The 144179-nt window shown below is 37.5% G+C and overlaps 2 protein-coding genes across 3 annotated transcripts; both read left to right on the top strand.

The window, feature by feature from the left end:
• The first annotated feature begins 25610 nt into the window (after positions 1 to 25610).
• LOC149119666 (uncharacterized) lies at positions 25611 to 32345 on the top strand. Of its 2 annotated transcripts, none has more exons than XM_089324295.1 (5): positions 25611 to 25738; positions 27455 to 27517; positions 28680 to 28861; positions 30633 to 30754; positions 32132 to 32345. In XM_089324295.1, exons 2-5 carry the CDS (start codon positions 27501 to 27503, stop codon positions 32141 to 32143), a joined length of 333 nt encoding a protein of 110 aa, XP_089180421.1. In that variant the 5' UTR covers positions 25611 to 25738; positions 27455 to 27500; the 3' UTR covers positions 32144 to 32345. The 2 variants fall into 2 exon arrangements, with proteins under 2 accessions (XP_089180421.1, XP_089180422.1); XM_089324296.1 differs by having other exon boundaries at positions 25611 to 25804.
• Positions 32346 to 79547: 47202 nt separating this feature from the next.
• Positions 79548 to 141710, top strand: CYLC1 (cylicin 1). Its single transcript, XM_089323943.1, has 5 exons — positions 79548 to 79616; positions 112404 to 112656; positions 126093 to 126211; positions 137440 to 139185; positions 141678 to 141710. Exons 1-5 carry the CDS (start codon positions 79548 to 79550, stop codon positions 141708 to 141710), a joined length of 2220 nt encoding a protein of 739 aa, XP_089180069.1.
• The last annotated feature ends 2469 nt before the right edge of the window (positions 141711 to 144179 follow it).

Genomic DNA, 144179 nt, shown 5'->3' with positions numbered 1-144179 from the left:
TTCCTTTACTGAGCTCAGAATTATGCAAAACAGAGAGCAGTCTTCCTGGCAGATCAGACATATTAGAACTTTGGCAATGAATTCTTCTGTTACTAGGATGCAGCAATGATAACTCAAGTAATTGAATTCCTGCCACCTATGCTAGAGATCTGGATTGAGTTTTTTTCCCACCCCTTCTTTCAGCCCAGTCCAGCCCTGGCTAGTGCAGGAATTAGGCGAAAGAAGCAGTGGATGAGTGTTCTCTTTCTTTCTCTCTCACTCTCTCTCTCATATATATATATATGGACACAAACATATATACATATATATGCATATACACACATATATGAATACACACACATACAACAATGAGATCTGATGCATTCTCTCAGGTTCAAGACAGAGAATTTGCAACTGGGCTGGTAATTTCTCTACATCAGATCCATGATGTGCTGGTGAGGGATGGAGCAAGGGAAAATTAAAATTCTTTGAAATTTTCCACTGTTTTGAATGTGGCTGTATATTCACTGAGCATACACTTAATTGCTATAGAGTTTTGACTGCTTTCCAGACCTCCTACAAAATTATTCCAGCTAGTCTCCAGTTGTGTTCTGATATTTTTGATGTTTCCTGGGGCCTGAATCTTCCTAGTCTGCCATTTGACTGATGTTCTACTTAATTTGAAAGGATAATTTTTCTTTTATTTCAGTCACAGAGTCTTTAGGGAATTCTCAAAATCATCATGCCAGTTTTCATCAAAATGTGAGACTAAACTTTTATTAAACTACTGACTTCTACAATGAATTGGTAAGTTTCTCTTGTAGACTCGTCATGAAAAATAAAGTAATTTTGGAGTCAAACTGTGGTTTATGTCCTGCTACTATCTCTTATTGGGAAGCAATTTGACTACTCTTTAATCTATTTTTTGGTAATCAAATTTACCTATCTGAAAAATGATACAATAATACTCAGTTCTGACATCATATAATTGATGGAAGAATTAAATTATATAATATGCTTTAAATCGCCTATACATAGTCTGGTAAAAAAAAAATAGTACATAAATCATTGTGGTGCAATAGGTTAAGCCATTGCCTGTGATACCAGCATCTCATATCAGAGTGTCTCTCTGCTTCTGATTCAGAGCCCTGCTGGTGTGCCTAGGAAAGCAGTTGAAGATGGTCCAAGTATGTGGGTCCTACCATCCTTGTGGGAGACCCATATGGAGTTCTGGGCTCCTGGCTTCAGCCCAAAACACTCCCAGTTGTAGCAGATATTTGGGGAGTGAACCAGCAGCTGGAAGATTCTCATTCTCTCTCTCTCCCTCTCTCCCTCTCTCTCTCATTCTTTAAAATAAATAAAAAGTTTTTAAAATGAATGCATAAATATGTTTAATATTTTAACACCAGGTTGTATTTATCACTGTCCAGTCTATTATCATCTTTTCAGAGAAAAAATAAATAGGTCAAACTGTATAACCTCAGAATAGATTGTAGGCTACTGATTCATCTTCAGACTCGTTTCCACAATACCAGACCTTAATATAATCAGAAAGAGAAACCCAAACCTCAGTTGTGTTAACTAAGGTTTCATCTTGGCATATTTTCTTCTCAATCTTTTACTTTAAAAGCTTTACACACACAACATATAAAATCTTGCATTTTCTGTACTTGTAATAGCCATGTGTATTTGGAACTATTGATGAATTAATGCCAGGAAACAAACAACTTATCTAAAATGACTTTTTGTACTTGACAAGTGTTTACTAACATTTATATGATCAACATTAAGTAAGTCTATTCAATATGCCAAACATTTAACTGTTTGGAGGTATACTTTGAAATTATCTTGTTGCAGTTTCTTCAAAGAAATCCTTTAATTTTTTATAAAATGCTGTCACAAGAATCATCTATTTGGAACACATTTTCTTGTTTATTCATCATCTAAGGTATTATCCACTATGCTATCTAATGTCCCATATACGAGTTCTTTAGCTAATATGTTTTCTTTAAATAATATGTGTTCATATTAGTTAAAACAATATAATCCAGTATGTTTCTTTTGGCCTGGCGTTTTTGGAGGTTAATGTAACTGCCAAAGTCAGTTTACATGTGAAGAAATTAGGTCATCTTATGCAGGAAAGGAAGTGAAAGCTTGCTAGAAATATAGGCTTAGTATAGTTATAGTTAATGAAAGGTTAAGTCACATTATTATATCAAGCATTTTCTTAATTTATATTTATCCTTATATTATTAGTCACTCATCAATCCTTTATCCCCACGCACTCCAAAGTGTTTTAATTTTAAAGATTGTTTTCCTTTATCTCAAAATTTTACTTATGAAAATAAGGTTATGTCCACAGAAACTTTCAGAAACAGCGAATGATTGTGGAACCTTGGGATCATGAGAATCTGGCTAAAGCCAGCATTTCAAAATCTAGTTTAACTCCCTAAGGGAAAAAAAAAAAACAGTCACTCAATCAATCCTAGGAGAAACAAGACACTTCTTGACTAGTTATATCCTTTCTGAGTCAATGAGATATTATCACTCATGAATTGGGGAAGATTTCTGACTGGTGTACTTTCCTTAGTAAGACAACCCCATGGATATGGTGACTTAAGAAATATTAGTGGAGCACTTATGCAATAGAAGAGGATTCAAATTTCTCTATGTTTTATTCTAAATAATAATTTTAAAAAGCGTCTCCACTGCTAACTACACATTCATGTTCCAAATGAGCTTTTTCAAAAAATGAATCCCAGCCCCCTTCCCAAAAAATCTATTAACTACAGACTTTTCAAATTATGAATGGAACATAATAATTTCAATTATTTCACTTAAAATAGAATGGAAGAGAAAAATGATTTTGTTTTCTCCTTTTCCCAAGATATTCAAATATTGTTTGGCTAATAAAAATGACAAGTCTAAATTTATGAATGAGAATCTTTATGAAAAGGCCATTTTGAATGGTTATTATTTGGAGGTTGGGGTAAGCATGGCCCGTTCTTTGTGAACACGGGCCAATGTTTTTTAAATTACACGTTGGGAATAATCTCCAAGACACAGTTTCACAATATTTTGCATTCATTTAAAAGTGAAGTGTATTTTATTTGTCTCTTTGCCAATATTTTGAAGTCTCCCTCCCAGCCTCCTGTCCTTTTTTAAAGAGCCCCTTAGGACTGCTTTGATGCTCCTCAAATGAAAGATTCTACACCTCAGAACACATGAGATTGTCGGAATTGGACTGTTTCCCAGACTGAAAGAGGTTGTTGGAGGGAGAACAATTTAAATAGAAATATATCCACCCCATCCTGAGCTGGCATTTCCTATCGTCAATATTTTCGGAAAAGTACTGGCAAGGACAATATTTGCAGTACCAACCCTGAATTACTAAAGCAAGCATCATAACTTTCAACAATAAAAATATCATCCGTTCTTTTTAACAAGTTTTCCTTCCTAGGAATACACTTTGGTGTAAGAATTTGTGGGTGAATTGCAGTGTTCCATATAATAAGTACAGAATCAAATGACTCAAAACTATGGATAAATCACCACTTCTTTATTTGTCCCATTGGTCCTATTAACAATAACAACAAAAATACTTATGGTCTTTTCGGTGTGTACAATTTTCTACCTAATTTCAGAGAATACTCAGGCCAAACATAACGAAATAAATTGATGGTTGTATTTTTCACTGACTGTAACAGGCTATCATCCTCAATGAGGGTGACAGATACTTGTAAGTTGTTTTTAGAACTCCCCAAACTGATGGAAAGTGTTAAATTTTATTAAACTAGGGAGATGGTGAGTATAGTACTAATGTTCACAGACTAGTTATGACATTCCTAGATTTCAGTTTAGTCCCAACTTTGTTATTCACTGGTTTTATTACTTTGGGCAAGTAGCTTATCCTTCCTGAGTTTCAGCTTATCAGTCTGTAAAATAATGGTACTAATATATTCATCATCTATCATACGGGTTTGCTGTGAGGATTAAATGAGGTAGTGCATGAGAAAGCACTTGAATGTATATAATAACTATTACTATTCAAAGAAGAAACATGATTTGATTTACAAGAGAATTTTAGTTGTATATAAATATTATAACAGACAATTTAAGTGAGGAAACGCCTTTAATCTCCTTGAAATCAATTGGTAAATTTCACCAAAATTGCTTGTTTTGGTGTCCTGCATTTGACTTGCTGTACAAATTTCATCAACCCATCATCACTCTGTATCTACTTCCTCACTCGAAAAATAGGAATAGCACTTATCACCCTAGTCCTATAAAACAGTTTTTGAAATGAGACCTCAGAGTGGGTTGCATTGTACTAAAGGGTCAATCAAATAGTAAACATTTTAAGTCAACCAACCAGAGTTTTTATCAATATGACACCAATAACAACAGGTTTTGTTAATGATGTGACAAAATGTATTAGTTGTTTTGGTGATCTATCTAGGAGTCTCAGTTTGATATGTGTGTGTGCATGTGTGTGTTAATATTTAGAATGAATACATTTGTAGCAATTTCTGATCCTCAGTAGCAAGTGTCACACTGCCCCCTGCAGTCCTCAGAGCATGATCACATTTGTTTAGGATGAAGCAAACAGAAATGCTACGAGATTAAAAATTCAGTTTTGAATTGAGGTGCTAGGTAACTGCCTTTTTATTCATATTTTCAGCCTTACTTCTCAATAGCATTTACCTCACAATCTCGAAAATCTTTAGTAACCTGAATGTTCCAGACATTTTTTGTTGTCTGTTCATTTCTATTTCTTTTTCCATACTCATTTTTTCTTTAATTTTTAAAATAGTTTTGAAATTACATATTTTAAATTTACATTATAGTAAAAAACGGAATGATCCACTAAATAAACAGTTTAACAAATAAAAAGTAAAAAGACCACAGTTCAGCAAGAATATAGGCAAAGGTTTATAAACAATAATCAAATAAAGTGATGTCCATTTCACTCACATAGTAAATTTCAAAGTCACAGATCATTAAAACTATAATAGTATTTCATTCTTAACAATTCACTTGGCAAAGTATTCAAACAAAATTTGACAAAACACTACATTTGCTAAAAAAAGAAAAACCTGATAAACACAGTCATTTCTTTTTCTGTTTTGATTTTTTAAAATTGTAACCCCCACATATAAGGAAGAACATTCAGCATTTGTCTTTCTGTGTCTAGTTTCTTTCAGTCAGCACTATATTCTCTCGTTGATCCATTCATTTGATGATGGACACCATGGTTTATTCCATATTTTGACTTTTCTGAACCGTGCTGCTATAAATATGGTGGTGCAGGCATCTCCGATCTTGACCTTATCTTCACACATTACCTGTCAAATTTCTTTCCATTCTTCAAGTGTAGCTTGAATTTCATATTCTCCATTAGAGATTTCCAAATACTTCCACTCATTAAACTTTTTATTTCTTATAATCCTATAGAATTTATTTTTAATACTGTCTCATATTTGTTCTAATCTAACTTGTATTATGTAAATGCATGACTGCCTACCTCCTCCCACTTAGCCATATGCCCCTGTATGGAATGGATAATGAAATACTAATTTCTGTAACGTTCACAATACTTAACATAATAGAGCTTCAGTAACTTATATTGAATTAAATTGATGCTTGAATAGGGCAACTGGAGGTGTTTACACATAAGTGTTACTTTAAAAAGAGTCTAAATATCTTTTATATAACTTAGCTTGTCACATAAATATTTTGGCATTATTGTTTTGTTTCCAAAATGATCCTTTTCACTCCTAGGCCAACAAAATGACCATAATATGTAAAGAGATTCCTCTTGCTAGTGGTTAAATGCCAAAGGTTTTTTCCTTATACTTTTTCTTAATTGAGATTACTTGAAATTGATATTCTGATCGTATCTTCATAGTCTGATCTTAAAGCATTATTGTGTTCCTTTTTGGGATATCATATTGCCTTGCTTTCTTATATTTCTTGTGTTCCTCATTTGATTTTTGCATATCTAGGGGAATTAGTTGTTTCCATCACTTTTAGAAGATTGTTTTCATTGACTGAAGGTTTTTCCCTGAAGAATGGTTTGGTAGAGTACTTTGGCTTTATTTTATTTTTTTAGTTATTTTTTATTTTGTTTAATGAATACAGCTTCATACATTTAAAATATACAGATTTGGGAACATGATGCTACTCCCCCCCCCCACTTCCCTCCCATACATACTCCTGCCTTTCTTTTTCCTCCCTCTTCCTTTCCCATTCTTATTTTTTAAATATTTTTATTTATTTATTTGAGAGGTAGAGTTACAGACAGTGAGAGGGAGAGACCCAGAGGGAGGTCTTCCACCCGCCAGTTCACTCCCCAAATGGCCGAAATGACCGCAGTTGCACATATCCGAAGCCAGGAGCCAGGAGCTTCTTCTGGGTCTCCCATGCGGTTGCAGGGGCCCAACGACTTGGGCCATCCTCTGCTGCTTTCCCAGGCTACGGTATAGAGCTGGATCAGAAGTGGAACAGCCGGGATTAGAACCTGCGTTCATATGAGATGCAGGTGGCACAGGCGGAAGATTAACCTATTGTGCCACAGCGCCATCCCCCATTCTTATTTTATACAATCAATTTTCAGTTAATTTTTATACTCATAGGATTAACTCTACACCAAGTTTAGAGTTCTTTGGCTTTAGTTCTGGTTGGATTCCATAGTGTAGTCTCTACCTTTTAATGTTACAGTTTATTGCAGCAATAGTGGACATCCAGGATGTTTCTGGGGCCCAGTGCAGTTGCTGGGATCCCAGTCACTCAGACCCAAACCATATTATGTCATAGGAACTAGAATGAGGAGTTTCTCAGGTATCAGGAGTAGGCCCTACTAGTGCTGCAAGTGGGCCTGCCACTCAAATTCCCAGAAACTATCCAAATCAGGAGCCGGAATTACACGGTCAACACTGGCTCCAGTAGGAGGTTGGACTCATGGACTCCCAGCCACTACCTAACTCCAGAGTAGCAAGAGCAGCACCAATGCTTATGTGGAGGTAGGAGGTAGGCGGCTCCTCAGATATTGTCTGAAAGAGTGGCTGGTTCCCAATTGGTTTTGGCTCTGGGACAGCAGAACAAGCAATCCCAGGTCATTCGCTATTGGCCACATGCTGAACTGGATCAGGTGTAGGAACCCCAGACCAGAGCCATGATGAGTAGCAACATACTAGCCTTAGAGGATCATAGAAAGTTGGCAGCTTCCATGGAAGGAGTTGGAGCCCATAGCCATGCAATGGGCTTGGCAAGGCACTGAAACCCCAGGCCAGAGCTCACAGGCAGTAAGCAGTTAGCTAGGCTGAGTGGGGCATGAAAAGCCCAGGACAGAGCCTTCAGCAAGTACACTGCATGTTGGAATGGGCAGAGAACAGAAATCCTGGATCAGAGCCTGAGGAAGTCAGTAGCATGGTCGGCTTGGTGTGGGACTAAAAGCCTAGAGCAGCGCTCTGAGCAAGTGTATTGAGTGCTGGGCTTGATAGAGCCCAGAAAGTCCAGATAACTATTCATGAGAGGTTCAAGAGCCCAGAGTGACAGCTGCTTTCCAGAGATCCCTCCTTACTGAACTCCTGGACCATGGTGGCTAGATTCCTCTCTAGTGAGAATTGCCCATGTGAGGTACTCATGCACATGGGCCCTGCTGATGCTCCCCTGCCCTCCCTTTCTCCTGCAATAGAGAATCCCCCTGGTTGTGGGGCCAGGGATTCAGTTTCTGGTTGGCTTAGTGTTTCTCTCTCTCTCTCTCTCTCTTACTGCTGCTATGCCTCTTCTCAGTAGCCTACCATGTTCCCATTGTTCCCTTACTAAGTTCAGATGTTCTGCCTCAGGAATGCTTTGAAATGTAGTTGCTTTGAGTCTTCCCTGTGGAGGAGTCAGTGAACACTGGGCTTCTCTATTCAGCCATCCTGACAACTCCCACAACTACATTTTTTTTTTGACAGGCAGAGTCACCATGCTATTCATTAGATTTCCAGAACTTATCCTGCAAAACTGAAACTTTTTTATGCTTTGACCAATACCTCCCTCAATGCCAGCAACCCTCTTCCTACTCTTTATATCCATGTGTTTGAATTTCTTAATTTCATATATAAGTGAGATCATGCAGCATTTGTCTTGTCTGCCTGCCTTATCTCAGAATAATGTTCTCCATGTTAAATCATTCCATTACAAATGACAGGATTTACTTTTTGAAAGGCTGAATAATACTATATTGTGTATCTGCACCATATTTTCTTTACTCATTCATCTGTCAATGGAAAATTATGTTGATTTTATATCTTGGCCATTGTGAATAACACCATATGTAATGGGAGTGCAGATATCTCTTGAGACACCAATTTTATCTCTTTGGATATATGTGCTGAGGTAGGATTGTACATCATGTGATAGTTCAATTTTTAGTTTTTGGAGGAACTGCTATAATGTTTCCCAATATGGCTGTACCGGTTTTTGTTCCCATCAAGTAGAGAAGTGTTCTTTATTCTTCAAATCCTCACCAACATTTTTCTTTTGGCTTTTTGATAGCAGTCATCCCAACAGATATGGGGGGATATTCCATTGTGGTTTTGATTTGCATTTACCTGGTAAGTAATGATGTTGTGAACTTTTTCATACATGTGCTGGCTATTTGTATGCTGTCTTTAAAGAAATGGGACTATTCACATTCTATGCCTATTTTTATATTGTGTTATTTGTTTTTGTTTCTGTCTTTGTTTTCTGCTATTAAATTCTTCTTGGAGTTCCTTATGTACTTTGGATATAAAGCCCTTATCAGATGCATAGTGCTATGGTTTGAATATTTCTCTTCCAAAATTTATGTGTTGGAAAATGAATTCCCAGTGCAACTTTATTGGAAGGTATGGCCTAATGGGTAGTACTGTCTTAATTTCTTCATTGATCCATTGAATGTTTATGAATGTGCTGTTTAGTTTCTACACGTTTGTGAATTTTCCAATCATTACCATATTATTCACTTCTAGTTTCACTCTATTGTGGTTGGAAATGATACTTGACATATTTTCAATCTTCTTGAGTTTTTTTTTTAAATTTATTCATTTATTTTAATTGACTCAGAATACAGAGCAAAAGACAGAGAGTGAGAGAAGTATATTTCATCTACTTATTTACCCCTCAGTTGCCAGCCATAGCTGGGGCTGGGCTAAGCTGAAATGAGGAGCCCCAAACTCAATTCAGTTATCTTATGTGGGTTTCAGGCACTTAAACCACCTCCCAGGTTGCACATTCACAGGAAGTTGGTATTGGAAGTGGAATCAGGAATCAAACTCAAGCATTCTTATATGAATTGTGGTTGTCCCAAGCTGCATCTTAACCATTGCACAAAACATCTGCTCCCGTCTAGAATTTTTTCAGACTTATGCTCTAAAAAATGTTGTGTTATTGGAAATATTTTTGTGTGTACTTGAGAAGTATGGGCATGCTGCTTTCTCTGGGTGGAGTGTTCTATGTATATTTGTTAGTTCCATTCAATCTGAAGTGGAGTTCAAGTCTGCTTTTTTCTTATTAATTTTCCATGGGTATGATACAGCCATTGAAGAATGTGAGTGTATTAAATGCTCTTACTATTATTCTATTACTATTTCTCCTTTCAATTCTGTTAATATTTATTTTATAGTTTAGGTGTTCCAGTGTTGTGGTTCATGCATATTTATGATTGTTATATCCTCTTGATGAATAGATTCCTTTATGATTACATATTAACCTCTTTTTCCTCTTTTTTTTTTTTGACAGGCAGAGTGGATAGTGAGAGAGAGAGACAGAGAGAAAGGTCATCCTTTAGCCGTTGGTTCACCCTCCAGAGGCCGCCACGGCTGGCGCGCTGCGGCCGGCACACTGCGCTGATCTGAAGGCAGGAGCCAGCTACTTCTCCTGGTCTCCCATGGGGTGCAGGGCCCTAGCACTTGGGCCATCCTCCACTGCCTTCCCAGGCCACAGCAGAGAGCTGGCCTGGAAGAGAGGCAACCGGGAAAGAATTCGGCGCCCGACCAGGACTAGAATCCGGTGTGTCAGCGCCGCTTGGTGGAGGATTAGCCTATTGAGCTGCAGCGCCGGCCTCTTTTTCCTCTTAAGACAGTTTTCAACTTAGCATAGTTTTCTGATACAAGAATAGCTGTTTCTGATCCTTTGGATTGCCATTTTTAAGGAATGTCGTTTTCACCCTTTCAATTTCAATCTATATGTGTCCTCTAACTTGAAAAGAGTCTCTTGTAGACAGAATATATATATAGATCTTTATTGTTATCCATTCAGCCAGTCTACGTATTTTGATTAGAGAATTCAATACGTTCTCATTCAAAGTAATTATTGATAGGAAATGACTTATAATTGTCATTTTTAATGATTTGATTGCTTTTTCTAACTTTTATTTAATAAATATAAATTTCCAAAGTACAGCTTATGGATTACAGTGGATTTCCCCCCACCATAACTTCCCTCCCACCAGCAACCCTCCCATCTCCCGCTCACTCTCCCATTCCATTCTCATCAAGATTCATTTTCAATTATCTTTATATACAGAAGATCAATTTAGTATATATTAAGTAAAGATTTCAACAGTTTGCACCGACACAGAAACACAAAGTGCAAAGCACTTTCTGAGTACCAGTTAGAGCATTAATTCACACACATTAATTGCAAACACATTAAGGATAGAGATCCTACATGAGGAGTAAGTGCACAGTGACTCCTGTTGTTGACTTAACAAATTGACACTCTTGTTTATGGCATCAGTAATCACCCCAGGCTCTTGTCATGAGTTACCAAGGCTATGGAAGCCTTTTGAGTTCGCCGACTTCAATCTTATTTAGACAAGGTCACATTCAAACTGGAAGTTCTCTCGTCCCTTCAGAGAAAGGTACCTCCTTCTTTGATGGCCCATTCTTTCCACTGGGATCTCACTCACAGAGATCTTTCATTAAGGCCTTTTTTTCCCAGAGTGTCTTGGCTTTCCATGCCTGAAATAGTCTCATGGGCTTTTCAGCCAGATCTGCATGCCTTAAGGGCTGATTCTGAGGCCAAAGTGCTGTTTAGGACATCTGCCATTCCATGAGTCTGCTGTTTATCCTGCGTCCCATGTTGAACTGTTTTCTCCTTTTTAATTCTATCAGTTAGTATTTGCAGACACTAGTCTTGTTTGTGTGATCCCTTTGACTCTTAGTCCTATCATTATGATCAATTGTGAACAGAAATTGATCATTTGGACTAGTGAGATGGCATTGGTACATGCCACCTTAATGGGATTGAATTAGAATCCCTTGCCACGTTTCTAACTCTACCATTTGGGGCAAGTCCGACTGAGCATGTCCCAAATTGTACATCCCCTCCCTCTCTTATTCCCACTCATATTTAACAGAGATCACTTTTCAGTTAAATTTAAACACCTAATAATAATTGTGCGTTAATTACAGAGTTCAACTGATAGTATTAAGTAGGACAAAAAATACTAAAAGGGATAATGTATTAAGTTGTTCCTCAACAGTCAGGACAAGGGCTAATCAAGTCACTGTTTCTCATAGAGTCCATTTCACTTCAACAGGTTTCCTTTTTGGTGCTCGGTTAGTTGTCACCAATCAGGGAGAATATATGATATTTGTCCCTTTGGGACTGGCTTATTTCATTCAGCATGTTTTCCAGATTCCTCCATTTTGTTGCAAATGAACGGATTTCATTTTCTCTGCATCTATTGAGATAATCATATGATTTTTCTTCTGCTGTATGTTAATGCGGTGTATCACATTGATTGACTTGTGAACATTGAACCATCCTTGCTTACAAGGTATAAATCCCACTTGGTCTGGGTGGATGATCTTTCTGATGTGTTGTTGCATTCTACTGGCGAGAATTTTATTGAGGATTTTTGTGTCTATGTTCATCAGGGATATTGGTCTGTAATTCTCTTTCAATGCTGCATCTTATTTCTGCTTAAGGATTAAGGTGATGCTGGCTTCATAGAAAGAATTTGGGAGGATTCCCTCTTTTTTGATTGTTCTGAATAGTTTGAGAAGAATTGGAGTTAGTTCTTCTTTAAATGTCTGGTAGAATTCAGCAGTGAATCCATCTGGTCCTGGGCTTTTCTTTGTTGGGGGGGGGGGCTTTATTACTGTTCAATTTATGTCTCAGTTATGGGTCTGTTTAGGTTTTCTGTGTCTTCCTGGTTCAATTTAGGTAGATTGCATGTGTCCAGGAATCTATCCATTTCTGATAGATTTCCCTGTTTGCTGGCATACAACTCCTTGTGGTAATTTCTGATGATTCTTTTTATTTCTGTGGTGTCTGTTGTTACATTTCCTTTTTCATCTCTGATTTTATTGATTTGGTTCTTTTCTCTAACTTTTTTAGTTAGTTGGGCCAATGGGGTGGCAATTTTGTTTATTTTTACAACAACCAGCTCTTCGTTTAGCTGATCTTTTGTAATTTTTTTTTGGATTCAATCCTGTTGATTTCTTCTCTGATTTTAATTATTTCTCTTCTCCCACTAGATTTGGGTCTGGTTTGCTGCAGTTTTTCTAGATCCTTCAGATGCATTGAAAGTTCATCTATTTGGTGCCTTTCCAATTTCTTGATGTAGGCACCTATTGCTATAAACTTTCCTCTTAACACTGCTTTTGCTGTATCCAATAAGTTTTGATATGTTATGTTGTTAACCACATTTACTTTCAGAAAGTTTTTGATTTCTCTTTTGATTTCTTCTACGACCCAATGTTCGTTCAGGAGTATGTTGTTCAGTCTCCATGTGTTTGTATCTGCTCTAGAGACTCCTGAGTTGCTAATTCCCAACTTCATTCCAATGTAATCTGAGAAGCTGCATGGTATGATTCTAATTCTTTGAATTTGCTGAGACTTGCTTTATGGCCCAGTATGTAGTCAGCCCTAGAGTAGGTTCCATGCACTGCTGAGAAGAATGTAAATTCTTTAAATGTAGGATTGAAAGTTCTGTAGATCCCTTTGGGCTACAGCGTCGATTAAATCTGCTGTTTCCTTGTTGATCTTCTGTCTGGTTGATCTGTCTATTTCTGAGAATGGAGTACTGAAGTCCCCCAGTACTATTGTATTGGAGTCTAAGTCTCCCTTTAAGTCCCTTAACATATCTTTTAAATAATCCTGTGCTCTGTAATTAGGTGCATATACATTGATAATCATTATATCTTCGTGTTGAATTGATCCCTTAATCATTATATAGTGCCCCTCTTTGTCTCTCTTAACAGTTTTTGTGTTAAAATTTATTTTGTCTGATATTAAGATGGCTGTGCTAGCTCTTTTTTCATTTCTGTTGGCATGGAATATCTTTTTTCCAACCTTTCAGTGTGCATGCATCTTTGTTGGAAAGATGTGTTTCTTGTAAGCAGCAAATAGATGGGTTGTGTTCCTTAATCCATTCAGCCAATCTGTGTCTTTTGACTGGAGAGTTGAGGCCATTAACGTTCAATGTGGCTATTGATAAGTAGTAACTTTGCCCTGCCATTTTCCCAAAGATATTTTCTAATATATGTTTTGAATTTCCTGTGAGCTTTTACTGTGAGGTTTTCTTCCTTTACATTCTTTCTTTCTTTCTTTCTTTTTGACAGAGTGGACAGTGTGAGAGAGAGAGAGACAGAGAGAAAGGTTTTCTTTTTTCCATTGGTTCAGCCTCCAATGGCCGCTGTGGCCAGCGTGCTGCGGCCGGAGCACTGCAGTGATCCAAAGCCAGGAGCCAGGTGCTTCTCCTGGTCTCCAATGTGGGTGCAGGGCCCAAGGACTTGGGCCATCCTCCTTTGCACTCCCGGGCCACAGCAGAGAGCTGGACTGGAAGAGGAGCAACGAGGACAGAATCTGGCGTCCCAACTGGGACTAGAACCCAGTGTGCCGGCACCACAGTCAGAGGATTAGCCTATTGAGCCGTGGTGCCAGCTCCTTTACCTTTTTCATATTGATGACTGTGTTTCTGTTTTTCTGTGTTTCTGTGTGTAACACATCTTTAAGCATCTTTTGCAGAGCTGGACGAGTGGCGACAAATTCTTTCAATTTCTGTTTGCTATGAAAGGTCTTTATTTCACCTTCATTCACAAATGAGAGCTTTGCAGGATATAATATTCTGGGCTGGCAGTTTTTCTCTCTTAGTACCTGGGCTATATCTCGCCATTCCCTCCTAGTCTGTAGGGTTTCTGATGAGAAGTCAGCTGTGAGTCTGATTGGAGATCCTCTGAGAGTAATCTGACGTTTCTCTCTTGCATATTTTAGAATCTTTTCTTTATGGTTCATTGTGGTGAGTTTGATTACAATGTGTCGTGGTGAGGATCTCTTTTGGTCATGCTTATTAAGGGTTCTATGAGCTTCCTGTACTAGGATGTCTCTGTCCTTCTCCAAACCCGGGAAGTTTTCTGCCAGTATCTCACTAAAAATGCCTTCTAATCCTTTCTCTGTCTCCATGCCTTCAGGAACTCCTAGAACCCGAATGCTGGGTTTTTTTTATAGTATACTGTAGATTCCCAACAATATTTTTTAGATTTCTAATTTCCTCTTCTTTTCTTTGGTTTGACTGTATACTTTCCTGTGCTCTGTCTATTAAGTCTGATATTCTCTCTTCTGCTTCACGCATTCTGTTTTTAAGTCTCTTTAATGCATTTGTTATTTGATCTATTGAATTATTCATTTCATTTTGATTTCTCTTCACTATCACAATTTCATGTTCTACTAGTTTCTGCATTTCATTTTGAGTCCTCCTTAAGATTTCATTTTCACGAGAGAGATTTTCTATCCTGTCCAGTAAGGATTTCTGTAGTTCAAGAATTTATTTTTGAGAACTTCTAAATGTTCTTATCATAAATTTTTTGAAATCTTCTATATCATCATATTAGTAATCTTGAATTGGGGTTTCTTGTTCATTTGGGGGTGTCATAATGTCTTCCTTGTTCTTGTTTCCTCAGTTTCTGCTTTTGTTGCTTGGCATTGTGGAGATATTTTTTGGATTCTTCTTCCCTCGCGATGGTGTTTTTTCTTGTTATACTATGGCTGTATTAAGTGGACTGTCTGCTTTTGATGGATCGTTAGAGGCTTGTGATGGGTGTGGCCAGAGAGCTCTGTTCAGTTCTTCAGGGTTAAGAGTGTGCCAAAGGTGACACACCCAGGTTAGGCGTGGTAAATCTTCTCTCTCTCTCTCTCTCTCTTTTTTTTTATTCAGAAGGTCAGAAGGGAAGTAATTCCACACATCTGAGCAGAATTGAAGGCAGTCAGTGTCTGTGCTCTGGCCCCTATGGGTATAATATTCATTTGCTCTGTCCCAAGGACCACACAATGGATCTATGCAGTCCTCAGTGTAAGCTCTAATTTCTCTGCTGTCTCCCACCGGGTTGCCAAGGTTACTGAGTTCGTGGTGTACTCATGTCTCAGGTACTCACATCTCAGGCACTCCTTGACTTTTCTTACACACCCTCAGTTTTTTTTTTTTTCCACAGTCTCAGTTCATTAGCTCCACACAATCACTAGGTCATAACTTCCTGTTATTTCTCCCTGCCAGAATCAGGTTTTTCTGCTTGGCTGAGGGTGGTCGCAGTTCTGAGGTGGTGCAGCTTTTTCGAATGTCCAAAATGGCACCTGCTCTTTGTCTTGCTCGCTTTTGTAAGGTGAGTGGAAAGAGAGAATCATGTCTGTACTGGTCCCTTTTAAGTATTTATTTATTTATCTCTCCTCTAGTTAGTCTGGTGAGCTTTCCCCCATGGGGTTTCAAGCCTCATTCCCTATAGGCTCTTCTGGCCACTTCCCTGCCAGTGTCTTGGGCTTCTGAGATTTTGCCTCACCTCCCTTTCCAGTGCTGGTGTGTAGACTCACGGCTGGGGTCCCGAGCAGTGGGCACCCATACCCTCCACGTAGGTCCACTGTGTCCCACTAATTCCGGAAGAGTTTCCTCTGCTGTTTTTTTCCTGAAACTACAGTATCTCCACTTTTATTAAACTATCTTTTTCCGGACTATCAATGTGCTCCCTCCCTATTCCTCCATCTTGGAGGAAGCTCTATTATTGTCATTTTAAAATTCTTTTTTGACTGCTTTCTACTTCCTTTGTCTCTTGCTTTTGCTTGATGCCATCTTTTATGATTTGTTGATTTTCGATAGTTAAATGCTTAGATTCCTCTTTTGCTTTTGTGTATCTCCTAAAGGATTTTTTCCTATGTGGTTGCCATCAGGCTTATGCAGAACATCTTTAAATTGAATCTGTCAATTTTAAACTGATAACAACTTAAATTAACATGTCTGTGTTTACTATCAGCACTATTGTGATATATATATTGAAAATACATATGCTCCTCAACTTATGATAAAATTGCATCCAATAAATCTATCATAACTTAAAAATACCGTAAGTGGAGAATGCATTTAATATGTCTTACTTACCAAGCATTAGAGATTAGCAATACATTACCCTGTAGATAATCAATTGTTTGCTATTGTGAAAGTGTTGTTGATTAGGAACTGAAGCTCATTATTTCTCCCCAGTTTCATGAGAGAGTATTCTTTCACATATGTCTAGCTAAGAACAATATCAAAATTTAATACATAAATTATGATTTCTACTCAATGTGTATCACTTTCAAACCACCATGCAATAAAATTATTTAGTCAAGCCATCATAAATCTGAGAACATCTACATTCATTTACTTTCTGTGTTCTCTTCTAAATTGTAAACTATAAATGTCACAATCATGTTAAATTTTTCTTTTTAGGCATAACACAAAATATTGTGTAACTGTTTAATAAATGTTTACTGGCTTAACACAAGAATTAATCAAAGTGTTGTGTGAATGTGACAAGAATCACATAATATGGGTATGTAGCATTATAAATACTAACTCTTTTAATCTAACACTATTTCTATTTATTTAAGGTGATCTGGGTGTTCTCAAGTCAGGGATGGATTTTAACTTGCATGTGAAGTTTTGAAATTTCCACGTAAGGAATTTCTTCTAAGTTGAAGCAGATACATCATTCAAAAATGTTTTAACAATTTATGCCAGGTACTATACTAGCTATTAATATCACAGTAGTGAGTAAAACGTACAAAGTCCCTGGCATCACCAATCTTACATCATATTGATGGAGACAGATCAAAAACAAATATATAATGGGTCGTATTTATACATGTTAAATAGAGGAAGGAAACAACAAAAGTGATTAGAGGAGTTGCATCAGAGTTGGGTTACAATTTGTTGCAAGATTACTAGAGAAAATCTTTATAATGGCATAATATTTCAGAAGAATCATGAAAGAAATGAAGGAAAAAGCCAGGTAGCATCTGGGCGAACAGCAAGGGCAAAAAGTTTGAGTCTGATATGATTAAGAAATTCCAAGGAGGCCAATGTGCTCATTGAACTGTGAGGAAAAAGAAATGTGATGGAAAACGAAGACGGAGACTCTAGTAGGGGCTGGATCATGTAGGGCCTTGTAGACCATTGTAAAGGTTTAAGCGACTAAGTTATATGATCTTTACTGTATTTTAAAAGATTGCTCTATTTGCTGTGTGATTATGGAGGGAGCACAGATGAAAGCAGTGAAACCAATTATGAGACTATAGCAATAATTCAAGGGGAAAGCAATAGCGCCTTTGACTAAAGAAAAATGGGATTGAGGAAAATCATGAGATAATTGGATGATAAGAAAGGTCATATTATGGATATATGTAGATGCTGAAAATGAGAAAAGCAGTTGAAGGATTTAATGTGAACTAGAGAAAAAATGAGTCAACAAGTAGTCCCCCAAAGACTGACCAAATCTACTGAGATTAGTAAAACAAAAAGTGGAACACATTTGGGATAGGTAATTCATGTATTAACCATCTCTTTTGCATACTGTATTCTGATATTGATATCTGGGGCCTTGCTAGCTACGGATTGCCCTTCTAGAGCCATCCATTTTCTAGAGGTAATAAACAACTCACCTGAAGGCAAGCCCTTCAAATACAAATCAAACAATCCAGAGCCCACATCCTCAAGCACTTTGTTTATTAGCACACTAAAGGGCGCTATTCATTTTCCCTAATCACTACAACTAACATAGTACCAAACAGCTAAGATCCTATGTCCCTGAATCTCTTTAAGTGATCCTAATTAACCAATAACAAGCCTGGTTATGCAGTTTCATCCATTCCTTAACATGGGAATCCTAATAAAAAGGTCTTACCCATGGTTCCCTCCTCTCCCTCTGCCTCCTGAACAAACCAGGTGCTTGCTTGTGCCTCACCAAAGCATGACACACCTCCGAATATAATGAACTATTTTTTTCCAGTAGTAGTGATCTCATGGTCTTTTGTCCTCATCATTCCTTACTAATACTAAAACCTATATTCTAAAGCCATCAAGAATGCCATTTTGGACAACATGAATATGTGGAGAAATTAGAACCCTTGTACATATTTAGTATGAATGCATAATGATGCAGCCACTATGAAATATAGCTACTCAAATATTTTAAGTGAATTATCATATACTCTAGCAATCTCACCTTTGAGTACTTATACATAAGAGTTTAAATCGGGATCTCTAAATGATATTAGCATCACCATATTCATTGTAGTACTATTTAAATAGCCATGATGTAGAAACATTGTAAATGTTCACCATTTGATGAATGAATAAGGAAAATGTGTTGTATATGTATACAATAGAATATTGTTTTGGTGTTCAAATTGTACTTTCTTATTAAGAAAGGCATTCAGTTATACTTTCTTATAAAGAAAGGTAAATGTTGGGGCCAGTATTGTGGCATAGTGGGTAAAGCCACCACCTGCAGTGCCGGCATCCCATACGGGTGTAGGTTCAAGTCCCAACTGCTACACTTCTGATCCAGCACTTTGCTATGGCTTGGGAAAGCAACAGAGGATAGTCCAAGTTTTGGGCCCCTGCACCATGTGGGAGACTCAAAAGAAGCTCCTGGTTCCTAGCTTTGGATAGGCCCAGCTCTGGCCATTGCAGCCATTTGAGGAGTGAACCAATGGATGGAAAACCTTTCTCTTTGTCTCTTCCTCTCTGTCTGTAACTCTACCTCTCAAATAAATAAATAAAATCTTGAAAAAAAGAGAAAATTTTGTTAACAAAAATAAGTTTGAGGGGCCGGTGTTGTGGTGTAGTGGGTAAAGCTGCTGCCTGAATTGCCAGCATCCCATATGGACGGCAGTTCGAGTCCCAGCTGCTCCACTCCCCATCCAGCTCTCTGCTATGGCCTGCTATAGTAGTAGAAGATAGCCCAAGTCCTTTATCCCCTGAACCCGCATGGGAGACCCAGAAGAAGTTTCTGGATCCTGGCTTTGGATTGACACAGCTCCAGCTGTTGCTGCCAACTGGGCAGTGAACCAGCAGATGGAAGACATCTCTTTCTCTCTGCTTCTCCTTCTCTCTCTGTGTAACTCTCACTTTCAAATAAATAAATAAATCTTAAAAAAAGAAAGAAACAATACATTCCTTTATAAAGAAATGTACAACAGTAACAACATGCTCAATCGGACTTGCCCCAAATGGTGGAGTTAGAATCATGCCAGGGGATCCCAATACAATCCCATCAAGGTGGCATGTACCAATGCCATCTCACTAGTCCCAGTGATCAATTTCAGTTCACAATTGATCACACTGATAGGTCTAAGAGTCAAAGGGATCACACAAACAAGTCTAGTGTCTGCTAATACTAGCTGATAGAATCAAAAAGGGAGAGAACAATCCCTCATGGGAAGCAGGATACACAGCAGACTCATAGAGTGGCAGATGTCCTAAATAGCACTCTGGCCTCAGAATTGGCCCTTAAGGCATTCGGATATGGCTGAAGAGCCCATGAGAGTATTTTAGGCATGGAAAGCCAAGACACCCTGGAAAAAAAAATAGAAGACCTAAATGGAAGATCTCTGCGAGTGAGATCCCAGTGGAAAGAACAGGGCCATCAAAGAAGGAGGTACCTTTCTCTGAAGGGAGGAGAGAACTTCCACTTTGACTATGACCCTGTCAGAATAAGATCGAAGTCGGCAAACTCAAAAGGCTTCCATAGCCTTGGCAACTCATGACTAGAGCCTAGGGAGATTTCTGATGCCATAAACAAGAGTGTCAAATTGTTAAGTCAACAACAGGAGTCACTGTGTACTTACTCCTCATGTGGGATCTGTCCTTAGTGTGTTGTCCAACGTGAAATAATGCTATAACTAGTACTGAAACAGTATTTTACACTTTGTGTTTCTGTGTGGGTGCAAACTAATGAAATCTTTACTTAATATATACCCTATCAATCTTCTGTATATAAAGATAATAGAAAATGAATCTTGATGTGAATGGAATGGGAGAGGGAGTGGGAGATGGGAGGGCTGTGAGTGGGAGGGAAATTATGGGGGGGAAGCCATTGTAATCCATTAACTGTACTTTGAAAATTTATATTTACTAAATAAAAAATAAATTAAAAAATAAAATAAAAAAGAAATGCGATTGATAAAAAGTAATGTATTGTTCTTTTTTGTCTTAAACTATCATAATTTTGTTACTCGTTTTCTTCAAAAAACATGTCAATATAATACAAAATGAAAACCAAGGGTGTATGGCATATCATTCTTTTTAAAAGGTGTATTCTTGAATTCAAATATGGAAGTAGATTTTAAGTGTTCTCAATACAAATAACTGGTAAGTATGTAAGGTTATACATGTAAAATAGCTTGACTTAGCCTTTCCAAAATGTTTGTGTATTTCAAAAGGTTATGTTGTATATGATAATTTTATATAATTTTTATTTGAAGAAAGAGTACCATTTATACCTCACTAATTGAAGAAGTTGTATTAATAGCCAAAAATAAATTATCAATAAATGCTTTTATCAAAACCTAGTACTAAGTCTATTTTCTGATCACCTTATGAAAAATGACCTGAAAAAATTAAAACTAAAAGTATATGATCCAGTTAACATTTGGTATTAAGCCTGTATATTTTGTAAAACCATTAAAATGACACAATCAATCCATTGGCATTTGTTCCATACGCAGACTTAATTTAACTGTTTCATTTCAATCAAGCTCTAGACTGTAATTAAGTTCAAATTTCCATCATTGGTTTATATGTATATAGATAAATCCCTATGTATACTGAGGGAGGTAGTGAATAGATCCAATTTTAAATATTGAATGTTTACAACATTTGGAAGGATTTCTGAGTACTCCAAATAAATAAAATCCTTCTTTGCTGAACTGTTTTAGGGTACAGCCTTTTTAAAATGGAGTTGAGAGATCTGAATTTTATGCATATGTGAAGAAACAGTATTTGAACAGAATGTGTGCAATACTATGGGGTTAAATGAATGAGAAGATAAAAGAGAATCATATACATCCAATGTAAGAGTTATGGCCCATAAAGTCATATAAAAATGAAACAGTAAAAATCAACTTGGCCCTCAGGGTGTTTGTGTCATTAGACTTGTTGGTGAACAGTCTTCCACAGCATAAATCCCTTTTTATGTTATTTGACCTTGAGCAAGTCACTTAACCCCTTCCATGCCTTGGTCCCCCCACCATACATTATAGATCTTCTAATATCTCACCTACTTACCATCAAGAAACCCTTCAAACATGAATGAATCCAAACTATGTAAAACTAAGGAAATATTTTTAAGGTATACGTGTGTGCTCAAATAAGAAAATCTGGATTAACTGTCAAAACTCTTTAGAATTTAATTTTATTGGTTAATCCTAATTCACAAAATCTCCATACCTCTACCAGAAACTAATTTATTGATTCATATTTTTAGCAGACGTCATATTAATGTAACTAAAATATATAGATAAAAGATAAATCTAATAAGCACTTGTCAACAATTGTAGAAAGTCTTTTCTTTAAGAGCTCCAATATTACTTTTCAATCACCATTGTAATAACAATACATATATTTTTTAAAGATTTATTCATTTGAAAGTCAGAGTTACACAGAGAGACAGAGAGGAAGAGAGAGAGAGAAGTCTTCCATCTGCTGGTTCACTCCCCAAATAAAACAATGGCCGGAGCTGCACCAATCCGAAGCCAGGAGCCAAGAGTTTCCTCTGGGTTTTCCCATGCAGGTGTAGGTGCCCAAGGACTTGGACCATCTTCTACTGCTTTCCCAGGCCATAGCAGAGAATTGGATAGAAAGTGGAGCAGCCAGGTCTTGAACCGGCACCCATATGGGATGCAGGCAGTGACCTTACCCACTACGCCACAGTGCCAGCCCCAGGAAGACATATTTTATATACTATGGTAATGTGTCATTATAGAGAAACCATAGGTTATTTGACCTATAAATTTTTAGATATAGATTTTTTTTGGCGAGATGGATCTCCAAATCAAAGTATTAAAATCTAAACAAGTCATTTAATCACTCAACTAAATTTTTCCATTCTGAACCCAATATCTTAATCAAGATGCTGGATTTTGAGTTAAGACAGTGATTTTGGCTGAACACCGTATCCCTTCATACTTGCATTTATTCCATCATCAAAACTTCATCATAGCACCTTCACTACTTACCTTACACAACATTTGGATTAGTCAATATGAAGTATTCTGAGAAATAAAAAAATATTATGCACAGGCAGTTTTTTTTAAGGTCAACCTATGTATATCCTACCAAGTTCTCAATAGCCGACTCAAGCTTATACCCTACAAAAAGTCTCTTTGGAGTGTATCAACTCACAGTATTCTGTCATCTTGTTTGTCAAGTTTATTACTGAATCAAGTATCTACATTTTGCGTTTTAAATCAGATAGCAACTTGATAATAGGAATGAGCATATCTTGTAATTCTCTGATGATCTCTAATTCATCTAGCACAAGATTAATGAGATAACAGACTTTCAGTAATTGTCTTTTATTGTGGTAAAAGTGCATAACACAAAACCTACTCTATTATATTTTTAAGTGTACAGTACAATATATGTATGTTTTTGTACACCAGATCTTTACAACCTATCCATCTTACATGACTGAAACTCTGTACCCATTGATCTGCAATATCACTTTCTCCCTCATTGAAGCCTCTGGAAACCGCTATTCACTTTAATGCTTGTTTTTGATATACAAAATAATAAAACTTATTACCAAATATATTCAAGGTACTTAACAAATCTAAAAATCTCTGGTTCTATTATTACATCATACTCTCAAAGACTCTGTCAGAATAGATGATGTAACCAAAGTGTTAAAAAAAAAAAAAAAGCTCCATCTAGTGTTTCTCTTAGACCTTCTGGGAGAACATTATTTTTCACCTTCTTTTCAGCTTTCTAGCCAGTCATGTACCTTATAAACTTTCATCTGTGTTTCACTGATGTAAATACATAATGTGACATTTTCTGGTTTTCAGGACCAATGCTGGAGACAATGCACTTGAATGTAAAATTTACTGGCCAGGGTCTTGTGCTGTGGTGTAGTGGGTTAAGCTGCTACCTATAATGCTGGAATCACATATGGGTGCCAGCCCAAATCCTGGCTGCTCTACTTCCAATTCAGATCCCTGCTAATGAGCCTGGACAAATAATGGAAGACAACCCAAGTACTTGGGCGCCTACATTCATGTGGAAGACCCAGATGAAGCTCCCGGCTCCGGACTTTGGCCTGGCCCAGCTGTGGCCATTCATTGCAGCCATTTGGAGGGTAAACCAGCAGATAGAAGATCTCTCTCTCTCTCTCTCTCTCTCCCCCTCTCTCTCGGCCTCTGCCTCTCCCTTTCTGTAACTCTGAATTTCAAAATAATAGTTGTCTTCTTTAAAAAAATTAAACTTTATTGAAAAATTAAGGCATATGTGAAACATATCTATCATCTCTAAATCCCATCTTCTAGTCCCTCTGCTTCCCCACTCATTCTATTCAACCTTTATTTCCACAGATTGGACTTACTGTAAGCTTCCTGACAGATCTGTGATTATGATATAACCTATATATGCCACCAGAGGGATATCCCTAAAACTTTTTGTTTGATCATGTCACCAACCTATTTGAAACCATGCAATATCTCCCTATGGCATGCAAAATCAAGTCCAAACTCCATCACATAAAAGTCAATATTTCCGTGATTAGCCCTCAATATATTATCTTCACAGCATTATTACCTATTGTATATTGTACTACCAGGTTGCATTTTGGTCAAATCAAAAAATTTGCCATCTTGAGACACTGCACTAGATTTGCTGAGTTTACATTGTTTGTGGCTTCTTTTCTTCTGAAATGTTCCTTCCCTCTAAGCTTGTTCAAATCCTATTTAGTCTTCTGAGTTTAATTTAAATCACTCCCAATTATTCCAAAGCATTTTAGACAATTCTTACATTATCACATTCTGCTTGGTGCTGTACTTATTTGTATATATTTTGTATATACATTTACCCTCTATTTCAGAACAAACATCTTGTTCATCTGCGTATTCCTCTAAAATGCCTAGTAGGGGGTGTGCACTGTGACTACCGAGCATTTAATATCAACACTGGACACCTGCATCCCATTAGAGTGCCAATTTGAGCCCTGGCTACTCAGCTTCTTGTTAACGGGCCTGGGAGGAAGAGGAAGATGGCCCAAAAAATTGGGTTCCTACCATCATGTGGGAGACCTGAATGTAATTCCTTGCTCCTGACTTCAGTCTTCCCTAGCTCTGACTATTGCAGGCGCTTGGGGAGTGACCATAAGTGGAAAATCTCTGTTTCTCTCTGTCACTCTGCCTTCCAAATACAAGTACATCTTTAAAAATTAATAAACATAATGCTTAGTATAATTTGTAATTGGACACTCAGCAAATGCCTATTAAATAGAATTTAGTTTCTTTCATTTCATGAAAGTTAGAAATAAATAAATTTGATAGGAAATTAAGACAAATTTGTTGAAAGATGCCATTAGAAGCAATGATTGTGTCTCTATATATAAAAAATAGGGGATGAAGCGTACTTAAATTCACATGTCCACAAATTATGCATTCTAATAATCATGAAAAAGTGCAGTGCAGTAAGGTAAAATATAAAAAGTGCATGAAGAGAACAAGTTCTAATATGATATAATGAAGAATGAAAGCTCAGGTGAATGGCATGAAAGAAGATAAATTATCCAAAGCATATGATATTTTTTAAAATAAAAAGTCTGCATTCCCAAACTATGAATTGAAATTGTCAGAAATAAAAAGGATGTTGGACTGAGCAATAGGAAAATATGTCTGAGAAAATAGGACCTGAAAAATGATTATGTAAGCATTAAAGAAGTTAAAACAATAGAAATATAAATGAGGAAAGAAATTACAACCCTTACAGCAGAAATAAAATAATACTGTCATCATATATAATGGCATGTGATGGTTATTTAACGTTGATAATCCCTGGAATTGTAAAGCGAAATCTTTTTATGCTGCCATTTATTGTTTTCTATATGGTAGCTATAATTAACTTCTAAGTATGGAGGCCCCTCCTACCCAGCCCCAGCTCAGAATTCCAATTGTCAAACTTCCATTCCAAGGGAACAGCAGCTCAGGAGTCTCCTACACATGACTGAAACTGTCCCTGACCACTCCTTACTCAGCCCACCTTGTAGCCTTTTCTGTGGCTTCTGAACATCACAAAGACCAAAGACGTGTCTTTACGTCACTATGGATACCTTGGCCCCACCCACCTTTTCTGGCATATCAGTTTGCGTTGCTCCCAGGTTGGAAGAGTTAGCGCAGGCAGCCTGAGCCGCGCGCTTGTTAATTTCTTGATGCTCCTTCCAGTGATCAACAATTTGCTTAATTTGTGGAGCAGGTAAGCTGAATTCTTCCTCCTGTGACGGTATCGAACTTCACTATTACTATCTCAATAAAAACTGAGGTAGGAAGGGTGGGGAATTGGGAAAAACACTAGACTGCCAGTTAGAAATACCTGTTTTACCAGGTTTGGTTTACCTGTTTTAGTTTCTATAGCACTTAAGTGAAGCTTAGGGTACAAGTGGGCTGAAACAACGTGGAAAGTTTTGATGTAGTGGAAACAGAATGAACATTGGAAACAGATGTGGATTTATGTTAATAAACTACTTTTACAGTGGTTTCAGAGCCTCTCAAATCTGTTTCCTCATTTCTAAAGGCCAATAGCACTAATCGCCAAAGGTTCTTATTAGAAGCATAGGAGATAAGGAATGTGAAAGTGTTTTCTAAGCTTAAATAATCATGAATATTATTAATTTTTTGTGTAGCCCTGATAAGGCACTTTGTTGATCTTTAATTTGCCCCTTTTACTTGTAAAATGGAGGAAATTCAATGAAAATGTTAGGTGATTAATATATACAATTTATAAACATTATGTTTATATAATTTTTAAAATAATAATTTGGAAAGAAAACAGAACTCTAATTTTCTTTTTAAATTATTTTTAAAAAATTTTAGGTGAACAAATTTTATGTATTTCATATATACAGATTTAGAAACAGTGATACTACCTGCCTATGCTCCCACCCTTCCTCCTCCTTCCTCTCTTATTCCCCCTCTTAATTTTTAGAATGATCTACTTTCAGTTAACTTTATACCCATAAGATTTACCCTACACGAAGTAAAGAGTTCAACAAATAAGAAGAAAAATGACTGTACATCAACAGTAGAGCTATAATTTTCTAATTCCTCCTGAAACCCTGCCTTCTTCAGGGCTTAAACTCCTCCATTGCAGGGGCCAGCATTGTTGCATAGCTGGTAAAGCCACAGTCTGCAGCACTGGTCATTGCAGCCCACCTGGGAGACCTAGATGAAACTCCTGATACCTGGCTTTGGCCAGGCCCAGTCCTGGCCATTGCAGCAATCTGAGGAGTGAACCAGCAGATAGAAGATTCTCTCTCTCTCTCTCTCTCTCTTTCTCTCTCTCTCTGTAACTCTAAATTTCAAACAAACAAATAAATATTTTTTAAAAAGCCAAACCCCCCCTCCATTTCCTTTCCATTTACTATGGATCAATATTCTTCAAGCAGGGCACATGAAATGAAGTACATTGAATATGAAAAGAAAATACTAATTGTTCATTTTTAAAATTGATGTGGATATGCAGTCATCTTAGGTAATTATTTAGTTTGTCATATTTGTGTGTCCTGCCTATACTCTACCTGAGTACAAGGACTAGGATTTAGATATCTGTGTTTCCAGTATTTGCAATATTTATGATGATGCTTTTCTAAATTCAACACTCACTCAGAGCCCTCAGTGGATTGGAGGGGGGGGAGTTCACATCTACTTATATTAGACTATGTCAGAAGTTAACACTTGGGACCTCCTTAATGAAACATTCTTCCTTTTCATACAGAGAAATCTGTTTTATATCTTTTATTAGCTATAGCCAAGATCAGAGGAAATGAGAGAGGCAGGAGGGAAGTGGATAAATATGGCAGATAAGCCTAGGGACAAACCAATTAACCAAATTGGAAAGAGGAGAGAAGAGAGAGGGATAGAGAGTATTAACAGTGCTTTTGATCTCCAGTAATCACATTTCTTTTCAAAACAGGTACTTTAACTAACTACACTCAAGAAAACTGTTGAAGAACGAAAACATGGAGGATGCAAACAAGTAAGTAAAATCTCAAGGAAAAGAAAATAAAATGTATATAATTCCATCTAGAGTCCCAATAATTAAATCTTCAAAGGAACTCTGAAAATATCTACATAGGAATACCCTTTCTTTTTTTGTTAAAGAATTGTATGTTTTAATTTGGTGAATTGCATGTTATATGAGTTATATATTGACAGAGGTGGTTTTTAAAAAATAAAAGTGAATTTCCAGAAGTGTCAGCCACAAAACTGTCAAGTCCCAAACTTGAAAGAAAAATAGAATATTCCTATATTTTTGACTTTGCATTTGATAATTATCTGATATTGCCTGTATGTTGTTTATGATCACCAGTGATTGAGTATTAATCCTTTTGTGAAAAACCTATAGTCAAGCAGATAAGAAAGGCTTGCTCCCTAGTTCATCAATTTACAGTAGTCAGAGTGCTTTGGGAACTTATGGCCTGAAGATACTTAGAAACCACTTGAGAACCCTGCTTCTGACTGAGACTGAGGAATGGAAAACTGATTACCACCCAAACATAAAATACACATGCTAAAGAGCACTGGCCACTAAAATTCTTTTGCATAAGCACAAAATAAATGGATAAATTAATCTTAAGTTTTAAATAATTAAGTCTTTAAGTTTAAAATTGTAACTGAGGCATAGCTTAAAATCCTATCAAATTGGAAAGCTACCCACTTATTATAACAGAAGACGCTTATTACTTGTGGCATATAATTGATGTTATATTAATTCAATGCATAGTTTGTGGTTATGGTATTATCATATCTTTAGGCTTCCACATTCATTTCTCCATTCTACTGTGTGTTAATTAATCTTTTTTAGTCGTCATCCTCCAATGCACCAGTAAGTTTTTAGGCTCTATTACCAACATATATCTTCATACACCCACTATTTATATAAAGAGAGCAGATTTCATGTATTTCATACATACAGTTTTAAAACCTAGTGATACTTCCCACATTTACTCTCTCCTTCCCTCACTTCTATCCTCTTCCTCCATTTTTCTTTTAATTTTTGCGATGACATCCCTTCAATTTACTTTATAAGCATAAGCTTAAGAAAACAATCCTTACTAAGTCTACTACCCAAATGAACTGGAGGCTTTAATAGGATTATGAAAAGCTAAATAATTCCTTAATGTTCTATTATTTTCTAGATCAGAAGATGAATATTTCGATACAAAATCAAACATAAGTATCGAATCTGAGGAAACGGGGAAAAACAAGGAAGAAAGTGATGAGGAGGAATTTTTTGATGCATTGGGAACCCAGGAAGAGGAGCTACCTGTCAAAAAAACTGAAAACGAAACTGCTCCAAGCGAGATGAATGACACAGCATGTATGACCTATTTCAAATTATTATTTGGTCCCAACACAAAGATAGATTAAAGACCAAATTCTGAGCATTTTCCAAGTACAAACCGTTGGAAAATTTCAGGACACTAAAAATGTCTGTTTAATGGTCTGAATTACAAACTTAAAGAAATTTAAATTTATTATTTCCATATTAAAAATAAATATTTTTCTCTAAATTTAAATTTTTCGTTAGCAAATTTTGAAAGAAGATGACAAAGCCAAGTATTCTTAGGTCCTTCCAGCAATGGAATTCTAAAGATAGAAGAAACATAGATCTCGGGTTGAACTAGATGACCTTAATATCAATTTTCTATCAAATGTAAAACTCTATGGTTCTATGAATTGCTAAAGATTCAAAAAGTATTGTTTTATTATCTTTTATAATTTCTGATTTAATTTTGTGAAAAAAAGATGCTTCAAACACACTAAATGTCTTATTTCCACCACCCAACCCCATTAACAAATTGTTTACGTGGTTAGAGTCCCATCTGCTCCACTTTGGGAGTTTAACTGAAAGGACAGTACATTTAAAAGGAGGTTTGATCTAGTATACTCTCCGTTAGTACATGAGAAATTTTCTGTCTGAAGTATTTCAATGGAGCACCTTTGTGAGTAGATCTTGTTTCCCTATTGAACATAAATCAATAGTATTTCCAAATCTGTTTTGCTGTTCTTTATATAAAGTTTCAATGGAGATTTTACAGCATCGGAATGGCTGAACTACAGAGGAAAATTTATGGCCAGTTCATTTAGCTGACTGAATCTCTGAGGTTTTTCTTTAAAAGTGTTAACCAAATATGTTGTTTTAAAAATATATATTCAAAAATAATTGTGAAACGAATTTAGTGTGTTTTAGGTCCCTGACTGAGAGGGGGCTTAATAATATTAAAAGGTGTTTTAAGTAGAAAATATGAAGCATATGATATCAAGGAAAAAAATATGAGGCTGTATGTCAGAAAGCCTGCCCTCTAACTCAGCATTTATGGTAGTTTGTTGTGCCTTCTTAGTAAATCATTTCTCCTCTCTGGGGAATAAGGTGTTTTTGTCTTTTGCTTTTTTCTTTTTTTACATTAAATGAGAAAGTAATATTGAATGAAAACTAAAATCTTCCAATACTGGAATCCTATTAAATCCATTGGAAGTTTAAGTTATTTCAGGGAGAGCCAGAAAGATTTATCGATTATAGACTATAAGAAATTTTCTTTTTATAAAAAAAATAAAGATGTTTGGGGGACATTTTTTGAAGTATGAAACCACAGAAAGTACCCAACTACTCCACTTTCACATCAAAGATACCTGGTGCTTCTAACATAAAGAAAATGATAGGTGGAATGTGCTGTGACCCAGCACAACTATGCTTAGGACCTTACATTATAAATTTTTAAATATGAAGAGAAGTTAATTGATGTGGACCAAAATTTGGAAACTTACGACATTTCTTATTTGTGCAAAAATAAACTAGCATCAACTGGTGAAAAGAAAAATGACTTACACTGTGAAGATTTTATCTTTAGAACTAATATGCCTCTAGATGTTAAAATGTTAGTATCTTGATCAGAACCATCAGAAGAAAAAGTTAAGTGTACTGAGTTAATCATACTAATGAATGTAATCCCAAATATAATTTACCAGCATTTAGGCAATGATATCATTTACAGTTGTCAGTTTTATGTGTTTTTTAGGAAAAAAAACTTCAATTTCTGGTGTCTACCCCTATAAAGTTTGAAATATTAAATCTATTATCACTTTCCTAGATCTGGATTCAGATTTTGGCCAATTACCTCCAAAGTCGATCATTAAAATCAGTCTCCTCTTTGCGAAGCCTGTTTGCCCTCAGAAAAGAATTCAATCCAAGTATTTTGTCAACAATACAAAAGTAAGTATTTAGCAACTATAAATTATATCAGCAAAATAGAATCTCCTAGTTTTCGTGCCTAGTACTGTTTATGACAGCAGCAATTGAAAAAGTCAATATGGTATAGCCTCACTTTATCCATTAGTCATTCCTTAAAAGCTCTACATTAAGCAAAACTGTTAATGTTGAATCTTGTTTCCTTTTTACTTTTTCAAAACCTATTTCCATGTTGGGAAGAATAAGAACCTAAGTGTAATGAAAAACACAGTGAATAATTATAATTTTTACTATACATATTTTACCTTTTTAAATTCATAAAGTATTTAAATCTTCTACATGAAAACTGTTGGCGCTAGTCAAATAAGCAGTTAATCCATAAGAAGAAATGTACACATTTAAATATGCCATGTTAAAAATATACTGTAATATTAATATTCATTCATTGACAATTTCCTCTGCTTCTAACAACTGTTTAGCAAAAGTCTGTGGAGTTTAGTTTCATTGCCTGGTGCTGTGTAAGCTATAAACAATTGTACTGAACCATCTATGAAGTACTAAATATAGTGTATTTGTGTAGCTAAAAATGTCATTTAAAAGGGACATTCACAGATTTTGCAAATCACCAGTCATGGTAGGTTAGGCTGTGAGGAACAAAATGTCGTTAAAATAGCTTGGCTACCCTAATATTGAATTCTTTACTCACCATAGAAGAAAATAATAGTCATTGGATTTGTGGAAGAGTAAAACTATACATTTTAGGTGAGTTAATAATCACCATTTTTTAATTTACTTAGTGGTTATGGTTATACCATTAATCAGCATGTTATTTTAGTCAACAGTCAAGTATAAACTGGTGAAAACTAACTGAACCAAAAATGAGTATTTGAAGGCCCCTTTGCAACATTTCTTCAGATTATCTGGAATTTTACGTTATTCTATATGGCCCAGGACAGAATTCAGAAAAAACGTCTAACTGGGATACAAATGTGTATGCCAGTTATTCTGATGTTTTGATTCTTGGATTGTTTAAAAGGAAAACGTAGTGAACAAACATAAAAACTCAATTTAAAAATAGCATATATTCAATTGTTGCATCAATTTTTCTTTTATGTTTTGCCCTTGAAGTATTGTTCTGCACCTTTAAATGATATATTATACAGTAATTTTTTAAAAATGTAAATTTCCCTATATCAATGAACACATTCTATTGAAATATAATTTCAAGCAAACTATTAAGTCTGTTTCTGCAGATGCCAAAAATAATTTGAAAAGGGCAAAATTCAGTAAATATATCAATTTGTCTAAATAATATTAAAGAACTCCTATGATCTGTCATTTCATTAATATTGGTTCTTAAAACATGAAATCAACTGTTTTTTTTTTCTTTGTGTTCTATAGACTGAGTCATAGTGAGACATGCCATCCTGCCTCTTCAGTTAAAATGAAGACATTTCTGGACGGAAGTAAACATCCTCTCAACCATCATTTTGTTATCATACTAAGTAATTCCGTTAAATGCTTTGACAATCCTGATCTCACCAGCTTTTTAACACCTGTGTGCCACTACTTCTAACAATATTTGTAATTCTACGGTTAGTCCTGAAACTGTCCTCAAGAATTGTCATTAAAATATAAGAGGCTCATTGAACCTTTGTACTTTGTGCTTATTCTATTACTTATTCTATATACCTTATAGAGTTTTAAAACTCTTAAGTAGAAGCAAGCATTTAGTGTAGTGATTAGGGTGATGCTTGGATTCCTGCATCTCTTATTATAGTGAATGAGTTCAAGTCCTGGTTCTACTTCCAATTCTAGCTTCCAACTAGTGCCTACGCTGAGATGCAGCAGGTGACGATTCAAGTACTTGGGTTTCTCCCATCCATGTGGATTGAGTTCTGGGTTCCTGAGACCCAACTGTTTCTAGCATTTGTGGAGAGAACCAGCAAATAGAAAAACCTTTCTCTCTCTGTCAATCTCACTTTACCTCACTTTACTTCTGCCTTCCAAATGGATAAATAAATAAAAAATAAAACTATACCAAGTAAAACACAAAGGGCACATGCAATATTTTAATTTTTCTTCTATGTATCATTTATGGAATATCTCTGTTTCTATTAGTCTTTGAAACTACAAAATCAGATAGCTGATATTTTAGTGAGAGCTGGACAATAGAAAAGTTAAAACCAAAATGTCTTATTTACTTATATAATTATGGAAGAGACAGTGAAATATAGAGGCAAGATTATTAGAGAAGCATCAGAATATGAGGTCCTGGTTCCATCTCTGAATTTTGGAAAAAGTCATCAATGCCCTTTAAATTTCTATTTTCTTATTTATTTGGAGATGAGGTAATGGGGAGTTTCCCATTTTCTTAGTTCATCATACCTTGGTGTCTCCATAACATTTTTTACTACACCCTTAGTACAGAAAGACATCAAGCATTCTTTTTTCTCAAGTAATTACTCCAAATAACTCATAAGTATCTGCTCTAACAACTCAGTAGCTGCTTGAAAAAACAGTATGCGTGAATGGGAAGAAAAATAATTTTCTTTTATTCTTATACAATCACAGCTACTTATTAAGGAATGTGTGTGCCTTTCAGACACTGTGCAACTTCTCAAACTATGCAGTAAGATTGAATACCAGCATCCTTATTACCTATTCCACACTAATTTTCCTAGGGTACTTTCTCAGGATAACCACAATAAGCCCTGCTTATAATGACATATCATCAAAAGGAATACAGTAATATTGAAATGTTGACACTATTAACTACCTCAATGTCAAATGCCACTGCTTACCATGAAAATTAAAACCAGACCATCCTACATAGCACCCCACTGTGAGTTTGCTGTGGTGCCCCAGGACCTTTAATGCACCATTTGGTAAACTGCGGGAATAGTAATATACACTATTTTTCATAGCATCATTGTGAGGATCAAGTGAAAGACTGAATGTGAATTGCTTTGACAACTGTAAAATAGTATGCAAGTTAAAACTATTTTTAATACTCGATTGCTAGCCACAGTCTATTCCTGAAGCACAGGAAATAATCACGTGGATTAGAATATAATGAGAAGGGAAAATTTCACTGCCATCTCTAGTTAATTTATTCAGCTAGGCATCTTTGTACATGAATACTACTGAAAACATACTGTTGTGTCCGAATTTCCCAATCAATGCACAAGGCACAGTCAAGGATGCAAAAGCAGAGGTTTATTTGTTACCAGCTGGCTGGGACCCCCTACCCGCACACACCCATTTAGCAGTGCACAGGCAAAAGGCCCCCTCGTTTGCATAAGAGAGGTTTTTATAGCCTCACACTTACAAGGCTGCAGGTCATCTCCTATGTAGGTTACCTTCTTATTCTCTCTATGGCAAGGTATGGGGACCTAACATGTTCATTGGTTCATTTACACGTAAAGACTATGTACGTTATGTGGTGGGAAGGCCACACAAAAGAGATGGCATGGGGAAGAACTGGCGGGAAGCATCGGGCCATAAATTCCAGGGGAGCCTGTGGGAGGCAGGAGGCCATAAATTCCAGGGGAGCATAGCAGGCAAGCAAGCAGCCAGAGTTCAGAAGAGAGACCAGCATTTAACAAGCTGGGGACTCCAACTCCTACAATACTTGTGAATTAGATAATCTCCTACTTCTACTGTGGATCACATCACCAGGAATGTCTTTTCTGGTTCTGTGTAAGAGACAAATAAATGGGTAGATGAACCATTTTCAACTTTCCCTATACTTATTTGGAAGGAAGTTGTTAAAAGGAGGAGCAATGATGTCAAACTGTTTTCCCTTCATCGTAGTGTCACACAATGCTAGATACATGATAGAAACTCATTCTTGGTGATTTTATGACGGAATGATGTCTGTATCTCCCAGCCACTGCTGGAAATCATTGACTAGGCAGACAGATAATTCAGAAGCATGTACTCAATACCCATCTAGTAAAATCTACTACAGTAGATTTTTTTTCTTTTTTTAACTTTTATGTAGTAAATATAAATTTACAAAGTACACTTTATGGATTACAATGGCTTTCCCACACCACATAACTTCCCTCCCACCCACACCCCTCCCATCTCCCACTCCCTCTCCCATTCCATTCACATCAAGATTCATTTTCTACTATCTTTATATACAGAAGATCAGTTTAGCATATGTTAAGTAAATATTTCATCAGTTTGCACCCACACAGAAACACAAAGTGTAAAATACTGTTTCAGTACTAGTTATAGCATTACTTCACATTGGACAACACATTAAGGACAGAGATCCCACATGAGGAGTAAGTACACAGTGACTCCTGTTGTTGACTTAACAATTTGACACTCTTGTTTATGGCGTCAGAAATCTCCCTAGGCTCTAGTCATGAGTTGCCAAGGCTATGGAAGCCTTTTGAGTTCACGGACTTTGATCTTATTTAGACAAGGTCATAGTCAAAGTGGAAGTTCTCTCCTCCCTTCAGAGAAAGGTACCTCCTTCTTTGATGACCTGTTCTTTACACTGGGATCTCACTCGCGGAGATCTTTCATGTAGGTTTTTTGTTGTTGTTGTTGTTGTTGTTGCCAGAGTGTCTTGGCTTTCCATGCCTAAAATACTCTCATGGGCTCTTCAGCCATATCCGAATGCCTTAAGGGCTGATTCTGAGGCCAGAGTGCTGTTTAGGACATCTGCCATTCTATGAGTCTGCTGTGTATCCTGCTTCCCATGTTGGATCGTTCTCTCCCTTTTTGATTCTATCAGTTAGTATTAGCAGACACTAGTCTTGTTTGTGTGATCCCTTTGACTCTTACAGTAGATTTTTAAAATAAAGACTTGTATACTTGATCCTTGAATACACAGTTATCAGATAGCAATAACAATCACTAAAAGGAAATAGAATGTCAATGAAAAATCTTTGTTGTCATATTTTCCACTAGAAAGTACATAAAAATAATTCCTACCAAATCCACACAAACAACTAACTTTCCTTCTGGGCAAAAAATTTCAACTACTGATTTATTTCATGCTTGGTTTCTAGACCAAGTTCTGTGATCTTGAACAACTTGCCATCCTATCTTTCTTTCTTTCTTTTTTTTTGACAGGCAGAGTTAGACAGTGAGAGAGAGAGACAGAGAGAAAGGTCTTCCTTCCATTGGTTCCCTCCCCAAATGGCCGCCACGGCCGGTGCGCTGTGCTGATCTGAAGCAAGGAGCCAGGTGCTTCCTCCTGGTCTTCCATGTGGGTGCAGGACCCAAGCATTTGGGTCATCCTCCACTGCCTTCCCAGGCCACAGCAGAGAGCTGGACTGGAAGAGTAGCAACCGGGACAGAATCTGGCACCCCAATCGGGACTAGAACCAGGTGTGCCAGCGCTGCAGGCAGAGGATTAGCCTAATGAGCCATGCACTGGCCAGCCATCCTATCTTTCATATTCTATAACCACAAAATGTGAATAATTTTATTCACTATTTGCACACTTCCATTCTTTTGCATTCTTCATATGATATTAAATATGTAATGGCTCCTAGAAGCATCAAGTTCCTTGAGAAAAATATAAATAAGCAGAAAATTCTATAGTCAGGTTCCATGCTGAATTAAAAATGGTGACAGGAGCATAATATCACTGTCATTATCACCATCAGTAAATACAATTTTTTTTCCTAAGAATTACTGCACTAAGAAGCAATAGTGAATTGAGTTGATATCAATTTATAGAAAGTTACACACTGATTTTTCCTCATATTCCATTCCACCCTGCACTAATCATCATTTCTGTGAGCCTCTTTCTTTGTTGAGTTTTCCTCTGCAGTGCAGAAGCTCTTAGCTCGATGTAATCCCATTTTTCTACTTTTACTTTGATTGCCTGTGCTTCTGGGGTCTGTTCCAAGAAATCTTTGCCTATTCCAATTTCTTGCAGTTTCCCTCATCTTTTCCTCTAGTAATTTGATGGTTTCAAGTCTTAGGTTTAGATCTATGATCCAGTGCAAGTTGATTTTTATGTAAAGTGTAAAGAGGGGGTCTTGTTTCATACTTTTGCATGCAAGGATCCAATTTCTCCAGTGCAATTTGCTGAAGAGACAGTCCTTTCTCCAGGGATTGAGTTTAGCTCCTTTGTCAAAGATTAGTTGGTTGTGGATGAGTGAATTGAATCGTTTCTATTCTGTTCCATTGATCTACATGTCTATTTTTGTGCCAGTACCAGGATGTTTTTTAGGTATATTTTATTTATTTGATAGATAGAGTTACAGAGAGTGATAGAGACAGAGAGACAGAGGTCTTCCACCTGCTGGTTCACTCCCCAAATTGCCACAACATCTGGAGTTTAGCTGATCAAAGCCAGGAGCCAGGAGCTTCCTCTGGGTCTCCCAAGTGGGACTTGGGCTATCCTACACTGCTTTCCCAGGCACATCAGCAATAAGCTGGATGGAAAGTGGAGCAGCTGGGAGTGGATCTGGTGCCCACATTGGGTGCCAATCCCTCAGTCCAAGCCTTTAACCCCCACAGAATCAGCCCCTGACGATTTTGATTGTTACTGCTCTGTAGTATGTCTTCAAATATGGTATTGTGATGCCTCCGGCTTTGGCTTTCTTGTTTAAGATTCAGGCTATCTTTCATCTCCATATGAATATTAGCATCATTTTTTCTAGATCTGAGTAGAATGTCTGGCATTTTGATTGGAATCATATCGAATCTGTAAATTCCTTTCAGTAGTATAGATAGTAATATGATATTAGTTATTGCAATCCATGAACGCAGAACTTTTCTTTCAATTTTGTTGTGTCATCTTCTATTTATGTCTTTAATGTTTTGCCATTTTCATTGTAGAGATCTTTCACCTCCTTGATTAAGTTTATTCCAAGATATTTAAATTTTTTTGTAGTTATTGCGACTGGGACTGATTTACAAGTTATTTCTCAGCCATGGAATTGTCTGTGTGCTAAAAGTCTATTGATTTTTGTTTGTTAATTTTATATCCTGCCACTTCGAAAAACTTTCTTATGGGTTCCAATAGTCTTTTAGTGGAGTTCTTTGGTTCCCCTATCTATATCATCATGTCATCTGCAAACAGGGGTAATTTGGCTTCTTTTTTTAATTTTATCCATTTAATTTCTTTTTCTTGCCTAATGGCTCTGGCTAAAACTTCCATGCCTATATTGAATAGCAATGGTGAAAGTGGGCATCCATTTCTGGGTCCAGATCTCAGTGGGAATGCTTCCTAGTTTTCCCAGTCAATATGAAGCTGGCTGTGTGTTTGTCATGTATTGCCTTGGTTGTGATGTGGAATGTTCCCTCTATACACAATTTTTAGTATTCTGTTGAGAATTTTTGCATGTATGTTCATCAGCGATATTGGTCTATAGCTCCCTTTGCTTTATCTTTTCCTTCTTTTGGAATTAAGGTGATGCTGACCTCATAGAAGGAATTTGGGGTGATTCCCTCCCTTTCCATTGTTTTGAATAGTTTTAGAAGAATTGGAATCAGTTCTTTAAAGGTTTGATAGACTTCAGCAGTGAAGTTTTTCTTTGTTGGGAAGGTCTTTATTACTGATTCCATCTCCACCTTTATTAATGATTGTCGCTCCCCCTCTTCGTGGAGGAACGACACAGGACCCTGCGCTGTTCTTTCGTCTGCTCGGCCCTCCCCGGGTTTGCTGCTGGTTCTTCCCGGGTTGGCTACTATCCCTTCCACCTCCGTGGAAGGGCAGTTCCCCCTGGCCACATTCCCCACTTCCGCAGGGGAGCGGCACACCGCCGGCCGGCTTTCTCTCGGGGGCTGCACAGGTGTTCCCTCAGATGTTCCCCTTAGATGTTCCTGGTGCATGCCGTCTCTCTCCTCCTTTATAGTCCTTCTCTGCCAATCCCAACTCGGCTGCCCACACGCCGAGTACGCTGCTCTCCAATCAGGAGCAAGTCCTACAGTTTATTGGTTGAACTGGAGGCAGCTGTGCGGAAGCTGTTTACTTCTCTCCCAGCGCCATATTGTGGGAGAGCAGATGCATAGAATAAGTCTTAATTCCAGTAACTCAGTCCAGTCCGGATTGCTCCCCACAATGATCTGTTTAGATTTTCTGTCTTCATGACTCAAGTTTGGTAGTGTGCATGTATGGAGAAATTTATCAATTACTTCTAGATTTCCCAATTTCTTGACATAAAACTGTTTGTAGTAATTACAGATGGTACTTTTCATTTATTAGATATCCAGTGTAACATTTCCATTTTCATCTGTGATTTTTAAAATTTGGGTCTTTACCCTCTTTTGGAGACAGTAGTTGGAACAATGATGTGCAAGTGTGCTTATTTTTTCATAAAACCAGATTTTCATTTCACTGATCTTTTGCATTTTTTGTTTCAATTTTCTTTATTTATTTCCTACCTAATTTTAATTATTTCTTTCCTCCTACTAAATTTCAGTTTGGTTTGTTCTTGTTTGTCTATGTCCTTGAGATGCATTGTTACATCATTTATTTAACCAATTTCTTGATTAGGCACTAATTGCTCTAAACACCCCTCTTAACACTGCTCTTCTGTGTCCTATAAGTTTTGATTTCTTATGTTGTCATCTTCAACTTTTTCCAGGATTTTTTTTATTTCCCTTTTGATTTCTTCTATGACCCACTGTTCATTCATGAGTATATTGTTCAGTCTCCATGTGTTTGCATATTTTCTAATGCTTCTTAAGTTGCTAATTTCTAGCTTCATTCCATTGTGATCAGAAAAGACTCATGGTATGATCTCATTCTTTTTGAATTTGTTCAAACTTGCTTTATGATACAGCATATGGGCTATCCTAGAGAAAGTTCCATGTACATTTACTACTGCAAAGAATGTTTGTTGTGCAGCTGTGATATGAAATGGTTTGCAGAAATCGATTAGGTTCATTTGGTCCATAGCGTATTATAATTTTGTTGTTTCTTTGTTGATTTTTGGTATATTTGATTTGTCTATTGATGACAGTGGGGTGTTGACATACCTCCCAAATTTTGTATTGGTGTCTACATCTCCCTTTAAACTTATTAACGCTTTTTTTAAATAGCCAAGTTCCCAGGCATTGAATGCATGTATGTTGACTGTAGTCATATCTTCCTGTTCAATTGATCCCTTAATTATTATATTTTTTTAATTTTTTATTTTGTAAATATAAATTTTCAAAGAACAGTTAATGGATTACAATGGCTTCCCCCCGATAATTTCCCTCCCACTCACCCCCCTCCCATCTCTCGCTCCCTCTCCCATTCCATTCACATCAAGATTCATTTTCAATTATCTTTATATACAGAAGATCAATTTAGCATATGTTAAGTAAAGATTTCATCAGTTTGCACCCACACGGAAACACAAAGTGGAAAATACTGTTTCAGTACTACTTATACCATTATTTCACACTGGACAACACACTAAGGACAGATCCCACATGAGAAGTAGGTACACAGTGACTCCTGTTGTTGACTTAACAATTTGACACTCTTGTTTATGGCGTCATAAATCTCCCTAGGCTCTAGTCATGAGTTGCCAAGGCTATGGAAGCCTTTTGAGTTCACCGACTTCAATTTTATTCCAACAGGGTCATAGTCAAAGTGGAAGTTCTCTCCTCCCTTCAGAGAAAGGTACCTCCTTCTTTGATGGCCCCGTTCTTTCCAAGGGGATCTCACTCGCAGAGATCTTCCATTTATGTCTTCCATTTTTTTTTCCAGGGATTCCTGGTTTTCCATGCCTAAAATACTCTCATGGGCTCTTCAGCAATATCCGAATGCCTTAAGGGCTGATTCTGAGGCCAGAGTGCTATTTAGGACATCTGCCATTCTATGAGTCTACTGTGTATACCGCTTCCCATGATGGATCGTTCTTTCCCTTTTTGATTCTATCAGCTAGTATTAGCAGACACTAGATTTGTTTGTGTGATCCCTTAGACTCTTTGACCTATCAGTGTGATCAATTGTGAACTGAAATTGATCACTTGGACTAGTGAGATGTCACTGGTACATGCCACCTTGATGGGATTGTATTGGGATCCCCTGGCATGATTCTAACTCCACCATTTGGGGCAAGTCCGATTGAACACATCCCAAATTGTTCATCTCCTCCCAATCTTATTCCAACTCTTATATTTAACAGGGATCACTTTTCAGTTAAAATTTAAACACCTAAGAATAATTGTGTGTTAATCACAGAGTTCAACCAATAGTAGTAGAACAAAACAAAGAGGAAATACTAAAATGCATAAAGTATTACATTGCATATCAACAGTCAGGACACAAGCTGATCAAGTCACTGTTTATCATACTGTCCATTTCACTTCAACAGGTTTCCACTTTGCTACTCAGTTAGTTGTCACTGATCAGGGAGAACATATTATATTTGTCCCTTTGGGACTGGCTTAGTGCACTCAGCATAATGTTTTCCAAATTCCTCCATCTTGTTGCAAATGACCGGATTTTGTTGTTTTTGACTGCTGTATAGTATTCTATAGAGTACATGTCCAATAATTTCTTTATCCAGTGTACTGTTGATGGGCATTTGGGTTGTTTCCAGGTCTTAGCTATTGCGAATTGAGCTGCAATAAACATTAATGTGCAGATAGCTTGTTTATTTGCCAATTTAATTTCCTTTGGGTAAATTCTAAGGAGTGGGATGGCTGGGTTGAATGGTAGGGTTATATTCTGGTTTCTGAGGAATCTCCAGACTGAATTCCATAGTGCCTTAACCAGTTTGCATTCCCACCAACAGTGGGTTAGTGTCCCTTTTTCCCCACATCCTTGCCAGAATCTGTTGTTGGTAGATTTTTGAATGTGAGCCATTCTAACCAGGTTAAGGTGAAACCTCATTGTGGTTTTGATTTGCATTTCCCTGATTGCTAGTGATCATGAACATTTTTTCAAGTGTCTATTGGCCCTTTGGATTTCCTCTTTTGAAACATGTCTATTGAGGTCCTTGGCCCATCGCTTAAGCGGGTTGTTTGTTTTGATGTTGTGGAGTTTCTTGATTTTTTTGTAGATTCTGGTTATCAAGCCTTTATCTGCTGCATAGTTTGCAAATATTTTTTCCCATTCTGTTGGTTGCCTCTCCACTTTCCTGTTTCTTTTGAAGTACAGAAACTTCTCAATTTGATGCAATCCCAATAGTTGATTGTGGCTTTGACTACCTGTGCTTCTGGGGTATTTTACAAGAAGTCTTTGCCAGTACCTATATCTTGCAGGATTTTTCCAATGCTCTCTAATACTTTGATGGTGTCAGGTCTAGATTTAAGTCTTTAATCCATGTTGAGTGGATTTTTGTGTAAGGTGAAAGGTAGGGGTCTTGTTTCAGGATTCTGCACGTGGAAATCCAGTTTTCCCAGCACCATTTATTGAATAGACTGTCCTTACTCCAGGGATTGGGTTTGGATCCTTGATCAAATATAAGTTGGCTGTAGATGTTTACATTGATTTCTGGTGTTTCAATTCTGTTCCATTGGTCTATCCATCTGTTTCTGTACCAGTACCATGCTGTTTTGATAACAACTGCCCTGTAGTATGTCCTGAAATCTGGTATTGTGATGCCTCCAGCTTTGTTTTTGTTGTACAAGATTGCTTTAGCTATTCGAGGTCTCCTGTGCCTCCATAAGAATTTCAGCATCATTTTTTCTAGATCTGAGAAGAAGGTCTTCGGTATCTAGATTGGGATTGCATTGAATGTATAAATGGCTTTTGGGAGAATGGACATTTTGATGATATTGATCCTTCCAATCCATGAGCATGGAAGATTTTTCCATTTTTTGGTATCCTCTTCTATTTCTTTCTTTAAGGTTTTGTAATTTTCATCGTAGAGATCTTTAACGTCCTTGGTTAAGTTTATTCTAAGGTATTTGATTGTTTTTGTAGCTATTGTGAATGGGATTGATCTTAGAAGTTCTTCCTCAGCCATGGCATTGCCTGTGCATGCTAAGGCTGTTGATTTTTGTGCATTGATTTTATATCCTGCTACTTTGCCAAACTCTTCTATGAGTTCCAATAGTCTCTTAGTAGAGTTCTTTGGGTCCCCTAAGTAAAGAATCATGTCATCTGCAAAGAGGGATAGTTTGAGTTCTTCCTTCCCAATTTGTATCTCTTTAATTTCTTTTTCTTGCCTAATAGCTCTGGCTAGAACTTCCAGAACTATATTGAATAGCAGTGGTGAGAGTGGGCATCCCTTCCTGGTACCAGATCTCAGTGGAAATGCTTCCAACTATTCCCCATTCAATAGGATGTTGGCCGTGGGTTTTTCATAAATTGCTTTGATTCTGTTGAGGAATGTTCCTTCCATACCCAGTTTGCTTAGAGTTTTCATCATGAAAGGGTGTTGTATTTTATCAAATGCTTTCTCTGCGTCTATTGAGATAATCATATGGTATTTATTCTGCAGTCTGTTAATGTGGTGTATCACATTGATTGTCTTGCGCACATTAAACCATCCCTGCATACCAGGGATAAATCCCACTTGGTCTGGATGGATGATCTTTCTGATCTTTCTGTTGTTGCATTCTATTGCCAGAATTTTATTGAGGATTTTTGCATCTATGTTCATCAGGGATATTGGTCTGTAATTCTCTTTCAATGCTGCATCTTTTTCCAGCTTAGGAATTAAGGTGATGCTGGCTTCATAGAAAGAATTTGGGAGGATTCCCTCTTCTTCGATTGTTCTGAATAGTTTGAGAAGAATTGGAGTTAGTTCTTCTTTAAATGTCTGGTAGAATTCAGCAGTGAATCCATCTGGTCCTGGGCTTTTCTTTGTTGGGAGGGCCTTTATTACTGTTTCAATTTCTGTCTCAGTTATGGGTCTGTTTAGGTTTTCGATGTCTTCCTGGTTCAATTTAGGTAGGTTGCATGTGTCCAGGAATCTATCCATTTCTGATAGGTTTCCCTGTTTGCTGGCATACAAGTCCTTGTAGTAATTTCTGATGATTCTTTTTATTTCTGTGGTGTCTGTTGTTACGTTTCCTTTTTCATCTCTGATTTTATTGATTTGGGTATTTTCTCTTCCTTTTCAGTTAGTTGAGCCAATGGGGTGTCAATTTTGTTTATTTTTTCAAAAAACCAGTTCCTCGTTTGGCTGATTTTTTGTAATGTTTTTTTGGATTCAATCCTGTTGATTTCTTCTCTGATTTTAATTATTTCTCTTCACCTACTAGATTTGGGTCTGGTTTGCTGCAGATTTTCTAGATCTTTGAGATGCATTGAAATCTCATCTGTTTGGTGCTTTTTGAATTTCTTGATATAGGTACCTATTGATATACACTTTATGTTAACACTGCTTTTGCTGTGTCCCATAAGTTTCGGTATGTTTTGCTGTTACCCTCATTTACTTCCAGAAAATTTTTGATTTCTCTTTTGATTTCTTCTATGACCCATTGTTCTTTCAGGAGCATGTTGTTCAATCTCCATGTGTTTGTGTATGCTCTAGGGATTCCTGAGTTGCTAATTTCCAACTTCCTTCCAATGTAATCTGAGAAGCTGCATGGTATGATTCTAATTCTTTGAATTTGTTGAGACTTGCTTTATGGCCCAGTATGTGGTCAGCCCTAGAGTAGGTTCCATGCACTGCTGAGAAGATTGTAAATTCTTTAAATGTAGGATTGAAAGTTCTGTAGATATCTGTTAGATCCATTTGGGCTACAGTGTCATTTAAATCTATTGTATCCTTGTTGATCTTCTGTCCTGTTGATCTGTCTATTTCTGAGAGTGGAGTATTGAAGTCCCCAAGTACTATTGTATTGGAGTCTAAGTCTCCCTTTAAGTCCCTTAACATATCTTTTAAATAAACCGGTGCCCTGTAGTTAGGTGCATATACATTGATAATTGTTATATCTTCCTGTTGAATTGATCCCTTAATCATTATATAGTGCCCCTCTTTGTCTCTCTTAACAGTTTTTGTGTTAAAGTTTATGTTGTCTGGTATTAAGATGGCTACGCCTGCTCTTTTTTCATTTCTTTTGGCATGGAATATCTTTTTCCAGCCTTTCATTTTCAGTCTGTATGCATATTTGTTGGAAAAATGTGTTTCTTGTAAGCAGCAAATAGATGGGTTTTGTTCCTTAAGCCAGTCAGTCAATCGGTGTCTTTTAACTGGACAGTTCAGGCCATTTACGTTCAATGTGACTATTGATAAGTGGTAACTTTGCCCTGCCATTTGCCAAAGTTATTTTCTAATATATGCTTTGAATTCCCTGTGATCTTTTGCTGTGAGGTTTCCTTCCTTTACCTTCTTTCATATTGATGACCATGTTTCTGTGTTTCTGTGTGTAACACATCTTTAAGCATCTTTTGCAGGGCTGGACGAGTGGCAACAAATTCTTTCAATTTCTTTTGCTATGAAAGGTCTTTATTTCACCTTCATTCACAAATGAGCGCATTGCAGGATATAATATTCTGGGCTAGCAGTTTTTCTCTCTTAGTACCTGGGCTATGTCTCGCCATTCCCTTCTAGCTTGTAGGGTTTCTTATGAGAAGTCTGCTCTGAGTCTAATTGGATATCCTCTGAGAGTAATCTGACGCTTCTCTCTTGCATATTTTAGAATCTTTTCTTTCTGTTTCACTGTGGTGAGTTTAATTACAACGTGTCGTGGTGAGGATCTCTTTTGGTCATGTTTACTAGGGATTATATGAGCTTCCTGTACTAGGATGTCTCTGTCCTTCTCCAAACCTGGGAAATTTTCTGCTATTATCTCACTAAAAAGGCATTCTAATCCTTTCTCCCTCTCCATGCCTTCAGGAACTCCTAGAACCCGAATGTTGGTTTTTTTTAATAGTATCCTATAGATTCCCAACAATATTTTTTAGATTTCTAATTTCCTCTTCTTTTCTTTGGTTTGACTGTATCCTTTCCTGTTCTCTGTCTTCTAAGTCCGATATTCTCTCTTCTGCTTCACCCATTCTGTTTTTAAGGCTCTCTAATGTGTTTGTCATTTGATCTATTGAATTCTTCATTTCATTATGATTTCTCATCACTATCACAGTTTCATGTTCTACTAGTTGTTTCATTTCATTTTGATTCCTCCTTAATATTTCATTTTCGCGAGAAAGATTTTCTATCTTGTCCATTAAGGATTTCTGTAGTTCAAGAATTTGTATTTGAGAACTTCTTAATGTTCTTAGCAATTTTTTGAGATCTGCTTCTTGCATTTCTTCTATCTCATCATCTTCATAATCTTGAATTGGGGTGTCTTTTTCATTTGCGGGCATCATAGTGTCCTCCTTGTTCTTATTACCTCAGTTTTTGCGTTTGTTGTTTGGCATATTGGAGATATTCTTTGGTTTCTTCACTGTGGTGATTTTTCTTGTTATACTATGACTCTAGATTAAGTGGACTATCTGTTTTTGATGGAGCCTTAGAGGCATGAGATGGGTGTGGCCTGAGAGCTCTGTTTGGTTCCTCAGGGTTAAGGGTGTGCCAAAGGTGACACTCCCAGGTTAGGCGTGGTAAATCTCTCTCTCTCTCTTTCTTTCTTTCTTTCTTTCTTTCTTTCTTTCTTTCTTTCTTTCTTTTTTTTTTTTTTGATTCAAAAGGGAAGTAATTCCACACAGCTGAACAGAATTGGAGGTAGTTAGCAGGCAAATGATATACCCACAGGAGCCAGGGATCGAAAGCTCTTTCCGAAGGACCACAGAGGGAATCTGTCCTGCCCTCAGTGTGGGCTCCAATTCTCCTGCAGTCTCCCACTGGGTTGCCAAGGTTACTGAATTGTAGCGTCTCTGGAGAGTACTCACGTGAATTCTGTGAGTTCTCTCCCCCTCTGTCTCTTTTTTTACAGTCTCAGTTCAGTAGCACCACACATTCACTAGGTCCTAATCTCCTGTTAATTCCCCCCTCCCCAGAGTTAGGTTTTTCTGCTAGGCTCAGGGCCGGTGCAGACCTGAGGTCACTCTGCTTATGACGTATGTCCAAGATGGTGCCTGCTCTTTGTCTTGCTCGCCTATGAGAGGTGAGCGGAGAGAGAGAAACTCATGTCCGTATCAGTCACTTTTCTCTCTCTCTCTCTCTCTCTCTCTCTCTCTTCTAGTTAGCCTGGTGAACTTTTACCCACGGGGTCGTTCCCTCTAGTCTCCTCTTTCCGCTTGCCTGCCAGTGTCTTGGGCTATTGAGGTTCGGCTCACCTTGCGTTCCAGCGCTGGTGTGTTGAGTCCGAACTGTGGGCTCCCATGCACTCCACGCAGGTCCACCAAAGTCTTAACTCCAGAGATTGATGTTTGCTCAAGTTTTACTGAGGCAGTTTGAGCTTCTTCAATTTTCCTCCTCCCCTTCCAGCACTGGTGCGCAGACTCTGTGGCTCCTGCGGCTCCAGCGGCTCCCGCGGCTCGGCTTGCACGTGGTGGGCAACCTTGTTCTCCCTGTAGGTCCTCCGAGTCACAGCCACTAGATCCCGAAGAGTTTCCTCTGCAATTTTTTCCTGATCCTTTTCCTGAGGCTACCATAACTTCACTTTTATTAAACTATCTTTTTCCGGACTATCGGTGCGCACCCTCACTATTCTGCCATCTTGGCTCCGCCCCCTAATTATTATATTATTACATAATATCTTTTTGGTCTCTTTTAACAGTTTTTGTGTTAAAGTCTATTTTGTCTGATAGTAGGCTGTCTACTCTTGCTGATTTTTGCTTTTCATTAGTATGGAATATCTTTTTCCATTCTTTTACTTTCATTCTGTATGTATCTTTGTTGGTGAGGTGTGCTTCTTCTAGGCAACAAATATGAGTCTTCGTTTTCAATCCATCCAGCCAATCTATATCTTTTAATTGGAGAACTTAGGTCATGTACATTAAAGATTATTATTGATAACTAACAACTTCGTCCTGCCATTTGTCCATAAATATTGCAATTGTTTCACTTGAATTTCCTTTGTACTTTTACTAGGAGTTTTTTCCCTCTAATTCTTTTATGATGATTACTACTTTTCTTTATTTCTCTGTGTAGTACATCCTTAAGTTTCATTTGTAAGGCTGGTTGTATATTGGCAAATTCTTTCAATTTCTGTTTATTTTGAGAGGTCTTTATTTATAAATGAGAGCTTTGTTGGGTACAATATTCTGGATTGAAAATTTCTTTCAATTCCTGCTTAGAATATGTCTCCCCATTCTCTCCTAGCCTGTAGTGTTTCTAATGAGACATTGACTGTTAATCTAATTTTGGATACTTTGACTATTATCTGACATTTCTCTCCTGCATATTTTAGAATCTTTTCTCTATGTTTCACTGTTAAAGTTTTGACTATAATGTGTAATGGTAAGTTCTTCTCTAGTCATGCCTATTAGTAGTCCTATGTGTTTCCCATACTTGGATGTACCAACATTTCTCCAAATTAGGGTAGTTTTCAACTATTAATTCACTAATAGGCTTTCTAATACATTCTCTGTTTCCACACCCTCAGAAACTCCTAAGATGCGTATGCTACATGGTTTGATAGTATCCCACAAACCTCAAACACTATTTTCAGTTTTTCTAATTTTTTCTTTTTTTGTCTGACTGTTATATTTTTAAATATTTGTGGTATTCTTTGTTCTACCCCACCAAGTCTGCTAATAAGGCTTCCCACTGTATTTTTTATTTGGCATATTAAATTCTTCATTTCTACTAATTCAATTTGGTTTCTCTTCAATATCTTTATCTCCCAGCAACGTTTTTTAACTTTCTTTAACCTGTATATTGGCTTCTCATTTCTTTTGAGTGATCTTATGATAATTCTTTTGAATTCCTTTTCAGGGATTTCATTGATCTCTTCATCTTCACAATCTGATATTGAAGTGTTGTGTTCCTTTGGAGGAGTCATATTGTATTCATTTTTCATGTTTCTTGTATTTCTACACTTTCTTTTAGGCATTTGTGGAAACACTTCATTTTCTTCCCTTATGGTTTTTATCTTTGAAATATACTTCTATAGCTCAGTGGAGTGTCTGCTCCTTCAATGCATACCCAGAGGTGTGTGCTGGGTACAGCCAGAGAGCTCTAGTCAGCGCTTGAGGGTGGAGCCAAGAGTCAGGGTGGCACCCAAATTGGGTGTGATAAATTTCCTCTATTGTCAGAATTTGGAGGGTATGATCACATAGGCTGGTGTGATCACAGCCTCACCTCCTCCCTGCCAAGGTGATAAATGCCTGTACCAAGCCCAAAATGGCTACACACCCCACCCACACAGGTGCATGTACCAAACAAAGGATCTGTGCAGTCCTTAGTGTGAACACAGAACCTTCTGTAACAACCCACCCCAAGCACTCAGGGAACTCTGACCTCTGAAGCCAGACACAGTGATTGCCCAGAGACCCAGCTACACTGCATACCTTATGCTGTCACAGTATTCCCACAACCATAGCGCTCAGGGCTCTCAGAGTCACAGGGAGCAGGGGTTCCACTCAGTTCTGCAAGCCTGCTCTGTCCACAAAGAAGATGAGGAGTTCCCAGAGCCAGCTGCTTGTTGATACTCCAACTTGGAAGTTTGAATTTAGGGCTCCTGTAACAGAGTTGAGGGAGCACCTCATAGTTATAAACGTCCCCACACCCTGGCCAGCCCTCCAGGCCAGACTCAAAATCAGTGGGGACTGGGGATTTATACTTCTGATGAAATCTGATTGCACACTCTGGAGCTGCAATAGCCTCTAGTCACCTTAAGATGACACTTTCTCCCTGCTAGTCACTGGGTACCCTTGTGGAAGGATAAGATGAAAGGATGTACTCTCTCCTCCTAATATTCACCCTACCCTCCACTAGCACTCCAGGCTGAACTCAAAGTCAATGTGTTCTACAAGTTTCTCCCTCAGGCAATATAACTGGTGGCACAAGCTGTCTCTTTCCTTGCTCCAAGAAGATGGCATCTCCTCCAGCCTCCAGCTACAAGAGTTGCCAGTGGTTTCCTCACTTGCTGCTGCATGTTTGTACTGTCCACATTGCTCCATGGCATCTCCCTTCTTTCTGTAGAATTTCCACCGCAACCTTCTTTCCAACTCTCCCCTGAGAATGCAGTTACTTTGCTTTCTGTTTGTTATCTTTCTGTGGTCAAAATCAGCCCATCTTTTTCCCCTTCAGCCATATCTGATTCCTTTCTCTGTGCTTTTAAGGAATCTTATGATCATTCTTTTGAATTACTTTTCAGACATTTTATCAATCTTTTAGTTCTCATATCTTAATATTAAAGTGTTTTTGTGTTCCTTTTGGGAAGTCATATTGTCTTCCTTGTTCATGTTTCGTTTATTTATACCTTTATTTTAAGGCATTTGTGGAAACATTTCTTGGTTTTCTACTCTGTTGGCTTTTATCTTTGAAATATACCTCTGTGGCTTAGTGCCGTATCTGCTCCTTCAGTGGATATCCAGAGACATATTCTGGGTGGGACCAAGAGCTCTGACCAGTGTTCAAGGGTGGGGCAGGAGTCCAGGGTGATACCCACGTTAGACGTGGTAGATCTCTTCTGTCATAAGCAGCGGGTAGAGTATGATCGTATGAGCTGGTGTGATCCCAGGTTCAGCCCCTCCCTGCCAAGATGAACCAACCACCCAGGGTGAGCCCACAATGCTCCGGCACCTCACCCATGCAAGTCCCTGAGCCACAAAGGATCTGTGTGTTCCTCAGTGTGAGCTCAAAACTCTTAGCCTCTGAAGCCTTAAACAGCAACTGCCCAAAGGCCCAGCCACACACTGTTGCAACCCTATCACAGACACAGAACTCCCACAGTCAAAGGGCGCAGGTCTCCCACAGTCGCAGGGAGCAAGCTGTCCAAGCTCAGCCACACAAGCCTCCCCGACCCATGAAAAGAGCCGTGGCATTCTCAGAGTTAGCTGTCTAATCTATAGGTGTTGATCAATGCTCACCTTGGCAAGTCAAGTTCTGTCACCACACTGTGAAAGAGCAGAGGGAGGGGTGCACTTCACAGGCCTACGTGGGCACCCTGCCTCCCACCAATCCTCTAAGACAGACTCAAAGTCAGTGGGGACTGTGGATTTTTCCCTCTAATAAAATCTCCCAGTCTCATGCAGGCCAGAGCAGCTTCTACTTGCCTTATCAAAAATGCATTTTCTCCCTGCTGGTTGACAGTTGGTTTTTGTTGCTGTTGTTGTTGTTCCGTTTTGAGAAATGAAAATTGAGATCAATTGGCCATTTTAAAATTGGATTATTCCGGGGGGTTAATTAAATTTTTGTATCATTTGTGCTTTGTGAATATAATTCCTTTGTAAGATAAACAGTTTGCAAATTTTTTTCTGCTATATAGTTTGTCTCTCTTTTTTTAAAGATTTATTTATTTATTTCAAAGTCAGAGTTACACAGAGAGAGGAGAGAGAGAGAGAGAGAGAGAGAGAGGTGTCTTTCATCCGCTGGTTCACTCCCCAGATGGCCGCAAGGGCTGAAGCCGTGCCAATCTGAAGCCAGGAGCCAGGAGCCTCCTCTAGGTCTCCCATACAGGTGCAGGGGCCCAAGGACTTGGGCCATCTTCTACTGCTTTCTCAGGCCATAGGAGGGAGCTGGATCAGAAGGGAAGCAGCCAGAACTCAAACCGGCACCCATATGGGATGCCGGCACTTCAGGCCAGGGCGTTAACCCACTGCGCCACAGCGTCGGCCCCATAGATTGTCACTTAACAATGTTGTTTCCTTTGCTGTCTACAAACTTCTTTATATAATCCCATTCATCCAGTTTTGGTTTATTGCCTGTGTTTTGAGAACTCTATGCACAAAATTGTTGCCTATGCTTTATTTCAGTAGTTTCATAGTCCCCTGTCTTAACATTTAATTTTTCATCCATTTTAGCTGATTTTTTCTATATGGTGAGACATAGGGTTCACATTTCAATTTTCTGGATATGAATATCGAATGTCAGCACCATTTATTGAGCAAGCTATTTATACATAGTATATTTTTGGTCCCTGTGTGCAGAATCAGTTAGCTATAGATGTATGAGTTTATTTTTGGATCTCTATTCTGTTCCATTGCTCTATGTTTCTGTTTCATGCCAATACTATGCTATTATAATGTGTTAGTTGCTCTAACTATTTATCAGGTCAGATCTTTTGATATGCTTAGCTTTTTCCTTTGTGTTTAAAGTTGATTTGGATATTCAGAGTCTTTTCTAATCTCATGTAAAACTTTAATTGCTTCTTATAGTTTTAAGAAGAATATAATCGGAATTTTGATGGAAAAATATCCATACTACCTAAAGTGATTTACAAACCCAATCCCAATCCAGTGGAAGATTTTATTGATTTGTTTCTCTGGTAATTTGTTGTTAGAATGTGTAATTATTATTAATTAATGTATGCTCATTTTCTATGCTGCAACTGTATTGAATTTGTTAGTTGTATTAGTTTTATAGTGGAGGCATTAACTTCTTTATGGTGGAGTCATGCTATCTGTAAAGAGAAAATATTTGATCATTTCCTATTTGTATATCTTCTATTTCTTTCTCTTACCTGATTACTCTGTCCAGAATTTCTAGTACTTATATTCAGTAGGTCATGTTAAGTAGTACCACTGTTAGTATAAATGCAATATTGTAATCACAAGTAAGTAAAACCAGGTAAGAATTAGAAGTTCTGAGGTTCTTTTGCACAATGGGATGGTCATAATGTTAAAATACTATATATTTCTCTATTAAAAACTAGAAGATAGAATTTTAGATTTTTTTTCACTACAAAGAAATGTTAAATTGATGAAGAGATAAATGCACTTACCATGATTGGATAGCACACAATGTTACATGTACTAAAACATAGTATAGTGGCCCATAAATATATACAATTTTATACATATATATATATATCTTAAAGGCTGTTTAAAAATAAAAAAAAATGGAGCTAGTATTGTAGCACAATGAGTTAAGCCACCACCTGTGATGCTGGCATCCCATATGAACACTGGTTCTAGTCCTGGCTGCTTCATTTCTGATCCATTTACCTGTTAATGTGCCTGAGAAGGCAGTGTGGAAGATAGCCTAAGTACAGGCCCCTGAAATCCATATGGGAGACCAAGTTGGAGATCCAGGCTCCTGGCTTCCTCCTGGCACAGACCTGGTCATTGCAACCATCTAGGGGTAGCCCAGTGAATCAAAGCTCTCTCTCTCTCTCTCTCTCTCTCTCTCTGTGTGTGTGTGTGTGTGTATGTGTGTGTGTATAATTCTGCCTTCCAAATAAATAAATAAATCTTTGAAAACAACATGACTCTGTTCAAACTAAGTATAGAATCCCATCAAACAAGCTGGGCATACTTGATGTAGCAGAGAAGAAAATATTGTAGCTAAATTGGTATGAGGGCACTAATAAGCTCATTTAAGAAATACTAGACAAACTACAATTTACATAAAAACATCTAGACAGTTTATTTAAATTCAGGTACCCTCACTAAACTTTATTAACATTTTCATTTAACAATACTGTAGTTGGACCCAAGAATGTATACTTTTAATAAATACCCTATAACAGATGTAATTTTGTGCCCCACAATTCACATGTTGAAGCCCCACATAGAAAAGGAAGCAGATGATCATTATAGAGTAATGGATGCTCTCATAGAAGTAAGCACAGAATGCCATGGACACATATAAGGAAATGCTGCACCAAAAATTAAGGGGCTTCATGGAGAACATCCTGTGCTGAGTAACATTAAAACTGAAAGCTAGAAAATTAACAAGTAAGATCCAGGTAGCAACATACAAGGATACTTCAAAAAGGTCATGGAAAATATGTATTATGAAGCAACTATACATAGATTTCAAAAGAATAAGCATCTTTTAATTCCATTTCCCATGAACTTTAGAGTTATGTGCACATCTCCATGTTGGCCATGAAGGTTGAGGGATGATCATGCAAAGGGAAGGGAATTGCTGTGCAAAAATCAGAAGGTAAAAGAGGTCATAAGGCATTTCTGTTGCTAAAAGCAGTTAAATATGACTGAAGTATACAATATAAGTAGATTAGTGGAAAGAGTTGATGCTGAATTGGTAAGCAGAGGCCCAAGAAAGATCACATTAGGTTATTTTGTAGGTCATGTTAAGTAGTACCACTTATTATAAATGCAATATGCAATCACAAGTAAGTAAAAGACATGATTGATTAAATGTTTTGGGGGGAAGATAATTCTGTTGCAGTGTGTATTAGAATGAGTCAAATGAGGAAAAAATCTAGAGACTACACAACCAGTTATGAAACTATGGTACTCATCTTAGAATTTTATTCTAGTATGAGTTAGGTTAGTGAGAGTATGCATAGGAAAAATGGATAGGCTCAGGAGATATTTAAGAAGTATAAACTATAGGAATTCGTTATTGATGTCAGAGGGTAATGAGAGATGAGTAATTAGGTATGGTGCCCGGCTCTCTGATTAGAGCAACAGAGCAGATCATAGGGCCACTGACTGAGATAAGGAAGCCAGAATAAGAAAATATGACTAGCAAAGGAAGGAAATAATGAATTTAGTTTAGGATGCACAAGTTTTCAGTGAGTGTGATGTATAAAAATAAGCACAACCAACAGAGAGTTATATTTAAATGCAAGGAGATCAAGAGAAAGGCTCATACTGAAAATACAGATATGAATGTCATCAGCATATTGAGATGATAAAATATGTGGATGTAGCAGTGCGAGCTCACCCTGCAAGGCCTACACACTTTGGGATGATGGGGTGACAGCTTTCTTCGACAAGAAACACCAGAGACAAGTTTCGGTGTACATGTCTGTTTTGTTAACAATCAGGCACACATTTTAAATGGCAGGCAGAAGGGGCATAGCCAAATTAGGGCAATACTAATTCTATGGGATCAAGCTGTTATTGGTGCCGCTATGCTTCTCCAATCAGCTTGAAGGTCACGTAGCCTAGTAGCTTCCCCAATGGGCCTGGACCACACCCAGGAGCAGTTTAACTTATTGGCCCTTCAACAGAAGGCAGGGGTGGGGGGAATGTGCCTGGGGCTCCTGCCGCCTGTCAGCAGTCAGGTTAACCCCCTGAATGGGCTAGGCAGGCAGTCTCACAGGATCACCCACATAGCAGAAAGCACTATCCTAAGATGACATTTAGAGAAGTAGTTGTAAAATTTTGGTAGTTGTGGACTCTTTAAATGAAACAATGGATTTCTCTTCTTGCCCAGAAAAAAAAACCACCTATGCAAATACATGCATTTCAACTTCTTGACATTCATTTGGAATACTTGAAACTTTGTATACTTTGAATATTCAAAGACTTCAACTTTAGACTTTCTAATATCAAGAGAAAAGAGAAGAGGGCCTAAAGCACAATTCTGTAGAACAATATTCAGTGTTTATGAGTTCTTATCAAAAATTTCAAGAACTAGCCAGTAATCCTCAATGCAGAATGTACTGGATCTTAACATTTTAGTAAAATGCCAGCCTCACTCCCTTTGCATGGCTTTCAATTATGTGATGGTCACAATCGAAGTCCAGGAAGAAAAATTTTGGAAGATTAATGTTCATCTTCAGTTTGCATTAAGGTAAAATTCCAAACAATATTTCAGTCACCATATTAAATGCAACTACAATTTTTATTTTCATCTTAATTATGCCTATGTGATAACTCTAGGCTTGACCTCCTATGCTCTAGTATGTTTGATACTTTCCTTCATGTTTCTTTCTATCCAATCAAGTTCTCAAATGCAAGTATGAATTTGGAAATATCTCAGAGACCATTACATTCTTAGCCTAACAACTCTAAAAAAAAAAAAACTTCAAAATCTCAGAAAGTACTCATTCTGAAATAGATTAAACCAACTTATGCAGTGTTCTTGACCTTTGAATTGGCATGAGAAATGAATACTCTGAACATAAACAGAACACTCATCTGTTAATCACGGAAAAATGGTACATTATGAATATGACTCAGTGGATATAACTTGCTAATTTAAAACTGATGGTTTGCTTATACAGCCCAATTTTTATGGGAAAATATCACTGGTATTACCAGGATGATTGAGAATGGGTAACATTTGCATAAAACTAATACCCATTGCCAGAAGGTTAGGCTGTTTTAAAATGTATACAGAGATAATAATCTCATGAATGTAAAAATTATATTAATTTTGTGGCATATACTGACAAGCCCCAGGATATTAAGTGGAATACAAAATCCATAGCAAGTTACCTCAGCAGATTAGAACCGAATATAAGTGCAACCATTATAAAACTGTTTTTACTAATTAATCATCGTCTGTGCTATGTTCACAGACAATATCTGTAATATTGGCCAGCTAAGTTTCAGTCACAAAAGGAAACAGATGATGATATGGAATCAAAGTTACTACTACTGCACAAAATTCATTCCCTACGGACAGTGGTAGTAGTAGTACTTGGGGATCTTTGATCCCCAAGAAATCTTCAAGAATGACTTTTCTGTTCTATTTATGTGCACTAGAATGGGTAACCTAGATAATCTGGAACTGACATATTTTTTTTCTGTAGTCCCATGTTTATTGCAGTTCAATTCACAATAGCTAAGATATGGAGTCAACACAGATGTTCATCAATTGAGGACTTTATAAAGAAAATGTGATATATGTGTATACACACATATACACATACATACATACCATGGAATATTACTTAGGCATAAAAATGAATAGTATCTTGTCTTTCACAACAAAATGGATGCAACTAGAAACCATTATAAATATTGAAAAAAGCCAGTCCCAAAAAGACAAATACCATGTTTTCCTTAATCTATGTTAACTAATAGAGTACAAAAAAGTAATGTGCAATTATTTGCATTACAACCTGCATAAAATTATTCCTGTGAAAAAATTGTTGAGACATCATAGCTTAAATTTTAGACAAACTTAAACATTGTCCTGTAACCTCACAGGAAATAGTGAGATGTTACATTGTCATTGGTTCTATTTCATTGAAAGAAATTTTGACCAACTGACAAAAACTGTGTGGGGTGAACTGATCATTTTTTCCATTCAATTATTACTTATAGCCTTTGTCTATATTTCCACTATACTAGGATCTTTTTGATTTTTACTCGTTAAACTTATCATTTGGTGAAGTATTAAGCCTTTTTATTTTTTTATTTTTTTAACTTTTATTTAATGAATATAAATTTCCAAAGTACAGCTTATGGATTACAATGGCTTCCCCCCCATAACGTCCCTCCCACCCGCAACCCTCCCCTTTCCCACTGCCTCTCCCCTTCCATTCACATCAAGATTCATTTTCGATTCTCTTTATATTCAGAAGATCAGTTTAGAATACATTAAGTAAAGATTTCAACAGTTTGCTCCCACACAGAAACATAAAGTGAAAAAATACTGTTTGAGTACTAGTTATAGCATTAAATTTCAATGTACAGCACACTAAGGGCAGAGATCCTACATGGGGAGTAAGTGCACAGTGACTCCTGTTGTTGACTTAACAAATTGACACTCTTGTTTATGGCATCAGTAATCACCCTAGGCTCTTGCCAAGGCTGTGGAAGCCCCCTGAGTTCACCAACTCTGACCATATTTAGGCAAAGTCGTAGTCAAAGTGGAAGTTGTCTCCTCCCTTCAGAGAAAGGTACCTCCTTCTTTGATGACCTGTTCTTTCCACTGGGATCTCACTCGCAGAGATCTTTCATTTAGGTCATTTTTTTTTCCCAGAGTGTCTTGCTTTCCATGCCTGAAATACTCTCATGGGCTTTTCAGCCAGATCTGCATGCCTTAAGGGCTGATTCTGAGGCCAGAGTGCTGGTTAGGACTTCTGCCATTCTATGGGTCTGCTGTGTATCTCACTTCCCATGTTGGATCGTTCTCTTCCTTTTTGATTCTATCAGCTAGTATTTGCAGACACTATTCTTGTTTGGAACTGACATATTTTGATTAATAGAGCTGAATGCATTTTTCTTGAGAGTTCCTTTACCATTTTCCGTTTTCTTGTATTTCTTCATACTGCATGTTTGTTATGATATCAACAGTTGAAGCTATCAGAAAACCCTGACTCAAGCAGGTTTATTCAATAAGGTCAAGGATTTATGTATATAATGTTCCATAGCAGGCAGTGTGGGGAGCAACTCGGACTACACTGTTACTGGGATTAAGACTTATTCTATGCATCTGCTCTCCCACAATATGGCGCTGAGAAGGGAGTAACAACTTCTACGCAGCTGCCTCTCGCCAACTTGAGTGATGACCTGCAGGAGCTGATCCTGCTCCTGATTGGAGGAGAGCAGCGTACTCGGCGTGTGGGTAGCAGAGTTGGGATTGGCGGAAGAGGACTATAAAGGAGGAGAGAGACAACATGCACCAGGAACATCTAAGAGGAACATCTATCTGAAGGAACACCTGAGCAGCCCCCAAGAGAGCCGGCCGGCGGTGTGCCGCTCCCCCGCAGAAGTGGGGAAAGTGGCAGGAGAACCGCCCTTCCACGGAGGTGGAAGGGACGGTAGCCAACCGGGGAAGAACCAGCAGCAAACCCGGGGAGGGCCGAGCAGACAAAAGAACAGCGCAGGGTCCTGTGTCGTTCCTCCGCGAAGAGGGGGAGCGACAGGCAGAGAAAGTTTCATGTTGGTTAATTGAGCACGTAACCAATGTCATTAATAACCCAGTTTTTATATCTAGAATCTGTCACCATAGTTGTTTTACTTTGCTTTTAATATGGCTCATGTTGTGGTTACAAGTTGGCTACTTCATGAATGTCTAACAGTGCAACCACTCAGGAATATATCTAGCAGTGAAAACTGATCTTTTTTCTGGAGGGAGGAAATCTTTCTCAGAAGCCTTCCTTTACATCTAACTAACTAGAACTGGATGATGTTAACTCAATCACTCGTAAAAAGAATTAAACAGGGGTTTAAAGCTTAAAGCTCTAGATAAAGCTGCCCTTTACTAGGTTATATTGAGGGAGCACAGGCAACAGAACAAAACTGGTACCATACCAATAGGGGGAAAATGGGTAAATTAATACTATTATGCAACCAACAATATATATTATGGAGTCTAAACTCTGCAAGTTACACAATGAACTACAGAAACACACAAAAGAATTCTTCAAATAGCCCCAACTTTATGCAGCATTCACCTTGCATGGTCCAGAAAATATAAGAATTTTTGGGCTCAAATTCGACTTCCCACTTTATCCCTTCCTAATTGCTGAAAGTTTTACACTTTTCAACATCAGATGACTCACTCAACTCAAAGTTGAGTTTGACAGTCATTTCAGTACACATCTTCATTTAAAACAACCTCTTATATTATTATTTGTGTAGTCTATTTTATTAGTTTGAGACCATATTCATGAATGAATGTAGTAGCTGATAAATACATACAAAAGGTATATAAGAGAAAGGGGAAAATGAATCAAACAGTACAAAAACAAAAAGTCAATAAATCATAATGGAAGAAAGCAAGAGAGGAAGAGGGACAAGAACTACAGTACAGTTGGAAACAATCAGCAAAATAATACCTACCAATAATGACTTTAAACAAAAATAGATTAAATTTCAATTCAAAAGTCATATAGTAGGAACTAGCATTGCTGCACAGCAGGTTAAGCCATCACTTGCAATACTGGCATCCCATATTGTTGTAATTGTTTGAGTCCCATCTGCTGAGTTTCTGACCCAGCTCCCTGCTAATGTATCTAAGAAAGCAATGGAAGATAGCTCAAATGCTTGGGCTGCCACCATGAATACAGGACACATGAAGGGAGTTCCAGACCACTGGTACCAGCCCCAGCTATGAAACAGCAGATCAATAATCTCTGTGTGTGTGTGTGTGTGCGTGTGCGTGAGACTGTACCTTTCAAATAAATGATATTTTAAAAAGTCATACAGTAGATTAATAAAAATATAAAACTCAACTGTGTGATTTCTGTAAGAGACTCAATATATCTTTGAGAATGCACGTAAGTTGGAAGTAAAGCATTGGAAAAAGTAAGTCCAAGAAAATGGCAACCAAATGTAGCTATGTAACTACATTTATAGAAGACAAAGAAAATCTATTTCAAACATTATTACAAGACACAAAAAAGACCATTATATATTGATTAGTTGATCAACCCAGCAGAAAGACATAACAATTATAAATACATACATACCCAGAATCAAAGCACCTGAAGAAATGTATAAAGAAAACATGAACAGATCTGAAGGGGAAAATGACAAATTAATAACACTAACACTAAGAAATCTCAACATCTCACTTTCAAAAATGGATAGAACATCCACACAGATTAAGTAACAGGAAACAGCTAAGTTGAATAATGCTCATCAATAAATACATCAAGAAAATGAATTATCAAAACATTTAGAGAATGCCAATGTCCTTAAATGTATATACCAACATTCCATCCAGTGGGTAAAGAATTCATATTCTTTGCAAGTGTATGAAACTTTTGTATAGGTTATGCTAAGCCACAAAACAATATTAACAAATTCAAAAAGTTGAAATTACAGCATGTATCTTTTCTGACCATGAAGAATTAAACTAGAAATTAATAGCAAATGGAAATTTGGAAAATTCACAAATATGATAAAATTGAGCAACACTAAAAATAAAAAGAGAATTAAAAATAAAAGGAGAAATTAGAAAATTCTTCAAGACAAATAAACAAAGTAACATTTCAAAACTGATATGATACAAAAAAGAGAAGAATTTTAAATTTATTTTTTTCTTTTTCTTTTTCTTTTTTTTTCCACAGGCAGAGTGGATAGTGAGAGAGAGAGAGACAGAGAGAAAGGTCTGCCTTTTTGCCATTGGTTCACCGTCCAATGGCCGCCGTGGCCAGCGCGCTATGGCCAGCACATTGCGCTGCTCCGAAGCCGGGAGCCAGGTGCTTCTCCTGGTCTCCCATGCAGGCGCAGGGCCCAAGCACTTGGGCCATCCTCCACTGCCTTCTCGGGCCACAGCAGAGAGCTGGCCTGGAAGAGGGGCAACAGGGACAGAATCCAGCGCCCTGACTGGGACTAAAACCTGGTGTGCTAGTGCTGCTAGGCAGAGGATTAGCCTAGTGAGCCGTGGTGCTGGCCTTAAATTTGTTTTTAATAGATATGGGAATTTACATCTTTCTGGGTTTCAGTGATATATATATATTGATACACACACATATACATATATATAATGATCAGAATACCTGGCATAATTTTTACCTCAGAGATATGTATCAGGATTGGATTAAGATGGTGGAGTAAGGAGGGAACTTGCTGCTCTAATCTAGGAGAAAATAGTTTTAAAAATGTTGTGTATCGTGGTAATTAAACTTACCACAGTGAAACATAAAGAAAAGATCCTAAAATGTGCAAGAGAGAAACGTCAGATTACTCTCAGAGGATCTCCAATTAGACTCACAGCTGACTTCTCATCAGAAACCCTACAGAAAGGAGGGAATGGTGAGATATAGCCCAGGTACTAAGAGAGAAAAACTGCCAGCCCAGAATATTATATCCTGCAAAGCTCTCATTTGTGAATGAAGGTGAAATAAAGACCTTTCATAGCAAACAGAAATTGAAAGAATTTGTCACCACTCGTCCAGCCCTGCAAAAGATGCTTAAAGATGTGTTACACACAGAAACACAGAAACACAGCCATCAATATGAAAGAAGGGAAAGGAAGAAAAACCACCAGTAATAGAGCATGGGAAGCTCAAAGCATATACTAGAAAATATCTCCGGGAAAATGGCAGGGCAAAGTTACTACTTATAAATAGTCACATTAAACATTAATGGTCTTAACTCTTCAGTTAAAAGACACCGATTGGCTGATTGGCTCAAGGAACACAACCCAACTATTTGTTGCCTACAAGAAACATATCTCTCTAACAAACATGCATGCAGACTGAAAGTGAAAGGTTGGAAAAAGATATTCCATGCCAACAGAAACCAAAAAAAGCAGGTGTAGCCATATTAATATCAGATAAAATAAACTTTAATACAAAAACTGTTAAGAGAGACAAAGAGGGACACTATATAATGATTAAGGGTTCAATTCAACAGGAAGATGTAACTATTATAAATGTATATGCACCTAATTACAGGACACCAGTCCATTTAAAAGATATGTTAAGGGACTTAAAGGGAGATTTAGCTTCCAATACAATAGTACTGGGGGACTTCAATACTCCACTCTCAGAAATAGACAGATCAATAGGACAGAAGATCAACAAGGAAACAGCAGATTTAATCGACACTATTGCCCAAATAGATCTAACAGATAACTACAGAACTTTCAATCCTACGTCTAAAGACTTCACATTCTTCTCAGCAGTGCATGGAACCTTCTCTAGGATTGATCACATACTAGGCCATAAATCAAGTCTCAGCAAATTTAAAAGAATTAGAATCATACCATGCAGCTTCTCAGACCACAGCGGAATGAAGCTGGAAATTAGCAACTCAGCAAACCCTAGAAAGTATGCAAACACATGGAGACTGAACAACATGCTCCTGAAAGAACACTGGGTCATTCAAGAAATCAAAAACTTTCTGGAAGTAAATGAGGATAACAACACAACATATCTAAACTTATGGGATACGGCAAAAGCAGTATTGAGAGGCAAGTTTATAGCAATAGGTGCCTATATCAAGAAATTGGAAAGGTACCAAATAAATGAGCTTTCAGCGCATCTCAAGGACCTAGAAAAACTGCAGCAAACCAGACCCAAATCTAGTAGGAGAAGAGAAATAATTAAAACCAGAGAAGAAATTAACAGGATTGAATCCAAAAGAGCATTACAAAAGATCAGCTAAACGAAGAGCTGGTTGTTGTAAAAATAAACAAAATTGCCACCGCATTGGCCCAACTAACTAAAAAAAGAAAAGAACCAAATCAATAAAATCAGAGATGAAAAAGGAAACGTAACAACAGACACCACAGAAATAAAAAGAATCATCAGAAATTACTACAAGGACTTGTATGCCAGCAAACAGGAAAATCTATCAGAAATGGATAAATTCCTAGACACATGCAATCTACCTAAATTGAACCAGGAAGACATAGAAAACCTAAACAGACCCATAACTGAGACAGAAATTGAAACAGTAATAAAGGCCTTCCCAACAAAGAAAACCCCAGGACCACATGGATTCACTGCTGAATTCTACCAGATATTTAAAGAGGAACTAATCCCATATCTTCTCAAACTATTCAGAACAATAGAAAAAGAGGGAATCCTCCCAAATTCTTTCTATGAAGCCACCATCATCTTAATCCCTAAGCCAGAGAAAGATGCAGCACTGAAAGAAAATTATAGACAAATATCCCTGATGAACATAGATGCAAAAATCCTCAATAAAATTCTCGCCAATAGAATACAACAACATATCAGAAAATCATCCACCCAGACCAAGTGGGATTTATCCCTGGTATGCAGGGATGGTTCAACATTCGCAAATCAATCAATGTGATTCACCACATTAACAGACTGCAAAAGAAAAACCATATGATTTTCTCAATTGATAAAGAGAAAGCACTCTCACCACTGCTATTTAACATAGTTCTGGAAGTTTTAGCCAAAGCCATCAGACAAGAAAAAGAAATTAAAGGAATACAAATTGAGAAGGAAGAAGTCAAACTATCCCTCTTTGCAGATGATATGATTCTTTAATTAGAGGATCCAAAGAACTCTACTAAGAGACTATTGGAACTCATAGAGGAGTTTGGCAAAGTGGCAGGATATAAAATCAATGCACAAAAATCAACAGTCTTCGTATATACAAGCAATGCCACGGCTGAGAAAGAACTGCTAAGATCTATCCCATTCACAATAGCTACAAAAACAATCAAATACCTTGGAATAAACTTAACCAAGGACGTTAAAGTTCTCCACGATGAGAATTACAAAATCTTAAAGAAAGAAATAGAAGAGGATACAAAAAATGGAAAAATCTTCCATGCTCATGGATTGGAAGGATCAATATCATCAAAATGTCCATTCTCCCAAAAGCCATTTATACATTCAATGCAATACCAATCAGGATTCCAAAGACATTCTTCTCAGATCTGGAAAAAATGATGCTGAAATTCATATGGAGGCACAAGAGACCTCGAATAGCTGAAGCAATCTTGTACAACAAAAACAAAGCCGGAGGCATCACAATACCCAATCTCAGGACATACTACAGGGAAGTTGTTATCAAAACAGCATGGTACTGGTACAGAAACAGATGGATAGACCAATGGAACAGAATAGAAACACCAGAAATCAATGCAAACATCTACAGCCAACTTATATTTGATCAAGGATCTAAAACCAATTCCTGGAGTAAGGACAGTCTATTCCATATATGGTGCTGGGAAAACTGGATTTCCACTTGCAGAATCATGAATCAAGACCCCTACCTTACACCTTACACAAAAATCCACTCAACATGGATTAAAGACCTAAATCTACGACCTGACACCATGAAGTTATTAGAGAACATTGGCGAAACCCTTCAAGATATTGGCACAGGCAAGGAGTTTCTGGAAAAGACCCGGGAGGCACAGGCAGTCAAAGCCAAAATCAACTATTAGGATTGCATCAAATTGAGAAGTTTCTGTACTGCAAAAGAAACAGGAGAGTGAAGAGACAACCAACAGAATGGGAAAAAATATTTGCAAACTATGCAACAGATAAAGGGTTAATAACCAGAATCTACAAAGAGATCAAGAAACTCCACAACAACTAAACAAACAACCCACTTAAGAGATGGGCCAAGGACCTCAATAGACATTTTTCAAAAGAGGAAATCTAAAGGGCCAACAGGAACATGAAAAAATTTTCAGGATCATTAGCAATCAGGGAAATGCAAATCAAAACCACAATGATGTTTCACCTCACCCCGGTTAGAATGGCTCACATTCAGAAATCTACCAACAACAGATGCTGGAGAGGATGTGGGGAAAAAGGGACACTAACCCACGGTTGGTGGGAATGTAAACTGGTCAAGCCACTGTGGAAGTCAGTCTTCAGATTCCTCAGAAACCTGAATATAACCCTACCGTTCGACCCAGCCATCCCACTCCTTGGAATTTACCCAAAGGAATTTAAATTGGCAAACAAAAAAGTGGTCTGCACCCTAATGTTTATTGCAGCACAATTCACAATAGCCAAGACCTGGAACCAACCTAAATGCCCATCAACGGTAGAGTGGATAAAGAAATTATGGGATATGTACTCTTTAGAATACTATACCACAGTAAGAAACAATGAAATCCAGTCATTTGCAACAAAATGGAGGAATCTGGAACACATCATGCTGAGTTAAGTAAGCCAGTCCCAAAGGGACAAATACCATATGTTCTCCCTGATCGGTGACAACTGACTGAACACCAAAAAGGAAACCTGTTGAAGTGAAATGGACACTATGAGAAACGGTGACTTGATCAGCATAGCCCTGACTGTTAATGAAAAACTTAATACATTATCCCTCTTCGTAGTTTTTTTTGTCTGTTCTACTTAATATGACTGGTTTAATTCTGTAATTAATACACAGTTATTCTTAAGTGTTGAAATTTAACTGAAATGTGATCCCTGTTAAACATAAGAATGGGAATAAGAGAGGGAAGAGATGTACAATTTGGGACATGCTCAAGCTGACTTGCCCCAAATGGTAGAGTTAGAAACATACCAGGGGACTCCAATTCAATCCCATCAAGGTGGCATGTACCAATGCCATCTCACTAGTCCAAGTGATCAATTTCAGATCACAATTGATCATAATGAAAGGACTAAGAGTCAAAGGGATCACATAAACAAGTCTAGTACCTGATAATACTAACCAATAGAATAAATAAAGGGGAGAGTGATCCAACATGGGAAGCGAGATACTCAGCAGACTCATAGAATGGCAGATGTCCTAAATAGCACTCTGGCCTCAGAATCAGCCCTAAAGGTATGCGGATCTGGCTGAAAAGCCCATGAGAGAATTTCAGGCATTGAAAGCAAAGACACTCTGGCAAAAAAAAAAAAAAGAAAAAAAAGAAAAGAAAAGAAAAGAAAAAAAGAAAAAAAAACCCTAAATGAAAGATCTCTGTGAGTGAGATCCCAGCGGAAAGAACAGGTCTTCAAAGAAGGAGGTACCTTTCTCTGAAGGGAGGAGAGAACCTCCACTTTGACTATGACCTTGTCTAAACAAGATAAGAATCGGACAGCTCAAAAGGCTTCCATAGCCTTGGAAACTCATGACTGGAGCATAGGGAGATTACTGATGCCATAAACAGGTGTGTCAATTTGTAAAGTCAACAACAGGAGTCACTGTGCACTTACTCCTCATGTAGGATCTCTGTCCTTAATGTGCTGTACATTGAGATTTAATGCTATAACGAGTACTCAAAGAGTTTATTTCACTTTGTGTTTCTATGGGGGTCCAAACTGTTGAAATCTTTACTTGGTGTATACTAAACTGATCTTCTGTAAAAAAAAAAGTAATTATCAATTCCCAACTTTACTCTCACTGGGATTAAACATGAGAATAGGTCTGATCTGATTTCATCATCATTTAAAAAATCATTTATTATTTTTCACTTTATGTTTCTGTGTGGGAGCAAACTGTTGAAATCTTTACTTAATGTATGCTAAACTGATCTTCTGTATATAACAAGAATCAAAAATGAATCTTGATGTGAATGGAAGGGGAGAGGCAGTGGGAAAGGGGAGGGTTGCGGGTGGGAGGGACGTTATGGGGGGGAAGCCATTGTAATCCATAAGCTGTACTTTGGAAATTTATATTCATTAAATAAAAGTTAAAAAAATAAAAATAATAAAAATGTTGTGTATTGATAATGTGCATATCAAAATGTTTTCATATTTTTCTGAGACACTGGTGATTGTGTATGTATGAGTACAATGAGCATGAAAATAATGGAACATTTAAATCCAAGATATTATAATCAAATATTCTTGTCAGATTTAAGAAAGTATCCATAATTATAAATGTTGAAGCATGATAAATGATAAAAATGACAACACATATTTAAAGTTTTTATTGCTTTCCAGGTAATTAAGCATTATATGAATATTAACAAATTTAATCTCACTGCATTCCTATGAAAAAAAAAGTGGAAAGAGTGCAGTCCCAGGGCAGAATTAGAGAGAAAACAGCAGAGGAAACACTATACAAATTGGAAGAACACAGTGGACCTATGTGGAGGGTGTAGACATGCACAACTCAGGACCCCAGTAGCCAAGAGCCTCCACACCAGCGTTGGACAGTGAGGTGAGACCAGACTGCCGCAGCCCTAACCACTAGTGAAAAAGCTGCAGACAGTACCTAGAGAGAACGTTTTCTCTCTCCCTGTTCACACTGCAATGGCTGACAGAGGGAAGGCACCAGTTTGGACATATGTAACATTGTGCCAGCTCGTGGCCACACCCAGCAACAAGGCAAGCAGACACTCCTGAGTCTGGTAGGGAGAATACACAGAGAACTGGGTGCTCATGACTATAGGAGGCTTGTGGCCAGGAGTGAAAATACTGAGGCTGTGTGGGAAGACTCAGGATGTGGCTGGGACTTTGGGCAGTCACTATGGGAGCTCCACATGGTACAGGCTCCCTGGTTACCTGGTGAGGGACATTGCTGTGGAATCTGCACTTACACTGAGGAATGCACAGATCCTTTGTGATCATTGTGGCAGAGCAGAAAAATAATATACCCACTGGGGCTGGCACCCAGGCACTGGTCTCCTTCAAGGAGAGGAGCTCAGCTGAGTCTATGCCAACAGACAAGAACAAACCTTCCCTCTGAAAAAAAGAGGAAATTTACCACACCAAACCTGTATGTGTCACATCAGACACACCCTTCACCCTGGAGCACTGAACAGAGCTCCCTAGCCACAACCAAAACATGCCTCTAGGTATTCCCTGAAAGCAGACATTCCACTAATCCTCACAGACTTAGTACAAAGATAAAAGCTGCCACAGTGAAACAACAAATAAGAAAATAACGAGTATCTCAACAAATGCCAAGTAACAAATGCACAGTTCAATAAACAAGATAAGGAAGACAAAATGACATCCCCAAAAGAGCACAACACTTCAATACTAGATTGTGAAGATGATGAGATTGAAGAAATACCAGAAATGGAATTGAAAAAATTGATCATAGGACTACTTAGAAGTAATCAGAATCAAATGCATGAACTAATGAAATCCATACATGACATGAAAGAAAATCTCTCCCACAAAATTGAGATCTTAAAGAAAAATAAAAATGAAATTTGGAAATGAATAACTCAATAGGATAAATAAAAAATGCAATAGAAAGTCTTAACAACAGAATCAGTGAAGCAGAAGAAAGAATATCAGACTCACTAGAGTTAGAAACATACCAGGGGATTCCAAGTCAATCCCATCAAGGTGGCATGTACCAATGCCATCTCACTAATCCACGTGATCAATTTCTGCTCACAATTGATCATAATGATAGGACTAAGAACCAAAGGGATCACATAAACAAGACTAGTGTCTGCAAATACTAGCTGACAGAATCAAAAAGGGAGAGAACGATCCAACATGGGAAGTGAGATACACAGCAGACCCATAGAATGGCAGATGTCCTAAACAGCACTCTGGCCTCAGAATCAGCCCTTAAGGCATGCAGATCTGGCTGAAAAGCCCATGAGAGTATTTCAGGCATGGAAAGCAAGACACTCGGGGGAAAAAAAAACTAAATGAAAGATCTCCGCAAGTGAGATCCCAGTGGAAAGAACAGGTCATCAAAGAAGGAGGTACCTTTCTCTGAAGGGAGGAGAGAACTTCCACTTTGACCATGGCCTTGTCTAAATATGATCAGAGTCAGTGAACTCAGGGGGATTCCATAGCCTTGGCAGCTCATGGCAAGAGCCTAGGGTGATTACTGATGCCATAAACAAGAGTGTCAATTTGTTAAGTCAACAACAGGAGTCACTGTGCACTTACTCCTCATATAGGATCTCTGTCCTTAATGTGCTGTACATTGTGATTTAATGCTATAACTAATACTCAAACAGTATTTTTCACTTTATGTTTCTGTGTGGGAGCAAACTGTTGAAATCTTTACTTAATGTATGCTAAACTGATCTTCTGTATATAAAGAGAATCAAAAATGGATCTTGATGTGAATGGAAGGGGAGAGGGAGTGGGAAAGGGGAGGGTTGCGGGTGGGAGGGACGTTATGGGGGGGAAGCCATTGTAATCCATAAGCTGTACTTTGGAAATTTATATTCATTAAATAAAAGTTAAAAAAATAAAAGAAAAGAAAACAAAGCACAGGAAACTGTACAGTTCAACCAAATACAAGAAATCGAAATTAGAAAACTAAAAAACACTATAGGTAATCAACAAGATACTATAAAACGACCCAATGCTCAGGTTCTAGGAGTTCCTGAAGGGATGGAAAGATAAAAATGATTAGAAATCCTTTTTGGTGAAATACTAACAGAAAATTTCCCAATTTGATGAAAGAAAGGGACATCCAAATACAGGAAGCACATGGAACTCCTAATAGACATAACCAGAAAAGATCTTCACCACAATACATTATAAGCAAACTCTCCACAATAAAATATAAAGAAAAGATTCTAAAATTTGCATGAATGAAATGCCAGATTACTTTCAGAGGATCTTCAATTAGACTCACAGTGGATGTCTCATCAGAAATCCTACAGGCTAGAAGAGAATGGTGAGATATATTCCAAGACTTAGGAGAAAAAAAACCTGTGAACCCAGAGTCTGCAACCTGCAAAGCTCTTGGTTATTTGCAACAAAATGGATGAATCTGGAAAACCTCATACTTATTGAAATAAGCCAGTCCCAAAGGGACAAATACCATATGTTCTCCCTGATCTGTGATAACTAATAGAACACACAGAGGAAAATCTGTAGAAGTGAAATTGACACTTTGAGAAACAATGAATTGAACAGCCCTTGTCTTAACTGTCGAGGAAAAGTCTTTTTTCTTAATACTATTGGTTGAACTCTTTAAATAGAGTTAATCATATGTGTATAAAGTCAATTGAAAATAGATCCCAGTAAAAAATAAGAGTAGGAATAAGAGATGGAGGAACAAGTTTGTAACTGTAAAGCTGTATAGTTCCTACGAACTCACATCTAAAGGTACAGTTTAAAAACTTGCCATGGAACCCCAAATCCCATTAAACTATGTGGTAAAAATGACATCTTAAGTATTAAAGTAATCATATTAAGTGTTAAAGTGATCATGTGGATAGGATTAAGTGTTAAGGGGATCATATAAATAAGATCAAATGTTTTGAAATGATAATAGAATTAAAAAGGAGAGAATGTTCCAACATGGGAAGCAGTCCACACAGCAGACTCAGAGTGACAATTGCTTTAAATAGCACTCTGAACTCAGAATCAGCCCTTAAGGCATTATGGTCTGGCTGAAAAGCCCATGAGAGCATTTCAGGCATGGAAATTCAAGACACTATGACAAAAAAAATGTCCTACACGAAGGATCTCTGTGAGTGAGACCTCAGTGGAAAAGAGGGGCCATTAAAGAAGGATGAGTACTTTTCTCTGAAGGGAGGAGAGAATTTCCACTTTGCTTATGAACTTGTCTAAATACTGACAGAGATTGTGGATTCAAAAGACTTCCATAGCCTTTTCAGCTCATGTCAAGAGCTTTGGGCGATCACTGATGTCATAACATAACAGTGTTAATTGTTAAATTAACAACATGAGGCACTGTGCACTTACTTCCCATGTAGGACCTCTGTCCTCAATGAGTTGTATTATGAGAATTAACTGTAAAATGTTCTCAAGTAGTTTGTGTGTATGCGTGTGCAAATTGTTGAAATCTTTACTTAGTAAAAGTTGGTTTTCTGTGTATAAAGCTAATTGAAAATGAATCTTAATGGAGAATGGGACTGGGAATGGGAGAGGGCAGAGGAGGTGGGGTGGAAGTGGGGGTGGGAGGGTGGTTTGGGTGGGAACAATCACAATATTCCTAAAATTGTATTTATGAAATCTGTACCCATTAAATAAAAGCTTTCTTTGGAGAAAAAAAAAGAGTGAGGCTTTAAGTGGGCACAGCCATTGGGAATGATTATAAAATGCATTTCGTTTCTTATAGGTGAAAAAAGACATGTATACCACATCCTTGTCTCTGCTATTTTGAAATATTTGATTATTTTTTGTCAACAAGTTATCCCACTGTGCTACATAACATAAGCAGTTATTCCACCTGTCCAACTGTATCTCCACATCCACTAACTATTCTCTCTCCATCCTTTTCTTCCCTATACCCTTCATAGGCCCCAGGAACAATCTATTTATTCTCTGAAGTCCATAACCTTTGTGATAAACATTTAGGTTCCACATATAAGTGAGAACATATCATATTTGTCTTTCTATGCTGACATATTTCACTTTATCCTCCAATTAAATCCATGTCATTGAAAATAACAGATTTTCATTCTTTTGATGGCTGAATAATGTTCCATTATACCCATATATTACATTTTCTTTATCCTTTCGTCTGTCAGTGGGCATCTTCTTTGATTCCATATACTGGCTTTATCACTAGTACTATAATAAACATGCAAGTGCAGATACCATCCTTAACATATTCATTTCATTTCGTTTGGATATATACCATATATGGGATTTCTGGACCATATAATATTTCCATTTATAGTTTTTTGTGGAACCTCCATACTATCCTCCATAGTAGCTGTACTAATTTGTACTCACAACAAGAAGTTCCTGGCTCCTGGTTTCGGATTGGCGCAGTTCTGGCCATAGCGGCCCTTTGGGGAGTGAACCAGCAGATGGAAGACCTCTCTCTCTCTCTCTCTCTCTCTCTGCCTCTGTCTCTCTCTAACTCTGCCTTTCAAATAAATTAATAAATCTTTAAAAATAAAAATATTATTATGTCACTTCACCTGATTTAAAATTTTGAGACTTAGGACTTTCTACGTTCTTTTTTATAATTCTAAAACAAAGTATTCTTCAGTTTGCCACATGATGTACTTCATTAAGGACAGGTTAATCATCAAATGGGGCTTTTTGTGCTAGCAAGTTTTTTATTCAGGTTGCTGGTACTGGCATTTACAATCTATAATTATATTTCACTTTCACAGAATGTATGCACAAGTGATTGGGCCCCTGCAGCTTCATGGGAGACCCGGAAGAAGCTCCTGGCTCCTGGCTTCGGATATGCCCAGCTCTGACCGCTGCAGCCTTTGGGCAGAGAGCCAGCAGATGGAAGACCTCTCAATCACTCTCTCTATCTGTCACTCAAATAAATTTTTGAAAAAAAAGGAAATAGGTGATTAGAAAAGTAGTAAGTCAAAATCAGCCAAACGAGGAGCTGGTTTTTTGAAAAAATAAACAAAATTGACACCCCATTGGCCCAACTAACTAAAAAAAGAAAAGAACCAAATCAATAAAATCAGAGATGAAAAAGGAAACGTAACAACAGACACCACAGAAATAAAAAAATTCATCAGAAATTACTACAAGAACTTGTATGCCAGCAAACTGGGAAACCTATCAGAAATGGATAGATTCCTGGACACAGGCAACCTACCTAAATTGAACCATGAAGACATAGAAAACCTAAACAGACCCATAACTGAGACAAAAATTGAAACAGTAATAAAGGCCCTCCCAACAAAGAAAAGGCCAGGACCGGATGAATTCACTGCTGAATTCTACCATTTAAAGAAGAACTAACTCCAAGTCTTCACAAACTATTCAGAGCAATCAAAAGAGGGAATCCTCCCAAATTCTTTCTATGAAGCCACCATCATCTTAATCCCTAAGCCGGAAAAAGATGCAGCACTGAAAGAGAATTACAGACCAATATCCCTGATGAACATAGATGCAAAAATCCTCAATAAAATTCTCGCCAATAGAATGCAACAACACATCAGAAAGATCATCCACCCAGACCAAGTGGGATTTATCCCTGGTATGCAGGGATGGTTCAATGTGTGCAAAACCATCAAGGTGATACACCACATTAACAGACTGCAGAAGAAAAACCATATGATTATCTCAATAGACGCAGAGAAAGCATTTGATAAAATACAACACCCTTTCATGATGAAAACTGTAAGCAAACTGGGTATGGAAGGAACATTCCTCAATACAATCAAAGCAATCTATGAAAAACCCACGGCCAACATCCTATTGAATGGGGAAAAGTTGGAAACATTTCCACTGAGATCTGGCACCAGGCAGGGATGCCCACTCTCACCACTGCTATTCAATATAGTTCTGGAGGTTCTAGCCAGAGCTATTGGGCAAGAAAAAGAAATTAAAGGAATACAAATTTGGAAGGAAGAACTGAAACTATCCCTCTTTGCAGATGACATGATTCTTTACTTAGGGGACCCAAAGAACTCTACAAAAAGACTATTGGAACTCATAGAAGAGTTTGGCAAAGTAGCAGGGTATAAAATCAATGCGCAAAAATCAACAGCCTTCGTATATACAAGCAATGCCATGGCTGAGAAAGAACTGCTAAGATCAATCCCATTCACAATAGCTACAAAAAACAATCAAATACCTTGGAATAAACTTAACCAAGGACGTTAAAGATCTCTACAATGAAGATTATAAAACCTTAAAGACAGAAATAGAAGAGGATACAAAAAATGGAAAAATCTTCCATGCTCATGGATTGGAAGGATCAATATCATCAAAATGTCCATTCTCCCAAAAGCCATTTATACATTCAATGCAATACCAATCAAAATACCGAAGACCTTCTCAGATCTGGAAAAAATGATGCAGAAATTCATATGGAGGCACAAGAGACCTCGAATAGCTGAAGCAATCTTGTACAACAAAAACAAAGCTGGAGGCATCACAATACCAGATTTCAGGACATACTACAGGGCAGTTATCAAAACAGCATGGTACTGGTACAGAAACAGATGGATAGACCAATGGAACAGAATAGAAACACCAGAAATCAATGCAAACATCTACAGCCAACTTATATTTGATCAAGGATCCAAACCCAATCCCTGGAGTAAGGACAGTCTATTCAATAAATGGTGCTGGGAAAACTGGATTTCCACATGCAGAATCACGAAGCAAGACCCCTACCTTTCACCTTACACAAAAATCCACTCAACATGGATTAAAGACTTAAATCTATGACCCGACACCATCAAAGTATTAGAGAGCATTGGAAAAATCCTGCAAGATATAGGTACTGGCAAAGACTTCTTGGAAAATACCCCAGAAGCACTGGCAGTCAAAGTCAAAATTAACAATTGGGATTGCATCAAATTGAGAAGTTTCTATACTTCAAAAGAAACAGGAAAGTGAAGAGGCAACTGACAGAATGGGAAAAAATATTTGCAAACTATGCAACAGATAAAGAGTTGATAACCAGAATCTACAAAGAAATCAAGAAACTCCACAACAACTAAACAAACAACCCACTTAAGAGATGGGCCAAGGACCTCAATAGACATGTTTCAAAAGAGGAAATCCAAAGGGCCAACAGGAACATGAAAAAATGTTCAGGATCACTAGATATCAGGGAAATGCAAATCAAAACCACAATGAGGTTTCACCTCGCCCCTGTTAGAATGGCTCACATGCAGAAATCTACCAACAACAGATGCTGGAGAGGATGTGGGGAAAAAGGGACACTAACCCACGGTTGGTGGGAATGCAAACTGGTTAAGGCACTATTGAAGTCAGTCTGGAGATCCCTCAGAAACCTGAAGATAACCCTACCGTTCGACCCAGCCATCCAACTCCTTGGAATTTACCCAAAGGAAATTAAATTGGCAACTAAAAAAGCAGTCTGCACCTTAATGTTTATTGCAGCTCAATTCACAATAGCTAAGACCTGGAACCAACCCAAATGCCCATCAACGGTAGACTGGATAAAGAAATTATGGGACATGTACTCTATAGAATACTATACAGCAGTCAAAAACAATGAAGCCCGGTCATTTTCAACAAGATGGATGAATTTGGAAAACATCATGCTGAGTGAACTAAACCAGTCCCAAAGGGACAAATATCATATGTTCTCCCTGATTGGTGACAATTAACTGAGCACCAAAGGAGAAACCTGTTGAAGTGAATGGACACTATGAGAAACAGTGACTTGATCAGCTCTTGTCCTGACTGTTGATGTACAATGTAATGCTTTATCCATTTTAGTATTTTTTTTTGTTCTAGTACCATTGGTTGAACTCTGTAAGTAACACACAATTATTCTTAGGTGTTTAAATTTTAACTGAGAAGTGATCCCTGTTAGGGATTTGGAAAGCATTATGCTGAGTGAAATAAGCCAGTCCCAAAGGGTCAAATATCATATCTTCTCCCTGATTGGTGACAACTAACTGAGCACCAAAAAGAAAGCCTGTTAAAGTGAAATGAACACTATGAGAAACGGTGACTTGTTCAGCCCTTGCCCTGAATGTTGATGAACAACTCAATACGTTATCTATCTTAGTATTTTTTTGTTTGTTCTACTTAATACTTTTGGTTGAATACTGGAATCAATACACAGTTATTCTTAAGTGTTGAAACTTAACTGAAAAGTGATCCCTGTTAAATATAAGAGTGGGAATAAGAGAGGGAAGAGATGTGCGATCTGGGACATGCTCAAGCTGACTTACCCCAAATGGTAGAGTCAGAGACATACCAGGGGATTCCAATTCAATCCCATCAAGGTGGCATGTACCAATGCCATCTCACTAATCCACGTGATCAATTTCTGCTCACAATTGATCATAATGATAGGACTAAGAGCCAAAGGGAGCACACAAACAAGAATAGTGTCTGAAAATACTAGCTGATAGAATCAAAAATGGAGAGAACGATCCAACATGGGAAGCGAGATACACAGCAGACCCATAGAATGGCAGATGTCCTAAACAGCACTCTGGCCTCAGAATCAGCCCTTAAGGCATGCAGATCTGGCTGAAAAGCCCATGAGAGTATTTCAGGTATGGAAAGCCAAGACACTATGGAAAAAAAAAAATGACCCAAACGAAAGATCTCTGCGAGTGAGATCCAAGTGGAAAGAACAGGTCTTCAAAGAAGGAGGTACCTTTCTCTGAAGGGAGGAGACAACTTCCACTTTGACTACTACCTTGCCTAAATATGATCAGAGATGGTGAACTCAAAAGGCTTCCATAGCCTTGGCAACTCATGACAAGAGCCTAGGTTGATTACTGATGCCATAAACAAGAGTGTCAATTTGTTAAGTCAACAACAGGAGTCACTGTGCACTTACTCCTCATGTAGGATCTCTGTCCTTAGTGTGCTGTACATCGTGCTTTAAGCTATAACTAGTACTGAAACAGTATTTTTCACTTTGTGTTTCTATGTGGGTGCAAACTGTTGATCTTTTCTTAATATATGCTAAACTGATCTTCTTTATATAAAGAGAATTGAAAGTGAATCTTGATGTGAATGGAAGGGGAGAGGGAGAAGGAAAGGAGTGAGTTGCTGGTGGGAGGGAAGTTATGGGGAGGTGAAGCCATTGTAATCCATAAGCTGTACTTTGGAAATTTATAATCATTAAATAAAAGTTAAAAAAAAGAATAGTAGTAAGTCAATGTTTTCTCCATAAATCTAATTAAAAGTAACCCCATATTGATTTCAGTAAATTTCCAGATATTTTCTAGAGATGTCAGCAAAATTTTGAAGTTTGAGCTTCAGTGGTGTCTGTTAAGAGAAACAAAATATTTAAAATGTGTAAGTTCAACTATGAGAAATGGTGACTTGATAAGCCCTTGCCCTGAATGTTGATGAACAACTCAATACGTTATCTATCTTAGTATTTTTTGTTTGTTCTACTTAATACTTTTGGTTGAATACTGGAATCAATACACAGTTATTCTTAAATGTTGAAACTTAACTGAAAAGTGATCCCTGTTAAATATAAGAGTGGGAATAAGAGAGGGAAGAGATGTGCAATTTGGGACATGCTCAAGCTGACTTACCCCAAACGGTAGAGTCAGAGACATACCAGGGGATTCCAATTCAATCCCATCAAGGTGGCATGTACCAATGCAAATGCCATCTCACTAGTCCAAGTGATCAATTTCTGCTCACAATTGATCACAATGATAGGACTAAGAGCCAAAGGGAGCACATAAACAAGACTAGTGTCTGCAAATACTAGCTGACAGAATCAAAAAGGGAGAGAACGATCCAACATGGGAAGCGAGATACACAGCAGACCCATAGAATGGCAGATGTCCTAAGCAGCACTCTGGCCTCAGAATCAGCCCTTAAGGCATGCAGATCTGGCTGAAAAGCCCATGAGAGTATTTCAGGTATGGAAAGCCAAGACACTTTGGAAAAAAAAAAAAAAAACGAAAGATCTCTGCGAGTGAGATCCAAGTGGAAAGAACAGGTCATCAAAGAAGGAGCTACCTTTCTCTGAAGGGAGGAGACAACTTCCACTTTGACTACGACCTTGCTTAATGTGATCAGAGTTGGTGAACTCAAAAGGCTTCCATAGCCTTGGAAGCTCATGGCAAGAGCCTAGGGTGATTACTGATGCCATAAACAAGAGTGTCAATTTGTTAAGTCAACAACAGGAGTCACTGTGCACTTACTCCTCATGTAGGATCTCTGTCCTTAATGTGCTGTACATTGTGATTTAATGCTATAACTAGTACTCAAACAGTATTTTTCACTTTGTGTTTCTATGTGGGAGCAAACTGTTGAAATCTTTCCTTAATATATGCTAAACTGATCTTCTTTATATAAAGAGAATTGAAAGTGAATCTTGATGTGAATGGAAGGGGAGAGGGAGCAGGAAAGGAGAGAGTTGCTGGTGGGAGGGAAGTTATGGGGAGGTGAAGCCATTGTAATCCATAATCTGTACTTTGGAAATTTATATTCATTAAATAAAAGTTAAAAAAATGTGTAAGTTCATAATGTTAGAAAATGATAATTGAGGGCAAAATACCTTACTTAAAATAAATACATAATTGACCTTAATGGTAGAGACATAAATGACTAAAATTAATTTAATTTTTCATGTGTGCCCTCCATTCTCTCTTTAAACTTAACGTCCAATCATTAATCTCGCTGGCTTCTATTAAGTATATTATATGCTCTGGCATTATGTTATCATTGACTTTAAAGGATGTGTAAGAGAAGATTTTTCACATAGAATGGCATACAGTTTTAAGCGAAAACAGAAATCCTAAAACAGGCATGAGATTTCTCTTAGGTATTGTGTAATATATATTTCTCTTATATGGTATTCTTGTAAGAGAAAAATTGGCATTTAGAATTTATCTCAGAGAACTCAAATGTAGGAAAGGACCTGTTATAAGACTTGATTAAATTAAAGTTGAAGAAAAAAGACTGAGAGAACTTAAAAAGGAAAGAAAATCAAATATACATGTAACAGGTTAGATATCAGTATGATTTAACTGTATTGGAAACAATAAGAGAACCATTGCTGTATAGTGGAAGGTAAAATCGCATAGAGAATTATGTGCCTCCATGGCTAAAGCGATTGTGCATTGTAAGAAAATTTAAAGGTCATATCATATAGTCCATCATCATATTCAATGAAGTAACGTAGTTCACATATCATCCTTTTCGTAGCCCTACTTTAGTTTCTATACCCATCAAATCATAACCTGAAAAATGCCTTTCATTATCTTTCACACTGAAACCTATAAGACAATCTTGAAAGAAATTGAAGACACAAATAAAAGGAAAGCTGTCTTGTGACTATGAATTGGACAAATTAACATTAATTAAATGGACAAATCAATATTATTAAAATGTCCATACTACCAAAAGTGATCGACAGACTCAATGTAATCTCTATCAAATTTTCAATCAAGTTTTCATGGAAATACAAGAAAAACTCATATGGAACTTCAAAAACCCTGAATATCTGGCAAGCATGAGCAAAAGAAAGAAAAAAAAACAAAGCTGAAGAAACTGCACTATTTCAAATAATGCCACAAACCATGAAAACAACATGGTACTGAAATTTAAAATACCACACAGACAATTGACAGAAATAAACTTCAGCAGTGAACCCACTTATGTATCTAGTTACCTGGTTTTTGACAATGATGCAAAGAATGTAAAACAGGAAAAAGATAACTTCAATATTTGATGTTGGAGGACTGGATATCCATGTAAAGAATGAAATTTTACTCTTACACAATACTGAAAAATTCAAAATGAATTGAAAGCTTAACTGTGAAACTTGAACTGTAAACCTTCCAAACGAAAATATAAGCAAACACTTTTCAGAATGGCTATTATTAACAAATTATTAACAAATATTATTAACAATGAGAGTGTGAGGAAAAGGTAAAATTTGTACATAGTAGGGGGAATATAAATCAGTATAGCTATTATGGAAAACAGTGTGGAGAGTCCTTTAAAAATGAATATGATATTATCCAACAATACTACTTCTGGATTGTAACGAAACCAGTTTGTCAAATATATCTACAAGGACTGGTGTGGTATAGCATGTAAAGCTGCTGCCTGCAATGCTGGTATCCCATATGGGTGCTAATTTGAGTCCCTGCTGCTCTACTTCCAATCCAGCTCCCTGCTATTGTGCCTGAGAAAGCAGCAGAAGATGGCATAAGTATTTGGGTACTACACCCCTGTGGGAAACCTGGAAGAAGTTCTTGGCTCCCAGGACTGGCCTGGCCCAGCCTTGGCCATTGCAGCCATTTAGGGAGTACACCAGCAGCTAGAAGATCTATGTGTTGTCTTCCTTTCTCATTGTAACACTGACATTCAAATAAATAAATAAATCTTCTTTTAAAAAAAGGAAGTATGGAGGTTCCAAGATGATGGAATAGCGACCGGGAAGTCTGCTCCATGCAAGGTGAAAATAGTAAAAATAAAATAAAATAAAATAGTGGTGAAAGTGCTGCAGGGCTAACTGTACTGGAGATTCTGTAGAATCAGGAGAGACACTGTAGACCTGTGTGGAAGGTGCAGATGGTCAGCGATGAGCACAGACACAACAAATGACCCCAGCAGCCCTGAACCAGAAAAAGCACCCACTCTGGAAAGCAAGGTGAGGTCAGACTGCACCGGCCCATGCCAATGTTGATACAACCCGAGGGAGAGCCTAGTGGACTACACTGTCTGGCCCAGAACCCTGAGGGGAACAGGGTGACTGCTCACCTACATGGGGGAAAAATGGCATGTCTCTCTCTCCCCATCTCCCCCACATCTCTCCCACACACAACAGCACCCTGTATCCAGCTGTGAGAGGGTGGGAACCATTTTAGACATAAGTAGGTAGCAGTTGCTGCAGCTCTTGGGAGCTCACCCAGCAGCTCGTGGGGACATTCTCCATCCTGTCAGGAGGGGCAACCACAGCAGTTCAGGTGCAATTGGCAGGAAGGTGTCCAACTTGTCAGTGGGGCAAAAGCAACAGCTCTGCTGTGCCCACTCAGCAACAGGCAGGAAGGGGGGGCCATTCTGACAGAAGTACCACCTTTGGAGACACTTGTACATGCCCAGCATGATTGTGAAACTAGTAGGGCTGCAGCCAGCAAGTATTGTGCACCTGCGTGATTCAGGAATTTTATCAGAGGGAAAAACCTGCATTCTTCACTGACTTTGAGTCTGGTTGGGAGGATTAACAGGGGGCTGGGTACACACACTTAACTATGAGATGCCCCTAATCTCTCAAAAAATCACAGTCTCTGGGGGCTCCAGGGCTCAATGCACCTAGGCAGAACACCCACAAGCAGTGGTTCAGGGAAACCCTCAGCCTCTCTGTGGATGGCACAGGTCAAGCAGGTGCAGTGGATCCTCTTGCACTCCTCGATCTTGGGAGTGCTGAGTGCTGAGACTGTGAAAACGCTGTGACTGTATGAGAGGGTGCAAAGTGAAGCTGGGTCTCTGGGCAATCACTGTGGGTGGCTCCACATGCTCAGAGCTCCCTGATTGCCTAAGTCAGGTCACTGCAACAGGATCTGGGCTCACAATGAGGACTGCACACATCCCTGGTGCAGTCCATGTGGGAGCAGCGGTGAGCATTACACCCACAGAGTGCTAACACCCAGGCACCAATCACCTTGGAAGAGAGGAAGTGAGTGTGTGGTCAAGCCAATCGAGGTGACCACATCCCCCTTCTGTTAACAAGAGGAGATCTAGTACACCCAACTTGGGTGTCATCCTCAACACTCACCCTACACTGTGGCAATTACCAGAACTCCCTGGCCACACCCAGCACACACCTCTGAGTATTCACTGAAAGAGCAGACATTTCACTAAAACACAGAAGCATACTTCAAAGACAAAAGCCATCAGAGGAAATCAACAAGTATCTTCACAAATGCCTAAAAATAAATAAACTCGAGAAACAACATTAAGAGAGACAACAGGAAACCCCCAAAGGAACACAACAACACTTCAACATTAGACTCTGAAGATGAAGAGATCAATTAAATGCCTGAAACAGAATTCAAAAGATTAATCATAGGATTATTCAGGAACAATCAGAAGCAAATCCAAGAAATGAAGAAATTCATACATGACATGAATGAAATTTTTTCCATGAAATTGAGATTTTAGAAAGAAATCAAATGAAACACTAGAAATGAAGAATTCAATAGATTAATTTTAAAATGCAGTGAAAAGTCTTAACAGACTCAGTGGGGCAGAAGAAAATCTGATCTAGAAGACAAATCTTTGGAAATTTTTCAGTCAGACAAAAGAAGAAGAAGAGGAGGAAGAGGAATAAGAAGAAGAGCAAGAAAAAGAAGGAGAAGGTGAAAGAGAAGGAGAGGAAGAGGAAGGAGGAGGGGGAGGGGAGGGCAAGGAGGAGGAGGAGGAGAAGGAGAAGAGGAGGAGGAGGAGGATTAAGAAATAAGAAAAAATTAAAACAGTGTTGGAGATTTATGCTATACTATCAACTGGCCCAACATATAGGTCTTAGGAGTTCCTGAAGGTTTGGAAAGAGAGAATGGATTAGAAGGCTTGTTTAGTGAAACAATTACAGAATGCCCCCCCCATTTGAAGAAAAAAGAGATGTCCAAGTAGAGGAAGCACATAGAACTCCTGATAGAAATGACCAGAAAAGATCTTCGCCAGGACACACTGTAGTCAAGATTTCCACAGTAAAACATAAAAAAAAAATTCTAAAATGTGCATGAGAGAAAAGCCAGATTATTTTCAGAGGATCTCCATTTAGGCTTACAGCTGACTTTTCAACAGAAATCCCACAATCTAGGAGAGATGGAGAGACATAGTCCAAGTCTTAAGAGAAAAAACTTGGGCTGGCGCTGTGGCATACTAGGTTAAACATCTGACTGTAGCACCAGCATCCATGTGGGCATAAGTTCGAGTCCTAGTGGCTCAACTTCTGATCCAGTTCCCTGCTGATGGGCTGGGAAGGCAGCAGAAGATATCCCAAGTGCTTGGGGCCCTGTACCCTCGTGGGAGAGCCAGAAGATGCTCCCAGCTTGAATATGCTGACTTGCTTTATGGTCTAGAATACTACACAGCAGTGAAAAAAATGAAATGGATGCAATTGGAAAACATTATACTTAGTGAAATAAGCCAGTTCCAAAAAAATAAATACCTGACCTGTGGAAACTAACAGAGTACCTAAAAGGTAATCTATTGGAGTACAATTGACACTCTGAGTCGTGGTGATTTTCAACAGCCCTTGTCTTGACTATTGAGGAACAATGTTGTTGTTGTTGTTTTCTTTTGCTGTTTCTTCATATTCTTTGTTGAAATGTTTACTTAGTTTAGGGTAAATGTTATGAGTATAAAATTAAGTGAAATTATATCTCTATAGAAAATAAAATGGCAATAGGAAATGGAGGTGAAAGAACGATTAGAGGATGGGAGGGAGGGATAGTAGGGTGGGAAGAATCACTATGTACCTAAATTGTGTATGACATTTGTATTCCTTAAATAAAATTTTAAAATAAAAAGAAATATCTGTGCTTCTCTTTTAAAGCCACAGTATTCATGACCAAACTATGAAATCAACCTGAATTTCCTTCTACAGATGAATGGATGAAAGAAATGTGGTATATACATGCAATGAAATATTATTGTTTTTAAAATAAACAATAAAACATTTGCAACATGGATGAATTGAAGAACATCACGTTATGTGAAATGTCAGGCAAAGAAAGACAAAACTTCATGTTGTCATGTATATATGGATTCAAACTCAAGTAAGCAGAGTGTAGAATGGTGATTACAGAGACTAGTGGATGAGAGAATGCATATATAGTGACAAAAGTATATAAAGTCTCAAAGAAGATGAATACATTTATTTGGAAGTCTATTGCACAGTGTGATGAATATATTTAACATTATTGTATATTGTATTTCAAAATCATAGAGAATAAATTTCAAAAGTTCTCACCACAAAAAAATTATCTAGATGATGAACATATCAATCAGCTTAATTCAATTATTCCATATTGTGTTCATAAAGAATAATATAACTTTGTATCCTGTAAACATATATGATTATGAACTATCAATTTATAACTAAATTATCTGAAAAGAATATAATACTTAGGAAGACATTTAACCAAAGTATTGAAGGATCTGTACACCAAAAGTCAGGAAATGTTCATGGAAGAAATTAAAGAAAAAATCTTGTTTTCATTTAATGGAAGACTTGCTATTGTTAAAATGTTTACATTAAGAGCCTGGTTCTATGGCAAAGTAGGTTAAGCCACTGCCTGCAGCACCTGCAATCCATATGGGCACTGATTCATGCCCTAGCTGCTCCTCTTCCTATCTAGCTCTTGCACAACAACCTGGGAAAGCAGTAGATGTTGGCCCACATGCTTTGCCCTAGCACCCATGTGGGAGACCCAGAAGAAACTCCTGGCTCCTGGCTTCAGATCAGCCCAATTCCGGCCATTGTGGCCATTTGCGCAGTGAACCAGTAGATAGAAGACCTCTCTCTCTCTCTCTCTCTCTCTCTCTCTCTCTCTCTCCCCCCTCTGTTTATAATTGTTTCTTTCAAATAAGTAAACAAATCCTAAATATACATCAATGGATGAACTGATAAAGATAACGCGACATATACATATAATGCAATAGTATTCATTCCCCTTTTTAAAAAAGAAAGTGCTGCCACTTGCAAAGGAAAGAATGAATCTAGAGGACATTATGCTATGTGAAATAATCCAGTCATCGATGTGAAAATGCTGCATGATTCCACTTATATGAGTTATCTTAATTACTGCAACTCACAGAAACAAAGAGTAGAATATCGGTTGCCAGAGACTTGAAGAAGAGAAAATCAGGGACTGGTGTTAAAATGTATGAAACTTCAGTTATGCCAGATGAACAATTTCTTAGATTTGCTATAAATTTTACTTGTGTTTTAAAATGCCATGTTATGCACATAAAATATCTTTGGAGGATATATCTCATGTTAGGTAATTTTACTATAATTTAAAGATAAAATGAAGTTGAAAATCATTGTTCTAACTGGATGGAAATATCGCAGAGTCTTTATACCTACTGCGATTACTAAGGAATGATGGGAATAGGCGTAGAAGGACCATTTCATATATTATATTTTACCTTAAACTCTGACTTCAATAAAATTTTTGTATTAATAATTGTTCTCATAACATATAATTGCCAATCAGAACATCTAATTAACGTGAAACAGCAGTATTAGGTTACCACATCAATTCATTTCATGCAAAACAATTACCATTTATGAATGCAGCTAATCTCTATAGTAATTACTATTTTGAAATGTGGAGTATACCTCTAGATCAACTATTATTACCCTACTGGATCCTCAGCAGTCTATGTTCCACCAGAAAAAAACAGTTATCTAGTCCTTATTACACATTGAAACACTAAGGAAAATTTAATTGGCTTTTCAGAGAAAAATTTTTAATGACAAGGCCAAAATTTGTATTTGTTTATTTCAGAGAAAGAGAGAGAAAAGAACTCTTCTTTTTCTTCTTTGTTTTTAAACTTTTAGTTAATAAATATAAATTTCCAAAGTACAGCTTTTGGATTACAGTGTGGATTACAGTGGCTTCCTCCCCCCCGTAACTTCCCTCCCACCCGCAACACTCCCCTCTCCCGCTCCCTCTCCCATTCCATTCACATCAAGATTCAGTTTCAATTAAAAAAAAAAACTCTTCTTCACTGGTTCATTCCTCAAATGGCCACATGGCTGGAGCTGGGTTGGACCAAAGCCAAGAGCCAGGATCTCAATCCAGATTGCCCATGTGGGTGGCATGAAGCCATTTACTTGAAATTTCAATGCTTATTCTCAGTGTCTGTATTACCAAAGAGCTAAGATTGGAAACCAGAGTTATGATTCAATCCTAAGCACTCCAATATGGGATGCAGGCATCCCAACTGGCACCTTAAACACTAGGTCAAATGCCCACCCCTCAAAGCTGATATTTGAGCATTTATTTCTTGAATCCCCGCTCACTATGCTTTTTACTCCTATGTATATATCCTTAAAAACTCTCTCAACTTCATTACAAGGAGTAGCCAAGTAATTTGTGGGATCTTGTGCAAAATGTAAGCAGAACATACTCCTAAATCTTGGCTCAAATTTAATGGTAAACATAGTCCCACACATAGTAAGTGACAGAACATTGACAACTACAATTTTAGTTTTTGAGTGGCTACAGACATTAATGATGCATCATTAGTGAAGAAAAATACCCAAAATAGCCAACATTTCACAATATAATAATAATATTTTAAGTCATGCATTTGTTCATTAAGTAAGTATCTCTGAGCAACTTCTATTTATCAGAAACTATTCTAGATGCTGGGGATAAAGTGACAAAGAAGAGAGATAAAAATATCTACCTTCAGGTACCTTATTCTAGTAGTGGGTGATAATAACAAATAAATTGTAATAGAAAGTAATAATATGGAGTGAAATTAAAGAAGATCAGGGTGACAAAGAGGGGCAGGATGGAGAAAAAGTGGGATAAAGGTTTTAGATTCAATTGAAGGTATGATCTGTTAGCCTACCTGGGAAGGTTATTAAAGACTGAACTTTTTGGTGACTAAAAAGAGGAATGGCATTTATTTTCCTTCTTTGAAGTTGAAGGTCATCCTTAGAAAAATCCAGAGACTCATGGGCCAGGTGTGACATAATGGGTTAAGCCACCACCTATAATGTCAGCATCTCATATGGTTTCTGGTTCAAGTTCCAGCTGCTCCACTTCTGATCTAGATCTCAGCTATGGCCTGAAAAAGCAGTGGAAGATGGCCCAAGTGTTTGGGCCTCTGCACCCACATGGGAGACACGGAAGAACCTGCTGGCTCTTGGCTTCATCCTTAGCCCAGGCCTGGTCATTGCAGCCTTTTGGGGAGTGAACCAGTGGATGAAAGTCTTAATCTCTCTCTCTCTCTCTCTCTCTCTCTCTATATATATATATATATATATATCTTCTCCTTTAAAATTAATAAAAATAAAATAAATAATAAATACTATGTTTTAAAACATAAATATTTATTAAGATCAAATGGTTTTCAGAATGGGTCACATATCGAGCTCAACTGTATGCTATACATGAAAGATCTAAAAACTGATCTGTAAAACTTGAGAATTAAATACACACAAAAGAAATAAAAATACAAGTAAAGTAGGGAGGATATTAACTTCATAAAGTGGGGAAAAGGGCAGGCTATTATGTAAGGGGTATAATTCAGTGATGACAACATTTATAAATGTCAATGTAAAAATAATACACCATACACATTTTATATATTGATTTCCATATATGAGAGAAAACATGAAGTATTTGTCTTCCTTGTCTTGGTTATTTCATTTGACATAATGATCTCCAATTTCATCCATTATGTTGCAAATATGAGGATTTCATTTTTTAAGGCTGAGTAATATTCCATTGTGTATACATACATTATATGTAGCCATTGATCCATTGATGGACATCTAGATTGATTTCATTTCTGTGTTATTGTGAATAGTGCTTCTGAAACATGAGATTGCACATTATAAAGCAAAAGTAGCTGGTGGACAATCAAATGGGCACTGTGAATTCCCATAAAATTGTATTTACAAAAATAGGTGATGGGCTGGATTTGACACACTGGTAGACTCTTATTTCTTAGCTTATTTAAAAAAAAAAAGAGAGATGGATACAGACAGAGCTCCCATTTCCTTGGCTTACTTCCCATGCCTGCAACATCTGGGCCTGGACCAAGCTGAGGTCAGGAGTCAGGAAAATAATCCAGGTATCCCAAATGGTAGCTGGGACTCAATTACTTGAGCCATCACCCTCCGCCCCTCAGGGTGATCAATAGTGGGAAGCTAGAATTGGAGTGGAGCCAGGACTCAGAACCAGGCATGTTGGCATGGGTTATGGGTGTTCCAAAAGGCTTCTTAAACACTGTACCAAACATCCCACCCTTGGTAGACATTCCATGACTCCTGTAACTGGTCAATCAATACCTGCACAATTGATATCTAGTAATATTGGTGCATGTTTGAACTTGGTACAAATAGTATTTAATTATAAAACTCCTACAGAGATACTTCATTTTTGCCCAGATAAAAATCATTTCTGTAAATCAGATTTTGATTTAGCTGTGATACACATCATTCTGGTGATCTTTGCACACCTAAAAAAGTATGATGATATTGTTAAATGAGGACAGAGACTTTTGGATTTGTTTCAGTAAATCTGTGTAGTTAACTGAGTATCCAAGGCCTTTAGAATGGTTCTGGGGATCTTGAAAACTGCAGGCAGTTTTTGTAGCTCCTTGATTATCTTTATTAAGATTTATTTTTTATTTATTTGAAAGGCAGAGTTTTGGTTGGGGGGGGGAAGCTAAATCTTGCATCCACTTGTTCACTCCCCAAATGGCCACCAAGGTCCAGGGCTGGGCCTGATTATCTTTTTATCTCCAGTTCAACTGATTGATCAACATGCTAACAAATAGGCGAATCAGGACAATTATCTGTCTCACTTGTTTGAATTAACAGAAGGTGCTTATACGTTTTTACCAATCACTGTAATTAAAATGGGCTCAAAACTCTAAAAAACAAAAAACATAGGAGTGCATATACTGACTCCACTTCCTTGGTTTATATTTTCAGAAGTGGGACAGTTGAGGATTCTAAGATATCATGCTGCATTACACTAGCTGAATAGAAACTATCACATACCAGGGGATTCCAATTCAATCCCATCAAGGTGGCATGTACCAATGCCATCTCACTAGTCCAAGAGATCAATTTCTGTTCACAATTGATCATAATGATAGGACTAAGAACCAAAGGGATCACAGAAACAAGAATAGTGTCTGCAAATACTAGCTGATAGAATCAAAAAGGGAGAGAACAATCCAACATGGGAAGCGAGATACACAGCAGACCCATAGAATGGCAGATGTCCTAAACAGCACTCTGGCCTCAGAATCAGCCCTTAAGGCATGCAGATCTGGCTGAAAAGCCCATGAGAGTATTTCAGGTATGGAAAGCCAAGACACTCTGGGGGGTGGGGGGGGACCTAAATGAAAGATCTCTGCGAGTGAGATCCCAGTGGAAAGAACGGGTCATCAAAGAAGGAGGTACCTTTCTCTGAAGGGAGGAGACAACTTCCACTTTGACCATGGCCTTGTCTAAATATGATCAGAGTCGGTGAACTCAGGGGGCTTCCATAGCCTTGGCAGCTCATGGCAAGAGCCTAGGGTGATTACTGATGCCATAAACAAGAGTGTCAATTTGTTAAGTCAACAACAGGAATCACTGTGCACTTACTCCTCATGTAGGATCTTTGTCCTTAGTGTGCTGTACATTGAGATTTAATGCTATAATTAGTACTCAAACAGTATTTTTCACTTTATGTTTCTGTGTGGGAGCAAACTGTTGAAATCTTTACTTAATGTATGCTAAATTGATCTTCAGTATATAAAGAGAATTGAAAATTAATCTTGATGTGAATGGAAGGGGAGAGGGAGTGGATAAGGGGAGGGTTGCGGGTGGGAGGGACGTTATGGGGGGGGGGGGGAAGCCATTGTAATCCATAAGCTGTACTTTGCAAATTTATATTCATTAAATAAAAGTTTGAAAGGAAAAAAAAAAAAAAGAAAGAAACTATCTTGGTGTGTCTTGTGTCATGTTTTCCTTCATCCTTCAGTTTTCTAAAATGACATGTAGACAGTTAAGAAATATTAAATTAAAAAAAATAAAAATTCAATGACAAAATGAGTTGTAAAACAGAATAACTGGGGCTAGCTACTGTTGTAGCACAGCAGGTTAAGCAGCTGCCTGAGATGCCAGCATCTACATGAGCATCAGTTCAGGTCCCAGCTGCTCAACTTCCAATCCAGCTCTGTGATAATGCCCCTGAGAAAACACTGGAAGACGGCCCAAGTGTTTTGCCCCCTGCCATCCACCTGGGAGAACCAGATGGGCTCCCACTTCCTTTGTTCAGCCTAGCACAGACCCACCTGTTGCAACCACATTGGGGAGTGAATCAATCAATAGATCTGTCTCTATCTCTCCATTTCTCCATCACTCTACCTTTCAAATAAAAATAAAACAAATATTTGAACAACTGAGAATAACTAACGAATTGCTTCTTCTCCTGAAGTCAGAGAAGCATCACGTTCCCAAATCTGTATATATTAAATGCGTGAAATTGTATTCCTTAAAAAATAAGTTAAAAAGAAAAGATTATCTATGGACAGGTATTGTGGCAAATCAGGTTAAGCTATCACCTGCAATGCCAGCATCCCATATGGGTACTGATTCGAGAGCAGCAGAAGGTACTCCACATGCTTGGGACCCTAAATCCATATAAGAGATCTGGAAGAAGCTCCTGGCTTCTGGTTTCAGCCTGCCCCATCTCTGGCATTTACAGCCATATGGGGGAGTGAACCTACAAATGGAAGATATTTCTTTCTGTGTGTTTCTCTCTCTCTCTCTCTCTCTCTCTCTTTCTGCCTTCCAAATAAATAAATAAATGAATAAATCTTTTAAAAAAATGTTCTCTGATTCCTGGACACACACAATCTACCAAAATTGAGTCATGATGACACAGCAGACGTAAACAGACCAATAACAAATATGGAAATGGAATCTGTAATAAAGACCCTGCCAATAAAGAAAAGCCCAGGACTGGATGGACTCACTGCTGAATACTACCAGACATTTAAAAAAAGAACTAACTCCAATTCTCTAGCTATTCAAAACAATTGAAAGTAAAATAATCCTCCCAAATTTCTTCTATGAAGCCTGCATCACCTAAACTATTAAACCAGAAAAAGAAACAAGAAAGAAAGAGAGTAATAGATAAATATCCATGATGAACATATATGCAAAAATCATCAACAAAATACTAGCTAATCAAATACAACAAAATATCAAAAAGATCATTCACCCGGACCAAGTGGGATTTATCCCTGGTATGCAGGGATGTTTCAATATTCACAAATCAATGAATGTCATATATCACATTAACAAACTGAAGAACAAAAACCATGGAGATATCTTAATAGATGAAGAGAGAAATTATTTGATAAAATACAACATCCTTTCATGATGAAAACCTTAAGCAAATTGGGTCTAGAAGAAAAACTCCTCAACACAATCAAGTCTATTTATGACAAACCCATGGCCAGTGTCTTATTAAATGGGGAAAAGCTGGAAGCATTCTCCCTAAGATCCAGAACCAGATAAAGATGCCCACTCTCACCATTGCTATTCAATATAGTCTTGGAAGTTTTATCCAGAGCAATTAGGCATAAAAAAGTTATCAAAGGGATACAAATTGGAAAGGAAGAAATCAACATATCCCTATTTGCAGATGACAAGATTATATGTATAGGAGAATCAAAGGACTCCAACAAGAGACTATTGGAACTCAAAGAAGAGTTTGGTAGAGTAGTAAGATATGAAATCAACACAGAAAAATCAATAGCCTTTGTGCAAACAATGTCATGGCTGAGAAAGAACTCCTAACAAAAATCCCATTCACAATAGCTACCAAAAAGATTAAATACCTTGGAATAAATTTAACCAAGGATGTCAAAGATCTCTATGATGAGAATTACAAAATATTAGAGAACTAAATAGAAGACACAAATATGAAAAAATCTTCCATGTAATGGTTGGGAAGAATCATATCATCAAAATGCACATTCTACCAAAATAAATTTACATATTCAATAAAGTCTCAGTCAAAACACCAAAGACATTCTTAGTAGATCTAGAAAAAAAATGATGCTAAAATTCTATGGAATCACAGAAGACCCTGAATAGCTTAAGCAATCATAAACAAACAAATAAATAAATAAATAAAATGGGAACATAACAATACCAGATTTTAAGATTTTCTATAGGGCACTTATAATTGAAACAGCCTGGTACTGGCTCAAAAGCAGACTTGTAGCCCAATAGAACAGAATAGAAACTCTGGAGATCAATCCACGCATCTACAACCAACTTATCTTTGACAAAAGAGCTAAAATCAATCCCTGAAGTGAGGACAGTCTCTTCAACAAATGGTACTGGGATAACTAGATCTCCACCTGCAGATGTATGAAACAAGACCCTTACCTTACACCTTACACAAAAATTCACTCAAAATGGATAAAAAAAAAAAAACTAAATCTACAACCAGAAACTATCACATTTATAGAGAACATTGGGGAAACTGCAAGACATTGGCATAGGCAAAAACTTCTTAGAAAAGATGCAAGAAACACAGGCAATCAAAGCCAAAAGTGGCAAATGGGATTATATCAACCTTAGAAACTTCTGTACTGCAATTGGAACATTCAGCACAGTGAAGAGACAAAAAAAGAATGGGAGAAAATATTTTCAAAGTATACAACTGATAAATGGTTAATATCCAGTAACTAAAAAGAGCTCAAAAAGTTCAACAAGAACAAAACAATCCAGTTAAGAAATGGGTAAAGAATTGAACATGCATTTTTTTAAGTGAGGATATTCAAATGGCCAATAGACACATGAAAAAATGCTCAGGATAACTAGCCATCAGGGAAATGCAAATCAAAACCATAATGAGGTTTCACCTCACTCCAGTTACAATGGCTCTCATACAGAAATCAACAATAAATGCTGGTGAGGATATGAGGAAAAGGTATCCTAACCCACTATTGGTGGGAATGTAAACTGGTGCTGCCACTGTGGAAGAAAATATGGAGATACCTCAAAAATCTGTAAATAGGCCTACTATATGATCAAACCATCCCACTCCAGGGAATTTTCCCAAACCAAAACCAATCAGCAAATGAAAGAGTTATCTGTATCCTCATTTTCTTTTTTTTTTTTAATTTTTATTTATTTATTTATTTTTGTGATAGGCAGAGTGGACAGTGAGAGAGAGAGAGAGACAGAGAGAAAGGTCTTCCTTTGCTGTTGGTTCACCCTCCAATGGCTGCCGCGGCCGGCACACCACGCTGATCCGATGGCAGGAGCCAGGTACTTATCCTGGTCTCCCATGGGGTGCAGGGCCCAAGCACCTGGGCCATCCTCCACTGCACTCCCTGGCCACAGCAGAGAGCTGGCCTGGAAGGGGGGCAACCGGGACAGAATCCGGCACCCCGACCGGGACTAGAACCCGGTGTGCTGGTGCCGCAAGGCAGAGGATTAGCCTAGTGAGCCAGGGCGACGGCCTTGTAGCCTCATTTTCATTGCAGCAAAATTCACAATAGCTAAGATATGGAATCAACCCAGATGTTCATCAACTGTTGACTAGAAAAAGAAAGTATGATATATAGACACTATGAAGTACTACTCAGCTATAAAAAAATCAAATTCTTTCTTTTGCAACAAGATAGTTGCAAGTGGAAACCACTATACTTAGTAAAATAAGCTAGTCCCAAAAAGACAGATAATATATGTTTTCCCTGATCCAAGGTAACTTACAATAGAGTACATAAAATATCATGTATTGGAAAGGTGGCCAAGATGGTGGTATAGCAACAGGACATTCTGATTAACACAGGGAAAAATAGATAGTTAATAAGGAAAGGGGATATGAGCTGGTGACAGAGCCATGAGAATTTCCTGCAGAGAAGCCCAGGAGCCCAACAGAGACTGGAGAGGTCCACACTGAGGGAACAAAAAAGAAAGGGAAGTGGCTGAGGTGCAGTGCGGGCTCAGTGGGGAAGTCAAATGGGAGACTGATGCCACTCCCCCACCCCCAGAGTACCAGGTGAGACTCAAGGTCACAATTCCACAGAGCTGCTGATAACAGCTTGCAGGGGAGGCTGGCAAACTACATTTGAAGTTTCAAGTGGGAAGAATAGGAGAATAAACAGAGAGGTAGAGCACACCCCTGTCCAGCTATGTATCCCTCCTCCCACCAACTGGACCTGCAACCAGCTGGGAGAAGCCATATTGTTTGCTTACAATTCAAAAGTAAGCAGGGGGCTACCTCATTTGCCTCCCATGAATTGCAGAGGCCACTTCACAGCACCCTCACCTGGAAATAAGGATCACAACATTTCAGAGTAATTACCCCCTACTATGCAAGTGCTAAACAAGGAGAAGTTCCAAATATCAAAATATCAAGCTTGTTTCATGCACCAGTGAGAAGCAAGCCTGGCACCAGTAGGCGGGCCATAGAGCACCAGAGCTCTCACACCTGCCCCCACCATGATCAAGAAGTGAACAGGACTCGCAGGGGTGAGGCTGCGGGCTTCTACTTGCAACATACCTCAACACATGTAGCAAAGCTCACCTTAGTAACACATAAAGAAAAGATCTTTAAAAGTGCATGAGGGGCCGGCACTGTGGCACAGTGGGTTAATGCCTGAAGCGCCAGTATCATATGTGGACACCAGTTTGAGACCCAGCTGCACCACTTCCGATCCAGCTCTCGCTATGGCCTGGGAAGGCAGTGGAGGATAGCCCAAGTCCTTGGGCACCTGCACCCACATGGGAGACCCAGAGGAAGCTCCTGGCTCCGGGCTTCGGATAAGCACAACTACAGCCATTGTGGCCAATTGGGGAGTGAACCATCAGACAAGAGACCTCTCTCTCTCTCTCTCTCTCTCTCTCTGCCTCTCCTCTTTCTGTGTAACTCTGACTTTCAAATAAATAAATAAAAATCTTTTTTTTTTAAAGTGCACAAGAGAAACGACAACATTCAGAGGAAACCCAATTAGACTTACCCCGGACGTCTCATCACAAACCCTAAAGTAGGCAAGGAAAGGATGGCAAGACAGACTCCAAGTCCTAAGAGAAAAATGGTCAACCCAGAATACCATACCCTGCAAAGCTCTCATTTATGAATGAAGGAGAAATAAGGATCTTCCACAACAAACAGAAATTGACAGAAATCGTAACTACTTGCCCAGCCCTACAAAGGATGCTCAAGGATGTGCTACACACAGAAGCACAGAAACAGGAACATCATTACAAAAGTAGATGAACTCAGAAAATGACCCAGCAAAAGTACAAGTGAAATCCAAAATAAATAAACAGAACTATTTATGGAAACATGTCAGGGCAAAGACGGCACTTAACAGTACTCATGCTGCATGTAAATAGTCTCAACTCCCCAGTTAAAAGACACAGACTGGCTTAATGGATTAAAAAAGAAAACCCATCTGTTTGCCGCCTACAAGAAACACATTGTACCAACAAAGATGCATGCAAACTGAAAGTGAAAGGATGGAAAAATATAATCTATGCTAACAGAAACCAAAAAGAACTGATGTGGCCATCAGACAAAATAGACTTTAACACAAAAACTATTGAAATAGACAAAGAAGGACACTATACAATGATTAAAGGATCTATTCAACAGGAAGATGTGACTATTATAAATGTATATGCACCTAATTACAGGCCACCAGGCTTTTTAAAAGAAATGTTAAGGGACTTAAAGGGACATATAAACTCAAACACAATAGTAATGGGGGACCTCAGTACCCCACTTTCAGCAATGGACAGATCAACCAGACAGAAAGTGAACAAGAAAACAACAGAGTTAATCAACACCAAAGACCAAATAGACCTTGCAGATATGTACAGAGCCTTCCACCCTACAACCACAGAGCACACAATTTTGTCTCTGGTACATGGAACATTCTCTAGGATTGACCATTTGCAATGCCATAAAACAAATCTCAGCAAATTCAAAAAAATTGATATCGTACCATGCATCTTCTCAGACCATAATGCATTGAAACTGGAAATCGACAACTCAAGAATCTCTACATCATATGAAAACACATGGAGAATGAAAAGATGTTTCTGAATGAACAGTCAGTCATAGAAGAAATCAAAAGAAAAATAAAAAATTCTGGAAACAAATGAAGATGACAAAACAACATATCAAAATTTGTGAAATACAGCAAAAGCAGTGCTAAGAGGAAAGTTTATAGCAATTGTGCCTATATCAATAAACTGAAAATTCACCAAATAAGTAAACAATCTATGCCCTTCAAGGATCTAGAAAACAGCAGCAAACCAAACCCAAAGTGAGTAGAAGAAAAGAAATAATTAAAATAAGAGAAGAAATCAACAAAATTTAAACAAAAAACAAATACAAAAGATCATAAAATGAAAAGCTGTTTATAAAAAAAAAATTGACACACCATTGGACAACTAACCAAAAAATGAAAAGAGAATACCAGAATAGAGAAGACCCAAATAAATAAAATTAGAGATGAAAAATGAAATGTAACAACAGACACTACAGAAATAAAAAGAATCATCAGATATTACAACAAAGAGCTATATGCCAACAAACTGGGAAACCTAGAAGAAATCAATAGATTCCTGGACAAACACAACCTACCTAAGAAATCCATAACCAAGACAGAAATTGAAGAAGTAATAAAGACCCTCCCAACAAAGAAATGTCCAACACTAGATGGTTTCACTGCTAAATTCTACCAGACACTTAAAGAAGAACTAATTCCAATTCTCTTCAAGCTTCAAAAAATAAAGGGAAGGAATCCTCCCAAATTCTTTCTATAAAGCCAGCATTACTTAATTCCTAAATCTGGAAAAGATGCAACAGAGAAACACAACTACAGAGCAATTTCCTTGATGAACATAGACACAAAAATCCTCAATAAAATTCTGGTCAATTGAATCCAACAACACATCAGGAAGATAATTCACCCAGAACAAATGGGATTTATCCCTGATATACAGGGATGGTTCAGCATTCACAAATCCATCAATATGATACATCACATTCACAAACTGAAGCACAAAAACCATATGATTATTTCAATAGATGCAGAGAAAGCATTTGACAAAATACAACACCCTTTCATGATGAAAACTCTAAGCAAATTGAGTTAGAAGAAACATTCCTCAATGCAATCAAGGAAATTTATGACAAAACCATGGCCAGCATCCTTATGAATGGGGAAAAGTTGGAAGCATTACCACTGAGATCCAGAACCAGACAAGGATCCCCACTCTCACATTGCTATTCAATAGAGTCCTGGAAGATTTAGCCAGAGCCATCAGTCAAGAAAAAGAAATCAAAGTAATTCAAATTGGTAAATATGAAGTCAAATTATCCCTGTTTGCAGATGATTTGATACTATATATAGGGAATCGAAAGGACTCCACTAAGAGACTACTAGAACTCATAGAAGAGATTGGTAAAGTAGCAGGATATAAAATCAACATACACACAAAAAAAAAAACAGTCTTTATATACAGAGACAATGCCATGGCTGAGAAAGGACTTCTAAGATCAATCCCATTCACAATAGTAACAAAAACATTCAAAATCCTTGTAATAAATTTAACGAAGGATGTCAAAGATCTCTATGATAAGAATTATGAAACTTAAGAAATAGAAGAAGATATCAAAAAATGGAAAAAAAAACTTCATGTTCATAGTTTGGACGAATCAGTATAAATAAAATGTCCATTCTTCCAAAAATAATTTACAAATTCAATGCAATGCCAATCAAAATACCAAAGACATTCTTCTCAGATATAGAAAAAATGATGCTTAAATTCACTGGGAAACACAGGAGACCTCGAATAGCTAAAGCAATCTTATACAACAACAACAAAAAAAGTTGTGGACATCGCAATACCAGATTTCAAGACATACTACAAGGCAGTTATAATCAAAACAGCCTGGAACTGGTACAAAAACAGATGGATAGAGCAATGGAACAGAAAAGAAACACAGAAATCAATCCAAGCATCTACAACCAACTTATATTTGACCAAGGAGCTAAAACCATTACCTGGAGCAAGGGCAGTCTCTTCAACAAATGGTGCTGGGATAACTGAATTTCCACATGCAGCAATTTGAAGCAGGACCCCTACCTTACACCTTACAAAATAATCCATCCAAAATGGATTAAAGACCTAAATCCATGACCTGATACCATCAAATTACTAGAGAGCATTGGGGAAACCCTGGAAGACATTGGCACAGGCAAAGAGTTCCTGGAAAAGACCCCAGAGGTACAGGCAATAAAAGCCAAAATTAACAAATGGGATTTCATCAAATTGAGAAGCTTCTGTACAGCAAAAGAAACAGTCAGGAAAGTAAAAAGGCAACCAACACATTGGGAGAAATTATTTGCAAACCATTTAACTGATAAAAGATTAATAACCAGAACATATAAAGTAATCAATAACCTCCACAATAAAATTAACAACCCCATCAAGAAATGAGCAAATGACTTAAGCAGACATTTCTCAAAAGAGGAACTCCAAATGGCCAACAGACACATGAAAAAATGCTCAGGATCAATAGCCATCAGGGGGATGCAAATCAAAACCACAATGAGGCATCACCTCACCCCAGTTAGAATGGCTTTCATACAGAAATCAACAAACAGCAAATGCTGGCGAGGATGTGGGGAAAAAGTTACCCTAATCCACTCTTGGTGGGAATGAAAACTGGTAAAACAGTTTGGAGATACCTCTGAAATCTGAATATACTCCTATCATACAACCAAGTCATCCTACTACTTGGAATTTATGCAAGGGAAATGACATCTGCAAAAAAGAGTTATCTGAACCTCCATGTTTATTGCAACTCAATTCACAATAGCTAAGACACAATGGAAGACTGGATAAAGAAACTATGGGATATGTACTCTATGGAACATTACACAGTGGTTAAAAAAATCCAGTCATTTGCTACAAAATGGATGAATCTGGAAAACATCATACTTAGTGAAATAAGCCAGTCCCAAAGAGACAGATACCATATGTTTTCCCTTATCTGTGAAAATTAACAGAGCACCTAGAAGGAAACCTGTAGAAGTGAAATTGACACTACGAGAAGCAATGACTTGAACAGGCTTTGTCTTGACTGTCAAGGAACAGGTTTTTATTATTATTATTTTTTTCTACTTAATACCATTGGCTTAACTCTTTATTTAACAAAGAAATAATCATAAGTGTATTAAGTCAATTGATAATAGATCCCAGTTAAAAATAAAATGGGAATAAGACAGGGAGGAGTTGTACAGTGCAGCACACAGTCCCATGAACTTAACCCAAGGGTAAAGCTAAGGGGACTCCAAATCCCATTAAGTTAAGTGGTACTAATGCCATCTTACATGATAAAGTGATCATATTAAGTGTGTAACTGATCATATAGATATGATTACATGTAAAGGGGATCACATAAATAAAACCAGTGTCTAGTAATAACAATAGATAAAATTTAAAAGGAGAAAATATTACAACATGGGAAGCAGTCCACACAGCAGACTCATAAAATGACAAATGCCCTAAACAGCACTCAACCTTAGAATTATCCCTTAATACATTCAGATCTGGCTGAAAACCCCATGAGAGCACTTCTGGCATGAAAAGCCAAGACACGGTGACCAAAAAATGTTGTGCATGAAGGATCTCTGTGAGTGAGACCCCAGTGGAAAGAAGGGGCTATCAAGAAAGGATGTACTTTTTTTTTTTTGAATGGAGGAGAGAACTTCCACTTTGTTTATGTCCCTGTAGAAATACTGATGGAGTTTGTGGACTCAGAAGATTTCCATAGCCTTGGCAGCTGATGTCAAGAGCCTCAGGTGATCACTGACATCATAAGAAAGTGTTAATTGTTAAATTAACAACTGGAGTCACGGTATACTTACTCTTCCTATAGGACCTCTGTCCTTAATGAGTTGTACTGAGAATTAACTATAAAACTTGTTCTCAAACAGTACCTTTATACTTTGTGGGTATGTGGGTGCAAATTGTTGAAATCTTTATTTAGTATAGAGCTGGCCTTCTGTATATAAAGTTAATTAAAAATGAATTTTAATGAAGAATGGGATGGGAGAGGGAGTAGCAAGTGGGACGGGAGTGGGGGTGGGAGGGCGGGTACTGGGGGGAAGAACCACTATATTCCTAAAGATGCACCTATAAAAATTGTATGAACATTTTGAATTTGATGATTGTTTATAGTCCTTGTCTCCTCAGTTGAGGAACAGTGGTTTTTTTTCTTAATACTCTTTGTTGAACTATTTTATTTAGTGTATGGTTAACTTTAATAATCATTAACTAAACTGAAAGTAGATCTTTGGGAATGGGATAAGGAGGAGGAAGAAAGATTGGAGTGTGGGCGGGAGGGAGGGTAGGGTGAAAAGTGTCACTATGTTCCTAAATCTGTACATATGAAATACATGAAACTTGTATAACTTAAATAAAATTTTAAAAAGATGCAAATAGCATACATATGAAGATAATTTCCCCCAAACAGAATCCTACCTCCTCCAATTATTTTGTTTTTATGAGGAAAAATTCACATTTACAAATTTCCTTCCAAGAACCTTATTCTAATTCAGTTATGTACATAAAATTTGTTTTCAGTTTTGGGGGGCAACATTATCTTTCAAACTTTTCAATATAATTTTAATGATTGTACTTTGACTAAACTTACATATTTAAGAACACACATTATTTTTTAGAAAAATAAAACTGTGAACATAAAACTTTTATATAAATAAAAAAGCCAGAATATGAAGATTATATCCCAGATTACAGCTGTTTTTATAGAGGAATGTTTATATTCTTCAAAGTTCCTTTCTACCCCTATAACTCTTTGATGCTCACACATACACTCACACGCTCTCTGTCCTGTGTGCACACATTCACATACAAAACTTGTTAAAATAAAATATCAAATAATTCATTATTAAACCAGATAGATTAATTCAATTAAATAAATGAAAAAACTAATTTGTCAGTCTAAGCTTTAAAAATTGTGCACTGTAAGATATAACTACTCTGCGCTTTCCCTTTAAATTTCTCCTAGTCATAATCTCTTTATGATGTCACCACCCAATATAACCAGTTTGAACACACAGTGCTGAAGTCCTGGCAACATATAGGCAGGGGAAATGTCTCTTCCAAGGTTGTAAGTCCTTTTTTAAAGATTTTTTACAGTTTTTTGATAACTAATATGCTTAATTGGGTTACATTTATATATAATTAAGTATAAAGAACATTTCTTTCATGGTTACTTTATTTTTAGAATGAAAGATGTATTTTAAACAAAGATATGAAACTACCATCAATATCTTGGGTGTTTGGCTTTTGACATTTAGTTATTTCAGGCTCTTTTGCAAAATAACTGAATGACTTTGACCATTTTACCTTTCTGAGTCTGTTTCTTATGTTTCTTATTTATCTGTTTATTTATATTTATCTGTTTCTTATTTTAGGGAGAATGGAAGAAACTAATGTACATAAAGACATTTTAAAATGTAAATCAGAGTAAAAATTAGTAAGACTTCAATGTATTAGTTCAGTGTACTTAACTTAATGTGTAGGTAACGTTAGATCATTTTATTCAGATAAAATGGAAGACAGTAGGGGCACAGTGGTGTTGTGGCACAGTGGGTTGTTACCTCCTGAAAAGATGGCATCCCTTATGAGAATCAGTTCAAATTCCACTGCTCTGCTTCCAATTCAACTCCCTGGTAATGCACCTGGGAAAGCAGTGAGAGATGTCCCAAGTACTTGGGCCCCTGCTACCTACATGGGAAACCCGGATGGAGTTCCTTGCTCCTGGCTTCAGATTGCCTCAGCTCCAGCCATTGTGGCCATTTGGGGAGTGAACCAATGGATAGGATCTCTTTGGCTTTCTCTGTATCTCCATCTCTCTCTCTCTCTCTCTCTCTCTCTCTCTCTCTGTAATCCTGCCTTTCAAATAAATACATAATCTTTAACATAAACTCTTTTTTTAAAAAAATTGATTTTGAAGGGAAGGATTACAAAGAGGGAGGAAGAGACAGAGTATCCATCTGCTGGTTCACTCCCCAAGTGGCTACAATGGCCAGAGCTGAACCAATCCAAAGCCAGGAACAAGGAACTCCACCCAGGTCTCCCATGCGGGTGACAGGGGCCCAAGTACTTGGGACATCTTCCAATGCTTTCCCAGGTGCATTACCAGGGAGTGGCATCGGAAATGGAGCAGCCTGGACTTGAACCAGTGACGATATGGGATGCCAGCATCACGGGTGGCTAAACACACATGTCAAGATGGTGGCTTTAGTGAGTTTATCTTTTAAAGGAACAATAAGTGGAAGACAAAATATTATTCACATGGAATTAAACAGCAGTACTACTGCAGTCCTTCAGTTCTGGTTGTTATTTTACAAGCTGATCTCTTAAAGTATATTGTTGAAAGTAAAAAAAAAAATTAAGACAGTTCAGGTCATGTTAACTTGGAACTATCAGCTAATACCCATGTGTATTAATTGAAACCATATGAGATTACCGATTATTGAAAATACTATCCTTTCCTAGTGGATAAGAATGCAGAGATAATTCACTTGACTGTACTTAAACAGGTCTCTTTTTTGTACTCCCTATTCTATTCCATTGATTGATTGTCTTTGTGTCAGTGTTACATTGTATTAATTACTATCATCTTAAAATAATTGGATATATTAATATTTGGTATTGTATTTCTTTCACATTTGTTATTTTCTCCCAAATAGTCTTGCATATTTAACCATTTCATTTCCATATCCAATTTATAACCAACAAGTCCAATATCAAAATAAAAAGAAAAAATTTATTGAGATTAAATTAAATATATCAATTTAGGGAGAATTTCTATATTTATATGACTAAATCTTCCTGTCTCTGAAAATGGTAAATACGTGCATTTATTTAGGTTTCTTAAATTTATATTAATGTTGCTTTCTGCTTCACAGTGTAAAGATATCACACATGTATTAAGATTTATTCCCACATGTTTGGTATTTTGAGGAGATACAGAAATGGTATTTTTTTTCCCATAACGTCCCTCCCACCCGCAACCCTCCCCTTTCCCACTCCCTCTCCTCTTCCATTCACATCAAGATTCATTTTCTTTTCTCTTTATATACAGAAGATCAGTTTAGCATATATTAAGGAAAGATTTCAACAGTTTGCTCCCACACAGAAACATAAAGTGAAAAATACTGTTTGAGTACTAGTTATAGCATTAAATCTCAATGTACAGCACACTAAGGATAAAGATCCTACATGAGGAGTAAGTGCACAGTGACTCCTGTTGTTGATTTAACAAATTGACACTCTTGTTTATGGCATCAGAAATCACCCTAGGCTCTTGTCATGAGCTGCCAAGGCTATGGAAGCCCCTGAGCTCACTGACTCTGATCATATTTACACAAGGCCATGGTCAAAGTGGAAGTTCTCTCCTCCCTTCAGAGAAAGGTACCTCCTTCTTTGATGACCTGTTCTTTCCACTGGGATCTCACTCGCAGAGATCTTTCATTTAGGTTTTTTTTTTTTTTTCCAGAGAGTCTTGGCTTTCCATGCTTGAAATACTCTCATGGGCTTTTCAGCCGGATCCGCATGCCTTAAGGGCTGATTCTGAGGCCAGAGTGCTGTTTAGGACATCTGCCATTCTATGGGTCTGCTGTGTATCTCACTTCCCATGTTGGATCATTCTCTCCCTTTTTGATTCTATCAGCTAGTATTTGCAGACACTATTCTTGTTTCTGTGATCCCTTTGGTTCTTAGTCCTATCATTATGATCAATTGTGAACAGAAATTGATCACTGGGACTAGTGAGATGGCATTGGTACATGCCACCTTGATGGGATGGTATTTTTAAAAATATTTTCTAATTGTCACTAGGATATATAAATATAATTTATTTTTAAATTTTATTTTTAAGATTTATTTAACTATTTGAAAGACAGAGTTACAGAGGCGCAGAGAGAGAGAGAGAGAGAGAGAGGTCTTTCATCCACTAGTTCACTCCCCAGATGGCTGCAACAGCTGGAGCTGTGCTGATCTGAAGCCAGGAGCCAGGAGCCTCTTCTGGGTCTCTCACACAGGTCCAGGGGCCCAAGGACTTGGGTCATCTCCTATTGCTTTAGCAGGCCATAGCAGAAAGCTGGATCAGAAGTGGAACAGCCGAGACTTGAACCAGCACCCATATAGGATGCCAGCACTGCAGGAGGTGGCTTTACCCTCTATGTCACAGCGCCAGCCACTGTAATTGCTTTTTACATTTCATATTTGTGTCTAACAATCTTAGCACTGATTAATTCTAGTAGTATGTCTATAAATATTTTGCATTTAGTATCATGCTGCCTGTTAATAATGACAGCTTGGGGCCAGCGCTGTGGCCTAGCAGGTAAAGTTCGAGTCCCGGCTGCTCTAATTCTTTTTTTTTTTTTTTTTTTTTTTTTTTTTTGACAGGCAGAGTGGACAGTGAGAGAGAGAGACAGAGAGAAATGTCTTCCTTTGCCGTTGGTTCACCCTCCAATGGCCGCCGCGGACGGCGCGCTGCGGCTGGCGCACCGCGCTGATCCGATGGCAGGAGCCAGGAGCCAGGTGCTTTTCCTGGTCTCCCATGGGGTGCAGGGCCCAAGCACCTGGGCCATCCTCCACTGCACTCCCTGGCCACAGCAGAGGGCTGGCCTGGAAGAAGGGCAACCGGGACAGAATCCGGCGCCCTGACCGGGATTAGAACCCGGTGTGCCGGCGCCGCTAGGCGGAGGATTAGCCTAGTGAGCCGCGGCGCCGGCCCCGGCTGCTCTAATTCTGATCCAGCTCTCTGCTATGGCGTGAGAAAGCAGTAGAAGATGGCCCAAGTGCTTGGACCCCTGAACCACATGGGAGGCCCAGAAGAAACTTTTGGCTCCTGGCTTCAGATCAGTGCAACTCTGGCCATTGCAGCCATCTGGGGAGTGAACCAGCAGATGGAAGCGCTCTCTTTCTCTCTCTCTCTTTCTCTTTCTCTGCCTTTCTGCAACTCTGTCTTCAAATAGATAAATAAATCTTTAAAATGACTTTAAATGATGATGGTTTCACTTCTTTTTCTATTCTGACACTTTTAATTCTTCATGTACTGTCTTATTGATTTGACTAAATCCTCCCGTGCAATGTTAAATTAATGTTCTTCCAGGAGACATCCTGTTGTTGTTCCTGCTTTCAAAGAAAGAGTTCAAGTTTTCAAGATTGAGTATTACATTTGTTATAGGTTTACTTTAGATTTCCCTTATTTGATTAAGGAAAAATACTTTCTAATCTTTCTTTGTTAAGAATTTTATCTTTATGCTTAGTGAAATTCGCACATCCCAAAAAGTCAAATACCATATGTTTTCCCTGATCATTGGTCTAATAGAGTTCTAAAATGTTATGTACAGGTAAAATTAACATTTTGAGATTCAATGGTTGTTTATATCCCTTGTCTCTTCAGTTGAGAAGCAGTTTTTTTTTTCTTCATACTATGTGTTAAACTCTTTACTTACTGTAGGGTTATTCTCATGAGTATAAGGTAACCTGAAAATAGATCTTTGTACAAATTAAGAATGGGAATAGGAGAGGAAGGAGCAAGAAGGTTAGGAGGGCAGTGGGGAGAGAGGATAGGATGGGAATAATCGCCATGTCCCCAAATTGTGTATTTGAAATGCATGAAGTTTGTGTACCTTAAATAAAATTTAAAAAGTAATTTTATCATGAATAAGTACTGGGTTTATCAAATGATTTTTACTACATATTGAGATTATTATTACAGTTTACCTCCTTTATTCTAATGTTTTTATGTACTGAATTTCAAATATGAACCAACATGCAATAAATTCTACTTGGTCCTGATATGTATTGGTCCTCTCTATGTATTGAATTTGCCAAAAATATCTAAGGCATTTGGCATCTATGTTTGACAGAGTCAGCCCTGTAATTTTTCCACTAACAAATTTGTTACTTTTTGGTATTCAAGTTATACTTTCTTATTAAGAAAGGTAAATGTTGAGGTCAGTGCTGTGGCTTAGCTATAAAGTCGCTGCCCATATGGGGGCTAGTTTGAGTCCCGGCTGCTCCACTTCCGATCCAGTTCTCTGCTATGTCCTGGGAAAGCAAAAGAGGATGGCCCAAGTCCTTGGGCTCCTGTATCCACGTGGGAGACCCTGAAGAATCTCCAGGCTCCTGGTTTTGGATCGGCTTGGCTCCAGGTGTTGCAGCCATTTGGGGAGTGAACCAGTGGATGGAAGACCTTTCTCTCTGTCTCTCCCTCTCTCTGTCTGTAACTCTACCTCTCAAATAAACAAAAACAAATCTTTTTTTAAAAAAAGGTGAATGTTTACTTTTTCCCATTCTTTGAAGAGTTTGTAAACAACTGTTATTTCTTTTTTAGGTGTCTGGGAGAATTAAAGAAAGAAAACATCCAGATGTGGAGTTCTCTGCATCAGTAAGTTCTTAATTATTGTATCAACTCCTTTAGAATAAGAAAAGCAATTCAAATATTGTATTCTACTTATTTCAGTTTTCATATGTGTTCTTGCCCAAAAAATGGCCGTTTTATTTAGACTTCCAAATTAATATGCACAAAGCCTTTGTTTTCACTTTCATTTCTAATTTTACCCTTGTTATTTTTTCTTCCTACATTATTGAGCATAAAGCTTTTGTTTTCCCTTTCATTTCTTATTTTACTTTTTTCCCATCATACATACTTGAGTTTTAATTGGTTGTTGTATTTCTACTCCTTTAACATGTTATACAGATCATAGATTTTCAACTTCTTTTTTTTACTATACAAATTTAAAGTTATAAATTTCCCTGCAAATAAACATTTGTAGCCCACTAATATAAAAATATGATTTTATTTAGGATATTCAAAATTTTGTCTAATTTTTATTGTGATTTGTTTTTCACTTCTTTAGAGACATTTATTGATCTGATAATGTTGAGCTGCTATTCTTAAGCAGAGGATATTAAGATGAGTTGCTTTTTTCTTACAGCCTTCAAAATGCATCTGGTGACAATCTATATTTGATATGTTTGGAGTTGTTTGGGCTTTATGGATTCACATATTTGTTTTTATAAGTTTTATGACATTATTTTTTTAACTTTTATTTAATAACTATAAATTTCCAAAGTACAGCTTATGGATTACAATGGCTTCCCCCCCATAATGTCCCTCCCACCTGCAACCCTCCCCTTTCCCACTACCTCGCCCCTTCCATTCACATCAAGATTAATTTTCAATTCTCTTTATATACTGAAGATAGGTTTAGCATACATTAAGTAAAGATTTCAACAGTTTGCTCCCACACAGAAACATAAAGCTAAAAATACTGTTTGAGTACTAGTTATAGCATTGAATCACAATGTACAGATGTTTAGGACAGAGACCCAACATGAGGAGTAGGTGCACAGTGACTCCTGTTGTTGTCTTAACAAATTGACACTCTTTTTTTTTTTACTTTTATTTAATGAATATAAATTTCCAAAGTACAGAATATTGATTAAAATGGCTTCCCCCCCATAACGTCCCTCCAACCCGCAACCCTCCCCTTATCCACTCCCTCTCTCCTTCCATTCAAATCAAGATTCATTTTTGATTCTCTTTATATACAGAAGAGCAGTTGAGCATACATTAAGTAAAGATTTCAACAGTTTTCTCCCACACAGAAACATAAAGTGAAAAATACTGTTTGAGTACTAGTTATAGCATTAGATCTCAATGTACAGCACACTAAGGACAAAGATCCTACATGAGGAGTAAGTGCACAGTGACTCCTGTTGTTGATTTAACAAATTGACACTCTTGTTTATGGCATCAGTAATCACCCTAGGCTCTTGTCATGAGTTGCCAAGGCTATGGAAGCCCCCTGAGTTCACTGACAATGATCATTTTTAGACAAGGCCATGGTCAAAGTGGAAGTTCTCTCCTCCCTTCAGAGAAAGGTACCTCAATGTACAGCACACTAAGGACAAAGATCCTACATGAGGAGTAAGTGCACAGTGACTCCTGTTGTTGACTTAACAAATTGACACTCTTGTTTATGGCGTCAGTAATCTCCCTAGGCTCTTGTCATGAGTTGCCAAGGCTATGGAGGCCTTTTGAGTTTGCTGACTCTGATATTATTTAGGTCATAGTCAAAGTGGAAGTTCTCTCCTCCCTTCAGAGAAAACTACCTCCTTCTTTGATGACCTGTTCTTTCCACTGTGATCTCACTCGCAGAGACCTTTCATATAGGTTGTATTGTATTTTTTTTTTTGCCAGAGTGTCTTGGCTTTCCATGCCTGAAATACTCTCATGGGCTTTTCAGCCAGATCCGCATGCCTTAAGGGCTGATTCTGAGGCCAGAGTGCTGTTTAGGACATCTGCCATTCTATGACTCTGCTGTGTATCCCACTTCCCATGTTGGATCATTCTCTCCTTTTTTATTCTATCAGTTAGTATCTGCAGACACTAAACTTGTTTGTGTGATCCCTTTGACTCTTAGTCCTATCATTATGATCAATTGTGAACAGAAATTGATCACTTGGACTAGTGATATGGCATTGGTACATGCCACTTTGATGGGATTGAATTGGAATCCCTTGGCATGTTTCTAACCCTACCATTTGGGGCAAGTCAGCTTGAGCATGTCCCAAATTGTACATCTCCTCCCTCTCTTATTCCCACTCTTATATTTAACAGGGATCACTTTTCAGTTAAATTTCAACACTTAAGAATAATTGTGTATTAAGTACAGAGTTCAACCAATAGTATTAAGTAGAACAAAAAATACTAAAAGGGATAAAGTATTAAGTTGTTCATCAACAGTCAGGGCAATGGCTGATCAAGTCACTGTTTCTCAAAGTATCCATTTCACTTCAACAGGTTTCCTTTTTAGTGCTCGGTTAGTTATGTATATATATATAGTATAGTTTCTTAATCCAGTCAACAGTTGATTGGACATCTGGGTTGACTCCATATCTTAGCTATTGTGAATTGTGCTGCAATGAATATAAGGTACAGATAACTATTTCATATACTGATTTATTTTGATTTGGGTAAATTCCCAGGAGTGGAATGGCTGGATCACAAGATACATGTATATTCAGATTTCTGAGGTATCTCCATACTGTCTTCCACAGTGGTTGCACCAGGTTACATTCCCACCAACAGTGGACCAGGTACCTTTTTCCCCACATCCACCCCAGCATTTGTTGTTTGTTGATTTCTGTATGAGAGCACAAGTCCTTGAGCCCCTGCTCCCGTGTGGGAGACCCAGAAGAAGCTCCTGGCTCCTGGTTTCAGATCGGTGCTGTTCTGGCCATTGCAGCCAATTGCGGAGTGAACCATCAGATGGAAGACCTCTCTCTCTCTCTCTCTGCCTCTCCTCTCTCTATGTAACTCTGACTTTCAAATAAATAAATAAATCTTTAAGAAAAGAAAAATATCTGTTTAAATCCTTTGCCCATTTCTTCACTGGATTGTTTTGTTGTTGTTGATTTTCTTGATCTCTTAATATATTCTGCATGCTAATCCATTATCAGTTGTATAGCTTGCAAATATTTTCTCCAATTCTGTTGGTTGTCTCTTCACTTTGCTGAGTGTTTCTTTTCAGTACAGAAGTTCTTCAGCTTGAAGTAGTGTCATTGGTCAATTTTGGCTTTGATTGCCTGTGTTTCTGGGTTCTTTTCCAAGAAGTCCTTGCCTATGCCAATGTCTTATAGAGTTTCCCCCCATGTTCTCCAATGATATGATGGTATTGGGTCATAGATTTAGGCCTTTGATCTGTTTTGAGTGGATTTTAGTGTAGAGTGTAAGGTAGGAGTCTAGTTTCATACTTCTTCATGTGGCGATCCAGTTTCCCCAGCACCATTTGTTAAAGAGACTGTCCTTGCTCTGTGGATTGATTTTAGTTCTTTTATCAAAGATAAGTTGGCTGTAGATGTATGGTGTGATTTCTGGAGTTTCTATTCTATTCCATTGACCTACAAGTCTGTTTTTGTGCCAGTACCAGGCTGCTTTGATGATGACTACTGTGTAATAAGTCTTGAATTCAGGCAATGTTGTATCTCCAGCTGTGTTTTTGTTGTATAAGATTACTTTAGCTATTGGGGTCTGTTGTATTTCCATATGATTTTCAGCATAGTTTTCTCCAGATCAGTAAAGAATGTTCTTTGTATTTTGATTAAGATCTCATTTAAATCCGTAAATTGCTTTTGGTTGTATGGACATTTTGCTATTGCTGATTCTTCTAGTTGATGAACATGGAAGATTTCTTCATCTTTTAATATCTTCCTCTATTTTTTTCTTTAATGTTTTGTAATTTTCATCATAGAGATCTTTGACATTCTTAGTTAAATTTATTTCAAGGTATATTATTGTTTTGTGGGTTATTGTGAATGGGATCTTAGAAGTTCTTTCTCTGCTGTGACATTTTCTGTCTATACAAAGGCTATTGATTTTGTGTGTTGATTTTATATCCTGCCACTTTACCAAACTCTTTTATGAGTTCCAATAGTCTCTCAGTGGGGTCTTTTAGATCCCCTATTTATAGGATCATGTCATCTGAAAATATGGATAGTTTGACTTCCTCTTTTCCGATTTGTATCCTTTTGATTCCTTTCTCTTGCCTAACAGCTCTGGCTAAAACTTCCAGGAATGTATTAAATAGCAACTGTGAATGTGGGCATCCTTTTCTGGTTCCAGATCTTAGGATGGATGCTTCCAGCTTTTCCCATTCAACAAGATGCTGGTAGTGGGCTTCTTGTATATTGCCTTGATTGTGCTGAGGACTATTCCTTCTATACTTATTTTGCTTATGGTTTTCATCATGAAAGGGTGTTGTATTTTATCAAATGCTTTCTTTACATCTATTGAGATAATCATATGGTTTTTGTCCTTCAGTTTGTTAATGTGATGTATCACATTAATTGATGTTGAACCATCCCTGCATACTGAGGATAAATTCCATGTGGTCTGGGTAAATAATCTTTTTGATGTGCTGTTGTATTCAATTAGCTAATATTTTGTTGAGGATTTTTGCATCTATCTTCATCAAAGATATTGATCGATAGTTCTCTTTCTCTGTTGCATCTTTTCCAGATTTAGGTATTAAGGTGATACAGGCTTCTTAGAGAGAGTTTTGGAGGATTTCATCCTTTTCAGTTATTTTGAATAGCCTAAGAAGAGTGTGAATTAGTTCTTCTTTAAGTATCTGGTAGAATTCTGCAGGACAGCCATCTGGCTCTGGGCTTTTCTTTGGAGAGTCTTTATTAGTGATTCAATTTTTGTCTCGGTTATTGGTCTGTTTAGGGTTTCTATATCTTCACAACTCAATTTTGGCAGTTTGTACGTTTCTAGGAAATGATCCATTTCTTTTAGGTTTCCTAATTTGTTGGCATGGCATACAGTTCTTTGTAATAGTTTCTGATGATTCTTTTTATTTCTGTGCTATTTGGTGCTACATTTCCTTTACCATCTCTAAAATATTGATTTGGGTTTTTCCTTCTTTTTTTGTTTATTTGTCCCAATAGTGCACCAATTTTGTTTATTTTTTTAAGAACAGCTCTTCATTTTACTAATTTTTGTATTTTTATTTCGATTTTGTTTATTTCTTCTCTAATTTTAATTTTTTCTTTCCTCCCTCTAATTTTGAGCTTTGTTTGTTGTTGGTTTTCTAGGTCTTTGAGATGTATTGATAGCTCATTTATTTGGTACCTTTATGGTTTCTTCACATAGGCACCAATTGCTATAAACTTCCCTCTTAACACTGCTTTTGCTGTATCCCATAAGTTTTGATATGATGTATTGTCATCTTCATTTGTTTCCATAAATTTATTGAGATCTCTTTTGATTTCTTCTATGACCCACTGTTTATTTAGGAGCATGTTGTTCAGTCTCCACGTGTTTGCATATGGTCTAGAAATTCTTGAGTTGATTTCCAGCTTCATTCCATTGTGATCAGAGAAGATGCATGGAATGATTTCTCTTTTCTTTTAATTCACTGTTACTTACTTTGTGGCCTACTATATGGTCTATCCTAGAGAATGTTCCATGCACTGATGAAAAGAATGTGTATTCTGCCACTGTGGGGTGAAGGTTCTGTAGATATCTGTTAGGTCCATTTGGTCTATTTGTCAATTAACTCTTTTGTTTCCTTGCTGATATTCTATTCGGTTGATTTCTTCATTGCTGAGAATAGGATATTGAAGTCCCCCATTACTATTGTGTGGGAGTCCTTGTCTCTTTTTAAGTCTATTAACATTTCTTTTAAATAGCCATGTACCTTGTAATTGAGTGCATATACGTTTATTATAGTCACATCTTCCTGTTGAATTGATCTCTTAATCATTACATAGTGCCCTTCATCTCTTTTAACAGATTTTATGTTGAAGTCTATTTTGTCTGAAATTAGGATGGCAACACCAGCTCAACCTTTCCACTACACTTTTATTTGTTCTATTGAGTTCTTCATTTCTAATACTTCACTCTGATTTCTCTATACAATATCAATTACATGGAAAAAATTTTCATTCATGTCTTGTATAATTTTCTTTTTTTTATTTTTATTTTTAACAGGCAGTGTTAGACAGTGAGAGAGAGAGACAGAGAGAAAGGTCTTCCTTCCATTGGTTTACCCCCCAAATGGCCACCATGGCTGGCGCTGCACCAATCCAAAGCCAGGAGCCAGGTGCTTCTCCTGGTCTGCCACGCGGGTGCAGGGCCCAAGCACTTGGGCCATCCTCCACTGCCTTCCCGGGCCACAGCAGAGAGCTGGACTGGAAGAGGAGCAACCGGGACTAGAACCCGGTGCCCATATGGATGCCGACGCCGCATGCAGAGGATTAACCAAGTAAGCCACAGCCCTGGCCCATCTTGTATAATTTTCTTTAGTTCGTGTATTTGCTTCTGATTCCTTTAGAGTAATCATAGGATTAATGTTTTGAATTCTGTTTCCGGAATTTTCTAAATCTCTTTATCTTCACATTCTAATATTAAAATGTTGTGGTTTTTGTGGGGGTCATAGTGTCTTCTTTATTCTTATTTCTTGAATTTCTGCACTTATTTTTTGGCATTTGTGGATTTAATTTTTATCTTTTACTTCTGATGGCTTTTATCTTTGGGTTATGCTTCTGTGGCTTAGTGGAATGTCTGCACTTTCAGGGAATATGAAGAGGTGTGTGGTGGGTGTAGCCAAGTAGTTCTGGTAAATGCTCTAGGGTGGGGCAAGTTTCCAGGTAACACCCAAGTTGGGCTTGATGGAACTCAATAGAACTCAATACCCAGCTACATCCTGCCCCTTATCATGTAACCTCAGAGTGCCCAATGTCTCAGAACTTAAGACTCCTGCAGTCTCCAGGTTCAGAGGTTTCCCTCAGCCTTGCCAGTCTGTATCAACAGAGAGGTGGGTGTTCCCCAGACCACTCCTCCTAAGCATTTTGACTCTGGGAGGTAACAGGCACAGGTTTCACATATATGCCTAGCAATCTCCCAGCCTGGCTTAAAGTCAGCGGAGACTGTGGACCATTTCCTCTGCTCGAATCTCTGAATCACACACACACACACACACACACACACACGAGACACTGACCAAATACCTGCCCACCTCTGTCAGTTGTTATGTGTGCACTCAAGGGGTTCTTTGGGTGATGCCCTTTTCTAAAATGTAGCCCACCTTCTCTCAGCAGTACAGTGGGCTCTGTTTTGGAGACTTTGAAGGGAATCAAATGTCCCCATCCTCCTCCACTGGGTCCATGGGCAACTGCCAGCTACTGCCAGACCCCAGGGCTCCAGCCCGGACCCCTGAAACACTCTCCCTCCTCCAGTTCTATCACCACAGGTTGCCGCAGTCCATCCTCACCACAACCTCCAAACTGCCACTCTCCGCTGCTGCCACTGCACTCAGGCTCGTGCTGCACATCCGTACCCTCTGCTCAGGTTCATTCCTTTTTGTATCCTGCCATGGGGCATCCTGGGCAGTTTTCTCTCCAATTCTCTGTTGAGAGTGCACCTTCAACACTTTTCTCCTCACTGTTTATCCCTAGCTCAGCGAAGCATGCCACTCCCTAATCCACCATCTTTTCACCCCTTGGTATATCTCACTTAAAATCATACATACAGGGTTTTTTTTTTTTTAACTTACTGTAACAATATCATTTTATTTTTAAGATTCATTCATTCATTCATTTGAAAGGTACAGTGACAGAGAGGGAGAAACAGAGATATCGTCCATCTGCTGGTCAATGGCCTCAATGGCTGGGGCTGGGCCAGGCCAAAACCAGCAGCCTGGAACTCCATCCAGAATCTTCCACATTGGTGGCAGGTGTCCAAGCACTTGGGCCATCTTCTGCTGCCTTCCCAGGCATATTAGTAGGGAGCTGCATTGGAAGTAGAGCAGCTAAGACTCTAACCAGCATCCATCTTTGATGCTGACATCACAGGATACGGCTTAACCCACTACAGCACAAAGTCAGACCCAACAATTTCATCTTAAATTTAGCCCACTCATGGGGCCAGCACTGTGGCATAGCGGGTAAAACTGCTGCCTGCAGCGCCGGCATCCAATATGGGCACTGGTTGGAATCCCAGCTGCTCCACTTTCAATCCAGCTCTCTGCTATGGCCTGGGAAAGCAGTAGAGGATGGCCCAAGTGTTTGAGTCCCTGCACCCACATGGGAGAACCAGAATATGCTCCTGGCTCCTGGCTTCAGATTGGCCTAGCAACTCCATCCATTACGGCCAATTAGGGAGTAAACCAGTGGATGGAAGACCCCTCTCTCTGCCTCTCCTCTCTCTGTGTAACTTTGACTTTCAAATAAATAAATAAAAACAATTTTATTCTACTTACTTTTAATTTGTTACTTTTATTTTTGGAGTTAAATCTAACATTTCACATTTTGTATATAATTTGTCCAGTATTTTAGTCTCTAGTTTGCTTTTCTTGCTTTCCTTTGTATCAATAAAGTATCCTTGTTACATTTGCCTTGTGTTATCCTACAAGTTACACGTTCTTTCAATATTCATTTTTAATAAAATCTTTTATTTTGGAATAATCTTTTGTTTACATAAAAGTTAGAGATGATATAGAGTTATCTTGCATCTATCAGTTTCCCCCATTGTAAGCATCTCATATTATTATTATTGCTACAGTAGTCTGGTTCATTTATCAACAATGTTGGTAAATTGATAATATTGAAAAATTTACAATTCATACCATTTTTAAAATTTTTTCCAGAATCCAAATCAGGATGCCGTATTTCCTTTAACTGTCACACTTCTTTTAAAAACATTTTAATTAATAGTAATTGTACATAATCATGAACTACAGTGTGACATTTCAATACCTGTATAAAAAGTTTACTGTTCAAATCAGGGTAAGCAATATTTTCCCTTCTTTGCCATTAATTTTTGATTGTAAATTTTAATTCCTTTCTTCTATTTGCTAATAAAATATGTAATAGCTTATTGTGAACTATATAATCACTCCCATTATGTTGTGTTGTCTGTTTAATCTCAGATTTTATACTCACTATCCAAACTCCTTGTGTCTCCCTTATTCTCCAAGCCTCTACTAATTACTTTTGTGTACAGATGGAAACTTTTTTAGCTTTAACATATAGGAGGATGTGTAGTACTTGTCTTTGTCAGGCTCATTCCACTTAACATAATGCCTTCCAGTTTGATCCAGTTTACTGCAGATGTGAGATTTCGTTCTTTTAACTGCTGAATAGTATTATATATATATACAATACTATAAATAATATATATAATTTATATATAATATATAAAAATATTTATATATAATACTCTAAACATATATAAAACTATAAATAATACTGTAATACTATATATAAAGAAACACATTTTCTTTATCCATTTGTCTGAATGTGGACACACTGATTGATTCCATATCTTGGCAATTGTGAGCAATGCTTCATTAAACATGGTGGGTTAGGGACCTCTGTGGATATAATGATTTCATATAATTTGTATATAAACCCAGTAATGACAGTGTTGGATCATATGGCAGCTTTATTTCTAGCTTTTCAAGGAACCTCCATACTCTTTGCCTTAACTACTGTACATGATTATATTTCAACCAACAATGTTAAAAAAAAAAAAGCCCCTTTCTGCACATCTTTACCAGTATTTGTTGCTTTCTCTCTTTCTGGTAATAGCTATTCTAACAGGGATAGGGATGAAATATCTCATTTCTTTAGGGCTAATGATAATGAGGATTTTTATATGTATTTCTGCTTTTGAGAAATACCTATTCAAGTGCTATGCCTATTTGTTCACTGGATTGGTTATTTGTTGTTGTAGTCATTGTTGCTGTTTTTGAGTTTTGTGAGTCCCTTATGTATTGTGGATGTTAATCTTAGGTCAGATACGAAGCTTGAAAACAATTTCTCCCATGCTGACAAATATGTCTTCACTCTATCAGTTGTTCCCTTTGCTGTGCATGAGCTTCTGAGTTTGAAATAAACTCATTCGTCTAAGTTTCACTTTTGTTGCCAATAATTTGTGGATCTCATCCAAAAAACTATTACTTACATCAATGTTTTGAAGTGTTTCCCCTGTTTGCTTCTAGTAATTTCAGTTTCAGGCATCACAGTTAGATCTTTGATCCATCATGAGTTGATTTTTATTATATGGTGAGAGATAGGGAAATAATCGCTTTCTTCTTTTTTAAAAATTTATTTAATTTGAAAGGCAGAGTTACAGAAATACAATAGGGAAGAGATAGGTCTTCCATCCACTGGTTAACTCCCCAAATGGTCACAACAGCCTAACATGGACTGATCCAAAGCCAGGAGCCAGGAGCTTCTCCCTTGTATCCCACTTGGGTGCAGGGACCCAAGTACATAGGTGATCTTCCACTGATTTCCTTGGTGAATTAGCAAAGAGCTGGATAGGAAGTGGAGTAGCAGGGACTCAAAGTGGTGCCCATATGGGATGCCAGCACTGTCCTCAATAATTATTTTCTTCTAAATACGTGTATTCAGTTTTGACAGTGCTATTGAAAACACTATCCAATGTATGTTCTTGTTACCTTTTCAAAAATCAGTTGGATTTATGTTTGTGGGAATAATTTCTGAGTTCTCTATTGTATTCTATTAATCTATATGTCTGTTACTATGCCAGTGTCATAATGTTTTAATTACTATTGCTTCACAGTATACATCAAAGTCAGGTATTCTGATGCCTCCAACATTATTTTTCACTTATCTTTTTTCCCCTCAAGATCCCTTTGGCCATTCTGGGTCTTAAATGGTTCCATATGAACTTTAGGATTGTTTTTGTAATTCTATAAAGCATATCATTGGTATTTTGATGAGGATTTCATCGAATGTGTCTATTGATTTAGTTACTATGGACATTTTAACAATCTTGACTCTTCCATTACACAAACATGGACTATATTTCCATTTTTCATATCTTCTATGATCTCTTCCATCAGTGTTTTGCAAGTTTCATTGTAAAGAATTTAATTTTTTTGTTAACTTTATTCCTAAATATTTATTTTTACAAATATTGTGAATGAGATTGCCTTCTCAATACCCCTTTCAGGTAAGGTCATTATTGGAATTTGAAATGCTACCATTTTTATATGTTGATTGTGTATCTCATGACTTTATTAAATTGGTTTCTCTGTTCTAACAGTTTTTTCATTAGAGTGTTTAGGTTTTTCCACATATAAATTTTTTTCATCTGAAAGCATGGATATTTTGACTTCCTCCTTTACAGTTTTTATGACCTTTAAGAGTAGTAAAAGTGGATACCCTTGTCTTTTTCCAGGTTTGAGTGGTAATACTTTCAGCTTGCCTCCCTCCCCCAATTAAGTATGATATTGGTTGTTGGATTGTTATATACAGCCTTTATCATTTTGAGGTATGATCCTTTGATACCTAATTTTTGAGCACTTCTTATCATGAACGGATATTGAATCATATTAAACGCTTTCTCTGCATCTACTGAGGTTATCATGTTTTTTGTTCTTCATTCTGCTAATGTGATTTATGACATTTAATGATTTATGAATGTTGAACCAGCATTGCTTTTCTGGGATAAATGCCACTTGATCATGTTGTGAGATCTCTTTAATGTACTATACTTATTAATGTGCTGTTAGATTTAGTTTACTATTTTGTTGAAAATGTCTGAATCAATATTCATCAAGAACATTGATCTATAGTTTTCTGTGTTATTTCTGTGTTTGGTTTTTTCATCAGGGTATTGATAGTCTCAAAAGAAAAGTTCAGCAGACTTTCATCCTTTTCAATTTTCTGAAATACTTTGATAAGTATTGGAGTTACTTCTGAAATGTTTTATAAAATTCAGGTATAAAGCCCTCTAGTCATAGTCTTTTTTTTGATAGGAGACTTTTTTTCTTTTTTATAAAAATTTTATTAAAATAAGAGAATGGATTTTATGCATTCCATAGGTAAAGTTCCAAGAAGACAACCACACTTCCCTCCCTCCCATGCTCCCCTCAAATCCCCCTCCCTCCCTTCCCTTTCTACATCAGTTTTTGCAAAGACATAATTTTTAATCCACTCCACATTCACAGGCTTAATTCACCACTAACCATAACATTCAAGAAGCAAAATGTATGAAGACCACAGTTCCACAAGCATATAAGCACAAGCTAAAAATGACAGTCATATCCCAAAGTGACCGTTTCATTTCTTTTTTTTTCTTTCAAACTTTTATTTAATGAATATAAATTTCCAAAGTACAGCTTATGGATTACAATGGCTTCCCCCCCCTATAACGTCCCTCCCACCAGCAACCCTCCCCTTTCCCACTCCCTCTCCCCTTCCATTCACATCAAGATTCATTTTCGATTCTCTTTATATACAGAAGATCAGTTTAGCATACATTAAGTAAAGATTTCAACAGTTTGCTCCCACACAGAAACATAAAATGAAAAACATTGTTTGAGTACTAGTTATAGCATTAAATCTCAATGTACAGCACACTAAGGACAAAGATCCTACATGAGGAGTAAGTGCACAGTGACTCCTGTTGTTGACTTAACAAATTGACACTCTTGTTTATGGCATCAGTAATCACCCTAGGCTCTTGTCATGAGCTGCCAAGGCTATGGAAGCCCCCTGAGCTCACTGACTCTGATCATATTTAGACAAGGCCATGTTCAAAGTGGAAGTTCTCTCCTCCCTTCAGAGAAAGGTACCTCCTTCTTTGATGACCTGTTCTTTCCACTGGGATCTCACTTGCAGAGATTTTTCATTTAGGTGTTTTTTTTGTTTTTGTTTTTTTGTTTTTTTGTTTGTTTGTTTGTTTGTTTTTGCCAGAGTGTCTTGGCTTTCCATGCCTGAAATACTCTCGTGGGCTTTTCAGCCAGATCCGCATGCCTTAAGGGCTGATTCTGAGGCCAGAGTGCTGTTTAGGACATCTGCCATTCTATGGGTCTGCTGTGTATCTCACTTCCCATGTTGGATCATTCTCGATAGGAGACTTTTAATTACTGATTTAGTCTTGTGACTTCTTTCTAATCTTATTAAATTGTCTATATGTTCTTTTTTTGTAAGATTTATTTATTTACTTATTTGAAAGTCAAAGTTACACAGAGAGATAAGGAGAGGCAGAGAGAGAGAGAGAGAGAGAGAAAGAGAGTGAGGTCTTCCATCCGCTGGTTCATTCTCCAAATGGCTACAATGGCTGGAGCTGGGCTGACCCATAGCCAGAAACCAGGAGCTTCTTCCAGGTCTCCCACAAATGGGTGCAGGGACCCAAGGACTTGGGCCATCTTCTGATTCCTTCCCAGGCCGTAACAGAGAGCTGGATAGGAAGTCGAGCAGCCCGGACTTGAACCAGCGCACATATGGGATGCTGGCACTGCAGGCGACATCTTTACCTGCTACACCACAGTGCCAGCTCCTGTCTATATCTTCTTAATTTAATCTTGGTAAATTGTACGTATCCAGGAATTTATGCATTTCTTCAGATTTTTCCAAATTGTTAGTGTATAGTTATTCATCTCAGTTTCTTATCATTCTTTGAATTTCTGTGATATCAATTATATTGTTATTATCACAATTCTTGATTTGATATCTTTCTTATCTTTTCAGGAACCCTGATTTTTATTTTGTTGATTTTTTTAGTTTCAATTTCATTTATTTCTGCTCTGATCCTTATATTTCTTGCCTCTTGATAATTTGGGGATTGGTTTGTTATAGCTTTTCTAGGTCCTTGAGGTGTATCATCATATGGTTTATTTTAATTTTTAGTGTGTTTGTTGTTGCTATAAATTGTCTTCTTACTACTGATTTTGCTATATCCCACAGACTTTGATCAATCATGTTTTCTTTTTCATTTGTGCCAAGGAATTTTTAAATTTATTTTGAAATTTTTTTCAATGATCCATTGGTCATATTGAAACATAGTGTTCAAGATCCATGTATTTGTAAATTTTGCATTGTACTTTTTAAAAAAAAATATTGACTTATTTATTTTAAAGTCAGAGTTACACAGAGAGAGAGAAGAAGAGGCAGAGAGAGAGAGAGAGAATCTTCCATCCACTGGTTCACTCTACAATTGTCTGCAGCGGCCAGAGCTGCGCTGACCCGAAGCCAGGAGCCAGGAGCTTCCTCCAGGTCTCCCTCACAGGTGCAAGGGCCCAAGGAATTGGGTCACCTTCCACTGCTTTCCCAGATCATAGCAGAGAGCTGGATTGGAAGAGCTGGGACTTGAACCAGTGCCCATATGGGATGCCGGCACTGCAGGCAACAGATTTACCCGCTATGCCACAGCGCTGGCCCATTGCATTGTTCTTGTTTGAGTTCTAGTTTTATTCCTTTGTGTCCTGAGAAAACACATGTTATAATTTGGATTTTTAAAAATATATTGACTTGATTTGTAGCCTAAGATATGATCTATCCTGGAAAATGTCTTGTGTGCTGATGAAAAGAATGTGAATTCTGTAACTGCTAGATAAAATGTTACAGAACTTCTGTTAGGTCCATTTGCTGTACAAAAGATTAAGCACTTATCTGTCTTTGTTTATTTCCTGTCTGGGTGATATGTGCATATATGATATGGTGTACTGATGTCTCCACTAGTATTGTATTGGGGCCCATCTCTCTTTAGATCTTTTTAAAAAGTACTTATTTATTTATTTATTCATTTATTTGAATTGTAGACAGAGAGGGACATAGAAAGAGAAATCTTCCATCCATTGGTTCACTTCTCAAATGCCCAGAAAAACCAAGACTGGTCCACGTTGAAGCCAGGAGCCTATAATTCAATCTGGGTTTCCCATATGGTTGGCAATGACCCAAGTAATTGAGCAATTGCTTACTGCCTTACAGGGTGTGTATCAGCAGAAGGAGGAAATGAGAAGTTAAGCTGAGACATGAACCCAGTCATGTCCAAAGCAGTCTTATAACCACTACACCAAATCCCTCCCCATCCCATCCCTTTATATCTAATATTATTTCCTCTATATATTTGGTTGATACAATGTTGGTTGCATGTATATTTACAATATTTATATATTCTTGATGAATCGATCTTTGTATCAATATATGAAGTCATTCTTTGTTTTTGTTTCTTTGTATGCTTTTTATATAAAACCTACTTTAAATATTATGAAATTAGCTATTTCTGTTTGCCTTTGATTTATATTTGCATTGAATATCCTTTTCCAACCCTTCACTTTCAGTTTATGTATACATTTCACCTGTGAAAAAAGTTTCTGATAGGCAAAATATAGTTAGGTCATGTTTTTTCCATCTGTTTGGCCAACCTATACATTTTGAATTCAGGATATAATCCATTTACATCCAAGACTGATATTGATAAGAACTAACTCATCATTTTGTTAATTGCTTAATGATTTATATATATTTTGTTTCTTTCTGCTCCTTTTATTCTCTACTTTTGTGTTTTGGTGATTTTCTGGCTTCTGCCCCCTTTATTCTCTACTTTTGTGTTTTGGTGGTTTTCTGTCATAAGATTTTATTTTCTTCTCATTCTTGTTTTAGATGTGTGCATGTATGTCCCATTAGAGAATTTTGTGTTGCCATGTGTTTTCAGGATGGTTGTTATGAACCTTTTACTTACCAGGTAGGATTATTTACAGAATTTCTTGTAGGACTGGTCTGGTGGTGATGAATTCCCTCAGTTTTTGCTTCTCTGGGGAAAAATGTGTTTCTCCTTCACTTCACTGGAAATATTATGCTTTGTTGAAAGGTTTTCCTACAAGACTTTGAGTATATCATTCCATTATTTTCTGGCCTGTAGGATTTCTACTGAGAAGTCTGCTGTTAGTCTAATGGGTTTTCATTTATATGTAACTTGATGCTTTTCTCCCATTATCTTTAGGATTCGCTCCTTGTCCTTAACTTTTGACAATTTGACTATAATATATGTAAGAAATGATATTATTTGGTTGAGTGTGAGTGGGATCCTTTGAGCTTAATGTATCTGTATGTTCATATCTCTTTCAAGACTTGGGAAGTTTGCAGCTATTATTTTATTACATTGGTCCTCAATGAATTTTTCTTCTCCTTCAGGCATCCCCATAATACAAACATTGGATTGTTTTTAAGTTATTTCCCATTATTTTTATCTGACTGGGTTATTTCAAATATTTTATACTCATGATAAAAAATTCTTTCTTCAATTCAAACTCTCAGTGATATCTTTTTTTAAACAAAGTTTCTCAATCTGGAAATGTGGATTGCTTCTTTTTAATGAGTTATTCATCTTTGTTTAGTTTCTTATTCGTACTATGAATTGTTTTCCCATTCCTTTGAGCTGATTATCTTTATTCTCATTCTCATTGAGTTTCCTTAAGGTCATTATTTTCAGGCATTTAATAGATTTCTTTCAAATAAGGACCCTTTTCTGGAGAACTATTGTGTTCTTTTGGACATATCATGTTTTCTGACTTCTTCATGTTTCCTGTGTCCCCATGTTGATACCTACATTTCTGGTCTAATTGTTTCTTCTTTATGGAGTAAATTTTATCACAAAAGACTTTTGCATTCAGATGGGGTACAGAGTGCTGTTTGGGTAGTTGCTCTGTCTTCTGTCCTGAGTCCAGGCACGAAAACTGTGAGTGATTTCTTTAATTGCAATCAATGTCAGAAGTGTCTATGAGTGTCAAAACTTTCTAGAGGTAGTCATGTGACTTTGAACTGCACATGGTCTTGCAAATGTTTCCATCTTCATGCCCCAGAAAGTTATGTTCAATCACATTGTGGTTTGTGATGAAAATATTCACATTTCTAGTACTGCAAGACATTCAGATTACTATCCCCTCATCCAGTTAGGTGAGGCTGGAAATGTTGGAGTTTTTATTACCAATATCTGTGGCCCTAGAATTGTGGGATGTAGATGGGCTCTTCCCCAGATCCTATTGGGTATATGTGAGCAATACTGAGACATAACATTGAAATCCTCAATCCCAGCATTAAGCTATATAAAGTGGACCTCGCCTAGCTCCTGTGGGGAAACAAAGTTTATGCAGTGGACTTTGCACTGAAAGGTATGTATCTGGAGCAATGGAAAGTGGATAGGGTATTCCCCAGGTCACAACAGATGGGTTCAGGTGACTATGAGAAATATAGTACAAACAGTCACAATCTCATGGCTTCAAGACAGAAAGGGTGACTTTCACAGTTCCAACAGGAAAAATATGGATTATTCTGGGGATTGTGTACTGGCAGCTGTGGGTCTACAGCTGTAGAATGGCAATATGGCTTTTATCTGGTCCCATAGGGTAAGCACATGGTGAGTTGTTCCTGGGGCTTATAGAACCAACAGTCACAGTCTGAGAGCTGCAGGGTGAAATCTAAATCTTAGCCAGGTTTCATAATTTGAGCAAAAATTATGCTTGAAATTATGTATTGGAAGGCATGGGTCTGGAACTTATAGAATGCAGATAGGACCCTCCCTAGGTCCCATTGGGTGACTTTGTGAAATATAGCTCCAACAGTCATAATTCCAGAGCTTCAGTACTTGGAGGGTAACTTATCAAGATACTACAGTCATAGACACAGAGTTGTAGCATATGGTGGGGCCCTTTCCCAGTTCCCAAGGGTTGAACTCAGGTGACTCTGGAATATGGCTCCAATGGTCACAGGCACAGAGATTTACATCTCAGAGAGTTTTTAAATCATTTTAAAACCTTGAACTGCAGTTATTTCCTTTCATAGCTTTAAAAATGCTATTTTAGTTTTTCTGGCTTCTTTTTTTTCTCTTTTATGTCAAGATATAGATTATAATTACCCATATATTTAAAGAGTAGATGTATATGAGTTTATAACATACAGAAAAGACTAAGAATACACCTTAGAAGTAAAGAAAATGTTTCAAAAGTTTAACTCTATTTGCACTTCCAATATGCTGATACTATGCTGATACAAAGCAGATATTTGGTATTATTTGGCTAAATCGTTCCTTTTCTCATTATGTTTTGGTTGCCTTTTCTAATATTCTCAAAAATGAGATGCATGTGCAGGAAGTTCATCGAAGTGCACAAATAAGATATTGTAACTTAATTTATATATTTTTCTTTATTTCTGGTTATTTTATATCTTAATGTATGAAGTATAATGTGTATCCTTAAAATAGGCCATGAATTATGTAGAAATGTAAGAAGTTGATGTGCATAAGCTTGTTTACTATTGAAAGTCTTTGCTAAGCAAAGTTTACCAAACACTACTGTGGACTGAGAAGTCAAAATCAATGAAGTTGGAAAATTTTTTTTCCAAAATATGAAAGCATCAATCCAGTCAGTAAGGTTGACTTGTGTTGCATTAATGTGCTCTCAGCACAAGCTAATCAAGTAATTATTGAACTGCCTTTGGAAAAGCAAAACCTTGAAGTACTTCAGAAAACCATGAAATTTCCTTTTTAAGGCCATTCAAGTCAGTGATTCTTAACCACAACTGAGTATCAAAATCACCTGAAATAGTTTTTAAACATAGATTTACTTAGCTAAACTCACATATTGATGCACAGGTCTGAGAGCAATTGTCAGGCATGTTTTATGTTTTCAAACATTCCAAATTAAATCTAAGGTTTACCTCCAACCTAGAAAATTGTACTAGATATTTTATTCTTCAATATTTCCTAAATCTTTCTTAAGTACATTTGTTATTTGGTGTTGAGAATGAGCTAGGCTTTGTGCTGCATAACAGAATGTGACTCTAAGTGAAAATAGTTTTTACTTTCAATATAAACATATTTGATTATTTTGACTTATTTTGTTTTGTGTTAAAGAACTTACTGATTTAGATCAGTCTAAAAATCAAACTCTTTAGGAGATATTTATGTTAACTGTGATTTGAGTATTACACAATGTATATATATTTTAGATATCATATTATACCCAATTAAAATGCACAAAATAGATTAGAACCAAATCAAATGGGCACTTACCAAATATCAAAATCTAGATCAACACTTATATAAACCCTATCATATATTATTAAAAATATTTAAAAGTGTGTCTTTTCCAAATTTATTTAGTTAATTTAGAAAAATGTGAATTTTGACTGTTCCACTAAAATATTTGGGGGTGATTGGTTCGATTTACTGTGTATATAATTAAATATCTTATTATTTTAAAAATTGTCAAGTTAATGTTTTATTTCAGGTTTTGGTACATGATATATTGCTATTTTTGTTCAAGTTTCTGGTGAAAATACATTTAGACTAGGAAAGGGAAACTATAATGTGAATTAAATATAGACGTTCATAGATAATAGAGATCAGAGAGTATATAAGAGTTCCCAAAGTGTTAATCTTGAGAGTTTATTGATAATATTAAAAATAATTAACCATAGTACAAATTTAATTAAAGATTTTTTCTTTTTTAATAGACAAGAAGGAAACATCACAATGTATGACAATGTCATTCCAAGTATGTATCTAGTATTTTAAGTTTAATATTTTTAGATTTGAAACTAATTTTAAGACTAGTGACTAGTATCCTCCATTAAATATAATGAAGTGGAAAAAAATCTTATTTGCTACAATTTGATAGAAGCATGTAAGTGTGTGTGTATGTACATGATTGTCAATTAATGTGTGTATAGTATGTTTAAGATATTTCTGACCTTGATAAGGGTTTGTACTATCTTATTTAGTTTGTTCTTCCTCATAATACAAACCAACCTTACTTGCATGAGATTCTTTTGTGTTTATAATTCACAATTACAATGCCTGAAGCAGAGAAGGCAAATATAGTCAGGAGAAATGAAAGTAGTTAATAAATAGTGAATTTGTTGAACAATCAAATTTAGACAAGTTCTCATTAATTTATTGAGCTTAAATATGCCTATCCTGTTGTTTCTTTGCATAATTTGTTCTAGTTCTTCCCTCAAGAAACATATAAAGAAGTTGTCAACATTGTGGTTAAGAGCATAGATTTGGGACAAAAATATCTGTGTTTGAATGTTAACTCTGCTACTAAATTTATGATTTAGGGTCAGTAATTTAATCTGTCTTTGAGCTTTATACACTATTATACAATTCAAAGGGTTGATAGAAAGATTAAATAAATTGACATGTATAACATGCCTAGAACCCATTCTGACACATAGAACACACTGAATACATGTTACCAGTTGCAATTCTACTATTATTTCCACTACTATTCTCCCATATAGCAGGTCATCTCCAGAAGAGCAATCTTGAGTTTCCCCTTCAGTTCCCCTTCTGACATATTTTTGAGAGTTTGATCCTCATCACTCTATTATGGAAGCCCTCAAGTATGTATACACTTCTCTTTAAGTAGAGTGACCCAAACTTAATACACTATTTGGGTCTACAGCCATGATTTCTGTACCTTGAAATGCTATTGAGGTCAGAAGAGTGCTAAAATAAACGCAAAGATTTGATCAGTCAGGATGTTACTGACCACTTTATGCTCAGCATTGGGCTAGTTACTTATGGGGATGGTAGAAGGAGAATTCATACTGTTTGCAATACAGCCACAATGACATACAGAAAATAAACCAAGATAGAAGAGTTTATAAAGACATTTGAAAGTTAACATTGAATCTTTCTGTATATCTTAATTCCTACTGCTTGATTATTTTATCATGATGATTGAAGTAACTATCTGTGAAAATCGGTTTAATCCAGAAAATAAAATTACAAATGTCATTTAAAATATAATTCAGTGCTAAATGAGGAAATCAGCTTTTATTTCCTCTGATTGTTGTGCCAATAAACTGCAAATTCCAAAGGGGGAAAGTTATATTTTGAGTTCTAAATTAGGTTAATTTAAATAATCTATTTCTCGCTCAAGAATATTTCAGTGTTGATGAAACTATGTCAATTAACTCCAAATTATTTATTGCTCTCTCTCATTTTAGTCATTAAATCTAGCAAAAAATCAAAGAATCAAGAACACCTCACTTTGACATTTCCCAAACCACCCCAGCCAGGTAGAGAAGAGAAATCAACACCTTCAGAACTACAAATTACAGTTCCTGTAAGTATTGAGAAATTTGTATTCAGAACTAAATACAAGTTGCTACAACATACATGAGTAATTTGAATTTTATAATGTGTTGAAATATTTTTTATTTATAATTTAAGAAACAGAACAGATTGTCCCCTACCTGTTTCAGAGTAAACTTTTATTTACACATGGCTCTCCACATCAAAGGAACAGTAGCTAAAACACTAGGCAAGCTGAAAAACATAATGCTGGAGCTGGCAAAATCTATCAGGAAATGTTCACCTGCTCCAAAACATGTTAAATTTAATCTTCAAGCAGGAGCAACATTGATGGGTCTCAAGTACTCCCCATTTCTTTGAATCTGGAATTCAGGATAATTTATACTAGTATATTCAAGTTTTCTTCTGCTTCTATAAAGTGGAGTTATCCTCTCAACTATCAAAAGCAAAAACTAGCATACACGGATCAACCACTGTTATGAAAAAATATTTTCAAAACATTTCCCAAATCAAAACTATAGTAAATACATTTAATCAAAAAGGAATTCAACCAATAGTAAAAGAAAAAACACTTTTGGTACTCTATTAGTTACCACAGATGAGAGAAAATATGATATTTGTCTTTTTGAAACTGGCTTATTCCACTAAGTATGATGATTTCCAATTGCATCCATTTTCTTGCAAAAGACAGAATTTCATTCTTTTTAATGGCTGAGTAGTATTCCATAGCATATTTCTACACCACTTTCTTTATCTACTCATTGGTTGATTCACATCTGGGTTGATTCCATAACTTAGCTATTGTGAATTGAGGTTCAAAAAACATGGGGGTACAGATAACTCTTTCATTTGCTGATTTCTTTCCATTTGAGTAAATTCCCAGGGATGGAATGGCTGGGTCATATGAAAATATCACTTTTCAGATTTCTGACGAATCTCCATACTGTCTTCCACAATCACTGTACTAGTTTGCATTCCCACCAACAGCATCTTAGAGTACCCTTTTTTCCCACATGTTTGCCAGCATTTGTTATCTGGTGATTTCTGTATGAGAACCATTCAATTTGAGATGAGGTGAAATCTCATAGTGGTTTTGATTTGCTTTCCCTGATGGCTAGTGATCCTGGACAGTTTTTCATGTGTCTGTTAGCCATTTGAATTTCCTCTTTTGAAAATTGCTTGTCCATATCTTTTACCCATTTATTAAACTGGATTGTTTCTTTTGTTGTTGAATATCTTGAGCTCTTTTTACATTCTGATATTAATTCTTTATAAGTTGCATAGTTTGCAAATATTTTCTCCCATTCTGTCAGATACTGCTGTATAGTATTCTACAGAGTGCATGAACCATGATTTCTATATCCAGTCTACTGTTGATGGGCATTTAGGTTGATTCCAGATCTTAGCTATTGTGACTTGTGCTGCAATAAACATTAAGGTGCAGACAGCTCTTTTATTTGCCAATTTAATTTCCCTTGGGTAAATTCCAAGGAGTGGGATGGCTGGGTTGTATGGTAGGGTTATATTCAGGTTTCTGAGGAATCTCCAGACTGACTTCCATAGTGGCTTGACCAGTTTTCATTCCCACCAACAGTGGGTTAGTGTCCCTTTTTCCCCACATCCTCTCCAGCACCTATTATTGGTAGATTCCTGAATGTGAGCCATTCTAACCGGGGTGAGGTGAAACCTCATTGTGGTTTTGATTTGCATTTCCCTGATTGCTAGTGATCTTGAACATTTTTTCATGTGTCTGTTGGCCATTTGGATGTCCTCTTTTGAAAAATGTCCATTTAGGTCTTTGGCCCATCTCTTGAGTGAGTTGTTTGTTTTGTTGTGGAGTTTCTTGATCTCTTTGTAGATTCTGGTTATCAAGCCTTTATCTTCTGCATAGTTTGCAAATATTTTTTCCCATTCTGTTGGTTGTCTCTTCACTTTCCTGACTGTTTCTTTTGAAGTACAGAAACTTCTCAATTTGATGCAATCCCAATTGTTAATTCTGGCTTTGACTGCCTGTGCTTCCAGGGTGTTTTCCAAGCAGTCTTTGCCTGTGCCTATATCTTGCAGGGTTTCTCCAACGTTCTCTAGTAATTTGACGATGTTGGGTCGTAGATTTAGGCCTCTAATCCATGTTGAGTAGATTTTTGTGTAAGGTGAAAGGTAAGGGTCTTGCTTCATGCTTCTGCACGTGGAAATCCAGTTTTCCCAGCACCATTTATTGAATAGACTGTCCTTACTCCAGGGATTGGTTTTGGATCCTTGATCAAATATAAGTTGGCTGTAGATGTTTGCATTGATTTCTGGTGTTTCTATTCTGTTCCATTGGTCTATCCATCTGTTTCTGTACCAGTACCATGCTGTTTTGATTACAACTGCCCTGTAGTATGTCCTGAGATTGGGTATTGTGATGCCTCCAGCTTTGTTTTTGTTGTACAAGATTGCTTTAGCTATTCGAGGTCTCCTGTGTCTCCATATGAATTTCAGCATCATTTTTTCCAGATCTGAGAAGAATGGCTTTGGCGTTTTGATTGGTATCGCATTGAATTTATAAATTGCTTTGTGGAGAATGGCCATTTTGATGATATTGATTCTTCCAATCCATGAGCATGGTAGATTTTTTCCATTTTTTGGTAACCTCTTCTATTATTTTCTTTAAGATTTTTTCATTCTCATCCTAGAGATCTTTAATGTCCTTGGTTAAGATTATTCCAAGGTATTTGATTGTTCTTGTGGCTATTGTGAGTGGAATTGATCTTAGCAGTTCTTTCTCAGCCGTGGCATTGCCTGTGTATACGAAGGCTGTTGATTTTTGTGCATTGATTTTATATCCTGCTACTTTAGCAAACTCTTCTATAAGTTCCAATAGTCTCTTAGTAGAGTTCTTTGGATCCCCTAAGTAAAGAATCATATAATCTGCAAAGAGGGATAGTTTGACTTTGTAACCCTTTAATTTCTTTTTCTTGCCTAATAGCTCTGGCTAAAACTTCCAGAAATATATTGAATTGCAGTGGTGAGAGTGGGCATCCCTATCTGGTACCAGATCTCAGTGGAAATGCTTCCAGCTTTTCCCCATTCAATAGGATGCTGGCGGTGGTTTTTTCATAAATTGCTTTGATTCTGTTGAGGAATGTTCCTTCTATACCCAATTTGCTTAGAGTTTTTATCATGAAAGGGTGTTGTATTTTATCGAATCCTTTCTCTGCATCTATTGAGATCATCATATGATTTTTCTTCTGCTGTTTGTTAATGTGGTGCATCACATTGTTTGATTTGTGAACATTGAACCATCCTTGCTTACCAGGGATAAATCCCACTTGGTCTGGGTGGATGATCTTTCTGATATATTGTTGCATTTTATTGGCCAGAATTTTATAGAGGATTTTTGCATCTATGTTCATCAGGGATATTGGTCTGTAATTTTCTTTGAATGCTGCATCATTCTCCGTCTTATGAATTAAGGTGATGGTGGCTTCATAGAACAAATTTGGGAGGATTCCCTCTTTTTCGATTGTTCTGAATAGTTTGAGAAGAATTGAAGTTAGTTCTTCTTTAAATGTTTGGTAGAATTCAGCAGTGAATCCATCTGGTCTTGGGCTTTTCTTTGTTGGGAGGGCCTTTATTACTATTTCAATTTCTGACTCAGTTATGGGTTGTTTAGGTTTTCTATGTCTTCCTGGTTCAATTTAGGTAGGTTGCATGTGTCCAGGAATCTATCCATTTCTGATAGATTTCCCTGTTTGCTGGAATAAAACTCCTTGCACTAATTTCTGATGATTCTTTTCAAACATGTGTTTACATATGTTCTAGAGATTCCTGAGTTCCTAATTTCCAACTTCATTCCACTGTGGTCTGAGAATTTGCATCATATGATTCTAATTTTTTGGATTTGCTGAGACTTGCTTGATGGCTAGAATGTGGTCAATCCTACAGTAGGTTCCATGCAATGCTGAGAAGAATGTAAATTCTTTAAGTGTAGGGTGAAAAGTTCTGTAGATATCTGTTAGATCCATTTGGGCTATAGTGTCATTTAAATCGACTGTTTCCTTGTTGATCTTCTGTCTAGTTGATCTGTCTATTTCTGAGAGTGGTGTATTGAAGTCCCCAAGTACTATTGTATTGGAGTCTAAGTCTCCCTTTAAGTCCCTTAACATATCTTTTAAATAAACCGGTGCCCTGTAATTAGGTGCATATACATTGATAATTGTTATATCTTCCTGTTGCATTGATCCCTTAATCATTATATAGTGCCCCTCTTTGTCTCTCTTAACAGTTTTCATGTTAAATTTCATTTTGTTTGATATTAAGATGACTACGCCCACTCTTTCTTCATTTCTGTTGGCATGGAATATCTTTTTCCAGCCTTTCACATTCAGTGTGCGTGTATATCTTTGTTGGAAAGATGTGTTTCTTGTAAGCAGCAAATAGATGGGATTTGTTCCTTAACCCAATCAGCCAATCTGTGTCTTTTAACCTGACTATTGATAAGTAGTAACTTTGCCCTGCCACTTTCCCAAAAATATTTTCTAATATATGCTTTGAACTTCGTGTGATCTTTTCTGTGAGGTTTTCTTCCTTTAACTTCTTTCATATTGATGACCGTGTTTCTGTGTTTCTGTGTGCAGCACATCTTTTAGCATCTTTTGCAGGGCTGGACGAGTGGCGACAAATTCTTTCAATTTCTGTTTGCTATGAAAGGTCTTTATTTCACCTTCATTCACAAATGAGAGCTTTGCAGGATATAATATTCTGGGCTGGCAGTTTTTCTCTCTTAGTACCTGGGCTATATCTCACCATTCCCTCCTAGCTTGTAGGGTTTCTGATGGGAAGTCAGCTGTGAGTCTGATTGGAGATCCTCTGAGAGTAATCTGACGTTTCTCTCTTGCACATTTTAGGATCTTTTCTTTATGTTTCACTGTGGTGAGTTTAATTACAACGTGTCGTGGTGAGGATCTCTTTTGGTCATGTTTATTAGGGGTTCTATGAGCTTTCTGTAATAGGTTGTCTCTGTCCTTCACCAAACCTGGGAAATTTTCTGCTATTATCTCACTAAAAAGCCTTTGAATCCTTTCTCCCTCTCCATACCTTCAGGAACTCCTAGAACCCGAATGTTGGGTTTTTTAATAGTATCCTGTAGATTCCCAACAATATTTTTTGATTTCTAAGTTCCTCTTCTTTTCTTTGGTTTGACTGTATACTTTTTATGCTCTGTCTTCTAAGTCTGATAGTCTCTCTTCTGCTTCACTGACTCTGTTTTTAAGGCTCTCTAATGTGTTTGTCATTTGATCTATTGAATTCTTCATTTTATTTTGATTTCTCTTCATTATCACACTTTCCTGTTCTACTAGTTTCTGCATTTCATTTTGATTCCTCCTTAAGGTTTCATTTTCTTTTTTTTTAACTATCTGTTTTTTTTAACTTTTATTTAATGAATATAAATTTCCAAAGTACAGCTTATGGATTACAATGGCTTCCCCCCCCCAATAACTTCTCTCCCACCCGCAACTGTCCCCTTTCCCGCTCCCTCCCCCCTTCCATTCACATCAAGATTCATTTTCAATTCTCTTTATATACAGAAGATCAGTTTAGCATACATTAAGTAAAGAGTTCAACAGTTTGCACCCACACAGAAACACAAAGTGAAAAATACTGTTTCAGTACTAGTTATAGCTTTAAATCACAATGTACAGCACATTAAGGACAGAGATCCTACATGAGGAGTAAGTGCACAGTGACTCCTGTTGTTGACTTAACAAATTGACACTCTTGTTTATGGCATCAGTAATCACCCTAGGCTCTTGTCATGAGTTGTCAAGGCTATGGAAGCCTTTTGAGTTCACCAACTCTGATCATATTTAGACAAGGTCATAGTCAAAGTGGAAGTTCTCTCCTCCCTTCAGAGAAAGGTACCTCCTTCTTTGATGACCTGTTCTTTTCACTGGGATCTCACTTTCATGTAGGGTTGTGTTTTTGTTTTTTGTTTTTTTTGTTGTTTTTTTTTTTTTGCCAGAGTGCTTTGGCTTTCGATGCCTGTAATACTCTCATGGCCGGCACCACGGCTCACTAGGCTAATCCTCCACCTTGCGGCGCCGGCACACGGGTTCTAGTCCCGGACGGGGCGCTGGATTCTGTCCTGGTTGCCCCTCTTCCAGGCCAGCTCTCTGCTGTGGCCAGGGAGTGCAGTGGAGGATGGCCCAAGTGCTTGGGCCCTGCACCCCATGGGAGACCAGGAGAAGCACCTGGCTCCTGGCTTCGGATCGGCCGTGGCGGCCAATGGAGGGTGAACCAACGGCAAAAAGGAAGACCTTTCTCTCTGTCTCTCTCTCTCACTGTCCACTCTGCCTGTCAAAAAGTAAAAAAAAAAAAATTTTCATGAGAGAGATTTTCTATCCTGTCCAGTAAGGATTTCTGTAGCTCAAGCATTTGTTTTTGAAAACTTCTAAATGTTCTTATACATTTTTTGAAATCTGTATCTTGCATTTCTTCTATCTCATCATCTTCATAATCTTGAATCGGGGTGTCTTGTTCATTTGGGAGTGTCATAATGTCTTCCTTGTTTTTATTTCCTCAGTTTCTGCCTATGTTGCTTGCCATTGTGGAGATATTTTTTGTTTTCTTCTTCCTTTGATGTGGTGTTTTTTCTCATTGTACTATGGACTGCTGCTTTTGATGGATCCTTAGAGGCTTTTGAAAGGTGTGGCCAGAGAGATCTGTTTAGTTCTTCAGGGTTAAGGGTGTGCCAAAGGTGACACACCCAGGTTAGGCGTGTTAAATCTCTCTGTCTCTCTCTCTTTTTTTTTTTTTTTTTGATTCATAAGGGAAGTAATTCCACACAGCTGAGTGTTATTGAAGGCAGTCAGTTGCTGTTCTCTGGCTCCTGTGGGTATAATATTCATCTGCTCTTATCCAAGGACCACCCAAAGGATCTATGCAGTCCTCAGTGTAAGCTCAAATTTCTCTGCTGTCTCCCATCGGGTTGCCAAGGTTACCAAGTTTATGTACTCTCCTGAGAGTACTCACATCTCCATTAGTTCTCTCCCACACTTTCAGTTTTTCGCAGTCTCAGTTCATTAGCTCCACACATTCACTAGGTCCTAACCTCCTGCTATTTCACCCCCCCCCCAAGAGTCAGGTTTTTCTGCTTGGCTGATGGTGGGCGCAGCTTTTACGTATGTCCAAAATGGCGCCTGCTCTTTGTCTTGCTCACCTTTGAAAGGTGAGTGGAGAGAGAGACTCGTGTCTGTACCGGTCCCTTTTTTTTCCTTCTATCCTCTGGTTAGCCTGGTGAACTTTCCCCCATGGGGCTTCAAGCCTCGTTCCCTCTAGGCTCCTCCTTCCACTTTCCCGCCAGTGTCTCAGGCTACTGAGGTTTCACCTCACCTCCCTTTCCAGTGCTGGTGCATAGATCCCATGGCTGGGGTCCCGAGCTGTGGGTGGCCATGCCATCCACATATGTCCACCGTGAATCAGTCGTTCCAGAAGAGTTTCCTCTGCTGTTTCTTCCCTAACTCTTCCTTGAACCTGCAGTATCTCCACTTTTATTAAACTGTCTTTTCCAGTACTATCCAATGTGCTCCTTTCCTATTCTGCCATCTTGCCCTCCTCCAATTGTGTTAATTCTTCCAATGCATGAACATGGAAGATTCTTCCACAGTTTTTCTATCTTGTTTTATTTTTTCTGCAATGTTTTATAATTTTCATTGTAGAGCCCTTCACCTCCTTGGTTAAATTTATTCCAATGTATTTAAATTTTTATAGCTATTGTTAATGTGAGTCATCTTACAAGTCCTTTCTCAGCCATGACATTTTCTGTCCATACATAGGCTATTAATATTTTGTGTATTGATTTTACACCCTGGAACTTTACCAAACTCTTTTATGAGCCCCAATAATCTCTTAATACAGTCTTTTTGTTCCCCTATAAATAGAATCATGTCACCTGTGAACCAGGATAATTTGACTTCCTCCTTTCCAATTTGTATTCCCTTGATTTTTTTTTTCTTGCCTTATAGTGCTGGATAAATCTTCCAGAACTATACTGAATAGTAGTGGTGAAAGTGGGCATCCTTGTCTGGTCCCAGATCTTAGTTTGAATGCTTCCAACTTTTCCCTATTCAACATGATGTTAGCTGTGGGTTTGTTATATATTGCCTTGATTGTGTTGAGGAATGTTTCTTCTGTCCCCAATTTGCTTAAGGTTTTTATGAAGAAAAGTTGTTGTATTTTATCAAATGCTTTCTCTGCATCTATTGAGAGAATCATGTTTTTTGTTCTTTAGTTTATTAATTTGATATATCACATTTATTGATTTTTATGTGTTGAATCATCCCTGCACGTCAGGGTCCACTTGATCTGAGTGAATGATCTTTTTAATATGTTGTAGGATTCTATTTGATAGTATTTTTTGAGGATTTTTTTTTTGACAGGCAGAGTGGACAGGGAGAGAGAGAGACAGAGAGAAAGGTCTTCCTTTGCCGTTGGTTCACCCTCCAATGGCCGCCACAGCCGGCGCGCTGCGGCCGGCGCACCGCGCTGATCCGATGGCAGGAGCCAGGAGCCAGGTGCTTTTCCTGGTCTCCCATGGGGTGCAGGGCCCAAGCACCTGGGCCATCCTCCACTGCACTCCCTGGCCACAGCAGAGAGCTGGCCTGGAAGAGGGGCAACCGGGACAGAATCCGGCGCCCCGACCGGGACTAGAACCCGGTGTGCCGGCGCCGCTAGGCGGAGGATTAGCCTAGTGAGCCGCGGCGCCGGCCTTTTTTGAGGATTTTTGAAACTGTGCTCCTCAGTAATATTGGTCTCTAGCTCCCATTCACTATTGTATCTTTTTCTGGCTTTGGAATTAACGTATGATGGCCTCATAGAAAGACTTTGGGAAGAGGAAGATTCCCTCCATTTCGATGTTTTGAATAGTTTGAGAAAAATAAAAATTAATTCTTTTTTTAAAGATTTATTTTATTTATTTGAAACAGAATTACAGAGGGTGGTAGAGACAGAATTAAGCCTTCTGGCTGCTGGTTCATTCTGCAAATGACCACAATGGCCAGAGCTGAGCCAGGAAACCAGGAGCCAGGAGCTTCTTCCAGGTGCAGGGGCCCAAGGACTTGGGCCATCTTCTGCCGCCTTCCCAGGCACTTTAGCAGGGAGCTGGATTGGAAAGTGGAACAGCCAGGACTCGAACAGGTGCCCGTATGGGAAGCCAGCACTGCAGGCAGGGGTTTTAACCCCGCTGCACCACAACTTCAGCCCTGAAACTAGTTCTGCTCTTAAAAGTTTGGTAAAATTCAGCAGTGAACCCACCTGAGCCTGGACTTTTCTTTGTTAGGAAGATCTTTATTACTGATTCAATCTACTTCTTGGTTATTGGTCTATTTAGTTTTTCTATATTTTCATGACTCAAGTTTGGTAGATTTATGTGTCCAGGAATCTATCCATTTTTTTCTAGATTTTCCAATTTATTGGCTTATAGCTGTTTTTAGTAATTCCTTAAGTTTCCTTTTATTATTATGTAATACATTGTTACATCTCCTTTTTGTTTCTGGTTTTGTTAATTCTGGTCTTCTCCCTAATTTCTTTTATTTATTTTGGCCAATGGTATATCATTTTTTTATTTTTTCCTAAAATCAGATTTTCATTTAACTGATCTTTTGAATTTTGGGGGGTGTCTTTTTTTTTATTTGTTCTCTACTTTTAATTACTTCTTTCTTCCCACTAATTTTGCTCTGGTTTGCTCTTGTTTTCCTAGGTCCTTGAGGTGCACTGATAGCTCATTTACTTGATGCCTTTCCAATGTCTTGATGTAGGCACTAATTGCTCTAAACTTCCCTCTTAACACTGCTTTGTTGTATCCCATAAGTTTGATATGTTGTATTGTCATCTACATTTGTTTCCTGAATTTTTTAACTTTCCTTTTGATTTCTTCTGTCACCTACTATTCATTTGTGGCATGTTTTCAGTCTCCATATGTTTACATATGTTTCAGAAATTTTTGTTAATTTACTACTTCATTCCATTGTGGCCAGAAAAGAAACATGGTATGATTTCAATTTTTTTTTTATTTGCTGAGACTTGCTTTATGGCTTAGCAAGTGTTCTATCCTAGAGAAAATTCCATGCACTGATGAAAAGAATCAGCAGTCTTCAACTGTAAGATGAAATGCTATGTAGATTAGGTCCATTTGTTCCATAGTGTCATTTAGTTAGGTCCATTTGTTCCATAGTGTCATTTAGTTCTGTCGTTTCTTTGTTAATTTTCTGTCTAGTTGATCTGTCCATTGATGAAATTGGAATATTGAAGTCCCCCATTTATGCTGTATTGGAGTCTATGTCTCCCTTTAGATCCATTAACATTTGTTTTTAATAGCCAGGTGCCCTGGCATTGGGTGCATATACAATTATTATACATCTTCCTGATTAATTGATCTCTTAATAAATACTTAATGCCTTTCTTTGTATCCTTTAACAGCTTTTTGTGTTAAAGTCAATTTTATCCGGTATTAGGATGACTATACCTGCTTATTTTAGCTTTCCATTAACATGTAATATCTTATTCATTACATCCTTAGTGATGCAAGTTTCATGCTTCTCTTCATTGCTGCCTATACAGCAGATTTGAAGGAATATAAGAAATAAATCTAAAATCAGTCTCTGTGGTCACTTATTACAACCAATTTGAAAATAAACCACACCATTATTACACGAATTAACGTAACTCAAAAGTTTGTTTCATTTTATATTCTTGGATTCCTTTTTGATACTTAACAGTAGGGATCTCAGGTTTTCAATTTGACTTGAGATTTGAAACAGGAGCAGGAATGAGACTAATCCTGAAGACTACAACTATCACAAGAATTTTCATAACAAACTTTAAAAGGATGATCTTTTTGCTGAGTTTACCTGGCTATGAGGGGTGTGCAATTGTCCACCCCAAAATCTCTTCTATAAATGGTTTTACATGGTTGTGAAGATAAGCTACAGAATATCATGGATAATTCTTTGTGGGCCTATTCCACTCCTAATATGAGCCATTATCTGAATCATAAATCTTGCCCTAAATTCTCATCTAAAGTTTTCTTATTTCCATAATCATGTTATAACACACATGCAACACACAACACACACAAACTCAACCTGGAAAGGTAAAAATATTTTTTTTTCAATTTTAAATGAATGGTAAGTGAAAAGATATCTTTGTTTTTCATGTTACAATACAAAATGATATAACTTATTCACAAAAGCTTATCATTATTTTAACAAACCTTTTCAGAGGCATTACAAAAGAAAATTAGAGGAAGGTCAGAAGCCAACTCATAAATGGATAAGGCATTCTTTAAGAAAAAGTTTCCAAAGGCCAGTTTTGTACTCAGCTACCAGAAGACAGGCTCCATTCCCATACATGCATACACCCAAATCCCCTCCTAAAAAGGCACAAACTAAGAAGTCCAGAGATGACACAAAAGGAACAGCTTTGAAGAAAAATTTCAAGAGAAAAACAGACCTATATACTACAAATGTAGAATCTCTGAAAACAATGCAAGATGAGAAACGTAAAGGAAGAACTAAAGCATTTAAATCACCAAAAACATCACATGAAAATGAGCTACTTGGGAAATCAGAGTGCAAATCAGAAACAAACCAAGAGCCCAAAGTGCCTAATATATTCTCAAAAAAGGATAAAAATAACAATAGGAAAGATTCAAAGAATTGTGAGGAGACAGATATTTCAACCATATGTGCCAAGAACAGTACAAAGAGTAAGAGCTCAAATATCAATTGTGATGTCAAGTTACAGACTTACTCAAACGATAGTATAAATATTAGTTTATTGATACCTGTAGAGGAATCTAGTGGTGACGCTATGGATTTTGAAGCATGGTTTAAGAATTACTCACAAAATAATTCAAAGAAACCTGGAAAGAAGGACGCAAAGAAGGATGCAAAGAAAGATGACAAGAAGAAGGATGCAAAGAAGGATGCAGAGTCTACTGATGCTGAATCTGGAGAATCAAAGGATGCAAAAAAAGATGCAAAGAAGGACACAAAGAAAGCTACCAAGAAAGATGACAAGAAAAAGGATGCAAAGAAGGATGCAGAATCTACTGATGCTGAATCTGGAGACTCAAAGGATGCGAAGAAAGATGCAAAGAAGGACACAAAGAAAGCTTCCAAGAAAGACGACAAGAAGAAGGATTCGAAGAAGGATGCAGAGTCTACAGATGCTGAATCTGGAGACTCAAAGGATGCGAAGAAAGATGCAAAGAAGGACACAAAGAAAGCTTCCAAGAAAGACGACAAGAAGAAGGATGCAAAGAAGGATGCAGTCTCCACTGATTCTGAATCTGAAGCAGAAGCAAAGGGCAAGAAAGATGACAAGAAGGATAAGAAAGATTCAAAGAAAGATGGCAAACGAAAGTCGGTCGTTTTGGATTCCAAATCTACTGATGCTGATTCTGAATCTGAAGGCGATTCAAAAAAGGGTAAAAAAGATGACAAGAAGAAAGGTTCAAAGAAAGAGGACAAAAAGGATGCAAAGAAGGCTGCAGAGTCTACTGAAACTGAATCTGATTTGGATTCAAAGAAAGGTAAGAAGCCTTCAAAGAAGGAAAAGAAAGATTCCAAGAAGGATGGTGCAAAGAATGAATCAGAGTCTACTGATATGGAATCTGATGCGTCTTCCAAGGCAGGCCCTAAGAAGGGTGAGAAGGCCAAAAGTTCAGATGCCGAATCTGAAGACTCACTAGGTAAACCTGCAGCTAAAAAGAAAGCTGATGAATCAGATGCTACATCTGTAGATTCCAAGAAGGGAGGAGAACCAAAGAAAGGATTCAGAATGTCATCCAAAAAGACAACATTCAAAGAAAAGGGGAAAAAAACAAGTACAGGTAGAGTGCCTCCATCAAGACAAAGACCACCACTTCCTCCTTGTGAGCCTTTACTGCCATCACCTAAGGTCAAACGTCTCTATCGGTGCAAGACAACTCCTCCACCACCAAAACCAAGATATGCTCCTTTGGTATGTTTACTTTTGTCTTACTTTTAGGCCAAATTGTATTTTTAAAAGGGAAAATACATTAAAGGTTTGAATTTATATTTTCCCTGAAGAATAGTTCTCTTTTACTATAATAGTTGTAGGTTTGAGAAAAATGAATACTACTTCAAAAAGAACCAAAAGATTTGCAAGAAAAATGTTTAAAAATTATGAGAATAAATATTACTTAGACTAGAGCAGAAAACTTTTTAAAGTATTTGTAAATAGGGTCATTTTACAAAAGTTGTTAACTTTTCTATGCTTAGGAAAGAACAAAAATAAAAATTGACTAAAACTTTTACAGGGCAGATTTAACTGAGACATAAAGGTGTTTCTAGGGAAATTGCTTAACACAATAGTAGCTCAATTAATGAAAATTCAGCCTTAGCAGATGGAAATATAATGTACCAAGATTTTGTTGTACAAAGAAGTAAGTTATTTAACCCATATCTGAGTTAAATTTTTATGAGTCTATTTTTACTTATATAAAAAAAAACTGTTCATTTACCAGAAATTACTAGATCTCCTCTGGTTTCTAACAATCCCTCTCACATTAACTCCCTCTCTGAAAGAGTAAATATTCTGTCAATATTCTGTCCATTAAGTTTTAATTTTTCTCTTCCAAAATATCACCCCTTTCACCTTAATTCCCCAAATAATCACTTTTTGAGGAGAAGCATAAATAGACAGAAGAGTTGCCATGCCACACGTTCTTCTCCGTTTCTGGCTCTCTTTGATCTTTGCTTGATGTGAAACTCATTTTCATGGTTTCTGGGCATCAATTTGTGTTTCTTCTGTTTTTACTGTATTGTGTGTTCTCAGCAGGGTAGGGCTAATGTCCTTCATCCTGATAAGCATAGAGCACCTATAGCTATGGCTAAGTCGTAACCTTAAGCTTTTCATTTTCATTAATCGCCTCCTTTCTATACTTTTCCTTCTCCTCCTCCTCCAAATCCTCCACTTCTATTTCTTCATCAGTTGGGACTCCTTTACCTTCCATTCTAAGGGTTTTTCTGCAAACAGTTTATAATAAAATTTTATGTACAGATCTCCATTTACTTTTCAAATGTTAATAATTTTGAAACAAGAAGTACATTTTATCTTTCTCAGAAAGACTTGGTTTCAAGGCCATTCTTCTCCCAGAAGATTTAAGAAGTCCACTGTGAGACTCAAATCCACCTTGTTCTATGGGATATCTTCTCCACACCTTCAGGGTTGAGTCAATTGCTAAGTAGTCAACAGGGTTTGTAGTGAACATGAAGGGGTCATTTTGCTTGAGATGTCACTGAATAATCACACTCAAGCAGGAATTACTCAGAAAAAAAATTTACTTGTAACAAGAAAAGGTTACAGAGGAAAGGTATAGTTAACTGCCTCCTTAAGAAGTATTTTACCATGGATTTTCTAGCAAGAGTTTGGGGTGTGTACAGGATATGGAAAAGAGAAGCAGGAGGGTACTTCATGTTTGCAATATACATCTTCATATATTTTTTGTCGAAACTCTGACTCAAGGTGATTTCTTGTAGCTTTCCTTGTTTGTGATGGTCTGGTCTTTAATCACAATGTTGCAAAAAAAGCATTGCTATAACATTCTTTGAAAAACAAACACTTAATTGCAGATTTTTGCTGATGTGAACCTATGGAGGCAGCAAATGGTGGCTTTGGTCCCTGTCACCCACATGATATACCCAAAATAAGGAATTATGGGCTCCTGGCTTCAGCCTGGCCTAGCCTCTACTATTACAATCATTTGAGTAGTAAGCTAGTGGATGAGAGATTCTCTCTCCCTCTCTCCCTCTCTCCCTCTCTCCCTCTCTCCCTCTCTCCTTCTCTCCCTCCCTTTCAAGTGAATTAATAAATAAATATTTAAAAATTATTAGAAAGCAAAGTGAATACTACAATATCAAGAGAAAAAAGCAGAGAAAAATTGTGTGGGATGCAACTAAACAAAAATCTGCATGTTGGTTCACAAAGAGTACACAGTAATATCCCAATGTGAAAATAGTTGTATTAGTGTGGTGGAATTTTGAATGACTATCAGTTATTTTTAATACAATTTGTGTTCTTACATTACATTTTCAATTTTAAAAGCTCTAGTCCATTAAAATGCTCATGAGAGCTAGACTAATAATGCAATATTGCTGATTGCTGACCCTCAATTCCTCTGCAAGCACTGGTGACTGGGTGAGCATTCAGTACTTCAGTACTTCTTCCCCTTCAGGGGTCATTAACATTACCCAGGAAGCTTGCTGAGCAAACACACTAATAGACACTATCTTCAGAGACTTTGAATTGATAATTCTGGGGTAGAGTGGATTCCAAGGACCTGCATTATAAAAAAGAAATAATAAAAATGATACCCAAGTTCTCTTCCACCTATGACATCTGTGCTTTTATGTGGTCCTTAACACACCAGGGATTTGCTATAATTAACAAATAATTTTATTTCTAATTTTCATTTTTTACTTCATTTTCAGCCTGAAGCAGAGTGGATTCGTAAGCTGCTCTAAAGGGCAACCGAGCACTTGGTTTCACAGAATGGCCTTACCGCAGTAAGCACTAATCACTCTCAAATGAACATTTCAACTTCTGTGGAACTGTAACGAATAAAAACAAGTCTTCCATGACTATCATGAGCTTCTTTTTGTGTACTTATAGACATAATTTATAGAGATCTGTTCTTTATTTATTATATGTCTGAACTACTCAAACCAAAATTATCTAGCATTTTATCTCATGTTCTGAAGTTTCACTCTATTTAACCATTTCTGAGTTTTGGTTGAAGTGTAGCAATCTTCCTTGGAATGTCCTTATTATGTTTAGTTGAACTTCTCTTTTATTTAGCATTCAAAAGATATAAACAGAGAATGGAAGGAAGGAACCGGATCATCCACATCCTTAAAAAATAAAAAAAATTGTGTATAGATAGTAAGCCTCCACAAAGAGTCTGCTTGATCAAATTTTAGTCAGGCTCCTGAACTTTCTCCTAGGCCTAGCTGGGTACTTATAAAATTCAGTTTTTGCAGTTTAGCAAGAATATCTACTGTGGCTTTAAAAAAGAATAATTATTTGAAAGGCAGATTTACAGAGAGAATGGAGGAGAGACACAGAGATCTTCCATCAGCTGGTTCACTCCCCAAATGGCTGAAACAGGCTGAGCTGGGCCAGTCCAAAGTCAGGAGCCAGGAAATTCTTCTAGGTCTCTTAACTGCAGGGACCCAAGAACTTGGGTCATCCTCCACTGCTCTCCCAGGCACTTTAGCAGGGAACTGGGTAGGAAGTAGAGCAGTCGAGACACGATCCCAGTTGGTGCTGCAGACAGCAGCTTTACCCATTGTACTACAGTGTCAGCCCCAACTCTGACATTTGTAAAGATTTATTTGTTCATTTATTTCAAAGGCAAAATGACAGAGAGAGAGGGATAGACAGAGTAAGAGCAAGAGCGAGAGCGAGAGAGAGAGAGAGAATCTTGCATCCACAGCTTCACTCCCCAAATGACTGTAGCAGCCAGGAATGGTCCAGGCAGAAACCAGGAGCCATCTCGGTCTAGGAATCCCCATTAGGGCAGCAAGGGCTCAAGTACTTGGGCCAGCTTCTGCTGCCTTCCTAGGCATACTAGCAGGAAGTTGGATTAGAATAGCCAAGTCTCCAACCAGCGCCACAATATAGGATGTTGACATTGAAAGCAGTGGCTTAATCCTCTCCATCACAATGCCAGCCTTCAAATACTCACTCATGATATCTGATCACCCTCTCTACATGATCAGTTTTTTTATCCTCCATCACCTCAGAGGTGATATCTGATACCCCTAGAATTCCATTTAAGTCAATGTAGTGAGAATTACCCCCCTCTTACTCCTGACCGCTCAGCAATTATCGATCCATTGAAACCTGCCCCTTGGTTATGCATTCTCACCTGCCCATGCTGTATCAGAGTGGACCCCTCTCTCTCTCTCCACCCATTGCAAGGATATCATTGTTATGGTCCTCGTTCCCCTTAAAATAAAGTCTGTTTAACATTGTCAACAAGTGTCATTTAATAAGTTTTTCTTTAACACTGCTTTCCCTACACACACATTGAGAATTCTATACATAATCATTTACATTTAGACCCTTCCCCTTTTGCTTATTTCTTTATTTACTCATGAATTGCAAATGCCAGGAAGAGAATAACAGTTTATCAATTATTTTATATATTTCTATGAATATACTTGTCACATTCTTTCTTGAGAACAGAATAGTGGCATCACTCAGTCTGGTTTCTGCCTTTTTCTTATAATCTTCACTTCAGTTTCCTCTCATAAATGATTAGATTCTAGGCTCAATTCTTAGAGGTTTTGTTTTTCCAAGTCAAATGATATTCATACACATATCTAAATGACACACAAAAGGGTTTTTATTCAAACAGTGTAAATTGGTGCCACTTAGAAATAATCCAACTTTAAATAAGTGATTGGTTTTCTATATAATAGTACTACAATACAATTGAATGATGGTACATGTGGAAAACAATAAAGAATCTATACAGTGAGATGGAAAGATCCTCAATAAAAACTTACTATTTAAGGCCGGCGCCGTGGCTCACTAGGCTAATCCTCCACCTAGCGGCGCCGGCACACCGGGTTCTAGTCCTGGTTGGGGCGCTGGATTCTGTCCCAGTTGCCCCTCTTCCAGGCCAGCTCTCTGCTGTGGCCGGGGAAGGCAGTGGAGGATGGCCCAGGTGCTTGGGCCCTGCACCCCATGGGAGACCAGGAAAAGCACCTGGCTCCTGGCTCCTGCCATCGGATCAGCGCGGTGCGCCGGCTGCAGCGCGCCGGCCGCGGCGGCCATTGGAGGATGAACCAACGGCAAAAGGAAGACCTTTCTCTCTGTCTCTCTCTCTCACTGTCCACTCTGCCTGTCAAAAAATAAAAAAATAAAAATAAAAAAAAAACTTACTATTTAAAGATTTATTTTTTATTTGAAAATCAGAGAGGAGG

Source organism: Oryctolagus cuniculus, chromosome X (genome assembly GCF_051225735.1).
Source record: "Oryctolagus cuniculus isolate XC-2025 breed Fujian yellow rabbit chromosome X, ASM5122573v1, whole genome shotgun sequence".
In the NCBI taxonomy this organism is placed as follows: domain Eukaryota; kingdom Metazoa; phylum Chordata; class Mammalia; order Lagomorpha; family Leporidae; genus Oryctolagus; species Oryctolagus cuniculus.
Note: the sequence above shows the minus strand (reverse complement) of the source record. Positions and strands in the feature narration are given on the sequence as shown.

What these genes read in the sequence shown, in the direction of transcription:
- LOC149119666 (XM_089324295.1), top strand. An exon ending in CGAGATGAATGACACAGCAT is followed by an intron (nt 28,862 to 30,632) that starts GTATGACCTATT and finishes TCACTTTCCTAG; the next exon opens with ATCTGGATTCAGATTTTGGC.
- CYLC1 (XM_089323943.1), top strand. Translation starts at nt 79,548, where the DNA reads ATGAGCACAGACACAACAAATGACCCCAGCAGCCCTGAACCAGAAAAA. An exon ending in AACTACAAATTACAGTTCCT is followed by an intron (nt 126,212 to 137,439) that starts GTAAGTATTGAG and finishes AAACCTTTTCAG; the next exon opens with AGGCATTACAAAAGAAAATT. An exon ending in AACCAAGATATGCTCCTTTG is followed by an intron (nt 139,186 to 141,677) that starts GTATGTTTACTT and finishes CTTCATTTTCAG; the next exon opens with CCTGAAGCAGAGTGGATTCG.